The sequence below is a fragment of the Puma concolor genome, chromosome B4 (genome assembly GCF_028749965.1).
Source record: "Puma concolor isolate L17-30 chromosome B4, mPumCon1.1.hap2, whole genome shotgun sequence".
NCBI classification, from domain to species: domain Eukaryota; kingdom Metazoa; phylum Chordata; class Mammalia; order Carnivora; family Felidae; genus Puma; species Puma concolor.
This window is the reverse complement of record NC_141673.1, coordinates 27,925,598-28,069,776: the sequence shown is the minus strand read 5'-3', so window position 1 is coordinate 28,069,776 and position 144,179 is coordinate 27,925,598. Positions and strand designations below refer to the sequence as shown.

Here is a 144,179-nt window from a genome sequence, read left to right as displayed (position 1 = left end):
CGCAATGCACTGCTTTTGGCTTCTAGACATAACCATGTTGTCTTAGAGACATAACCATCGTAACCATCGCCTCTCCTAGAGACTTTGAACTTGTTTTCCCTCACCTGAGAATACCTTTTCCCTGACCTTTTATTTAAATGACACTTCCTCAGGCTCTCCTTCCCTGGCCACTTAGGTAAAACTTCCTCTCTATTCCCTATGACCATTTGGTCTCCAATTTGACACCAGTTTTTTCCATCTGCAAGTCCATATTTATATGTGCTGGGCTGCTAATTGTTTGTCTTCATGAATAGACTGGAGGCTCCATGAAGGTAAAGCCCTTATTGGTTTCTCTGGTTTCACTGCCCAGAGAATCACTGCTTTAGGCATGGCATATCCCTCAAGTGTGTTATGGCAGATGGAAGCTTAGAGAACACACGGCCAGCCACAGTGACCCTCCAAGATGTTAATTATTTCTTCAAGTCTTCCAAGGATCATTTGCAAAATCTGAATAAGAACTAGATTCTTGCACCCAGGTTGCCCAATCTACAAGTGCCCAATCTCTCACTTTATAATTGCAACAAGTCTCAGCCAGTTGAAGGTTAGGCAACCTATAAAGGAGAAACAGAATTACTTCATGTGAGTAAACAATTCATTATCCTCACTTGGGATTTTCTCACCCTGAATCACTGCAATGTTGTCACGTGCATTTATGTCATTGTCATTCTCCTTAGAGACCCCATCTTACAACAGCTAAAATTTATTAAACAGCCAAAAATTTAGATGCCAAACACTGAAGCCTCCTCAGGGAACAAGACCACTCGGACTCACCTTCATGGAGCTCATGGTTCAGTGAGAAAAACCCACTGTAAACAAATAATGAACTTGAAAAGAGCGGTGGGTGGGGAGAACAGGGTGCTGCAGGAGGTGCACACTGAGGGACACTAACAGTTTTTAGGGGTTAGAGAGGATGGCACCCAAGGATGGATAGAAGGCAAGGAAGGGGGGCAGAGGAGTGATTCAGGCAGCAGTGGGGCTGGAAAAGGCCAGGGAAAAAGAGCAGGCTTGGTAAGTTCAAGTCCAGTGGGGCTGGACTGCAAAGTAACGGGAAGGAGAAGACAAGGAATGAGGCTGGTGGGCAACCTGGGGCCAGATCTTCTATGGTGCAGCAGGGAACTTGGACTTTATCCTTTTCTGCCAGGACATGACAAGCAACACTTCCTGTCTCCAAACCTCCTATCTAGAAATTACTTACAGCGATGTTGGGCATGAAGCACCTGCTGAATACATGTTAGTGACTATTAGAGGTTCATTAAAGGATAGGAAACGATGAGCAAAAATAACTGAGACAATGTTAGCATCGGAGGAAGACAAATTGTAATAGAGAGGACATGTAATCCATATACTATGTGACTCAACTATGAAGAATATTTGTGTGTGTGTGTGTGTGTGTGTGTGTAGTGCTAAAAAGTATTTTACCAAATATGTGATAAGACTGTATTTGAAACGTTTGTAGGCAGTCAGTAGCCGATACCTGAAACTGGAAAATCAAGAAATATCTGTAGAAATAGACATTAATTATTAGTCATTATTTAGAAATAGGAAAGTCAATACCAGAATGAAGAGTTGAAAGATTTGTAAGCAGTCACTTCTGAGGTAAAGAACTAGAAAAGGGAGATAAGTTGGGCTAAGGTAGGGCCGGGCACTGTTCTTATTTTATTACAATCCTTGTGTATGCTTTACTTTGTTATTTTTGCGATTATAAGCTCTGTATATGTGTGGCTTTTTGACAGAGGTATAAAAAAACAGACACACACACACACACACACACACACACACACACACACACACACATCCCTAGAGAATACTAATCTAAAGAGCAAAAAGAGAAAAGAATAGAGGGCAGTCAAGATGCCCCCTACTGACCTTTTGCAGACGGTTCTATTGATGAGTCATTCCCCTATCTGACTTGCCTGGGTTCCTAAACCAATCATGTCAGCAGCAGGAACACAGCAGCCCCTTTTGCCGGACGTGTCATGGTTGGAATGCCAGACAACTTTTGGATTTGTAGTGCTGGGGACAAGCATGGTTACCTGCTGAGATTCCCAGTTGGCTCCATTGAAGGAGGCCCTGAGTACAGATCAGGGCCCCAGGGAGGCAAATCTTTCAGGAGTTCCAGAGTTCTCGGGGTCTTCAGAGGAAGCCAGGACATGAGGGAAGTGTGAGCCCCATGTGCAGGGAAACAAGATCCAGAGATGGAACTCGTTTTGATTTGGCCAACTCGTTCACTTATGGGAAGTCAGTGGGCCCACCAGATGCTGAAGTGTTACATCTCACTACTTCATACCCCACTTGCTGGAGATGTGTGATACTTAACAAGGACAAAAACTCAAACAATCTTCTACTACCGATGAAGGAAAAAAATAGTGAGGGGAAGATCATACTTGAAACAATCTCTTGAAACAGGGAAGCTGTTTTTAAGTATTTTCAAGGACTTTAGAAGGACTCCTTTTACTGACAGTGTTAATTAAAAACTGTTCTTATTTATTAAAGCAATTCCCCTAATTTTCTCTACCAGACAAAATTTTATTAGTCTACTTTCAGTGACTGGATATACTTGAAAGAAAAAATAAAAGTGCTAACATGTTTTGTAGATGAAGATTTTTACTTCTTCAGAATAAGTTTTACATGTAGTGTTATAAGTTAAGTGTTACGTTTCCTAATGCAATTTCTCCACACTTAACGTCAATGAGGATATTTATCTCTTCTGAGTACAGGGTGGTTTTTTTTTTTTTTTACTAAAAACAGGATATTTTCCCAAAACAAATGCCAACTATTTCCTCATTATATCTTAAAAGGATAACTTCCATGTAAGTGAATGTTCATGTCAAATGTTATTAAGCACAAACAGCACAATAACTAAAAATAGCTCAAATATTGTCAAAAAATAGCCACATCTTGTCAACGAGCTTGTTCTAGCCAAGTTCCCCATTACTTGCACAATCTATATTTTGGGAAAGACAGAACCTGATTGTTTCCAAACAAAATTTCAAGCCTGTATAGGGTTTTCTTCCTCTGATTGGTTTCAGTTTAATGAATTAATCTTTTAAAAGGGAGAATGAAGAAAGAGGGGCTCCTCCAAAAACTCACTTAACATGTGAATTTTATCAAGGGCTTTAATTATAAAGTTTAATGGATAATTTTCGTTACAATCATCTTTGGAGAGATTTCAATTTTTTTAGGGCATTACTTTCATCTTTTGCCTTACATTTTTTATGGACAGATAGAAAACAGCAAATGCCAACTTGGAGAAAAGACATTTAATGCTATTTGGGCCTGAAAGCAGAGTGAAAAAATTTTTTTCTAATGCAATTCAAGCAATACTGTATTAAAAAAAAGTTATCAGCTCATTCAATCACCTCTTTTAAAGTAAAAAAGACAAGTTACTCATTTAGGACACACAGTAAACTTTTCCTGAGGTCATGAATGTTACTCAATAGATTTGTTTAGTACCCTTTTAAAAAGCACCAAAATTTTAAAATTCAAAGCATAGTTTGTGGGCACATGGGGAATATGAAGAAGTCGAAGACACAGTTCTTATTCCCAGTCTGATTAAATTGGGAGAAATCATCTTACTGTGGGCATTTTGTCTCAACTGAATTAGACTTCTCTATTAATAAGTCACTTACAATTCAGACAAATTTCAACACTGGTCATGCAAGCGAACAATTAAAATCCTCGAGGTGGCAGAGAGAGAAGAGTAGCAATGGAAACAGATCCACACTAAATCTTGGCATTTTACTGGTGGAACGCCCTCAAAATGGGATCCTTAAAAGCATCCTACACAGTGACTTCTACAATTAAGGGTGCTATACTTTATATAAAATCTTATTTAATCCTCACAACACTTTGAGGAAGATCCTATAGATATTCTCCTTTTACAGGTAAGAAGACCAACACATAATGGAGTTCGATAGTTTGCCCAAGATCACATGGTTTATTGAGTGGCAAAGTCGGGAATTAAATCAAGGCAATTTGGTTCCAGTACATGTGCCTTTAACAAACATTTACAGAGTGTTTATACCACTTTGGTTTAAACGTGATTATGCATTGCAGAGACATATATCTTCATGCGGCACACATGTGTAAGTATTGATGTCATTACAGATGTCTTCTGGATGGCAAGACTGAGTGATTCTTTCCTTCTTACTTATGCGAACTTAAAATTTGTTATTACCATGGGTGTGTGATGCTCATGTAATAAAATAAATACAAAATGCCACTTCAAAAGCAAAATTAAACAGAAACAACTCAAGTTGATTTAATGACTAAGTGAAGACAGTGGATTCTATTCTCTCACTATTATTATTATTAATAATAATAGCTGTTTAAAAATAAACATTTTAAAAGATGCACAGAGCTGTTTGCAGGCGTTTTTCAGGAAGAACCTTGTACCAAGCCCTGTACCCATATTATCTCCTTTAACCCACACAATTTTTCTTACAACATAGATGTTATTTATCATCCTCCCTTTACAGATGGTGATGGTGAGATACAGAGAGTTTGTTCTCGGTCCCGTAACTACAAGTGGCAAATCTCTAATCTGAAGCCAATCTCCAGAGCGTAAACTCCTAACCATCATGGCGGCGGCCTCTCCCATGAGCGGGGGTGCTGGCTGGGAAGAGAAGACACTTCCAAGCCTGGAAGCTCTCAATTCAGAGACTGAGAGATGTGGAAGGACTGGTGCCGATCTAAAGTCAAAGCTAGACAGCTGGAGTCTTTCTCTCAATTCATGTCTTAAGTAGAAAACATGTAAAGCCATTTTAAAGGTCTCTTGACGCAGGAAGAGGATTCTTCTTAATCTTTAGTATTTTGTAAACATAAAACACTTAGACAGCCAAAATACTTGTCAGTATGTTATGGTCAATTTTGTTTAGTTTTCGTAAAATCAAATACAGAGCCCAAGGTTTTAAAAAATACTTCCATAATTTAAATTTGTTTTAAATCCCAAATTATAAACGTTTGCATTTCATCCCGAAACAGAATTTAATATATGTTTAGGCTAAAAATTCTATTCGAAGCATTATATAATCACCTACGCATCCACTAAGAGGACATAAGATTCTAAATAACCAAAGGGATGAGTTTGAGGGGCAAATTTTTATTATTATCCTGGAAGAGATAATTATGGAAATTTAGATGTGTAATGGCATATAGATTTTTAAATAAATTATTGTGAGACACTAATTAATCTTGAAATTTAAGAAATTACTCATGAGACCTGTTCACATATTTTGACAATACGTAGAAAGTTTGGCTGTTTTCAATCCACCTGATGCTAACAGATTCTCAGATTCTACAGATAATATTCTTCCAGGATGTTGTTGGAAGTGTTCCTTCAACTGCAGGAGCAATGGTATACATGGTTATGGAGTGATTATTCACCTATTTTGTTATTTCGTTTTTTCGCTCACAGTGATGTTTAAATAAATATCTCCTGAGGCTAACTGTTAAGAGGTCGCAAAAATCTCTGCCATGCTTACCATCTAGTTCTTAAGACAGGATGCAAATGTAGCTTAAGACAATTCTTTCCAAGGGAGTGTTTTGTGAATAACTGAATACATTTCCTCCTAAGAGCAACTTAAAATATTTCAAAGCTGGCTTATTAAGAAAGAGTCTCACTTTCTCTTGCAGAGCCTTAATTTTCATTAAACTCTTCATGTTTTTATCCCCAGTGGGTTACTTAGACTGGTTTCCTTCCCCGTACACAGGGAGAATTGTCTATCTATGCTTCTTTAGTACTGGACAGCACTGTGATACATTTCAAGCCCTAACCATACATGCATGTTAAAAATAATTATATACTGCCTATCACCCCCTAATGGCACTGTCTAGTGGACCCATTAAATTGTTACTAGGTCTTCCTGTGGCACAGAATCTATCAAGCTCTTTGCTTCCTGCTGGAAGGGTCTGAAAAGCCAAGAGACATTTTCCTCTCCTTTTCCTCTCCCCACTCTCAATCATCGCTTCTACATTTAACTGAGTTCCTAATTCCTTTTGCTTCTTCAGGAGAAAAAGCACAATGGCTGTCACAGGCAAAAATGTTCTTTCTCGCCCTTTCATCTCCAGGCAGATGAATCAATAAAATATGAAGACAAAAGTGCTCCATGTTCTGGCCAAGGATGAATGTTCCCCAACAGATATTCCTGATTGTAAAGGGAAGCATTTCATCTCAGGGCCCAGATCCCAGAGACAATTATTGATGAATCCTGCAATACCATCAAGAATAAAACACTCTTCTCCCAGTCTCAGACTTGAAAGAATTTTCTTCCACTCTTCTTTTTTTCCTTCATTCACACCTACCAATCCAAGTCGGCCAACAGTGCAGACTTTGGCTTTGCATCAGACAAAGCTGTCCCCTCTCTGCCTCCTCATGTCCCAGGACAGGTCACTTAACCTTTTGAATCTTCAGTCCCCACATCTGCGACATAACTATCAGTGGTTTCTACCTTCTAAGTGATCATGAGTACTAAATAAAATAAGATTTCTAAAATACTGGGCCCCGTATCGCACACAGGGAAGGCACTCAATAGATGTGAGTTGCTCTGATTATAATTATTGCTGCGATGTTTTTGCTCTTTTCCATTTCCATTCAATTCAATACAAATTTTTCAATCCTTCCTATGGTCAAGATGCTAAGCACAGCAGTACAATTTTTTTAATGTTAATTTTTGAGAGAGAGAGAGAGAGAGAGCAAGAATGAGTGGGGAAGGGGCAGAGAGAGGGAGACACAACCTGAGGCAGGCTCCTGCTTCTGAGCTGTCAGCACAGAGCCCGATGCAGGGCTCATACCCAGGAACTGAGAGATCATGAACTGAGCTGAAGTCAGACACTTAACCCACTGAGCCACCCAGGCGTCCCACCGGTACAATTTTTAAACATAACCTCTGCTTCAACAAAGTAATAGTCTACTGGTAGTGACAAAGAAGAACTTAAAGAACTTGAATATAAGGCAAGATATGGTAGATGACAAAAAGAGGCACCGAATGCTCCAAGACAGTGCTTCTCAAACTGTAATGTGTGTATCAACCGTGGGAGGATCTTGTTAAAATGCAGATTTTGATTCAGTAAGTCTTGGGTAGGGCCTGAGATTCTGCATTTCTGATAAGCACACAGGTGCCGCTGATGCTGCTGGTCTGAGGTCTATCTTAATTTAAGCAGCAAAGTTCTGGGATGTTTGCGTATGATACAAACAGGGTTTGTACTTAGCTAGTATACATCAGTATATCTGTACTGGTTTCTTAAATGCTAAATACACTCTGATTGGCCATGATCCATAACCTATTGTTAAACCTATGGTTGAGTATCACTCTGGCTACAACCACTACACTACTCTGGTAGACCGCATAGAGGTCACGTTTGGTTTTAAAACAGGAGGCGTGGCGTTCAGGGAAGGCCTTGAAAGATTAGCAAAACGTTACTCATTTCTACTTGCTTGTCTAGTATACCCACTCTACCCTTCTCAAACACTGTTCATTTGGAATAAAAAGTGCCTTCCGATGATTCCCTCGACAACAGTGCTCCTCTGAACCTTCAAGAATAGATGACTTCTTATAAGAATTATGTCGCACTGGGTCTTCCCATGTTCTTATGGTTTCGTGGCTGCTGTTTCTGATTTTGAAATGAAATTAAACAATAAAAACATGCAATGGCATCCTCTACATTACAGACAAAAATCGCAGCCCCGCTCAAGTTGAGGCCAACTGGTCTTGTGTTCTGGTGGCCAGATACCCACTGTTGACTGGGATACCAGTTTTTCACTGGGGACTTTCACATAAAAATCCAGATACCCAGCTTGGAAAATTGGGAAATCCACCTGCCAGGAGCCTCAATTCACACCCGGAAGCCATCAGCTGGGACAGCAAAGTGGACTGCCTTGGGGGTTAGGGGTTGGGTGGGGGTGGGGTGGGGGTTGCGGGGAGGGGGAGCTATGCTTCAAAGTCTCCATACTCCAGGCAAATCTCATTATCTCTCACATCTGATCGGCTTTACTCTCTCCTACAACTATGTAGGTATTTGAGTTTGTGATTTCATCTTCAAAAGCCCAGGAATCGTCTTGATTTAGACAAAAGTATATGGTATGTCATTAATGACACAGAACCACTGACACATGGTGATTTTCAGAATACAAGGACAGCTAGCTTTTTTCTAGGACAATAAATCTTAATATAATAATCAGACCAACTTTAAAGCTTTAGCTTTCTTGATTTGCAGACTTTGTTTTTATCCATCATTTCAGTATTTAGTTCCAGTAGTTTGTTTCTTTCCTTCCCTCTTGTGGACATGAAAGGGAATCTGAGTAAGGAGAAAAAAGGTAAACCAAGGAACCAATACCCCATTTCATGAGCAAAACATTTCTAAAGGTTATGCCAGCAACTTTGTGAACCACTAGGGAATTCACATAAAGTAAAGAAATCAGAAAAAAGAATGTGTGACTTTTCCCAGCCTGGGTTCTCTACTCTCAGGATTTTATTAGCAACTCGGTAAAACCTGGGTAAATCACTTTGGCTTCTTATGCCTCATTTATGCCTTGCGAGAGTTGAGAAAATCTAGAGAAGTAATAACAAGAAAATAAGTTTTGACTCATTTTAAAAGCTTTTCAGATTGATGATGTATTTACTCACTTAAAATATTTTGAGATTTTTTTCCCTTCCATATTTAAAGGTAGTCAAAACTACAAAACGACACCCATGCCAAGAAAAAAGAGGCACTAATTGACTTCTTTCAGATACAAAACATTTTATATGTTTTTCAATTTTCAAAATAGATGAACATCCTCTAGCAAAAGTGTTGCACAATTGGAAAAACAGAGGGGCTTCTAAGGAAGATAGGATCACTGCAGGTTTAAGGATTTCTTTTCACATAGCTTAAACTATATCACTGTTTCTCCATTTGGCTGGATGGCGAATGTGCTGGAAGAACCTGGCTTGTTACAAAGTGACATGAGGGGAGGGAGGTGGGAGACTCCCGCACACAAAGTGACATGATACCGGGGCTGATATCTGACCCCATTTAAAATCCATAGATTCATGAATATGGTATATGTGGCATCAGCACAGGAGCTCGGAGTCCACAGTGCCCTGGATGCATGGGACTCTGCTCGGCTCACGGGCAAGGACCGCACCCCTCACCTGAACTCAAGGCCAGAGCTAGTGAATGCTACCTCCCAAGGTTGTTGGCAATGATCGAGTCAAGAGATTGGAAAGAGCTATACTGCTGAGAAGCACGACTCAAAAGCAAGACATGATTCAATGAGTAAAACGCTTAGAATACTGCCTGGTACCTACGTCTTCTTGGTTTAAAAAAAAAAAAAAAGTTCCTAAGATCTGTGGTACTACACGCTATTATGAATCTCTTGGTAGGTAGTTACACAGAATATTTCCGTTGTTGGCCTTCTCTTCATTCACTATTTATCCCACCCTAACACCTCCGTAAATAACTGTAATACAGAACAGATTTGGTCTTGCTAACACTCTTACCAAAAGGTCATCGAAAACAGACGCTTAATTCATGGGAAATAGCATTTAATATTAAAAGGTACGTAGGATAACCAACGCACTAAATTAAAAGGATACCATATAGAAGCCGAAATCCATGGTGCTATTCAAAATCCCAGCCATTAGGAATGGCTCACAAAGCAGCGGGGAAAGGAAGAACCCTTTCCTAGGTGAGCATCACCAACGATTCCTGGGGTGGAACCTCTGAGGCAGCAACCCGTCTTCCCACTTCCTCCACTTTTATCCTTCTCATCACAGCTTCTGCTGTACGCCTGTCTCCTTGGATTTCTCCGACCTCCACCACTGACACACCTCCAGCCTCAGAAGATGGATTCCTGCCTCCCTCATCACTTCTTGCTCTCCAGTCAATTGGCAAGATGCTATTTCTCCATTTCTTGACATAACTCAGAGCATACGACACCTGCATGTATTGGTGGTGTTATGGATAAACTGTCACTTCTTGTGTATTACCAGTCTCAGGAGCACTGCACATCGATCAGCTGCCTATTGTGTATAAGGCACTGGTGAGTAGAAAGCTAAATAATTTCCTGTCTATAAGCAGTTTATAACATCTAAGTCATCTATGTCGTTTTCTCGTATATAAAAAGGTATATAATTTTTTAAAGTATGATTGTATTCTGTAGGAGTACAAAGGAAGGCAATCGTCTCCTTGCTGGTCTTTCCATCACCTTCTAGCCGTTTACCCTCCTTTATCTTACTTTATTACTTACCTCCTGTATCTCCCTTACATGATACATATCTACTTTTTTGGTTTTTTATCAGTAGCTATTCCCAACTGCCAGAATGTAAATTCCATGTGAGCAGAGACTTTGTCCTTGCTCACTGCTATGCCCCAGCCCTTAGAGCACTACTTAGCAAAGGGAAGGCCTTCAATAAATATTTGTTGAAAAGCAGGTCTTCCAAAAGAAGTGGCATTTGAGTTGGGCTTTGGCCAATAAGAAAGGCCTCAATAAGTGAGACATGGAGAAAAGAGTGTGCTGGAAGGAGGCTTCAGCAAGAGCACGGAGGTTTCGAAGTACAATTTAAATGAGGTAACAAAGTGGTTTTAATACAGAGAAATGAAAGGCTATGGTGGAATTTAACTATTTAATTTTAAGAAAGAAAACAATGTTTGCACCAGCAGTGTTCTATTTTAGACATTTCAGTGACATTTACGGGCCAACCTTTAAGTAGTCTTAAAGTAATCCAGGTCCCAAGTGGATAAACTGCAAAGTAAATATACACTTATTAACAATATGGAGGACAGATTGAATCCAGAAAGTAGGGGAGCTACGGAAGAGAAGGAGAAAAGAAAGAACGAGGAAGGTGGGGGAAAAAAAAGAAAGCCAGAGCTCTCACCACAGCTTGCAGAGTATCCTTTTATTTTATTTTATATGTCATCTCTAAGAAACCTGTGTTTCCATTCCTGCCTACCCTGCTTTAGCGGCCCCATCTGTGGGTGACCGCCATCCTGGATTTTGACTCTTGGTGATGGTACCGCCATTAGGGAAAACAGATGGGAGTTTGGGGGGGAGGCGTTTTAGTTTCTGCTAACTTCTCTTAACAAAGACAGCAAGTTTCCATCATCTATAGAAATCTCTTGCAATTCAAGAAAAATCCAATACCATTGCCAACGTGAGTCATTAATGGGTGTGAGGAAGAACAAACATTGAACTCTGTCTCTCTATTTCCACACGCCTCTTCCACAATGTGGCAAACTGATGGTGATTTTTTTTTTTAAGAACAATGTTTATAGCTTTTAAAATAGTATTTGTTTAATGGATTTATGTCCAAATCATTCCTGTGGAAATTCATGGGCTTGCAGGGGATGTTTGTCTGCCACACTGTTCCTACCTGCCCTGAATAGGCTGTGACCTCACGCCTGTGTCTTGCTTCAAGTCAGAGGTAAGTCTCTCCTCAGCATTACAGATGCCTTACTGAATCAGCTCCTGGGCTGTAGCCCAGGTAAGGTAGGCTATAGATGTAAGATTCCCCAACCTTTGTTTTGGTCCAGCTTTCGACCATGTCATCCCAGCCCATTTTCTGGTAGGAAATTTAAAACTCGCCATGTTTCTCAGTTCCCTTTAGGTGGAGGCTTCCATTGTCCTCACCGGGGAGAGGGAGCGGATGATGAGTTACATCACATCTGCCTCAGGAAGGGAACTATACTGAGGAACAATTTATTCAAACTCATCAGGTCTTAATTATTGAGAGCATACAGCAAAGAATTTGAAATTCAGAGCCAACTAGAAATGCTCATTTGGCCTCTAAAACTCTAAAACAATAAAAGTCCTTAGGGAAGACTGCATTGCTCCTTAGTTGCCTTAGAAAACAGACAAACCCGACAATTCCAGGAATTTGGATATTGAGCTTACCAACCAGCCACCCCTAGGGGATGCCAACCCACAACACTGCCTGCAACCAACTGGGTGATGTGGGTTAGACCAACTCTGGGAACATTTTCGATGCTTAAAAAGAGCCCAAGGGGGACCAAACAGAGAACGTGGTAAAAGTGTCAATTGACTTTTTTTTCTCCTGTTCATCATCCTCTTGAAATAAAAACAGATTTTTTTTTTTTTAATGCAAGCTAGAGAATAAGCACTTCCATTCTTGCAATCCAGCCAGGTCTGGGATGAAAGCAACTCCTTCAGAAAAACAGGATGAAACAGCAGCACACAAACCATGTAGGGGAGAAAGGATTGGAAGATGAAAACTCTCTTAGTGTCCTCAAAACAAAAACTTGATCAAAGCATGCACCTCCCAGTCTTGAAACACGGTGTAAAGACTTTAGTGTGGGGAACAAAAGACTCAGGGAGGAAGAATGAAAACAAAGGAATGGCCAAAAGAGAGAGATGGGGTGAGGCATCGCCACTCTTCCAAGACCAGGAATGAAATTCGTCCCAGAAATAAAGGGCATAAAAGAAAGACAACTGCAACACAGCAATAGAAAGTGCGTGTGACACGTTGGGCCAGGAAGCCGGTATGACAATATTTTCTCATAGAACGATATTCTATTTCATCACCATATGCTTTAGGAAAATCCAATATGTTCCTGCCAGACTTCTAACATTTTTTCCCAAGATGGTAAAAGCTTTAGGGAACGTGTCAAAGATACTTAGCACCCACTGCATTTTTGACTATTACACATCAGTAATTCTCTGGCTCATGAATTTTAATAATTCCATCACAACCTAGTTTGCCAATCACTGTCCCCAGCACTAGCTGATGAGAACACATGCAGCAGCAGATCCTGTTTGGGTTTTGTTCCCGGGCGCTGTTGAATCTGCAAATGGAAATTAGATAGGTCTACAACTCGTTTAAAGAAAATGTATGCCAAGATGGGATGCAAGCGTGATTTGAAGAATTATTTCAAAACACGGGTCGATGCTACTTCAAAGTACAGCTCACGAGGTACCCGGGGAAGGAGTGAACGTTAAACGTTTAATTACTCAATCACAGACTACTGCAGACTAAGTAACTCAAATGGGAATTCCACAGGACACGAACCATGAGTCGCATGTGCCATTGGCTCCTCACACTTGGGGAGCACTTTCTCAGCTGCGCGCATCCACAGCCTTCTCCCCGCACCCGTCTGCATTTGCGTATTTCCAACCAAATTTCTGGTGACTGTTCCAGCTTCGTCACCCATGACGTACCACACTTGGAAGGGCGGCCAGTAAACCATAAGGTGGTATATAAAAACCGAATTCGGTGCTACACCATGCATCGGGTGTGAGTGTCAAATTGAAGTCATCTGTTTTTATCTGTCTCCCTTTTCTTCGATTTTCTTTCTGTCAAAGGCTAACTTTATCCCTCCGGTCACCTGAGCTGCAAATGTGAGCGTCTTTCACGCTCCTCCTTCATTGTGCTCTCCAGTTACCAAACTCTGTTAGTTCTCTAGTAACTCCTAACGCAGCCTTTGAACCGTTGTCCCCTTTCTAGTCCAATTTCCCCAAGCCAGACCCTCTGCGTCTCAGACCTACACTCTGCTAAAAATCACTCCAGAGCTTCCTGTTCCCAGCTTGAGTCCTGTCCAATTCAGCCCTTTTGTTCACACCTGGGAGATCTTACTAAAAATGCTACTTTAATCTTGTGGCTCCTCTGCTCAAAAGCACTATTTACCAGATAAAGAACAAAGCCCCTGTTTCATAGCCCACGGCCAAGGTAGGTACCCGACTCTTTGAAGCTGCACCTTCCACGGCTTCTCAAAACAAGCCCTTTGAGGCAGGTGCATTGTTCCAGCCCCAGAAACTGAGCAATTGCCAGTGGCTGCTTGCCCTGCCCGAGGCACCTTCCTCCTCTTCCCACCTATGAATCCTAGTTCCCGTGAGGCCCCAACAGCTTCCCGGGCCACCTCTGCCCACTGGCTCTGTCTGCCTGGACACTCACTCGGGTGCTTGTTCAAGGTCTGCACCTCCTCACAGGGCTGCTGGCCTGCCATGCTGCTGTTGAATCTGCAGAGGGGGCTTTTGTTTTCCCCAAATAGATGCAAGCTTTGGGAGGACCACCACCTTCAAGTAACATTCATTAAGCACCTGCTGTGTGCAGAGTCCTTCTTGAGGTGCCACAAAGATAGAGCAATATCTCAGGGCTGCTATGACAAACTCCCACAGACTGAGTGGTTTATAAACAACACAAATGTATTTGTCACAGCGTTAGAGTCTGGACGTCAGAGATCGGGATGCGAGCATGATCAGGTTCTGATGAAGAGACCTCCTTTCCAAGTTGCAGAGGACAGACTCCTCACTGTGTGGAAGGAGGCAAGGGATGTCTCTCGGAGCCTCTTTTATAAGGAGAGTAGTCCCATTCGCCTTATGACTTAACTGCTTCCCAAAGCTCCCACCTCCAGGTACCGTCACCATTGGGGTTGGGATTTTAGCCTATGAATTTGGGGGGGTCACAAACATTCAGACCATCACAGGAGCGTTATACTTCTTTGGCTTTCCATGACAACAAACAGGGCACTGTGCATATCACAGCTGTCCCATGTGTATTCTGAGTGAACTGATTTCCATAAGTTTTATATTATAAAATTATGATTTCACAATCAAACTGTCAAAATTAAATCCCATAAACGCCTTCCTCATTTCATAGTAGAGAAACTATGGTAAAGAAAGATGGAAGATCTTATTAACCCGATGTACTGGTAACAAAATTAATATCTGAACACACATATTTGTCTTCTATTTTCATGCTCTAACTGGCAAACCTTTCTATGTCACTTCAAGAAAGATGTGCCCTAGATTCAACTTTTCTTTCCACTGGTAATTAATGAATTGTTCATCTGCCCGAGGCACTTTCTGGCTTCCGTCCCCTGCCCAACAAAGCACGGAGTCTTGCGTTCTGATCTCTCATTTTTTCATACGGTTCTCCTAATTTAGACTCAATCATGAGAAGCTCGAATCTTGTGGAACTGTAGCCAAAGTCAAACAAATGAAAATAGATGTCTCTTACACTCACATTCCCATTGCCCCAATTTACAGCTACACAGATAATTCCTGAGTTTCCTTGATAATTGTGGGAATTTTCCAAAAAAAAATGTGTTTGGTCACATGCCTAGTTAGTTTCCATTAGATAAAAACACATGTGAATCCAGGAGTATCTTATATTTATCATAAAGAGACTTTGGTGCAAGAAGGATTAATAAAGCACATGCGTTGTCTTCACATTGTGTTAATTGGGAGGATGAGAACATTACAGGTGGTAAGTCTTCACATTCGTTTAGTACAAACAGGTGATTCAACACTGAAAATCAAACAGCCCAAACAAAACATAATTTATAAACACATACATTATCAAAAGTACATAAAATGAAACAGACGCACAGAAAAAAAAAAAGCCCTAACACTAAGATATTAACAAAGGTTTTTTTCCCCCACCTGAGTAGATTCATTCATTCATTTATTCATTCATTCACTAAGCATATACTCTTGGAGAATTTATAGTGTCAGACACTATGTTAGGCATTGAGTTGTAAGACTTTTTTCAGTTCTCCAAAGTTCCATAACAACATATTAATTTTATGGTGAAAAATGAGCTTTTTAAATTATAATTCGTTGTGATGGTTAATTTTATGTGTTAACTTGGCCACAAAGTGCCCAAATATTTGGGAGAACATTCTTCTGCGTGTGTCATAAGGATGTTGTAAGTATGAATATACATATGTATATAATATGTAATGTATGTAGCTGGGTAGACCTATCTACTTACCTGGCTGTTTACCTGTTTTTCCATCATTAAACATAAAGCTTAAAGAAATTGATAATTAGGGCTTCATTAAAATTAAGAAAATGTGTTTCTTTGAAGACTCTACTGACAGAGTGAAATGCACCAAGCCTGGAAGAAGATACTTGTAATGTATGTACCTGACAAAGTACTTGTATCCAGAGTATACAGAGTATGCCTAGAAATCCGTATGAAAAACACAGACGACCCGTTAAAAATTGGCAAAGGATTTGAATACGCACTGTACAAGTGAAATATTCAAATATAATTAAACATATGAAAAGGTACTAAACGTCATTAGTCATCAGGAAAATGCAAATTAAAATTACAATAACTTACCCCAGTGCACACCAGAATGGCTTGAAATTTATATAACCTAGGGGCCTGTTGGGTGGCTCAGTCGGTTGAGCGTCCAACTCTTGATTTCGGCTCAGGTCATGACCCCAGGGTCGTGGGATAGAGCCCCATGTCAGGCTCCGTGCTAAGCATGGAGCCTGCTTGGAATTCTCTCTGCCTCTCCCTCTGCCCCTTTGCCCCTCTCCCCCACTTGCACTCTCTCTCTCTCTCTCTAAAAATTAAATAAATAAATAAATAATCTAACCCAACAATTCCAAGTGTTGACAAGAATGTGAAGGAACTGGCATTCTCATGCACCCTAGTGATAGTTCAATGCTGGTTGGTAAACGCCATTTTGGAAAACTGCGAGTACCTACAAAAGCAGAGCATTTATATCACCTATGACCTAGCAATTCCATTCTTTAGCAAATGTCCCATAGAAATGCATGTGTGTACCAAAAGACACACACAGGAATGCTTGTAGCAGTAGAAATATGACAGCCAAGGGGCGCCTGGGTGGCGCAGTTGGTTAAGCGTCCGACTTCAGCCAGGTCACGATCTCGCGGTCCGGGAGTTCGAGCCCCGCGTCAGGCTCTGGGCTGATGGCTCAGAGCCTGGAGCCTGTTTCCGATTCTGTGTCTCCCTCTCTCTCTGCCCCTCCCCCATTCATGCTCTGTCTCTCTCTGTCCCAAAAATAAATAAAAAACGTTGAAAAAAAATAAATAAATAAATAAATAAAAAATAAAAATGAAGAGGGGCGCCTGGGTGGCGCAGTCGGTTAAGCGTCCGACTTCAGCCAGGTCACGATCTCGCGGTCCGGGAGTTCGAGCCCCGCGTCGGGCTCTGGGCTGATGGCTCAGAGCCTGGAGCCTGTTTCCGATTCTGTGTCTCCCTCTCTCTCTGCCCCTCCCCCGTTCATGCTCTGTCTCTCTCTGTCCCAAAAATAAATTAAAAACGTTGAAAAAAAATAAATAAATAAATAAAAAATAAAAATGAAGAGGGGCGCCTGGGTGGCACAGTCGGTTAAGCGTCCGACTTCAGCCAGGTCACGATCTCGCGGTCCGGGAGTTCGAGCCCCGCGTCGGGCTCTGGGCTGATGGCTCGGAGCCTGGAGCCTGTTTCCGATTCTGTGTCTCCCTCTCTCTCTGCCCCTCCCCCGTTCATGCTCTGTCTCTCTCTGTCCCCCAAAAATAAATAAACGTTGAAAAAAAATTTAATAAGAAATATGACAGCCAAAACTTGAAAACGACTCAAATGCTCGTCAATAGTAGATTGGAGCAAGAAATTATAGTATTTCCAGAAAGGCAAAGTAACAGACCACTGCTACTGGCAACAGTGTATGTGAACTTCAAAACAATGACTGCAAAAAGCTAGCTACATAGGAGTGTATATTGTCTGGTTCTATTTACATGAAGTTCAAGTCAAGCATAACTAATCTCTGCTGGTAGAAGTCACGGTAGCGGCTTCTTCTGTGTTTAGGGGATGGAGTAACGAGGTTTCTGGGGGTGCTGGTTGGTTACACAGGTATTTTCAGGGGATAAAATTTCATTTAACTATACACTTACAATCGGTGTGTTTTTCAGTGTGTATGAAAAATAGTTGAAGATAGTTTAAGATAAAGTTTAGCATATGGCACCACATGGCCTGCTGAACAGTTCTCATGAAGCACTGAAGCTCCTTTAGAGATGAGGGTCTGATAAAAATGTTGTTCCTTCTCATTCATCTCCAAAAGTAGTCAGTGATTTCTTCTCTTAGTGTTTTCAGTAATGAGAGCCTTTTGACCTGGATTGTGTTCTTCATCCATCTCTTCCTGTCAAAAATCCTTTCTTCCCCTTTAAGACTGAGTGAGCAGTTCCATCTTCTTGGTGAAGCCTTCCTTGACTTCCTTAGGAAGCATTTTGATCAAGCTTTACTGCTTCATCGTCCACCGGTCACGTTCACTGCATCTGCCTAAATCCCAGTGTCCCTGGGGGCACTTTTTATTTTCCTTTAACTGTTTATGGCATTCTTCCCTCCTATTTTAGTTATTTCTATTTTTGTGTTTTCACTGCTTAAAGGGAAAGGTTACTTCTTCACCATTGTTTAAAAATATTATCCTATTCTATAGACAGCGCCTTGGACCTGTGTCTACTACTTGGACCTGTGTACTACTGGAACAAGTCCTGTGTATCCACCTGCCAACTCCTTATCGCCACTGGGATTCTAACAGGCACCTTAAACTTCACATGGCCAAACCCTGACTCAACCCCCTCAAACCTGCATCTTCCATTCTCTGAATAAATGGCAACTCTGTCAGTTGCTCAGGTCAAAAACCTTGGAGTCACCCTGCACTCGTCTCTCTCTTTCTCTCAACACCCTATATCTGTTGCATTGGTAAAGCCTCTCAACGGTACCCTCAAGATATAACCTGAGGCTGACTGACCCCTTCTAGACACCTCTGCCATGAGCACCTTCAAGTCACCATAGCCTCTCCCCTGAAATATCCCAACAGCCACCTGTCTTTGAACTTCGCTCTTTGGTCTGTTCGCACACTGGCTAGCATATCCTTTTAAAAATCTATGACAGATCATCAGCCCTCCGCTGACAGCACCGAAATGGCAAAAGCCCTTCTCTACCCAATCTCCTCCACTTCCTCCTCCTCCTCCTTTTCCCCCCTGCCCCGCACCCACCCCCTGCTGAAACCCTGCTGGCCTCCGTGCGATTGCTCCACTGCCCAGGCATTGTCCCTACTCTGAGGTCCCTTCCACCAGGAACGCTCTTCCTTCTAGGAACCAAGGTGCTCACTCCCTCACCTCCTTCAAGACCCTGCTCACACATTACCTCCGCAGTGGCCAACCTACATTAGATTGTATTCACACTCTCCTCACTCCCCTCCAGCTCCGTCCTTCCCTATCTTTCCCCCACAGCACTTAACACTGTCCATATTCTTTTTTTTTTTTTTTAACGCTTATTTATTTTTGAGACAGAGAGAGACAGAGCATGAACGGGGGAGGGTCAGAGAGAGAGGGAGACAGAATCTGAAACAGGCTCCAGGCTTTGAGCAGTCAGCACAGAGCCCGACGCGGGGCTCCAACTCACGGACCGCGAGATCTGACCTGAGCCGAAGTCGGATGCTTAACCGACTGAGCCACCCAGGTGCCCCAACACTGTCCATATTCTTTACAGACCCTCTATATATTATTTAGCTTTGTGCTGTCTGTCTCCTCCAACTAAAATGTAAATAGCACAAGGATAGATATTGGTATCTATTGTATTCATCAGATTCATGAATTCAAAAATTCATCAAATTTTTGCTGGATTCATGAATAAACAGTAGGTCCCTAATATATCACCTAGGAATGAATGGATAAATGAACAAACAAAATAACCCATAGAATTTAGTTTTCCAGAGACACCATGTGCCAATTTCTATCCTCCTAATTTATTTTACCACATTGGATAGAAATTTTTCCACATTTCACGTTAATCTGCCTTCTTAAATAGATGGTATAGACACCATTTAACTCTGTCTTTGTGACTCTGGGTCATTGACAGGAACCTATGTTGCTGTACTGAGATACCGTCAAAGGTTATCGAAACTTGTACAGTTGGCTTTGCCTCCAGTAAGTTCCCTGTCTGCTGTTATCGTTTCTCTCTACCTTCCCACGTTGCTTTCTGCGAATCTATTTTGGTCAAGGCTTCCTCTAATTTGCATTTTCAAAGTTAGGCTTACTAAGCTAGTTAGAAATGTGTCTGTTGGCCCTGAGTGACAACTAAGGGCTTCTCCAAGGAGCCAAATTCTAATACTTCAGTCCTCATGCGGAACTGAACATCCCTTTTACTCCTCAGAAGTCAGTCTGCTTCTTTCCCAGTTTTACTGTGCTAGCAATCGAAATGACAAGGGAAATGACTTCTGAACACTTGAGAAAATGAGCTACTAATGAAATGTTGGGTAATATTTATATGAATATACATTCCTTGGTATGTATATGTGCAAACATATGCATTGTGAGATATTTCACAAGTCTTCTTCAACACTAGCCTTCTTCAACACAAAAGGCAAGGTAAAAAGCTGGATTATACTATTGCTAACTTACTTTTTTAAGGAAAATTACGTACTAAAAGGTCTCCAAATTTGTTTCAATTACATAACACATTCATGCTTATCACACTCACTATTTGCCTTTTCTCAGGTTCGAATTTAACAAAAAAAATTTGTGAATTACTTTCCAAAGGTCGGAATTATTTTAATTGCTGTTTAGAATATGATGATCCTAGTTCAGTCACGTAGTATTAGTTCCACCTCTCTGTGCAACCCATTTAATAGTCCTTTTCGCCTGTGGACGCAGGAAGTAGTTCAGAAGTATTGAAGATGTGTGACCAGAGCCCCTTTAAGCCCCAGGATGACCTGATTAGGTTAATAGAAGCTCCCTGAACAACTTAGCCATTCTGCAGGGAAGCATCCATTGTATGAGGACCCAAAGCAGTAATCTGTCCTGGTCTGTTCTATAAACTTTGTCCTGGGGTCAGTTGCTTAAAGCCACAAGATTCCTTTTGTTTTGGTTAGTGTTTTGTTTTGTTTTGTTTTTCCTCTGTCAACAATGGAAAAGCAAAACATTGCTTCAGAGAAAGACACTTTTAACTTCCCAAGGCTGATTTCTGTTTCCGGTGCTCTGTGCCACGCCTTCCCACACTGATCTCCCAATTAGGCGTGTCTTCTATGCTGTCTTCATTCTGCCTTACTTCCTCAATAGATGTTCTTCCCTTCCCCCCACTACCCTCCAAAAATGAGTTGAAAGTCACTAACTTCAGTTTATGTCATAGTGTTGTGGGCTGAATTGTGTCCTCCCAAAATTCATATGGCGTAGTCCTAACCCCTCAGCACCTCTGACTGTGACTGTAAGGTCATGTGGGCATGACCAATATGACTGGCATCCCCCTAGGAAGGGGAGGGCTTGACACGGATGTGTGAGCACACATGGAAGATGACAAGATGACCCGAGAAGAAGGTGGCATCTGTAAGCCAAAGAGAGAGAGGGCTCAGAAAAAAACAACCTGCCAACATCTCAGCCGTGGACATTCAGCATCCACAACTCTGAGGAGGCAGAAAAAATCTGTTGTTTAGCCCACCCCGTCTGTGGTCTTCCGTTATCGCTTACTTATTGTAGCGAGGACTCTTCCTAGTTTTAAGAGTTGTTTGAAGAAATAAGCAAAACATATGATGTTCCTAATTTTATTATATATGACATTACAGAAAGTTTTCAGATTTGAAAAACTGAACAGCATTATTACATATCTTATCATTGGGCCTCCGTGTTCAGTGTGCTATAAAAAATATAAAGTTCTTAATTACATCCCATTTGAAACATAATCTTTGACCATGGATTTGCACATGTCCTATAATTTTGTTCTGTCCTTTGACAATTGAACTAGAGTTGACTGGCTTAAGACCAATAAATGTCTAATTAAGGATAAATTGTCTCAGTTTTTGGCATCCATATAATTTCCATCTTTTCCTAAATTGAATTAAGTTTATGAGATCAAATTGCTCATCATTAAAACCAGCACTCTCACACTTTCCTTTTTCCATTCCATGCATTTTTATAAAATATGTGCAAAAGTGCAATAAAATTCACATTACTGCATAAAGCACTGCTATAAAGAGTAAAATGGAAGATGCCCCCAGAACTGAACTATGAGCTGAGAGGCAGCTCTCCCAGGCTAAAATCATCAATTTGTCTTTCCACATCCAAATGTCCAGATTTGGCCTGGAGAAAGCAATCAAAGGATCAAATGTACAATGCTCCAAATGTGGTTTATATGCAGGTAATCACTCTCTGCTGGCTGGGTGCCTTGTTCTCAATAAGCAATAGCTATTATTACTGTTGTTGTTGTCATTTTGATTATAATTTTTGGTGTCATTGCATAAATATACTGTGTTTCGTGTTGCCTAGCGGGATTGCAAGGGCCCACAGTCTTCTAGCAAACATTTGTGGAGCCCTGACGGTGCCAGGGGTGGGACTGGGTGGTGTGGTGAGAAGGACTGTGCCCTTTGGTGGCTTCCACTCCAGCAACAAGTTATATAAATGAGCAGATCAGCCCCAGGGCAGCATGGCAAATGAGGCACCCACGTGTGTGGGGGACGCTCAACTATCCCCCAGCTATCTGTCTCTTGTACAGAAGGGTCACGAGAGAACAATCCGGGGAGGTCTGAGAAGGCTCTGAAAACCTGAACAGGGGACCAGAAATTATTTAAAACTTATCTTCTGTCACAGCGTTGGCTGCATAATTTGTGTTTCAGTGTTTCTGTAACTATTTGCCAGGCTTGCTTTCTTCAGAGGCCTCTCTCCTTGGCTGACAGAGGACCAGCTTCTTGCTGTGACCTCACATGGTCTTCCTCTGTATGCGCTCATACGTCTGTGTCACACTCTCCCCTTCTTCTAAGGACAACAGACATTGGATTAGGGCAGGCCTATGTAACTTATCTTACCTTACGACCTTTTTAAAGGCCCCATCTCTAAATACAATCCTACTTTTCTGAAGCACTAAGGGTTAGGACTTCACCAGGTGAATTTTGGGAACACATGATTCAGCCCATAACACTGTGATGTGATCTAAAGTTAATGAGTCTAAATTCAAGTTTTACTCTTCTTTTGGTCACTGCTTAGCAATATTCTTTTAATAATTCTACTAATCATCATGCCCTTGTATGTACAAAGGTTTCATATACACTTTTTTTTAGTCCCAAGACATTGAGTATGGAATAGACACTGTTATGTTTCAGGTGAGAAAACTAAAACTCAGAATTGCAACGTTGTCTGATAAAGCTTAAGTAGTTAGTAAGTGCTACAACAAGTTGTCTTGGTCAGTTCAGCTGCTGTAACAAAATACCATAAACTGTGTGGCTTATAGACAACAGAATTTTATTTCTTACAGTTCTGGAGGCTGGGAAGTCCAAGATCAAAGTGACAGCAGGTTCAGCATCTGGTGAGAGACTGCTTCCTGGTTCATAGATGGTTGTCTTTTTACTGTAATTTCACATGGCCAAACAGAGGGAGCTCTCTGAAGCCTTTTCATAAGGGTACTAATTCCATTCACAAAGATTCCACCTTCATGACCTAATCGTCTTCCAAAGGCCCCGTCTCCTAATACCATCCCTTTGGGGGTTAGGTTTCAACATGTGACTTTTGGAGCACACCAACATTGAGTCTATAGCATAGGTGACTGCTTAGACCTTCTGACCTCCTTCCAGAAGACCATCAGATGTCTAGTCCAGGGTACTTTCTACTATACCATCATGCCCTGTGTTATTGGGAAGCAACTCTCTTTTATAAAATGTAGAGCTATGATGTGGAACGTAACAGCCGATGCTTTCCCCAATTATCCAGACTGTCCAAACAATTCACATTAATCACAGACTCATAAATAAGAAGATAAGGGGAATTCTAAAAACCAGCTAGTTCAACTCTCCACATTTCACTGATAAGGAAACCAAGGCCAAAGAATGAATAACACGTCCAAGGTCACATAAGAAATAAGCTGGAGACTAGGACTAGAAACCAGTCTTCATCCTTCTACCCTGCTGATAATTCAGTAACTTATTAACCAGACATTCATGGAGCAACACATGTAGCAATTTAGACAAACAAATCCACAGCCAAAGTCTCCTGGACTGGAACGTGTTTTCCATGATCTACACCAGCTGTCACTTAAACTCCTAGAACCTGTTTCTCTTCTGAAAAATAGGAATAATAATACCAAGTCAGAGTTAAATGAGATAATACAGGTAAAGGACCTTGAGTTGCAACAAATGTAGTAAGTACTCGATGAGGGGAACGTGCCATGTTCATCTTTATTAGTGTTACATGGGTACTATGTAGCTACTGTAATAAATAACATGTTAGTTTCTCAGAGCTGGAAATGTTTGGCCAGTCCCAATGCAGGATTGTGGAATAGAGTTTCACAGACCACAAAGGACTGCCTTCAGTGGCTGCCTTTGGGGTTACTATTCCAAGTTTAGAAAATTTAAAGATAGAAAATTGCTGAACCCAGTGAAATGCCAGATGTTTCAAACAGAGGAGTAGGTCTCCCAGTCAAGTCAGTATCACATCTGGATACATACTGGTCATTAACATCTCTCTCAGTAATATCCATACAGTACTAAATCTAAATATTCTTTTTTAATTTTTTTTTAACGTTTATTTATTTTTGAGACAGAGAGAGACAGAGCAGGAACAGGGGAGGGTCAGAGAGAGAGGGAGACACAGAATCTGAAACAGGCTCCAGGCTCTGAGCCATCAGCACAGAGCCCAATGCGGGGCTGGAACTCACGGACCGTGAGATCATGACCTGAGCCAAAGTCAGACGCTCAACCAACTGAGCCACCCAGGCGCCCCTAAATCTAAATATTCTTAACAGAGAAGAATATCCTGGATTTCTGTGTATAACTTCGCTCAGCCTTTACCAATTATAATGCTCAATGCCAGATACATTTTTGCTAGTGGGTTACAACCACACAATTAGCACCCTTTTTCTCCCCGTGAAAGAGTCTACATTTCTGACACTGCCAGAGGAAACAAAGCAATTTTATTTTTAAACTACCATTGTTTTTAGTTCCTTTGTCCACAAAACCATAATGAGACACACACAGGGTATCCAATTTTAGATTTGGTGTGCTACCAGGATATTTTCTTTCAGGAGAAAAAAATTAGAGGAAATTACTGTACAAATAATCATGTCCCTCTGGTGACTATGCTGGTAACCACTGGGCAAAATAGTTTGTCACTCCTGAGACTTTGTCATGGAAACCATCATATCTGAAGTGGCCCCTAAAGAAACTACACGTTCCTCATGACCTTCCCAAATGGAAAAAATCTGGTTTGAATAAGTTAGAAAGGCAAGAAGAATTTGCCCAGGAGTCATAGACTTTATAATCTAGGTTGAGTTATTACTTTTCTTAATGCAGAAATTTGGCAAAAAAAAAAAAAAAAATCAAATAAACATTCTGAGAATTTTATAGAAAGAGAAATCTCTGGCAATGATTAAGTTCAGCTAAGCTGGAGCCTGATGTTTCAGCTAAAAGGCAGCAAAGGTGGGGAACCCCAATTCAAACTCAACTGTTAAGTCATCCCTGACACTTGACTGTGATACAGCTGGTCCCACAACTTCCTGTTTTGTTTTGACTTGCATATATCACTGAGTAATTTGCAGAAATAGGGATTTTTTTAAAAATTACATACACATATAAATTGCATTTGTATATAAATTACAGCAAAAAGATTAGAGGCTACAAGTCTATTTCTTGTTTTTTTGCTTTGGGTAAAAAATAAATGAAAATATACAAAAAATATTCAGGGGAGGAGATCATTATGAAACAGAAATACATGCAATTCTTTCCTCCCCTTCTGTTTGTTAAGCTGGGAGAATGAGCCTCTCCTCTCTGCTCTTTGGGCCTCTAGAATATACCCATGCTCAACACATATCAAGAATTGTATTTCCATTGGTCCTTATGCCAGTTCTGAGAGGGAGGAAGAAATGCATGAGAAACATGGGCTCTGCTGGGCACAGCTCCAGGCGTTCTGTCATTCATGGTGCCAGCTGCCCTTCAAGGAGACTTCAGCAGCCCCAAGTAGACACAAAAAGTAAGCCTCAGGGAAATTAAGTGACTCCATCCAGGTGAGGGCAGAGTGAGAGGTGGCACAGCATCTGTCTGTCGGAGCTGTTACAGACATCACTCGATTAGGACCTGCCAGATACAGATGCCCTCCCACCCCCCTGCCACCCCAGCTATGGGAAAGGCCACGCTTGATGTTTGTTTTTTAATTGCAACGAGATAGAAATTTCAGAAGAGAAAAGAGGGGAAATTGGGAGGGGAGGGAGGAGAAGAGGACATTGAGGAGAGGAGAATCTGGGAACAGCACCCTTGACCTTCTAATGCTGTGGGTTTAGAAGGCTAGGCTGCCAAGCTGCTCAAGGACCCATGAAGAAAATAAGTTCTCTCCCTTCAAAGAAATGTCTTCAGGAAAAAAATTGCCATGAACAGCTTTCTTTTCCCAGAAACTAGAGTGTTTTCCCCTTAGGTCAATGACCATTAGATAACTGACCCTATTTTCATTTTTGTTTTGGCCCCAAAAACTTAGAATGACATTTACAGCTCAATTTTATTAACTCTGTAGTTAACTCTCTAGTCCGTCTAAACATTTATTCCATCTTTCTACCTGGCCTTGTCTGTTTATAGTTATGTATTCTCAGGTACCATTTTCAACTATTGTATGTTAGCTAGTAAATTATATATGCTTGTAGACAAACGCCATTCTTATGTGACCAATAAATAAAATAAATAATGATTTCATGCATCTGATCAATTACCTGATATAGTTATTAGCATGTATTAATTTTCATTGACTATTTAATACGCTTACTTTGCATTATGGATTCTAGTGCTTGTATTCAAGTTACTTTTCCCTTAGTTCAGTCAACAAATATTTATCAAGTGTTCACTGTATGCCAGACACTGAACCGTGTGTTGGGTTCCCAATGAAAGCAACACACACACAGCCTCTGTTTTCAGGAAGATGTTGCAATTGTCACATGAAAAGTACAAGGAAGAAGAAGTACAGGGTGGTAAGTGAAAAGTACAAGGAAGGAGAAGAAGGGGGTGCACTAGAACCACCCTCGGACCTAGAACAGGTGAACTTGAGCTAATCCCAGGGTTTCAGGACTGCCCCAGGCAGGTCACATTTGACTTGATATCTATAGGGCCTTAATGAAGATAAAAGGCTGGTGGGGCAAGGGTGGAGTTGGGGAGCATTTCAAGCAGAGAAAACAACACGTGCAAGGCTCTAGGGTACAAAGAGCTTTGACGGCAAGGGAAGGAGGTGATCTTGAGGTAGGAAGATTGTGTCAACATGTAGAGAGACATGTTAACCTAGAGAGAGAGTCATACTGAAGATTCTTTGTCCCAAAAATGTTGATGAGGCTATAAAATGACATGCTCAAAGTCATCCAGCCAGTGAATAAGGATGTGTATAAGAAATATCAACATAGCAAAACTGAATCAGCTTGTAGCTAATAATACATGCTAAGGGGAAAACTGAAATGATATTGAAAATCATTTCTTTAGGGGCGCCTGGGTGGCGCAGTTGGTTAAGCGTCCGACTTCAGCCAGGTCACGATCTCGCCGTCCGTGAGTTCGAGCCCCGCGTCGGGCTCTGGGCTGATGGCTCAGAGCCTGGAGCCTGTTTCTGATTCTGTGTCTCCCTCTCTCTCTGCCCCTCCCCCGTTCATGCTCTGTCTCTCTCTGTCCCAAAAAAAAAATAGATAGACGTTAAAAAAAAAAATTTAAAAAAAAAAAAAAAAAAAAAGAAAATCATTTCTTTAGTGCTTTCACATATAGGGCATTATCAGAATTGCTGTTAAATCAAAAAAATTCAACACAGATGTTGTTAAATAGTTATTATTAAATTTACTCTTACATACCCCAGTTTACATAGGACAAAACTGATGTTCAGAGGAGTTAAGTGCTTTGTTTGAGATTACTCCAAAACAGTAGCAAAACTGGGAATAGGACTCAGGACTACTGAATCCACATCTTGTGTTCTGTCCATGAAGCATGTCCCACATGGTGCTTATCTGATTTTTTAAACTCATGTTCAAGACTGGGTCCCAGGGAACAAGCCAGAGGATGAAAACTTTTCTGTAAAACTGCCCTTGAGCTGTTATTGAGGCATATAAATGACAGCGAAGGAGAAGATGTGAGGTAGATTTTATAAATTATTCTAATAAATGGGAAGTCATTAGATTATTCATGCAAATGCATGATCAATCTTGAATTTTTACAAAGGAAAGAAAACAAAACATCTTTCACCACTGAAAGGTAATTTGAAATTTGTTACACTTAAGATGTTAAAAAATCGAGGCAAACCTTAGCTGTGCATGCTTTGATTTTAAAAAGCTTTCACTCTTGGGTGGAAAATTAAACGTTCTTATTCCTATCCCTCATGAGAGGAAAAGAAAAACTTGAAGGAATATAGAGGAATTGTTTTCTTTTTTCACATAAACAATGTTCTGCTGTTGAGTTGTTCTTGTAAAATAAAAAAAAAAGTAGCTTTAAGCAACGTCAAGAAATGCAAATGGGGTTTCATCAGAATGGTACTCTTGACAATAAAGGAGAAGGAAATCTCATGAGAAAAAAGGAGCCATAGAAGAGAGACGAGAGTCCCCTCAAAGTCATTTGGCTCCAGAGGCTGAAGGATCACATCAGTTGTGCCACAGCAAGAGTTATTGGATGGCCTCAGCTCTGCTTCCATTAGCAGGACCCACCTTCCCTCTCGAGTGCTGTCTTCCTTCTCTACACAACCCACAGCGCCTGTTGAGATCTCCTGGGCCTCAGGGAATGCGGTTGTGACCCTGGACATAGTCTCTGCCTCCCTGGCCATTAGAGCTCCTTGAAACTCCCTGCCACATCATAATCACTATCAATTTTGTCCTCTGCTCTGCATCTTTTCCCTACCTTATACCTCTGCTTCCTCATACTTTTAGATGACCATTGCTTTGGTTTGTTTACAGCCCCACTAGACCTCTGTGGCCCTAAGGCCTCAGTCTACCTGAGTTCTGTCCATGGGAGTTTTTGGTGTCAGCCCCTGCCTTCTATATTTCCATTCTATATTCCTCAATTCGCACCATGAGCGAAAACCTGATTGGCCTGGTGAATGGGCCCCATTCTGATTTTGACACAGCTGTATCTAACAGGTCCTGCCATTGACTGCTGTTGGGCTATGGATTCACCACCCTTGGTTCAGGCAGTCACCACTCCCCCAGCAAGCTATAGCCAAGGGTAACATCATGGAGGGTAACATGGCATACGACATGAAGACAAGCTCTGATCTGAAGTCCGTGTTAAAATGTCAGCTCTGTCAGCCATGGGACTTTGGGCAAATCCCTAAAGGCTTCTTCTATAAAAGGAGGGGGATTGTAACGTCTGTCTCACTGGGTTGTCGTGAGCACTAAATGAAGTAACACATGGAAAACCTTACCACTGTGCTTAGTACCCAGTAAGGGCTCCATTGGTATCAGCTGCTATTACTGTGGGTTTCTACTGACAGTCCTCAGCAAGTGGCCATGAGCAGGCCAACTGCCCTTGGCTGGGGACTGTGGATCCAGAGAAAGTCATCAAGGACCCTGCTCAATCACAAGCATACAATGTCTTCAACCTCGGCTCTACCTGTCGAAGCTCACTCACAGATCTTTTTAAGTGGGGAAGATGCTGAGAGGGCTTTGGATTTTTTTTCTGCACGAACACTTTTCACATGACCAATTTAATCCACAAAATCAATATACACATATGTGGGTAACTGCGGGAATAGGCTGTCAAAAGTGCCCTTTTTCAGTTGAGCCTTCTGTGACATACTCCTGGTTGTTTAGCCAGGTTTTTATGGTTGTTTAGGTATTTGTGTGTGTGTGTGTGTATGTACAGGTGTGTTTTAACAAGAACCCCCTCATTATTATGTGACCTGTTGAGATCTACAGGAATTATCTGGTAACCTGGGAAATTAGTTTATTTAAATCTGGTTCAATCAGGCCTGTTAAGTCACCTAAGTAGAACTAACTAAATATTTTCATTTGAATTAACAATTGTAACTGTTATATAACAATACAGAAATGGGTTTGGTCCAAGGCAGGGTGGTTAGTCTCTGACCCCATCTGAACTGGGTTAGAGATGAAATGGCCTGTGACACCAGCTGACTCTTGAGATGACATGAAATCACTGCATTCCATTGTCCGACTCCAGGGAAGCACCTTTCACACTATGTTCTAGTATATACCATGACAAAAAACCGTGACTTCTGAAGTCTAGATGATACAGAAAAATCTCACTAGGGAAGGGAGGGGGGCAATGTTTGTCAGAGGTTGAAGTATAGCTCTCCCACACAAAAACCTGAAAATTATAAATTGGATTATGATAATTCCCATTTTCAATGCTTCCAATAGCACAGACATGAGTTCTTTACCGTGTGAGAGTGCTGCTGCCTCTCTTTCTCTAACTCGTGGTTCAGTACACGTAAGCTGCTCTGCTTCCAACCTGTGCCCAGCACATACCAAGGTCTTTCCCAGCTCAGGGGCCCAGTCCCCTGTGAGTCCTCTCCCTCACCACCCACCTGAGATTCCTCCCGCACAGCCAACTCATTATTTCCTATCTCGATAAGCACCCTAATGTGTTTCTTATATAGCACCTGTCATGATTTATAATTATTTTATTTATAAGCTCACTTGAATTCTGAGATCTTTGTTCCTAGACTCAAGGCTTTCTGAAAGCAGAGACCATCTCTGTTTTATTTACTGTTAGACCTCCAACATTTCGCCCAATGCCTAGCCCACAGGAGGTACTCAATAAATATTTGTTGAATAAATTAAAGACAGGAGGGAAATCGAAGGGCAATTCACATGCTATAGGGAAATAAATAGATGTCTTGTTCTTTAAATGGGTGAATCGTATGGTGTAAATTGTCTGTTATGTGAACTATGTATCAAAGGAACTGTTCTCAGAAGAACAAAAACTTACAAATGGAATCTATGCTCAGAACTTTGAGGCTCCTTATAGGATTGTGGCATGCAACTTCATTTCGTGCACAAGTAACGTGGAGAATCGTGTTAATAACAAAGAAACAGTGAACTGCTGCACCATTCGTTGGTTATTAAAGGGCACACCAGTCCTTAACAGAAACTAGAGATCAACAAACCGCAATTAGAGGGTGGCTGATAATACGTGTGCCTAGACAGGGAGTCCCGTGATGCCTACTCAGCCTTTGGAAGACCAGAGACTGGACGAGGTAAAGAGGGAAGTGAACTTTGTTTCTGCTGCAGTGGGATCCAAGAGGTTGGTTGGGAGTGGAGGGCAGGGGAGGATTAATATCTTCTCCCCATCAGCTGTGTTCACTGCTTGATCTCCTAAAGCATTCAAATGTTAAAATCTGATTACAGAAAAGCTTTTATTTCGTTTTTGCCATTCGTGTATCTATACCACTTGAATATGGGCAAAGCAATTTGTAATTATTATTTTTTGCCCTTATTCAAAGTACTTTTATGCTGAACAGGTAGGTTGATGTTTCAAACTCAGCTATATCTGGGCCCTTTGTATGATGAGAATAACAGAATGTCCCAATCAACTTAAAATAACTCACTTGGAGGCTATCTTCTTAGGAGATGCCTGTCCTATCTGTAGATAAAGCTACTTATGGGATTTTGTAAGCTGTTTTATGGACCCTTAGAGCTCTCTAAAATTTTTTCTGGATCAAGGTGAGCATTTACAAAATAAACCATCAGTAACCATTGGTAAGATAAATAGGGTGTAAGTAGCTCCTTGTTCCATTCTATAATAGCAGAGAGTCCCTTGGCTTAAAGGAATCAGGTCTTTGGTGGAATGTCCTTGGCTCTTTCTTTACAGAAAATGGTAGAAAGTAAAATTCCCCTTACAGAATTAACCATCTCTTAAAGGTTAAGATACTGCTTGGATTCAACACCTCCACAGATCCTAGAAACTAATAACAGGTGCTAAATTAAAACTAACTTGGGTCTGATCCTAACTCAATCACTCCGTGAGATTATATATGACATAGACAAGTTATTTAGCCTCTTTAAGACTATCTTCCCGTCCGTATGATGGAAATAGGAATACTTACTACCTTCTCTCGGAATAGGAATACTACTACTTCATGGATGAAGTAAAACAGAACACAGCAATCACAGTGCCTGGCTCACAGAAGGCACCGCAATAGTAGGCCTTAGTTGTTATTGTTATTCCAGGAGGAAGTTCTGTCAAAATCATATGGTGTTTCCCCACACACCAAAATACCGTAGGATGAAAGCGAAACCCCTCCAAACCTCAGTTTCCCCATTTTTAAATAAAAATAAAACAAATAGCAAAACTAAGAATTAAAGAAGAAAATACATATGACAGCCAGCTGTAAATTATACAGCTGCATTAGCCTTATTTAATATACTGGTTTTATCATTGGTGCTATCGGTACTATAATACTGGAAGCAATCATAACTCCTGTCATATACCACAAAAATCCACAACCAGTTCAGCCTCAGGATTAAAGATAATGAAGAGACACTATTTTGTTTCCTGAAGGGAGGAAAAAAAAACACAAAAGAAAAGAATCATTATGGAATGCAACAGCACATATCAGTGTTAATTTTTTAAAAGGGCAAAATCTGTTAACGTTTTCAGCCTTACAGTTTGCACCAATGAGGAGGGAAATAAGTTAAATATTTGTATGCACATGCAGGGAGAGTAAGACAGGATTTGGTCGTAAGAAGGATTCCAAATCCTATTGGTTTCCCTGGGGCAAAAATGCAGGGATAATATGACAAAATATAGATGGCCGTCAAAAACGATATCATGAATCTGATCTCAAAATTTGGTCCTTGGCAACAAGTGCAAAAGCATCTCCATGGCACAGAGGTGACCTATTTTTGAGGCTAGAGGAAGGAATTCTCAACTTTGAGCAAGCATCAGAATCATGCAGAAGGCTTGTTAAAACACAAATCGTGGGGCCCTACCATGTCATCTGAATGGGCAGGTTGTGGTGCAGGCCAAGAATTTGTGACGCCGACACTGGTTTCTACTTTGAAGACACCGGATCGATAATGTAGGTATTTCTGTAGTAATGCTCAACTCCATGAGGATGGTTGGAAGGAAAACATGATAGTGTTTTGTTTTGTTTTTTAATTTTATTAAGGAATAATTAGCATAATTATTATATGCTATTATATACACAAATATAATTGTGTGTATTTAAGGTGTATGACATGATGATTTGACATATATATCTGTTGTAAGATTATTACCAAGATCAACATAATTAAATACATCCATCACCTAACATGCTTATGCTGTACTCCTTTTTTCATTGTGTGTGCGTGTGTGTGTGTGTGTGTGTGTGTGTGTTTGGTTAAGAATGCTTGTGATCTACTCTCAGCCAACTTTCAAGTACATAATACCATATTATTAACTACAGTCAAGATGCTGTACTTTAGATCCTCAGAATCCGTTCTTCTTATAACTGAAAATGTGTACCCTTTGACCTGTATCACCCCATTCCCCTTCCCCCAGCTCCTGTCAACCACCACTCTGCTGCCTGTTTTTATGAATGCATCTTATTTTATATTCCACATATAAGTGATATCATACAGTATTTGTGTTTCTCTGTTTGGCTTATTTCACTTAGCATAATGTCCTCTGGTTTCATCCATGTTATTGCAAATGGCAGGATTTCCTGCTTTTTTATGTCTGGATCCTATTCCATTGTGTGTGTGTGTGTGTGTGTGCGTGTGTGTGTGTGTGTGTGTGTGTGTGTGTGAGACTATGTGTATACCACATTTCCCTTATCCACTCATCCATCAAAGGACATTGCAGTTGTTTGCATATCTTGGCTATTGTGAGTAATGCTTCAATGAAAGGGGAGTGCAGATATCTCTTCAAGATACCAATTTCAATTCCTTCATATATATATATACCCAGGGATGGGATTGCTGAACCATATGGTAGTTCGCTTTAAAATTTCTGAGGAACTACCATATTGTTTTCTATAATGACTGTACCAATTTACCTTTCCACCAACAGTGTATAAGGGCTCCCTTTTCTCCACACCCTTGCTAACATTTATTATCTCTTGTCTTTTTGGTAACAGCGATCCTAAGTGGTGAGAGATGATACCTCATTGTGGTTTTGATTTGCATTTCCTTGATTATCAGTGCTATTAAGCACTTTTCATATACCTATCGGTATGCCATTTGTATGTCTTTGGAAGAATGTCTATTCAGGTCATTTGCCCATGTTTTATTGTATTATTTGCTTTTTTGCTATTGAGTTATATGAGGTGTTTTTTTTTTTTTTAAAATATATTTTGGACATGGACCCCTTATCAGATATATGGCTTGCAAGCACTTTCTCCTCATCTATACCTTATATTTTCAATTTACTGATTGTTTTCTTTCCTATGCAGAAGCTTGTAAGTTTGATGTGGCCTCACTTGTTTATTTTCATTTTTGTTGCCTTTGCTTTTGGTGTCTAAGAATCATTGTGAAGGCCAATGTCAAAGATCCTTTTACCTATGTTTTCTTGTAGGAGTTTTATGGTTTCACGTCTTACATTTAAGTCTCTGATCTATTTGTGAGTCGTGTAAGACAGGGGTCCAGTTTCATGCTTTCACATGTAGATATCCAGGGGTGCCTGGGATGTTCAGTCAGTAAAGCCTCTGACTTCGGCTCAGGTCGTGATCTCGAGGTTCTTGGGTTCGAGCCCGCATCAGGCTCTGCGCTAACAGCTCAGAGCCACAGCTTGTTTTGAGTTCTGTGTCTCCCTCTCTCTCTCTCTGCCCCTCTCCTGCTCTCAAAAATAAATAAACATTAAAAAAAAGTTTTTAAAAAAAGACGACATGTAGATATCCAGTTTTCCCAGCAGCATTTATTGAAGAGACTACCCTTGATATCCTTTCCACATTTTTCATTCTTGGAGCCATTGTCAAAAACTGGGTGACCCTATACATGGAGTTTATGCATGGGCTCTCTATTCTGTTCCTCTTTTATACCCCTACCACACTGTTTTGATTGCTATTGCTTTGTAATATAGCTTGAAATCAGGAAGTATGATGCTTTCAGCTTTGTTCTTCTTTGTCAGGATTGCTTTGGCTATTCAGAGTCCTTTGTGGTTCCATAAAAATTTTTTTTTTTTTTTTTTTTTTTAATTTTTTTTTTCTTCAACGTTTTTATTTATTTTTGGGACAGAGAGAGACAGAGCATGAACGGGGGAGGGGCAGAGAGAGAGGGAGACACAGAATCGGAAACAGGCTCCAGGCTCCGAGCCATCAGCCCAGAGCCCGACGCGGGGCTCGAACTCACGGACCGCGAGATCGTGACCTGGCTGAAGTCGGACGCTTAACCGACTGCGCCACCCAGGCGCCCCTCCATAAAAAATTTTAGGATAGTCTTTTCCTATTTCTGTGAAAAATGCCATTGATATTTTGATAAGGATTGCATTGAATCTATAGATCATTTGGGGCAGTATTGACATTTTCACAATATTAATACTTCCCATCCAAGAAAATGAGAGATCTTCCTATTTATTTGTCTTCTTCAGTTTTTTCTTCAATGTCTTATAGTCTTCAGTGTACAGGTTTTTCACTTCCTTGGTTAAATTTATTCCAAAGTATCTTATTGTTTTGATGTTATTGTAAATGAAATTGTTTTCTTAATTTCTCTGTCATATAGCATGCTTTTAGTGTCTAGAAATGTAACTGATTTTTCTATGCTGATTTTGTATCCTATAACTGAAGTGAATTCATTTATTCTAATAGTTCTTTAGAATGTTCTATATATAAGATCATATCATCTGCAGAGATAATTTTATTTTTTCTTTTCTAATTTGGATGATTTTTAGTTCTTTTTCTTGCCTAATGGCTATGGCTAGGACTTCCAGTACTATGTTGAACAGAAATGGTGGGTGTAGGCATGCTCGTCTTTTTCCTAATCTTATTGGAAAGGTTTTTATCTTGTCACCATTACGATGTTAGCTGTGGGCCTGTCAAATATGGCCTTTATTATGTTGAGAAGTATTTCTTCTACACTTAATTTGTTAAAAGTTTTTATCATGAAAAGATGTTAAATTGTGTCAAGTCCTTTTTCTGCACTTCTTGAAATGATATGATATTTATCCTTCATTCTATTAATGTGGTATGTCAGATTCATTGATTTGCATATGTTGAATCACCCTTGTATCCCAGCTTGAATCCCACTTGATTATGGCAAACGACCCCTTTAATGTGCTCTTGAATTCAGTTTGCTAGTATTTTATCGAGAATTTTTGCATCTATGTTTATCAGGGATATTGGCCCATAATTTTCTTAGAGTGTCCTTGCCTTGATATCAGCGTAATACTGGCCTCATAAAATGAATTTGGAAGTGTTCCTTCATCTTCAATTTTTTTGAAAGAGTTTGAGAAGGATTGGAATTAATTCTTCTTTAAGTGTTTGGTATAATTCACCCATGAAGCCATATGGTCGTGGGCTTTTATCTGTTAGGAAATTTTTCATTACAGAACATAAGGGTGTTTGATTTTAAATGGAAGTATCGCCATAAAAGATGGGGAATGGGAGGTAAAAAAATTGAAATTATGATCAAGATGCTGTTATTTGTGGAATATCTGTTCTGTGAATCAGTGGAAACCAGGGATTCCTCTGACCCTACTGGCTTGGTGAAGTCTCAAAGTATTGGCAGGCTCCCAAATGATCCCCCAAAATGCAACTTAAGTGCAAACGAGAGTCAGTTTGGCCTGATGAAGACACCACAATCCTGGGCACTGTTGAAAGGATGTGAAAGGATGGGAGAAAGTCATTCAGCAGAGACCTGAATGTTGTTCTGTCTCTTTATTATTCAAGTTGAGCAATTTCCTCTGGTATTACCAGATTCCCAGCTGTGACTGAATTCCAGGCCCAAAAAGCACTTTTGCTATTGCAACTGGGTAAAATTAGGGATCATAATGGCCAGTACCTGTCTGGGGCTCACTGTGCACTGGGCACTCTACATGCATTATCCTATATAATCCTTATATCAGTCTGTAAAGTACGAACTACTGTAATTCCGCATGCCTCCCCCCTCCCCCCATTTTTTAAGGGAGAAAACCGAGTCTAAGCAAGTGGCTCTGAGTCACAAAACCAGTAAATAACAGAGCTGTATTTGAAAACAGAGCTCACTCACTCCTGAGCCTGGTCTACATCCAGACAGAACTTGGCACACATGAAGGATGATCTGTGAGGTACGTTATCAGGAAGACTTCACCGGCGCCTAAGAGCCTTTAGAAATCAAACGCATTTCTCTAAGTGTATCTTCCCACTCCTCCTGAAACACATGATTATTTCTTGTTGCCATTATACAGCAAACTACACAGAGAGAAACAAACAGAATTCCCTTTGTTCCATCAGCCTCATAAATATTTTTTATGCTATTACAACAGCAGGAATCCTCTTTGTCCATAGACTGTACGTTGATTTCTACCGAGGCTGGGCTGTCCTCTTCCCTTCTTTTATAGGAATCTTGGTCTTTCTCTTAGTCGCCATATGTCTCTAAGCTAAGGAAACAAACATCTGAAGAAAGCACATGGTTTCCATAATTCAGCACCTAAAAATACTTCATGGGTTTGCCTTATTTAATATTCCCAACAATCTGCAAAGCAGACACTGTCCCCCCCGTGCCATGCATGAAGAAGTGAGTGCAGGAGTATTGGGTATCGTGGTTAATATCATGGAGCCAGCTGAGATGCTCTCTGTGTCCAGGTCCTTTGACAATAAAGCCTTCTCTTTTTCTTTCTGCCTATTCTCCTTGCTCTTTCCACTGCTTCTGCACTTTTCAAGCATCAATTCCATAAAGCCTACATAGGAAGGGGGAGTGCAACGTCAAGAGGAAAAAGAAATTTTGTAAATAAAAATAAAGTCCTGGTTTTTCAAGGTCTTGGTAGAGCACTTACCCCTGAAACCCCACAGCATTGGGACCACTATTGTTATTCACCTGAGGTCTCTGATGATTCTTTTCCCTTGGATTACCTAGAGAGGAATGAATTCCATGTGTCTGCTTGCATGACAGGATAAACTGCCAAGGCCAGTCTTACTAGCAAGGGTTTCTCTGTCTGACATTTCCGCCTGACCTGGTGAAAAGCAGTCGGGAAGGTACAGACCTTGTCCCCCATGTTTGAACTGTGTAATGTTATACTGCCACCTTGTGGTCCCTTCGTTGCGAGCTCAAAAACAAAGCCAGAGCTTGACAAAACCAGCAGTGGTGGAAACCAGTTTTGCAACTAGGGCTGAAGAAGTAGACGTTTGGGAGAGAATATAGGAGAGATGTCCTAATTTGTCAGGAAAAACGTTAAGTCATATATGTCATAAAATAATTTCCTGGTCAAGGGTACAGGACCTGGAGTCAGACAACCACAGTTTAAACTTACCCACTAAATAACTCCTTCTTTGGGCATTTTTCTTGTCTATATCATGGGAATAGTAATAATGTCTCAGGACTGCTATAAGAATTAAATGAGATCGTACATGCAAAGCGTGTGGCCTTAAGCCTGGCACATAAGTTTTGCTGTTACTGTGGAGCCCAGACAAGAAAGCACGCTGTCCTCTCCAAAACTCGAAAAGGTCCTCTCTTCCCTGTCAGTTCCTGGGACCTAACCCTAACCCTCTCCCTTCCCACTCTGCTGTTCTTTGGTTTGAGGCTTAAACATTTCATCTTTCCCTACCCCTGAAGCGTGACTTTGGGGGAGTCAAGCAGAACACATTTCAAATTTCATCTTAATCCTCTAGCAGGTTTATGACTTTTGCCAAGTCATGTAAACTTCCTGAGCCCAAATTTCCTCCTCTGTAAAATAGGGTGAATAATACCCATGTCTCCAGATTATAGAAAGAACTGGCTCAGTGTATTTCTCATAGTTGTGGATTTTTTGTTTGTTTGTTTTTTGTTAGTTTTTTTAAGTTTGTTTGTTTGTTTGTTTTACTTATGTATTTTGAGGGAGAGAGAGTGAAGGAGGGACAGAGAAAGGGAGAGAGAGAGAATCCCAAGCAGGCTCCACACCGTCAGCACAGAGCCCTATGCAAGGCCTGAGCTCATGAACCATGAGATCATGACCTGAGCCAAAATCAAGAGTCAGATGCTCAACTTACAGAACCACCCAGGCGTCCCATCACATAGTTGTTTTATTCTTCATGGTGATCATTATTATTGTCATTATTACCTGTATGTATCCTTCCCCAATCCTTCCCTTGTCCTTCAAGAAGCAATAAAACCTTTAAGCTCATCTTACCCATCAAAGGTCCACCAAGTAATTGGAAAAGAAAGAACCAGTCCTTCCGGTGTCTCATTATGCAGCTCCAATAAAACATTATTTTCCCATGATTTCATAACATATTTATTTTCTCAAGGCTAAAATTGTTCAAGGCAATTTGCTCACATTTTGATATTTCTAATATGGAAGTATATTTTAGAATCAATAGGTACTTCTATATTTGTTTCTTCTCTCCAACCCCTAACTCCCTCAAAAAAAAAAAAAAGATATAAAGGTACTACTAAATCAAGGTTAATCTTATATTTAATGACAACTTAGGACTCAAGAATGTAAGTGGATTCTGCTTTCATCCACCCTAACATCCCAAAGTCTGGATCTATGGTGACATCTTAAATGTTCTTAGCCATATGAATAGGAATTTCAAAGGTACAATGCTCTTGTATGTGAAGCAGTAATGCTAAGGAGACTGGGGTGAGGGGGTGGGGGGACCCAACAGCCCCACCCACTCAGCAATATGACGATCCCCTTCCCTTGCAGCACAGAATGAGATTGGAACTCTTGTTTTTCCCACTTCTCCGTGTCCCAGAAACAAATGACAAGCCCTGAGCCCTCTAAACTCAGGTGGGAAAGATTTGCACTTTCTTCTGCATATGCAGACAGTTAATCACTCCCAGGACACCCGAGCTGGCAGGGCAGATGCCGAACACTGAAACTGCACGACCTTGAGCCAAGTAGGAACCGGTACATTCGGTCACTAAGGTACAGCCGGGATCGCTGCCTGGGTTTCTAATGAATGAGGACTTGTTGCCTAATTGAAAACAAGCCTAACATGCTTCATTCATTAGTGTTAGAAGAAAGAAAAAAGAGAGAGAGAGAGAGAGAGAGAACACATCCTGATGCCAACTTTTCAAAATTCCCCCTGGTCAGTTTTCCTGTATAAAAACCAGCCCATCATCCCCAGTCAGTCCGAGACTTGGCAGCAACTTTTTGGGTCCACCCCTTCGCACTGAAGATAAAATGACCTTTGTAGTTGCTTCTTTGGAAAGGTAACTTCAGTGCAGTGGAATAACTAATAGGGAAGAAGGAATAAGTAAACATTTCACTCTGGCCTCGACAGGCTGTTTCAGCCACAGAGTGCGGCCGGTAGGTCAGCCAACCAATACCTTTTGCTAATTCTTCCAAAGAAAAACAAAGTGAACTTGGACACCCCCGGGGCCCTAGAGAATGTGCTGGCAGCCAAGCTCAGCTACCGCCAGTAACTGCGATATCTTAAGCGCTAATGGCTTAGTCTTTCTTTTCTCTTCTCCATGCACCTCTCCTGAGGTTCCTTCTCACTGTCAGTTGTCCAGGGCACCTGAGAGGGAGAGACACCCACTAAGACACAGGTGGAAGTCGTCAAACAGATCGCCTTTAGCTGCCATCTTCACCTGAGCTAAGTGGACACTGTGACCCCCAATGCACAGATTTTGTGCACAAGTTCCTTCTCAAGATAAGCCATTAAAGGCAATTAAAATGAGTGATCACAGCTGAGTTATTATGTCAGGGTGGCGCCCCCGCTGCCGGGAGCAAAGCAAAAGCTAAAGAGGGCTTGGTTTCAACTGAATAAAGATTTTTCTGAGAGAAGTCGCTGCTGGGTTGCCTTCAACCCAACTGTGGGTCTGTGGGAAGGCTCCAGCTCCTGTGTCTCCATAGCCAAAGTCAATCTCCATAGAAATAAAGAAAGCTTATCAAAGAGCTGGTCTAGAAAATGGCCTGCATTCTGGGCTACTCAATGACAGAACGAGCAGAAAGATCTTAATCCCGAACAAGTGAAAACTCTCCAGCTGAGGAGTACCAGACGGGAAAGGGATAACGGGAGAATCATGGGAGGCTTGCAACGATAAAAATAGTAAATCATTTATCTTCAAGGAACTAAACCTCTCTTGCTGGAGAGAGACTCTTACAAGACGAATTAACCGCACTCCTCACATCTTTTAACTCCGTGTCACTTCCTAAAAGCATCAAGCATTAAGCCAATTTATGACACAGTTTATTTCATTTATTCCACAAATATTACTTGAGGTCCTACCACACGCCAAGCATTCTACAACGGCAAAGACACTAAACCAATCTCAGTCTGCACAGAATATACAGTCCCTTGGAGCTGACTGCCCCTGCAGTGAGGTCATGCACTCTGGTCAGAGTCCAGGCAAGTGAGGTCAAGTTTAGGCTCTGCCATTGACCTTATGTATGACCATGAGCAAATCGTATAGGTCTCCCCAACCCTTAGTAAAATGAGGGCTATTTTTGAGCTGCCACATTGTTTAAGCTCAGGGCATCTTGAAGGCAAGATGAAACTTGTGGGAGCAGGCTGGCCACAGATCTTCTGCCCTCAACTTTGACCTCAGCTCTTCTGCTTGCTTCTGGTTTAATACATTGGAGGTCAGGGGCACCAGGGTGGCTCAGTCGGGTAAGCATCCTACTTTGGCTCAGGTCACGGTCTCACAGTTGTGAGTTCGAGCCCAGCATTGGGCTCTGTGCTGATGGCTCAGAGCCTGGAGCCTGCTTCACATTCTGTCTCCCTCCCCCCACCCACTCATGCTCTGTCTGTCTGTCTCTCTCTCTCTCTCAAAAACAAACATTAAAAAAATAATACATTGGAGTTCATAGTATTGTTTTTAATATTTTTTAAGTTTGTTTATTCATTTTGAGAGCGAGAGGGAGCACAGGAGGGTCAGAGATAGAGGCAGAAAGAGAATCCCAGGCACTATCAGTGCAGAGCCCAGCATGGGGCTTGAACTCACGAACCGCGAAATCATGACCTGAGTAGAAATCAAGAGTCAGATGCGTAACCAACTGAGCCACCCAGGCATCCCTTGGAGTTCAGAGTATTTGAAGGAAAAAAATTCAACAGCTAAAATGAATTTTGAAAACTATTGCCCTATGATTTTAATATATTTTTTAATGTCTATTTATTTATTTTGAGAGAGAGAGCGCAAGCAGGGGAGAGGCAGAGAGAGAGGGAGAGAGAGAATCCCAAGCAGGCTCCGTGGTGTCAACACAGAGCCCGATACAGGGCTCAAACTCACTAACTTCGAGATCATGACCTCAGCCAGAATAAAGAGTCGTATGCTTAACTGACTGAGTCACCCAGACACCCCTGCCTTAAATGATATTAAAGTCCATTCCCATTCTGTGGTTTGTTCTCCCAGATTTCATGGAGTTTTTCATCTCTGGCAGATAAATCACCCAAGGAAATCTCTCTGAAAATAGTTCCTCTCCTTGGAACACAGACTTCTCTCATGAATATTATCCTACCACAACCTTGCATGGCTTGTCCATCTCTCCTCTGAACCCAGATTTCCTCTTTTCCTCCATCAAATATAAGTTCACCAATATATGGTCATCGCTGGTATGATCAGCTCATTTCCTCTCTAAATTACCATACTTGACATCTTTTTCCTAACATAAACCACGATGTTTCCTATTTTTGCCAACATTATAGGCAGCTCGTCCTTCCTGGGGAAGATTTTGGGTTTTCTTTCTTCACTGTCTTATATTCCAACTTATTCTCAGAAAGGATCTGCAGGAATGCATAAAATACAAGTGCACGGCATGTTTGATCGATATCAAAGTAGTTTATATATACACATTTAAAAAAATAGTCTGAAGAGAATTTTAAAAATTGTCCCACTTCCCAAAGCCAACTACTTTTAATCATGTAGCTGTTTTTTCACAAATCCTGCCCATTGCTTTCCTATCTCTTAATAATATGCTGATATTGCTATTTGTTGATTTTTACACTTTTTTTTTTGCCAGATCCATTGATTTCTGCTATTATGAATGAGGAGTTAACACTCACCTTCCCCATTTTCCCTAGATAAGTGTGCCACTATTTTACGTAAATCAATATACATTTTTCTACTGTGATGATTATGTATATGTCGTTTCTGGAAAGGCCAAGCAGTTTGCTAAGCATGCAGCTTAAATGGGAATCTAAAAGTGGAGAAATAAAGGCGAGGAAATAAAAGAGAGCTGGCAATAACTTAAGATTTAAATGCATACTCGACAATATATGAGCATTTCTCTGCTTCCATGAATAAACCACCACTGAGATCAGTCTCGGGCTTAGAACGTGCATAAAAATCACATGGGATCTTGTTAAAATGCAGATTCTGATGCAGTAGGTCTGGGTGGGACTTGAGATTCTTGCATGTCTGACAAGCTCCCAGGTGATGTCGATGCTGCCCGCCTATGAACTACGTTTGCAGTAGCAAGACTGCCTCTGATGATTTCCAACTCTTCTCCACAGAGAGCCCTGGCTCTTCTCAATAATCTCAGTCTGTTCCGTTTTCTATTCCAGAGTGAGCGGCAACATAGCATTCACCATAAGTAATTGCACGTGGGGAGGAACAGGTGTCCCATCTCTGTCTTGCAGATGGGAAACGCTTTGGCAGGTAAGGGACTCATGCGGAGCTAAATGACAAAATTCTCTAATATAGAAAGAGTGCTTCAATTTCTACCTTCCTTGCTAACAGTCTCAGATGATGTTTCAACACTTGGAAACAAGCTACAGAGCATGTCTACCTTGCATCTGATGGAGGTGCAAGTCCCTAGGGTAAGCAGAGGACCAGCCATACTTCCTGTTTCTTTTTAATTATCTCCGTTTCTTTGCATTTCTCCAGGGTGCCCTCCCTTTGCTCATATCCACCTGGGCTGCCAGCAATCTAGAGACACAGGTTGATGGAAAAGATACCAAAGGAAGCCCTGCTCTCCTCTATTATGGCTGTCCTCCATCACGAAAGAAACTTCCTCCGAATAGTCTTAGAAAGTGGTACCTGTCATTTGTTACAGATATAAAGGCCAGTGGGTGCTATAAATGTTTAACCACTGACTGGCAAAAAAATGAGGCCCTGATTTGTAGCATTGCCAAATGCCATGGTGTAAATATTCCCACTCTGGCCAATTTCAAGCAACCAATGTGACTTTTCCGAACACGGAATTAGAAGGGGACGAGTACAGTCGGTTCTCACGAGCTGGTCCAAGCTGGCTCCAGCACATTGCAAGAAAAGCCTATCAGTTTAAAGCCAGACAATTAAAGCTGTATATTCAGTAAAGATTTACAGCTGTTTTATCAACCTTTTCATCACCTCCCTTTACTACCAGATGAAGCTGACCTGGCAAGGTCTTTAACAGTTGATAATTTTTCTTTATTACAAAGTATTTGGCAGAAATGTTCCCACCACATAAATTAGGCCCTTGGTCTGTAGATAAATAGCTTTCTTTGTCTCCTATTGAATATTGCTTTGGACCAGAGAAATAGAATTCCCTTCCTGATGGTTCCCATGCATTTGGTAACCCTCTGGAAAGAGGAGGGGGAGAAAAATTTGCTACTCATATGCTAAAATTAAAATTAAAAACATTCTATTATGTGCTTGTTGTATATCTCAAGGAGTTTATTTCTGATATTATAAAGGTGTGTTTTAAATAAACACATTCATGGGGCGCTTGGGTGGCTCAGTCGGTTGAGCATCCAACTCTCAATTTTGGCGTGGGTCAAGATCTCGTGGTTCATGTGTTTGAGCCCCACATCAGGCTCTGCGCTGACAGTGTGTAGCCTGCTTGGGATTCTCTCTCTCCCCCTTCTCTGTGCCCCTCCCCGACTCATGCACTTGCATGTTCTTGCTCTCTCTCTCTTAAAATAAATAAACTTTTAAAAAACACATTCATAAACTGAATTTGCTATCTGAAGGAAACGAGAAAAAATTTGTATACAGAAACAGAAAGATCTTATGCCTTTTGATCCACTGGATCTTAAAACTTTATAAGTGATCAATCTCTAGTAGTTTAAGAATTGTTAGTTTAAGCTGAAAATAGAAACTTTAGGAAATATATATACTTTGACAGCTAGTCGGGGTTACGGAAGTTCAAACATATTTGCCTGAGAATAAATGGAAGGTGAAGCTAAGTGGATTGCTAAACGACCACAAATTATTTCCCTCCTTGTATAGCCGCGTCCTTTGCTATATGACTTCGCAACTCCTCCCATTAATAGGTGAGGTTTACTTCTAGCTCTTGAATGTGAGCTGGCCTTGTGACTTCTTTGGCCAATTAGAACATGACAAAGGGCACGTGTGGTGCACGACTAGGCTTCAGGAGGACTTGCAGGAGTTCCCACTTGCTCCTTTGGGGAACCTGGCATCATGTGAACCAACCCTCCCGGGAGACAAGAGACTTTTCTGACCCAGCACCTAATCACACCCGCACCCAGCCCTACTTGCCAAGCTATGGAATCTTATGCTAAATGAAAGAGTGTTTAAGTGTTTATGTACTTAGTTTTACAGGGATTGTACAGCAAAAACTGCTACAATCACTTCTAGATTAGAGAAATCTCAAAAAGGCACACACCACAAAATGTGATATGTGGATCTTTTATTTTCTGGACACTGACTGAAATCAACTGTAAAAGAACATTACTAAGATAAATGGGGGAAATTAAAATGAAATGAGTATTGAGGAATTATTGCCAATGTTGTGAGATGTAGTAATGGCACTGTGCTTAGGTTCATAAAAAGTCCTGGTCTCTTAGGGATATAGATAGATAGATAGATAGATAGATAGATAGATATAATATTAATTATTATCTATTAAATTGTATAAATATATAATTATAACTATAATTATATATTATATAATTATATTAATTAATATATTCATATATTATTAATTAATAATAATAACTAATATAAATTAATTTATATATAATAAATATAAATATATACATATTAAACATGTACCCACACACACACATATACACATACATACACATAGAAATATTTAAGAGCCAGAGCACCTGGATGGCTCAATCAGTTGCGCATCTGACTTTGGCTCAGGTCATGATCTCCAGGTTCGGTTTGTGAGTTCAAGACCCACATCGGGTTCCCTGCTGTCAGCGCAGAGCCTGCTTCAGATCCTCTGTTCCTCTCTCTTCTGCCCCTCCCCCGCTTGCACTCTCTCAAAAATAAATTTAAAAAACATTAAAAAAAAAAAAGAAAAGAAATATGTAGGGGTAAAACGGCATTATGCTTGGAATTTGCTTTAACATTCTCCAGTAAAGCAAAGAAGGGGGGTGGGCAATGAATAAAAGAGACAAAACAGGCAAATGTTACAGTGATAATGTTTGAAGGTTGATAATGGCCACATGGCAGTTTGTTATACTATTCTCTCTTTTGCATATGTTTGAAAACTTCCAAAGTGGTTTCTGAAAATATTTCACCTGGGAAGAGGTTCTTAAGGTTATTTCTGGGATTTTTCCAAGTACCTGGAAAGAAAGCAATCACTGAATAGAAAGTCTATGTAATACAATCACTGGCCTGATTGTCTGCTCAAATAAATAGCAATAAATTTCACAATGCCACTGTGGAAGCAGAAGAAATCAAGTAATGGAGGTGGCGATTAGATTAGCTGGAAAGCCATGGTAAAAGTCAAACCCCAGAAAGTAAATCAGTTTACAACTGTAAACCCAACATGCACTGAATGGAAATTACAAAGTGGATAGGGCAAGGACAGCGAACGTGGCTATTCTGATTTTAAGGCCAGTATTTTTCCACTGCAACATGGCCGCGGCTTCACTTCATGACATTGGAGCGGCCAAGAGTTGCAAGCAGGGCTCTTGTGGTGGTGAGTGAAAAATGCAGCCTAAGCTAGCCTAAGCGGTGAAAGGTTAACTACCAGATTTGTTAGTTAAGGTGTTCATCACTAGCTGCTTAAAAAGTTAAATCCCCAGATGACAGTGTCTTCACCCAACGAACGTTTATTGTATGCTGACGCAACTGTTCAAGGGCGGTATCCTAGACAGATGGCTGCAGGAGCCGCCCTTCCCCAGATCCCTGGCCTCTCACCCAACGGATAGGGACATGAAATGAAAGATCCCTCATGGGATGTGTCTGCGGGCTAAGCCTGGAAAGAGGCTATATGTGCTTTGGCCACATTTGGTGAAAACTCCAGGCCATATCCAACTGCAAAGAGGACTGGGAACTGTAGGCTAGCTGTGTGAACTAGAGGAAGAAGTGGGTTTTGGTGAATATATTGCGCTTTCTGCACAACTGGACTTCACTCCTGGCAAGACAGAAGTGATACATTCCGCACAACTGGGTCCAGGCTCCCACCGTGATGAGAGGTCTCTCTCACACTCTCTTTTCCTATCATGTTTGTTTCTATCATGTTCCATCTCACCTCTGCCTTATTCTGTCTGCTGTTTTTTCGTTGCTTGATTTGTCATCTGCAGGATGCTCAGGCATCATATTGCTTATAAATGTAGCCAGCAGGCAGGACGTAGACACTGACTTTCCTTCTACATCACAAAATTCAGTTTCAGCCATTCATCAAAACATCCTTGTTTCCAGTGGAGTCCCATCTAACAGAAATCGCAAAGGTGGTATGCGAAGTGTGAACATTTAGGAAAAGCTGAAATAACATGATCCCTCCCTCTTCATGTTTTGTGGGCAGGAGGACATACAAGTAAACAGAGAAAACAGACAAGATGGTGTGTGTTATGCAAGAATTATAAACAAAGTGCTCTAAGAATCCAGAGAAGAGTGCACGCATGGCCCAGAGTTGGAAGAACTTCCCAGAAGGGTATGTTCACATTCCTCTACAGAAGGAGGGCCATTCAGAAAGAGGAATCAGTGTCCAGAAAAGTATAGAACTGAGACCGTACGTGCATTTGAAGGAGAAAATTAATGCATTTGGACCACAAAGGCCACAGGGTAAGTAAACAATAACAAAGATATAAAGAAGTCTAAATACACAAGGTCTTTTCTACCAAGCTCAAGAGTTTGATTTTGTTTTCACTTAGACTCTCTCCTTGACCAGACTCTAGCCAGGCTCCACTGAGGACTCTTCTGAGCTAGGCCTCAATGTGGCTGAGGAAAATCTGAACAAATACTAACATGATCTCTAACAGCTCAAGGCTGTGCCCCTAGGATGACCCTCGTCCCTCCTAAGGTGCCTGCCCAAGGAAATTCAAGGCTGCCAAGAGAATTTATTATTTGTTCCAGCCAACACCTGAAGGTAGAGCCACTTCCTGTCCCTTCACCTCCAGGGACGTGGAGGAGCCTAACTTGAATAAGTGCCAACTAGCAAAACCAGATGGGTTTCACACAGACCCAACCCCCTTTCCACTTTTATAATTTGTCACTGCCCTGACCCTAGTGAGCCCACCAATCCTTCCCTGTTCCTCATTCTCCCCTTAAAACACCCAGTCACCCCTGTATAAACCAAAATTGTGTTCAGTTCACGCTGGACTCTTTTCCCCAGGGTGGCAATAGATTAGTGACTAGAATCTGCTCTCACCACTTCCCCTAGTATCCAGCTTCATTCATCTTCCACCGTTGTTACCATATATATAGATAATGGAGGCTTTTGATTCAGAAAATAACCCAATGTGGGGCTCATGTGGGGCTCTTTGTTTCAGTTTTGTTGCTGTTCTTCTTGTTGTTTTAGATCTAAGAAGATGTAATCTGATGGAGCGTAGCAGGTGAATTGGAGCAAGATGACACCAGACACCTGAGGTCCAGAGAGGAAGATGATAGAAATAATGCAGGCAAAGGAAGGTGAAGCCTGAGCTAACTCTCTGTCTGTCTGAAAAAGAAAAGAGAGAGAGAGAGAGCAATTTCTCAATTAGAATTTGCAAGATTTGGCTACTGAGTGGATGAGGTCAATGAGACACAGAGGAGCTGGAAAAGTACCTGAAGTTTCCAGATGGAGACACGGATGGAGGACCCCACTGAGTTGTTGTTTCAAAAAGAAACATAATTCATGTGAGCCATATTTCCACATGTTTAAGCTGTAAGAAGAACATCACCAAAGAAAATTCACTGCGAAGAGATTTGTGTATCAGAGGCTTCCAAAGCGATTATAGAGCACAAGACAAATTAAAATAGCAGGGATTACATCATGTGAAGTTTGATTGCTAAATAGTACGTATGGTGTTTACAAATGAAAACCAAGGTCAGAAATCGAAGTCCACAACTCTTATCTCACTAAATATTCTAAGTTTGAAGAGCTGAACCCACACACATGCACACACATACACACGCACACACACACACACAGAATGTTATACTTTAAAAAAAAATTCATTCCTTTTTTGCATGAAATCCAGATTAAAAATTAAGGGAATCCAGAAATTTATGCTGGCTGCTACCTGCAGTAATTTTAGTTTAGAAATGTTTAACAGGAAACAAATCACAAGACTAAACATTTCAGTGGAGAATTTCTACATGGCATCACCTGGAATACTGCACAAGAATGGACTAGTGATGTTTTATAAGAAACTCACAGCAAAGGTTTTAGAAAAATAAGAGCCGTATTTTTTTTAATATTTACCACAAATATTGGAAACTAAAATTGAGAAAAGTGTCTAAAGGACTTTAATCCTTAAAGTTCTTTTGAAAAAGGATATAAAATGCCTCATGTTTCCCCTGAGCCAACTAAATGTGGCAGAATTGAGCCCAGGGAAGAGACTTGGAAACCAGAATACTTCTTTAAGATTATTCAGAAAAAGTAATTATGCCCTCATTTGTTCTAAAAACATTTTATATGGTTTTAATAAAAACAAGATACTTGCACCATTCATTGATTTTGCCTAATTATCTATTGCAAATGTTAGAAATGTAACAAAATCCCCACCGTGGGGAGCGCCCCATTCCCACAGTGCCTCCTTTGCAGAAGATGAAGGGAAAAAGCAAACACTCTTCCTCCTGGCTTTGAAAAAGCATCCTACACCATAGGCAAAGCCCAAGCACAGTTGCTCTGGGGAGCTGCAAAGCAGTGGTGGAAGGCAGGGAGGCCCCAAGAAAGCACTGAATCTGCCCTCCCAAGACACGAGTGGACAGTCTTGCCTCTATACCAACTATCCATGGGACTCGGAGCAAGTCACTGAAACCCTCTGCAGCCCTAAATGGTGAACGATTAAAACTTGTCTTTATTAGATCTTTGCTTCTGAGTGCATGTGTGAGGACAAAGTCAGATAATTCATGCTAGTTTGGGCCATCATGTCAGTTTCCTCTTCGAATGTGGTAGATTCATAATGGTTTTCTTGTCGTGTTGACCAATGTGTATCTTTTGTATACAGTTTAAGTATATGACACAAGAGAATGGAGTGAGAATAAGCAAAATATCTCTCAGGAAGCCCTAAAAAATAGCACACTGGATAAATCTTAGTCATCCAGCTCTGTTAAGAGGGAAAAATCAACAAAAGAACCTGCACAACTTTCTTAAGAATGATCTAGGAGATCAATAGATTTGATGACTCCCAAAACATAAGTAATCACTATCATTTTATTAATAGGAGTGTAGTATCTATGAAGTGTAACATTCAATTCCCTCCCCTTCCATCTAAATTTGCATTCGTTATATCCCCACATAAATTAAAGGATTTTAATAATTTTCTAACAGTTATCACCTTTATAGTTGCAAAAAACAAATGCTTGTTCATTTGCTGTTCATTAAAGAACATGAAAAGGGCATATGGGAAATGGAGTCAACATCGATTTGTTACACCAAACAATACGCTTTGTCTCAGTTCTAGCTAGGAGACATCACTGTTGGGACAATATAGGCCTTTGCAAAACCTCTTCCGCGTCTATGGAGTCAGGCACTTGCAAACGTGCTCACAGACCGCAGCAAGTAGAGGCAGAGCAACTAGATTTGTGGGTCTTGAATAATGCTGTTTACTTGGGATTTCAGTGCTCAAACATGTGATTCTGAAGACTTTTATTGCTCTTTAACAACCCATCAAATATGGCCAAAATAACAACCGAGGGATAATAATAATTTTAGAAACATGATTTTCCTTCCCACCTTGCCTATGAGCCTCTCAGATCACTGCCTCCCCCTCTCCTCCTGTCCAGTTCCCCCTCACAGAGGACGACTTCATGTGCATGCCCAGGCTCTTTTTTTTTTCTCCTATTAAAGCTGTATCTTCAATCCTCTACCCCTTCCCCCAACTTCCATCCCTAGTTCTCTATCTTCTCTCCCCACAAAAAAAAAAAAAAAAAAAAATGTCAACCATGAAACCGTCTGCTTGCCAGAACCCCCCAGCCTGGTCAATTTTGCTATCTGTGGTTATGCATCATTTTGTGTCATGGCCCTCCTAGTTGGGTGAGGATCACTGTCTTTTCATGGCCATCCATTGCCAAGCTGACCCTCTGTTTACATGTGACCCAGAGGCAGGGACGTGACTGTGGTGACAAGACTGGAAGGAAGGGTTGCTGTAGAGCAAAAGATTGCTCAATTTGATCACTTTCTCCAAACTGATGCCTTTTCAAAAATTTTAAGCTAATATGTTGACATAATGATTAAGATGCACTAAACATCATCACAAAAAGGAATGTAAGGTGAGAGTTGTAGTTAGATGGTAGTTAACCTTCCTTCCAAAAGCGGACCCCTTTTGGTGCTTGGTTTTCTGTCAATCAATGGCCATCGGCACAGGCCCCTCCCACTCTCCCATCCTCCCCCTCCTAGGCCCACCCACAAGGCTGAGAGACCTGTGTTATCTGTGCACTTCCTCCCCTGCTATGAGAACAAGGTTCTGCTGGTATTTGATATTGGAATGAACTTTTAAATTTTAAAAAACTTGTCAAGGTAAGACAAGAAAGGACAACAATAATCCAATGTGCTTATATGTGGTTTGTTAATACTTGCCAAATTCCTTTTTATCCTTTAATATCTTGTGTAGTGGGTATATGTCTCCTTGTATTGATGAGAAAACTGAGGTTCATGGTAGTGAAATCAGTGACCTAAAATCACACCATCATTAGGATCCAATCCCTGGACTTCAACTCCACGTCACTGGCAAATATAATAAGTTGGTTCCCAACCTATGTTGGGATTAACATAAATTAATAGATCTTAAATTATGAAAGATATTAAAAGAGTCTAAAAGAAACCAGACTAAAGGCAAGTGAATATTTTAGTACTTTTCTATTATTATTTTCATTATTATTAATGACCCCCTGGTGGGATATTTTAGGATATTGATGAGCCTTGACCTTGGATGCCACACCATCATGCAATTATTAAGTGTCAGAAGAATTGATAGCTTTTAGAAAGTAACAGCAAGGCTGAAATTAACTCCCAGCCAGTGTGCAGTTGACAGCCGCTGATGGATGAGGGTGAGTTCAAGAAAGATGTGGTTGCAAAGGAAATCACATGTTCCTGCCCCCTGAATCAACCAAATCAACTCAACTTGGCTCAGATTAGCATCTGTGTTTTCCCCACTCTCACTTGAACTCTGGTAATGGAAGGAAGTGAAGGACTTCCCTGTTTCTTCCATTGACCACTGAGCTGAAGGACATTCATCTGTGGGTTCCCTTGTTCAATGTAAAGAACTGTTGACCATGGAAGAGATTTTACAGCCAGTTGGAGCTCAGAAGGCTCTGTTGTCTTCTGGTTTTGTCAACATGAGCTGAATGTAAGTTAGAAACAAGCAGTCCAAATAAAAACTTGGAAAGGGAAAATAGAGGTCAGGAAAAAGATGCCCTTTAACACATAGGGACTTTTTTTTTTTTTTTTTAACTCCAGAAGACAAACAATTCCTGGAAGAGTGGGGTTTTTTATATCAAAGTTAGCTTTGACCTTTGGCTTGACTGGCATATTCCTTCTGATGGCTCTTAAATAGAACCTCTCCCACTGTGGGGTGATTCTGAGCCCCATTCCTTGGATAAAAATCAGAGACTCTAGTCTCCAGCTCTTGGTGTTTGGGCTGGCACTCCATTCCCATCCCTCTTGCCAGTTCTCTGCCGGATCTAACCTCTTTTGCAAAAGAGGAGGAAAAAACCCCAGGGAGACTTTGGGAAAGCTTGCAACATCAGTCTTGCAAAGGGCACCATGACACTGTAAGCACTGGCCAGGACACAAGCGGAACCTGAAGACATTTAGCCAGAAAACCTCAACCACATAATCACGAAGATGATTATGACCTTCTCAGAAGACCACACTTTTCTTCTTCTTTGGGCAGATGTTGGAAAACCGTGGAGGAGGAGAAGTGTACAGATACATGAGGTCTAACTCAGGACTGTGAGGAGGGAGGGAGAGACTGGGAGAGGAACAGCAGGACCAGTTTGCATACTGGCGACTCTGTAAGAAAACCATCTTGCTGTTCGGTGATGTGGCTTCTTGCTGAAGTATTGGATGTGACTGCCAGTCCTTAAAGGAGAAAGCCGTGCCCCGAGCAAGACACAAAATAAGAAACCAAAGATTGAAAACAATGCCCTTCCAGTGCTGCGGCTCCAAGCGCATGGACCCCTGTTTCCCCGGGGGTATGCCGCCCCAACTCTCAATGTCTCCTCTTGGTGACTGCCATCTGAATCATGGAGCGAGATGAGCCTCGGAGTCCTAAGTAGGAAAGTGAGCTTCTGGCAAGTGAGCGTTCCGGAGCCCGGGTTGGGGGACTGTGACAGAGAAACCAGGAGCAGTTCCAAAGCTAGGGAGAAAAACTGATCGTGGGAGGGGTGGTAACAGGAACTTTCGAACTTCCTCCACCCTCCACCCCTCACAGGTCCCTGCTTGAAGAGCTTCCCCACATCCTATTCTCAGCTGTCTTGCTTTCTACCACACTTTCAGCAACCTCAGAAGACCCTCTTCTTCCCCCTCCCGTTTCTTACTCATCTCTTCCCTCCCATTTGAGTGGTTGGGGGGTTGCCGCTCATTGTTTTAAGCCACCCCAAGCCCACTTTTCTAAGTAGTAGGAGTAAATAACTAAACACTCACATGAGTAAGTAAACAAGATCAGCCTTAATCTCAACCATCCTCCAGGATTTAACTCTCCTAGTGAACAGGACCCCCGAACCTAAGTGTTCAGGCCCAAAGCTTTGTCCCACAGCCAGGTCTGCTGGCTCGGCTCTCTGCTCAACATCTCTACCCGGTGCCCAATGAGCAAATGGCATGCAGAGCCCAGAGCCCCAGAGAGCCCTCCTCCCCGCATCCATCCCAAACTTGCACTGTCCCTGCACTCCTGACTTAGAGCATGATGATCACTGTCCACCCTTCAGCCACACCAACACTCCAAGCCACCTGTGATTCCTCTCAAATGGGACATCTCGATGGACTAATGACTAATCAGCCATGATCACACATGGGCTAAATATCTGCGTAGTTGTGAAATACCCTCATCCTTGAATCCACCTCCTCTCTCTCTCTCTCTCTCTGCAAGCCCTTTCACAGTCCCAGAACTCTGTACCCTTCCCTAGGGTATTGCAACAACTTCTTTCCCAGCCTGCCTCTTTCCTACCACTGACCCTGCCTGCGTAGGATGCACATTCAGTTCATCATCCAAACCAGGACTCTTCTGAGTGGAAGGGGCTCTATACGTGATCACCCCAGGACAACAGGCGTAACCCAGGTCTATTCTGGATGTACGGGTACGTTAATCCTATAGCCTTCTGGACAGCCTGATCTTCCTAAGGCTGAACTCTGATCTTGCACAGCCTGAATGAAAACCTGCGCTAATTCATTGGCACACATCAAATAGATGTCTTAACACAGCGTTCAAGAACATAGCATTCAAAGCTCTGCCCCAGCCCTCCATCCCATGGTTTCTCGCTACCTTTCTTCCTTCTCTGCCACTTCCACCAAGCTCAGGAGTCTCTGCCCTCCTATCCCCAGTGTTTGACATTTGCCTTTATCTTTAATATCCTCCCCTCCCCCAACCACCACCCATCTCCCAATATCCAAATCTTATCTAGTTTCCAAGGTCCATGGTAAAGGCCACCTCCTCCAGGAAGCCATGCCTATGGTCAACATGGCAGACTCTGGAATCAAGCTCAAGCTGCCTCAGTTAAGACGGCAGCCCATCCATTTACAAGTAGGCCATTTGACAGCTTATTTCTGTGTTGTTCTCCTCCTCTGTGAAAGCTCACAGAGATGCTCTGGGGATTAACTAAGTATAGGCTGAAAGGTGTTTAGAGCAGTGTCTGACCCACAGAGAGTACCTGACAAACGTGGGCTATCATGATTACCTCCAGATGTATCTTTCCTACATATGTGCAGAGCCCTGCTTTCTATATAGCTCCCATAGGACCCTCACCACATTCTACTCTGTACTTCAGTGTTTCCCAAGATGAAATATTAAGACTCTTAATCACAGTAAACAACACAAAAACAACAGAGATGCTACTTCATGGATCCACCCCACCTGATATGCAGACCCTCCAGGTAGTCCGTATTATTCCCAAAGGTAGTCAGAATTTTGGAGGAAGGGCTCCCTCATGGATCTTATGGTATTGGGGGATGGGGCCACATGCAAATAACCCATCAGTGAACACAGCCGCCATAAGTGCTGTGCAGAACCAGCACTGTGGTGACTGGAAGCCTGAGAAAGTGACAACAGAGCAGAAGGAAGGTGAAGAGGGGTAACAGGCGAATATGGGAGGGGACGAAGGAATTCTCCACAGGGAGGGAAGCTTGTCTAAAGGTCCTGTGGCAGAAAAGACCACGTCACGTTCAGGCGGCCAGGGAGTGACAGCACAGAGAGCAAAGGACAGTGTGAAGTGAGGTGGCAGCCAGAACACCCCATGGGCTGTGTTGAAGAGATTTCACCTCATCCTGAGAGCAATGGGGAGTCACTGAAGGGCGCTGAGTCGAGACCGGGCAGGTTATTTGTCTTTTGAAGCAGTCCCTCTAGTGTGGAGAATGCAGGGTCTACGCTAATCCAGAAAGCAAAGGGAAGTTGAGCAAAGGGAATCCACCTTCCTTTCTTATGAGACTTCTCCAAGTCTATAAGATCGAACATGCACGGGGATCTCTAGGGAGATGGGGCAGTTAAGATGCAGATTTTCACACATTTGACCGTGGAACTCTAATTGTTACTCTTCAAGCCATCTATGATCATCTCTTAAAACATTGTTCCTTGGAACACCAGTTTGGGAAACACTGGCTAGGCTTAAACTAGAGTCCAGGCTACTCAGGTGTTTATGTGTGTGAACCACACATAAAGTCTCCAGGGCAGACCTATTCACTGAATTTTCCCACAGTTCCTAGCAGGCAGCTTTCCTTGCAATGTGTGTAAATGATGGTCCTATTGACAGTATTATTATTGCCATTATTGCTATTATGGCCATTAGTTACTATTTATTGAGAACTTGCTGTATAGGTGGTTGACACTAAGTGCTTCACATATCTTATCTCATTTTTTCCTCATAAAGTCCCTCTTAACTTAGTGGATCGTTAGCAGATGAAAATAAATTTCCATGCGGTTTTAGCAAAGACATCATGAAGCCATCCAACGATAATCTCAAATTCTTAGCAATTAATTTCACTGATTTTATTTTCCTTTCCTGTTTTACTTTTTTTTCTTTTCGAAGAGGGGAGGGGTGGTGGCATTTTAAAGCCATCAGCGAAAGCTCTCTGTAGCATTCTCTGCCCCTGTCAGGTGTGGCTTTTTGGTAATGCTGCAATTATAATTATGACAAACTTGAACAGCTAATTTTAGAAAATGTTTTTCCACAAAGCAGGAGTGAAATGACAGCTTGCTCGCAGATGAGGAGATGATTCAATATGCAAAGGACTTTTATTTGAGAACCGGGAGCTAGAAGATTTAATGATCAGGTACTAAAATCCTTTTTGGCCACCCGCCCAGCAGTCTCCTCCCGGAGCTCAGCTCAGCCACAATCAGGCAGCCACCCTCCCGCACTGGCTGCTCTCTCTCCCTCTGGCCTGGGAGGAGGGGAGCGCTGCGTGGGAAGTCCCCCGGTCCCCAGGGCTTGCAGTAACACCATCAGCCTTCAGGAGTCACACCAGCTCTATTCACTCGAAAGCGAACCGGAGAAAAGCACCACGGATCATTTAATCCCCAAATGCGGCCTGAATCGCCCCCACAAAGGTGCAAGATGTCTCCTGAGAAACAGAAGGTTGAGTTGGTTCCAGAGAAATGCATGTTTTCGTGTTCGTTTTGACCTTCACAAATACCTGAGCCAGTTTGCGCCCCTGACTGACCAATAACAACGATGATGGTGGGGGGTGGTGAGGGGAACGCAGAAGGGACGCTTTTTCTCTCTGTGCGGAATTATTCGGAACGTGCAGATAAAGATCAGAGTAGCAGTTTTATTACTGACAGCTGGACCGGAGAATGTGACATTAGGGCTTCCTGAGAATCCCCCTCTCTGAAGAATTTACCCCCCCCCCCAAAAAACAGTAAGGATCCCCATTGACAGGACAGAATGTACCTAGATAAACTTTCAGTACAGTAAGGAGCAAGTGAAAAGGTGCTCCCAATGCACAGGGAGCTGAGCAGGCTCGGTTTTTCTCCGCAATCTCTAGTCAGAGAAGCCATTCCTCCGCTTGTAGGAAGGAGGGAGAAGAGGCACAGAGAGGAGGTGGAGGTCTTCTTCCTGATCTTTTTTAATTCTGGGGATTGGGGTAAAAATCCCAGTCCTTCTACTAAACCAAGAGGTACGGAACTTTCCCACAGACGTAATCAGCATTGGAACCACAGCAATACAGGCTAACCTTTACCTATCACCAAGGACGCCAGAGCTCACATCAACCCCAGGAGGGCAGTGCTAATGCCAGGCCCCATTTTACAGGTGAGAAAAGCCGGACTTTGTGAGGTTAATTGACTTATTATCGACAGAGTTAGTAGGTCAGCACTCACATTCAACTCTGACCCTGAAGACCATTTTCAACCACTTTTCTTTGCCGCCTTAAAATGGTGCCACTAAGTAAACCCAAAGGTCTGATCTCCATAAGAATTAGTGCGAAAAGAAAGACTTTGGGTCTGTGATTATAAACTAGAAGATAAAGTTATCTACAAGTTAGTGCTTCTGACTCCCAGGGGCCAAGAAAGTCTTTCAGCGGCCTATGTGGGGAGACTTTTCAAAGCTGTGTGGCTGGTTTCCCAGCTGCTACCAGTGACAGTGCAAGGCACCAGTGCCTGACAACCTGCTGTGCCCGCTGCCCCCAACCACCAAGGGCGTGGCCTTCAGAGTTTGACGAAGAGCCAAGGGCTGGAGACATTACTCACAGTAGCTGGATCTAAATCCCATGTTTGCTTCATGTGGAATGTCTCAGAGGCCAATATAAGGAGGAGCCCACAAAGCAGGAGCTCATCTGGACTCTGTTCCCTCTGAGCTCCCCTGAGATGTGATTTGGGGGGGAACAGATTGCCCACTTCATAAGCAAGTGGTCCATCCCTAGGTGTAAGTAGGCACCCTCTGAGATGGCCCTGATGTGGGAAACAAAGGCAGAAGGAAATGGCAGATAAAATTAAATTTCCTTATAACCTGAAGCCCACTGACAAATACTTGAAGCAGGCAAACTGAAAGTTTCTCTAGGCACTCCCTACTGCCTTAAGGCTGATGCTTTGCTAGAGGGAAAAAGCTTAGCTTGACAATTGCTAGGCTTCAGTATCCTGTGAGTCTTCTGTAGCATATGAAAATCTCATTGGAAACTTCCCCTGGACTTTACCTCCCTCAACCCCATAGTATATAACCAGTCTCTCCATCCATCCTGGACAGCTCTTTCTGCCCACAGGTCCTGTCCCCATGCTTTAATAAAATGACCTTTCGGCAACAAAGATGTCTTCAAAAATTCCCTCTTGGTCGTCGGCTCTGGACCACCCCACCATCTCCCCAAATACCTCATCAGCCCCCAGTGAACCTAACCCCCTAGCACTCGTCTTGAGTGTGTGTGGCCTGGACCTAGCAACTCACTTCTTGCCACCTCCAAGATTAGGTTACAAAAAGACCATGACCTCTGTCCTGAACACTCACCCGGTCCTGGGACACCCGCTCTGAGGGAAGCCAGCTGCTATGTTGTGAGCAGCCCTAGGGAGAGGCCCACTTAGCAAGAAGTGATGTCTGCAGCCAACAGTCAGGAAGGAGTTGAGACTGCCAAGTGACCCTCTTCCACTGGAGCCTCAAGGTGATCACCAGCCCTGGCCAACCCTTTGCTTGCAGCCTCTTGAGAGGCCTGAGTCAGAGGCTCCCCGCTAGGCTGCCCCTGTGGGGTTTTGACCCATAGAAACTGTGAGATAGTAAACATTTCTTGGTTTGTTTTTGTTTTTTTTTTTAAATTTTTTAATGTTTATTTATTTTTGAGAGAGACAGAGACAGAATGCAAGTGGGTTAGGGGCAGAGAGAGAGAGGGGGAGACACAGAAGCAGAAGCAGGCTCCAGGCTCTGAGCTGTCAGCACAGAGCCCGACACAGGGCTCGAACTCACGAGCCATGAGATCATGACCTGAGCTGAAGTCAGATGCTCAACTGACTGAGCCACCCAGGCACCCCAATATTTCTTGTTTCAAAGTCACAAAGTTGTGGGATAATTTGATCTATAATGAGGAGACAAATCCATGGTTGAACGCGAAATGGTGACCCCTAATGCTTCTAACAGATTCACCTGTTAATACTCTTCTCCCTATAATTATCTGTGGGGGAGCAGAATTTCTTTGGGTCCCTGACATGGTAGCAAATAGGGCTTGGTGAGTTTGCACTTGAAATTTCAAATATAAAAAGCTCTGCTTTCCTGTCCTTATCTGCCCCTGTCTAGCCCAGCACCTGCCTCTTCTAGAAGAGCAAATCATGTCTGTGTCATCAGCTTCCTTTCTGAGGACCTCTCCTAAATTATTAAGTGTCTTTTTTTGTATGTTTCTGTTCTTCTTTAAATCCCTCTATACATAAGCATGTATATGACATATTTTCCTTATATATTGATACAAACTGTCAGCTCAATTATATGAATGAATGAATAGGATTGTATTAAATGTGCTGTACATTTAATAAAGATGTGCCTTTATCCACAGGGAAACTGCAGAGTCATTGTGCTAACTGGTAAGTGCTGTAGCAAAAAAGGAATGGAAACTGCCCTTGCTTTACTAAGGAGCAATGGAGCAGATTTGCACCACATAGAACAATTTACCTCCTAACCGAATATGAAAACAGAAATCGTTAAGTGTCATTTCATCACCAAATAGTTCGTCAGTAAGAGTTCTTTTTCAGCATCTCTCACTTTCCCATTATAACTGCCTCTCCATGAGTTCTATTTTCCTCATATAAAGAAATATTTTTTGCAGACAAACACTCTCTCCCATTTGTTCAAACTCAACTCTCAAACTCTGAAAAGCTCATGACCCCATTTGGCTCTGGAAAAGAGAGAATGAGGATCCTCTACAAATGAACCCTACTATAGAAAGACAACTAATTGGTCTTCCGTGGTGGGTCAGAAGGATGAACACCACTGTGAATACAGAATAAGATGTCCTTGCTCTTGTGAGGCATATGCACACACTCTCAATCTCTTCCCCCAAAGTAGCTATACTTTTCCCAATTAAAATCTGAACAGTGATAAGGATTTAAACCTCAGTGCGTAATTGGTTACTATGTGATGCTTAAGATCTCCCGAAATACAAGAGAGTTTCCAAAGCCGGATAGGCTCTGTAATGCCACACATTAACTTTCCCAGAGGAGAAAGCAGGTAAAATATCCTGCCTCATAAGCAAACGAGGCACTGACTTTCATGCTTTAGGGATCACATTTGCACATCCTGGAAGCAAACATTGTGTACCAGAAGTGTCACCAGATTGACCCTTTCCTCACAATGCTTCCGCCTGATGCAATTTCCGTCTCATTAGAGCCATCTATGCAAATAAGATGGAAAAACAGGCAGCCAGGTTACCATTAACAATGAGGCGATGCAGTGTGGATGTGTGTTGTGCTTGCACGCACACACAGCTGTTAAAGGTGGGGCTGGGACCAGGCGATGTACAGTTTTGTCAGCCCGGCAATTCTCTGCACATAGAAGGCACTCAGTAAATACTCGTTGAGTGAACCACTAAATTTGATTCTCACAACAAGTTATGAATTAGAGCTGGTGTTCTTCCATTTTACAGATGGGAAATCAGAGATTTACAGGAAAAAAATGTCTAAACTTACATAACAAAGAATTAGAAACTCTGGAAATCAAATCTGATCTTTTCACTTTTGAGTTCGTGCCTCTCTCTATCATTAAGTAAAAGCACTCGGTAGACGGAATCTACTGTGTTTACAAAGTGTCTATAACGGTGCAATGCTATGATTGTTTTCATTACTTTGTTATTATTGCTAATATTGCATCTTAAGATCTTTTAGATGAACAAAATGTACATGAGCTTTGCCTTGCAGGAGTATATCATTTGGGAAATAGAATAAGACAAGTACATAAATAAATATTTGTGGGGCAGGCACCTGGGTGGCTCAGTCAGTTAAGCCTCCGACTTTGGTTGAGGTCATGATCTGCAGTTCATGGGTTTAAGCCTCGCATTGAGCTCACTGCTGTCAGCCCGTTTGAGATCCTCTGTTCCCCTCTCTCTCTGCCCCTTCCTTGCTCTCTAAATAAATAAATAAATAAATAAATAAATAAATAAATAAATAACTATTTGCTGCAACCTGGACAAGCTTGGCTTGAACCACTTTCCAAGATTCAACAGGGGCCCCAAGCTTTCCGCCGGGTCCAGTGGGAGTGGGCACATCCAAGTTCTTGCTTTGCTGCCTGCGCTGCCTCACTTTGGGACCACGCTGCAACAGACAGACATGTGCACACGGCCACACACCGAAAAGATTTCCGGTTATGGTAGAATTTACTGAAGGTTTACAATAGCAAGGTTAACATCTAGTGGTGCATTCCACTTCAAATTCAACCGCCGGTTCAGGTTAGACAGTAGGTCTCTCCGTTCTTAAGATGCCTTTTAGCCAACCAAGCATCCAGGAAGTTTGGCCACTTCACCCCCGAGGAAACCCAGCCACAGTGCTTGTCTGGATGTCTTCTTACTACCTGCACACACACACACCCCTCTTGCTCCTCTGTCCTTTATCTCCTTCCATTTATCTTTCCTAAAGCACAAGACCTTCATCTGATTGTCCCCTTTATAGGAGTATAACCATCACCTTTGTTCTCTTGGCTCCTGCTGAACGCCAGGACCATCTTGGCTTGCAAGAACCTTATCAGCGTATCAGTGTTTTTTCCTCTTGAAGAGTTAGTCCAGCTGTTAAAATAATCCAGCTGTTAAAATAATCCACTAAATACCTTGTTACAACTGTATTATTCCAAGGTTGATTGAGAAGCTTAAGAAGATAAAACAAAATTTGTAGATAGAAAGAAAAGGAAGACTTCCAGTTATAGATATTGAAATCCAAAGTGAGGAGGTTAGAAGGCAGAAGGGAATCCCAGGCAACGGGGACCCCATAAGCAGAAAAGGCGCACAGTTCTACCCGGGAAAGATGTTTGTTCCAGGACCCAGGATTACAGAGATAGAAATGGGGGAAAGGATGGGGAAAGCACTCTGAAGTCAGAGTGTGGAGGGGTTTGAAGAGAACTTCATTTCAGTCTATAGGAAGTGGGAAGCTATTTTTGAGCAGGAAATCATTTTACAGTCTCAGGGTAGGGATGAGAAATAGAGAAGATCATTTATCAGCACAGAAATAACTTTCCACAATAGCAAAGAAATGTGCACGAAGGATGAAGGAAGACCAGAGTTCAGGTTCAAGAGTTCTCCAGACCATTTCCTTGGCTCCTTAGGAAGCTCCTTAACTGTGCTGACCACAAGGTAAGCAATCGCTCGTGTCTGCCACTGTTGTCCGTCCACAGTTGTGATCATCCACTGATTACGATTTTACCGCTGGTAGTTTTCCTCCAACTTGGAATAGAACAAGGATCTCACCCTGCCTGTGATACTCCTCCTAACTATGAACAGACTTTGGCCAGGAGGTGCCAGTTGTGAAGGTGTCTGAAGGCGTAATACATAGGAGAGGGTGTAATCTGACTATTGATACACGAACAATTTGTACATAGACTTTAGAGTGGGATGGATTTGAGATTAAACCTAGTTCTGTATTTACCAGCCATGTGACCACAAGCAGGTCAATTAACTTCTTTGTGAGGACCAGATACAATTGTAGCCTAGATCAAATGAGTGAACCTCTGTCAAACAAAGAGACAACGTATGCAAATATGAAATGCTCACTAAATAAAAGCTATCTTCATCATTATCGTCACCTTACTCTTCCTACACCAAGATGCTAGGGAATTGAGCAGAAATGCCATGGGTAGGTCTCTCCTACTGTACTTTCCTGGGCATCAGGATCCCTACATAAATCACGTTAGGGTGCTGCCTCATCCTGGCCTTGCCAGTGATAAAAGATGGCTGACCCCAGGTCTGTTCAACTTTCCCGTCAGCACACCCTTCTGCCCTGTCACCACCTCGTGCCCACCTCCTTCCCCAGCACATCCTGTTCATACTCAACTCCGGGTTTTATTGGAAAGCCCTTCTGCTTCTCTGTGCTTAGCCAAATCCCAATGCTACTGCAGACAGGAACTGGGCCAGGTGCTGGGAGAAACACCAAGATAAACGAGGCCTAGCCATGCCCTCAAGGAGCCTGCAAATTAGCAGCAACTGTGTCTTATTCATCATTCTGCCTCTGAATCTTGGCACAAAGAACTCTTCTTTGCTGTTGCCACTATTGTTGTTATTGCTTTTGTTAATATTTAAATGCTTGCTATCCTGAAGTAGTAAATTAGTCTTTACTTCCAATGTGGAACTCTTTTCTTGCACTGGAACACTGGAGAATAATGAAAAGGGTAAGGCAGATAGGCAAAGAATAAACTAAGCATGCTTTTAAATAGGCTTTTACTGGTGTATATGTGATCAGGAAGTACCGTGGCTAATGAACCAAATGTTAGAATCAGAACAATCTATAGTAAGCTTCTTGGAGCCAACTCTCAGAGATAACGACAGAAGCAGGGGAGCCAGAAAGGATCAGAGAAATCTATAAAATAAATAATAATAAATACTACTAATAAAAATCCAATACCTAGATCCATAAAATAGAGATACTCTATGACCACATAGTCATTTTGCTTCTCCCAAACCAAAAGCCATTGTTTCTCACTATTTCTTTGGCGCAACAGGTGCTGTGAACTCACACAAGACTACGCCCTGAGATGGTTCTTCAGTTCTGATAAGAATGACTCCTCCTTTGTTGCTCAGACCTCCACAGGATAGAAAATTCTTAAAACATGGCCAAAGACAAAGCTGCCATAATAAGTGTTGCCGTTAAGTTCTTTGGTGTCACAGAGAGTGGTTATAAGGCCTGTGGATGTCTTGGCTTTGAAAGGAACAATCCAAATGACAGCCCTGCCTTAGTTTGAAGCTAGGTTCTCTTTTCTGCTTATTATGGATCTTTGATAAGAAATACAATTGCTGAGAAGTCTGTTTTGCTTGCTGTTTGCTACGAGCATTGTGAGGCCTTTCCTGAATGTAACCCGCTGTGTAGTAGAATGGGTTGTAAACCTTCCTAAATGTAGTCTGATAGGTAATGGAATGAGTGATTGTACATAAACTAACCGGCATTTCTCGCTTCTGTAAACCTGCTTGCTTAGCACATTCCCCACCTACCCTACCCCCTTCCCCCTTCCCCCTTTTTCCTCCCGCCACAAGTAACGGACAAGGCCTTCCCGCCAAAGGACAGACAAAGGACGCCCAATCAGAGAACAACAAATGTCCTTACTTTAAAATCAACTAATCAGGCCCCTCATAATTTGAAACCTCCCCTGTGCTATTTGTCTCTGTCTATAAAAACGCTGTACCAACCCTGATCGAGGCCTCTTGCGTCACCGGCGACGAGTGCGCAGAGGACCAGGTTTGAACCTGCAATAAACGACCCTTGCCGCTTGGCTTTGACTTACAACTCTGGTGGACTTTTGTGGGAGGTTTCGGAACTTCGGGCATTACAGCTTACCTGAAAAAGGTAAAAATGAGGATTCCTGAGATGCTCATTGATGAAGGAAAAGTCATAAAATATACATGGTGGTACCATCGTCCTCAACATTTACTATGAGTGGCTTTATAACAAAGGCTTGGCCAGTGACGGGCTTTGGAGACAGCACTGAACACGGAACCAGAAGTCAGGATTCCCAGGTTTCGATGCCAGCAGCACACGGGAAGCTGAGTCATCCATTTAATATCACTGGGCTTTCTTTCCATGATTGAAAAATGAAGGTGTTTTGACTGGTGACTCTGTACCTTCCTCCGAGGAAGTTCTCTTGAGAAGGCTGTGCCAGGAGGAGAAGCCATTGTCACCATCCATATTTTCGGTGGCTTTCTTTTTGTTTTCAGCCAAATGGAAATTTTTGAGACTGATTTTGCTGCCGGCAGAAACCACGGGAAAGGAAGGAAGCACGTAGGAGTTTTGACCAAAGGTATCTAGAAGCTAAGAAATAAAAACATGAGAAAAAAATAGATATAGAGCCAGGATAACTCAGTCATGGACCTTCTAATGAGACAACTGTGTCTGCAAAACAGTGAAGTAAAACCACATTCAGAACCAAGGAAAACATGTTGGAACAATGAGTGAAGGATGCTTCCATTTCCCTAATCTCTGGACAATGCTAATATCAGGAGAGAATAATTAGAGCCAAAACTTAGCAAAGTTAGCCTTAGTTTATGGATCCACTGAATTAGAATTGCTTAAATAGGGGTACCTGGGTGGCTCAGTCGGTTAAACGTCCGACTTGTCATGATCTCACGGTTTGTGGGTTAGAGCCCCACATCAGGCTCTGTGCTGACAGCTTGCTCAGAGTCTGGAGCCTGCTCCGGATTCTGTCTCCCTTTCTCTCTGCCCCTCCCCCCACTCACACTCTGTCTCTGTCTCTCTCAAAAATAAAGAAACATTTAAAAAAATTAGAATTGCTTGTATATCCTTTAACAACAACAACAAAAAAAACAGGGTTCTGCTACAGGGTTCTGCTGATGAGAAAATGTCACGAACATCAAAGTGATGCCTTAAACATTTTGAAATCCAGTCATTTGGGAGTAGAACAAGAATTCACTTGAAATAATCCCAGATGGGGCGCCTGGGTGGCGCAGTCGGTTAAGCGTCCGACTTCAGCCAGGTCACGATCTCGCGGTCCGTGAGTTCGAGCCCCGCGTCAGGCTCTGGGCTGATGGCTCAGAGCCTGGAGCCTGTTTCCGATTCTGTGTCTCCCTCTCTCTCTGCCCCTCCCCCGTTCATGCTCTGTCTCTCTGTCCCAAAAATAAATAAAAAACGTTGAAAAAAAATTAAAAAAAAAAAGAAATAATCCCAGAAATAAATAATATGAAGGATCTGTCCTGATAAATGTCAAGACTCTATTCCTGTGGTCTTCCCAGGACAGTTTTAAGTGAGAAATATATATGGCAGTGAACGGCCATTGGAGTACATCTGCTTCGTAGTGTGAATAGGTTCGTTCCATATGACAAAGGTGCCATTATTATGCCTTGTGACTTATAAGTTCCAACATCCTTCTCCTGACAAATGTTACTAGTCCAAAGACTGAGAGAAGCAGAAGTCAGATAGATCTGGTTTGAGTTACAGCTCTGCAGTTCATTAGCTGAGAGATGAGTGACAATTTGGACAATGTACTTTACTTCTCGGAACTTCAACTTCTACATCTATAAAACAAGGATATGATAGTGCCTTCCTCCTGTGGATTTTGAGCATGGGTTTAGAAGACTACCTAAAATATAATACAGGGACAATAGATTGCTTTTATCTTGTGTTGTTGTTGTTGTTGTTGTTGTTGTTGTTGTTGTTGTTATAACCTGCATGGGCATGGTCCTGGAAGACTTTTTTTTTAAATACCAAAAAGCTATGTGTATATCCATTTGTGAGTTCCCAGTGACTTAGAAGAGTTGAAATATATGGGCCTTATATGAATTCAAGATGGAGGTGGTTGGGGGAAGCTGCTATGAATTACTGGGTCCAAGATATTTCTTTCATCTAGTAGTGGTAGTAGCAGCAGAAGTAGCTAACAGTACTAGTAACGAGGCATCATTTCAGCTGAAATACTAGAAAAAACTAAAAGACCTTTCTATGTAAACTGAGACTGTTAGCTATGTTCCTCCCTGGAGACATACGCTAAATCTTGCATGAGTTGAAGACTGGCTTGACAGAGGCAGAGGGACACAGCTAGAAGCTGAGAAAAAAAACAACCCAGTTTTTGATAGTTACATGAGCTGGCATTACAGATGAAATCCAGAAAGCCCTAAATGCATGGCCATTTTTCCCTAAGGCATTTATGAAGTTTCCCACAGTCTCACGATGCTTAGGCGATGAAATTTCACAGAAAGGAGTGCTCTGTGACAAGCATGCCATAGACCTCATCCTTGAGACATCTAACATAGGTGGACTAAAGTTAACTAAATTCAGTGTTTACATATGTGATACCGAGTCAAAAAACTACAAGACATGTCAACAGTCATGAAAAACAGGCTAGTAATCAAGAGCAAGAAAAAAGCAATACAATTAGGTCCACATATGACCCATACATTGGAGTCAGCAGACAAAAACTTTAAAATAGCTATAATAAATATAATAAATGTGCCCCCCAAATGGTAGAAAGCTGAGAAAAATAAAAAGGAAGGTAACACAGAATCATATCTATTAAATAAAATAAGAATGGAAGTTCTAGAACTGAATGAATAAAATATCTGAAATTAAGAATTCATGGGTGGGTTTGACAGTAGACTAAAAGTGGAAGACAGAATTAGTAAAATCAAAAATAGGTCAATAAAAAATTTGCAGACTGAAGCCCTGAAGTTTAAAAAAGGGGGGGTGGGAAGAGAATGTTAAAACAATGTTCCAATGTTAAAACAATTTTGTATTCTTAGAATAAGAATATTCTTTGAATTCTTAGAATAAGCCACCCCCACTGCAGTCGAGCAGCGCCTCTCCAACTTACGTCAGTCCAGCTCTTTCCCCTCTTAGAAGGTCAAAACACTACAGCTGACATCCCTTGGCTTGCCCCAAGCTAGAGCCTGAGCTTCCCTCATCCCATTACCACCACCCTTAAAGACCTGAGGACCAGGAGCTGGGCCACAGCCACAGGTATCCTTGGTTAGCATAGAAGTTTCTTGCTACCATATTACTGCTCTAGGATGTAGCCTTCTGAACACTTACGAAGCAGATCTTCATTCTGACACAGCCCTAAGTGTTACAATTTTTTATTTATTTAGAGCCAAAATCTGCCTCTCTCTAAATTACAACCTAATTCTGGTATGAAGCTATCCAGAATAAGACTATTACCACATAAAAGTTGTTTAAATGCAGGAGGGTCGCATATACTCCCAGCTGTCTCATATAAGCTAAACATCTCCACTTCTGTTGACTAAACCTTACCTCTCTGTTAATTGCGACTCTTTTAGATATCTGTGATAGAAACCTAGCTAACCTCGGCTTTAAAAGGGAGAATTTATGTCACAGCTGGGAAATGTAAGGGATTAGAACTGGCTTCATGCATCCATATGCTTTATTTTCCTTGAGTTGACCTCACTTTGGAGAAGGTGTTCCCAAATGGTAGCAGGTATGGCCACGAGCAAAGCCCAGTTGACGCCATCTTCACAGCATGTGATTGAAGATCAAGCAGTAGCTGCTTCTTGGAACCCTAGCAAAAGTCTTGATTGACCTGGATGGTAATTCTTGTCAACTACTAACCAATCACATTGGTGATAAACTGTTCTGACTGACCAGCCCTGGTTCTGTGTTGAGTGGAAGAGGGAAGGAAAATCAGCCCCATTCCAACCAAAAGAAAAAGGATACAATTACCAGAAGGGGCTGAAGAAAACCACTCTCATCTAGCAATGTCCTGCTACAGATTACAGTGATATCAACAGTCTTGATTACATTTTTTAAAGTCTGCACAATGGTGTTGGAACTTGTGAAATAATAAGAAATATATATTTTGGTTTCTGCCCCTGGGTCCTGACACAGAGCTCCTAAAACCCTTGTCATCCCCTAAGCAGTAGGGGTTCTTAGAGCATCTTTTTGTTCTAACATTTGGTCTTTGACCTGAGTTTCTGACACAAAACTCCTAAATCCCTTGGAATTTCCTGGGTGATAGCAATGTCTTTTGTTCTAATGAGATGACTCTGGGTGGGCTCCAGAATAGCTCTCAGATGGGGCTGGTTATGAGAAAGACCAGTCATAATCAGCAGCCTGGAATGTTCAACCCCGTCCTCTATCCTCTGAGGAGGGGGGAAAGACCAGATAGGGAGTAATAATCTAGGCAGTAGTAATGAAGCTTCAATAAAAATCTCTAAAGTAGAAGTTTGGAGAGCTGCCAGGTTGGTGAATACATGTATGTGGCAGGAAAGTGGCATACCCCAAATCCATGGGGACAGAGCCATTCTTGTATTCCTTATCATAGCCTTTATTACATAATAAACCAGTACATGTAAGTATCTCCCTGGGTTCTGTGAGCTGTTCTAGCAAATTATTGAACCCAAGGAGAGGGTTGTGCGACCTCAATTTATAGCCAATTGATCAGCAACACAGGGTACAACCTAGGATTTGTAATTGGTGTCTGAAGCGGGCACAGTCTTGTGGGCTGAGCCCCTGACTCGTGGAATCTGCCGAATTCCAGGCGGATCGTGTCAGACCTGCACTGAGTTGTAGCACACCAACTTGGTGTCAGAGAATTGGTCAGCATGCAAAAAACCCACATATCTGGGTACAGAGTGTTGGTGTGAGTAGGACTAGTGGAAGCAGAGGGAGAAAACAGTACCAGTCCCATCCATAAAGGTCATGACCTAATCGCTTCCCTGAGTCCTCACCTAATACCATCATATTTGAGGGTTAGGTTCCAACATATGGATTTGGGGAGGACATGTGCAGACTATAACGGGACCTAACTTTACCTATATATTTTTCACAGAGCAATGTGGGGAATAAGTTTAGGAGTTCCCTGAGCTTGCACCAATGGGTTAACAAGGCTTCGGACAAAAGCGTATAGAACGGGCAAACAGGTAAACAGGGTGATAGACCACCACAGCAGCGTGAAATTGCCTGGAGATAATTAACAAAAGAAAGGTACCTTGTTGAGCCTGAGGTAGCATGCGCTGTCCATCTTATCCCCTAGAAAAGTTAAGATCAACAGACACGCCACCCGGTGCCTGCCATAAACAGCCATCTGCTCGGCACCAGGATTTTGTTTTGTATTGACCCAAACCCCTAACACCACATATCTTCAAACCCCCCTTTCTCTCATACACATGAGTTAATAATCACTGTTTCTCTGTCTCTTTCTGCATGTCCATCACGTTTGTAAGCCTTCTGATCCTAATAGATATGGAGCAAGGACCCTTGCTCGGGGTGGGGGGGGTCTTGTCTCCTCCTAGACATTAGCCTCTCTCGTATTCAATTCTGCATCTGCTGTCTGGCTGACAAGAGAGAACTCCAGACTCAAAGTCTGTCACAGGGCAACACGTTTCTGTATTGCTTATATACATCCACAATATATAAATATAAATACATGTATGAGCATGTACACACACATACATGCTCATATTCTTTTTAAAAATCTATAAAGCATGCTGAAATGCTACAGTTAGGAAGTGAGTACATGAGAAACTTATTTTCTTTTCTGTATGATTTTAAAAAAATTTTTTAATATTTATCTTGAAGGAGAGAGAGAGCGTGAGCAGGGGAGGGGCAGACAGAGAGGGAGGCGGAGACAGAGAATCTGAAGCAGGCTCCAGGCTCTGAGCTGTCAGCACAGAGCCTGACACGGGGCTCGAACTCATGAGTGGTGAGATCATGACTGAGCTGAAGTTGGACGTTCAGCCAACTGAGCCACCCAGGAGCCCCTGTATGATTTTTAAACACTTCTTTAAAAACTTATTTTTGAGAGAGAGAGAGCAAGGGAGGGGCAGAGAAAGAGGGGAACAGAGGATCTGAAACGGGCTCTGTGCTGTCAGCAATCAGCCTGATGCAGGGCTCAAACCCATGAACTGTGAGATCATGACCTGAGCCGAAGTCAGACCTTTAACTCACTGAGCCACCCAGGCACCCCAATTTTGATACATTTTTAATATATAAAAATAAAATGTAATAAAGAAAAATTTTAATCTCTTTCATTGTGTATCCTAGTCATACACCATTTTCTTGGATTTCTGTCCTACTTCAATCAGTGAGGGGGGTTGTCTTGTGTAATTTTGATCATCTGTCCATTTCATCAGCCACACCATCTATCAGGGGCATCCACAAATCTGATAAACAGAACTTCTAATCCATCATACAAACATTTATAAAAATGTTGACTGACACAGAAACTTGTGACCCCTCTGTATAGCCTGCTGTCCAACTTACCTTCATGTGTTTTTTCAGGGTACAATTGGTCCCCATTATCCTACCTGAACCCCAATTTAGCCCACATTTGCCCTGAAAGATAGCTGGAAAATCTTTGTTAATTTCCACGTTAAAATTAAAGTATACCTCATACACATACAAAATTCTCCTTACATATGAAAAGCAGAAAATAAGAATATAAAGCATTGGTTTTTCAGACAGTGACATATAGATCCCTGGAATCTTTCCTGAGTTGATTGACCCTGTGAGCTGAGTTTCTAACCATGTACAAAGAGCACTCCTAGGCTAAAACAAATTGGATAGCCACCAAATACAGCTATCTCTGTCTGCTAAAAGAAACAAGAAATGAAACTAAGTAATTCCAAGTGATTATTTAACTTTCTAATGTATTATCAGCCTTGTACACTGATAATTCCCCAACAAATGCACTTGCCATGCTAATCAGTTTCTGATTATAATAATCTCCGGAACAACAACCTGAGAAATATTCCTGCATGCAAAGAAATAAAAAATATTATCAGGTAAGGTGCTTTTAGTCATAAAAGTTTAAAGATGACTTTATTTTTATATAATAACTGTAGGTTGTACAACAAATAGTATATACCTATTACATTTTGAAAAAATAGTTCCATCTATATACAACAAGACAGAAATATGACCTATCTCACAAAGTCCCTTTGCTTGAGAAGGACTCATAATTGTCATTTGAGAAAATGGATCCACCTTCTTTCCATTTAGAAATGATTCTAGTTTGGGACACCTGAGTGGCTCAGCCATTAAGCATCTGGCTTCAGCTCAGGTCATGACCTCACCATTCGTGAGTTTGGGTCCCACTTTGGGTGAGCTAGAGCCCCACTTTAGTAAACACAAGCCCTTCATGAGCCCCACTTCTCTCTCTCTCTCTCTCTCTCTCTGCCCCTCGCTCACTTGCACTCTCTCTGTCAAAACAAACAAACAAACAAACAAACAAACAAAAGAAATGATTCTAGTTTATGTAACAAACCATGTTTTCTCTCTCCACCCCCCACTTCCTTTGCTGTCCTCAGGAACATTTTCAGAAGAGCAGAAGGTTTATGCCTCTCCGATTCTAGAGCTCCTGCTGCTTCTGCTTATTCACCTCCTGAAGTCTTAATTCTCTGTTTATAACACCACAGTTGGCTACTGTGGAGATAATTTTGACATAATCACACTAGAATTATGACTTGGGGACAGAGAACATAGTGAGGTGGGGGAAGTCTTACAATGGTTCCTAAACCACAACGAAAAACCAAAACCAGGATAATTTTCAGCCAAATTATCTGTTCTAGCTTTACTACATTTACAAATAAAATTCACAGACTCATTTTCCCCCCTATTGGGCTTTTAAGACTCATTTCTAGGGTTATTATTGCAGTCATTAACTTCTTCACAGCCAGAATTCTGACAAGGGAGGTAAACTCAGTCACTTTTAAAATGTCATTACGAAAAATTGGTTGAGTCAAGCTGGATGAAATGTGCTGGGTAAGCCAGCAGCAGCTCAGGACTTCAGCACCAGTCAGAAATGAATTTCACACGTAAATCTCATCTCCACTCTTTCCAAAGTAGGCGATTTGCTGCTGGTTTAAGCAACATCAGTAGAAATTCATTCACGGAAGTCTAAGTGTTACTGTAAGCCCCTGTTGAACGTCAAAGCAAAATTCAAAGCAGCCCACACTACAATTAAACGAAAGAAATAGACCCCACGGTGCCTCCGTTGGGTGTAGGCAAACACAGATGGGCTGGTACAGAGCCAGGGCCAGCCTAAGGAATTGTGAAATCGTAGCTGTGCCTACTTCGTGGGTTTCTGTGATGTGTGGTTGCTTGGTTTATTTCCACTTCTCCAACTGGCTTCTACCCCTCAGAAACACTAAAATCATACTTCAGGCCAATCTGATGTCAAAGAGTAAAAGAAAGATATGGCTCAAGAGGTAGGGGATGTCTCTGGCATAGCTACATACCAATTCAAAAACATTTTTTTTTAAATACTTTAAAATTTAAATTTTAAATTTTAAAATAATTTTCAAAAGTTAAATTACTATCAAAAAGACTGTAGTTGGCACCGCCTATTGGGCCCCCCTCCCCAAGTCACACTCTTGAGTAATCCCTTCCCTAAGAAAGTGGGTAGGACCTATGATTTGCTTCTAATCTATAGAATATGACAAAGGTGATGGAATGTCACCCCTGTGCTTATGTTACAATAAATCTACAAGACTCTATCTTACCAGACTGGAGGGAAAAACTGCCCCCTGGCCTTGAAGAAGCAGGCTGTAGTATGATCTGCCTATGGAGAGGAGAGTATGGCAGGGAATTATGGGTGGCTTCTAGGACTGGAGATCCTCAGATCTACCATTACAAGGAACTGAATTCTTCTGACAACCACATGAGAATTCCATATCCAGGATTCCTAGATGATGGCAAAATAAAGACAATTTCAGATATGAAACCGTTTGGAATATGTACTGCCTAGAAACCTTTTGTTTTTTTTAAATGTGTTTTATTTATTTTTTGAGAGAGAGAGAGAGAAAGAGTGCTAGCAGGGGAGGGGCAGAGAGAAAGAGGGACAGAGGATCTGAAGCAGGCTTTGTGCTGACAGCAGAGAGCCCAACATGGGGCTCAAACTCATGAACCATGAGATCATGACCTGAGCCAAAGTCAGATGCTTAAACAACTGAGCCACCCAGGTGCCCCAGCCTAGAAAACTTTCTTAAATAAGTACCTCAAAGAGGTTGAGATATATTTAGAGGCATGGAGACTAATAATTTTAAACATGGTTTCATTGAGTTGTATAACCCTAAAACCTACAAGAAAACTCAAATAAAAATCCTACCTCTTTCAAACACTAGGGAAAATTTTTTTTTTAGAAATTGGCCAATTAAAAGATATGTATTAGCCAGCAAGTCATATAAACAAGTAAGCAAACCAGGATATAATCTGTCAGCCCAGACATACTTTTTTAAGGACACTATTTACTCAAGCAGAGCATACATAAACAAAAAAGTGCTCCTAGCATGAGCATACCAGAGAATGAATTTCTACAAAGACAATATGCCCAGGTACCAGCACACAGATCAGAAAATTGAACATATAAGCATCCCAGAAGCCACGCTCCTGCCTCCCCCCAAAGATAAAAACCATCATCCTAACTTGTAAGACTATTGATGAACTCTGCCCATTCTTGTTCATGTGAATGGAATCACAGAGTCTGGCTTCTTTCATTGAACATCATGTTTGAGGCTAGAGCAATTGTTCCTTTATTTTCATAGGTGAGTATATCAGTGTATCTGTCAGTTGACGATGGACATGATATTGAAATTAGCACTGGGGTTTTTCCAGTTTGGGGCTATTATTTGTAGTGTTGTCAGAAGAAATAAGACCACATACACAATGACAAATAGGACGCAACACTAGCCTCAGGAATATTGTAGGAACTGGCAAAGAACGTGATGAAATGGATGCTGTTTGTCCCATCTGAAACATAAAGCCTGTCCTCAGGTCTACTCCTTTCATATAGATATGGAAGTATTGGAATATGGACATCGCGTTGTCAGATTAGTTAATAAAATTCACATTTTCTTTTTTTAATTAATTAATTTTTAAATTTACATCCAAGTTAGCATATAATGCAAAAATGATTTCAGGAGTAGATTCCTTAATGCCCCTTACCCATTTAGCCCATCCCCCCTCCCACAACCCCTCCAGAAACCCTCTCTTTGTTCTCTGTATTTGAGTCTCTTACGTTTTGTCCCCCGCCCTGTTTTTATATTATTTTTGTTTCCCTTCCCTTATGTTCATCTGTTTTGTCTCTTAAAGACCTCATATGAGTGAAGTCATAGGATTTTTGTCTTTCTCTGACTAATTTCACTTAGCATAATACCCTCCAGTTCTATCCACATAGTTGCAAATGGCAAGACTGCATTCTTTTTGATTGCCAAGTAGTACTCCATTGTATATGTATACCACACCTTCTTTATCCATTCATCCATCGATGGACATTTGGGCTCTTTCCATACTTTGGCTATTATTGATAGTGCTACTATAAACATGGGGGTGCATGTGCCCCTTCAAAACAGCACACCTGTATTCCTTGGATAAATACCTAGTAGTGCAGTTGCTGGGTCATAGTGTAGTTCTATTTTTAATTTTTTGAGGAAACTCCGTACTGTTTTCCAGAGTGGCTGCACCAGTTTGCATCCCCACCAGCAGTGCAAAAGAGATCCTCTTTCTCTGCATCCTCACCAACATCTGTTGTTTCCTGAGTGATTAATTTTAGTCATTCTGACAGGTGTGAGGTATCTCGTTGTGGTTTTGATTTGTATTTCCCTGATGATGAGTGATGTTGAGCATTTTTTCATGTGTTGTTTGGCCACCTGGATGTCTTCTTTGGAGAAGTGTCTATTCATGTCTTTTTTCCATTTCTTCACTGGATTATTTGTTTGTTGGGGTGTTGAGTTTGATAAGTTCTTTATAGATTTTGGATACTAACCCTTTTTCTGATACGTCATTTGCAAATATCTTCTCCCATTCTGTCGGTTGCCTTTCAGTTTTGCTGATTGTTTCCTTCACTGTGTGGAAGCTTTTTATTTTGATGAGCTCCCAACAGTTCATTTTTGCTTTTGTTTCCCTTGCCTCTGGAGATGTGTTGAGTAAGAAGTTGCTGTGGCCAAGGTCAAAGAGGTTTTTGCCTGCTTTCTCCTCAAGGATTTTGATGACTTCCTGTCTTACATTTAGGTTTCTCATCCATTTTGAGTTTATTTTTGTGTATGGTGTAAGAAAGTGGTCCAGGTTCATTTTTCTGCAGGTCGCTGTCCAGTTCTCCCAGCACCATTTGCTAAAGAGACTGTCTCTATTCCACTGGATATTCTTTCCTGCTTTGTCAAAGATTAGTTGGCCATACATTTGTATGTCCATTTCTGGGTTCGTTCTCTATTCTGTTCCATTGATCTGAGTGTCTGTTTTTGTACCAGTACCATACTGTCTTGATGATTACAGCTTTGTAATACAGCTTGAAGTCCGGGATTGTGATGCTTCCTGCTTTGGTTTTCTTTTTCAAGATTGCTTTGGCGATTCAGGGTCTTTTCTGGTTCCATACAAGTTTTAGGATTGTTTGTTCTAGCTCTGTGAAGAATGCTGGTGTTATTTTGAAAAGGAATGCAAAAATAAACATTTTCTTTAAAAAGCTTGCAATCCAAATTTTTCTGTAAAATCTCTTAATTTTTAACGTTGGGTTAATTTTTTTTAAGCTAAAGGACCAATCAGAACTCCAGAGCTTTCTGTCTCAGATGCAGATATTGATGAAAGAAAAGTAGCTTGTGGACTTTAGACTGCATGGGACACATCCCAGGTGGCTTTCTCCACAACCAAGATTTATCCTGATCCAATAACCTAGACCAGAGACAAAAGCATGCAGAGAGCTCCCCCTCTACAGTATAGGAGAGAATCTTCACGTGTCACACTGAGACCTAAAGGGCCACCTTCACTTTCAAGGCAGTTGCCCCAGGGTCTTGAAGGAAAAGCTGACCTAGGGATTGCCTGGTCAGCCAGGGCTCCCCCTCCCCATCCAAAATTCCTCCCAACTGCCCTTCTCCTTAGAAGTTGCGCTATTTTCTTTCTTGGTAATAACTTTGTGACCTTTCTGTAGACTCTTAATTTTCCTATTTAAGTTACAACCAGAGGTTGGAAGTTTCTGGATGGGGATCAAATATTCCATTATCATGTCCCCCGGGAAAGACAGTTTTATAATCATGCATGCGTGAGGAGACTAGGAGATAAAGGACGACCTTCCTTCTACAAACCAAAAGCTGAAACATTCTATTCATTTTTCTTTCTTCCTAAAGTGAAACAATTCATTTCTAGCCTTGGCAGGAACTCAGACTCTTTTTTGTACTGGCTTCATGCTGGTAAAATAGAGAAATGCCCTTGATGCCTCATTTTTGGTACGGTGGCGGTGAGAGTGGTAATGGTTGAAAAGGGAGGAGTTCAAGTCATTTTCCACAGTTCTAAGTGAGTGATGTTCTAATAAGGCCAAAAGGGGAACATTAAAGACTAATGCAAAGTTTATCGCAAAGCCAAGATGGATAAAATTAGACCCGGTTTTCCCTATGGCAACAGTTCTCAAATTTCTAACAAATGTGAAAATCCCCCCAGGAGGACTTGTTAAAACACAGACAGGCAGCCCCACCCCAGCATTTCCAGTGCAGGAGGTGGGGGAAGGTGAAAGTTTGCCTTCCAAAGGAGTTACCAAGAGATGCTCATGCTGCTGATCCAGGCACCCCACTCTGAGAACCACTGACAGCAGAAACCTTCACAAGAAGTACATGTAATGATTCTAAGCAATGAACACATCAGTAAGTTAGGCTTAATTCAAGTTTGTTTGACTTTGTTTTTATAAAGATTCCACAGATATTCTGTAGCATTGCATACATTCTTGGGTCCTGCTTAAATGGGAATGCTGTACCTGCACATATTTTTCCATTCCCATTTTAATTATTTGAAGATTAACACTCACAGATTTGTTCCCAAGTACGATGATCATTTCCTCTATTATTCGGTGCTTATCAAAACAGCCCACGAATTAAATAGAGCCACACAAAATGTTTTCAGATGCAAGCAAAGTCAAGTTGAAAGGAATGATTCTCACAACTTTAGAGAAAATAAAAAGAAGAGAACCACCTCGTCGAACAATCAGTGATTATTACTGAACACCTGGAGGTAAGGAAAAAGCCACATTTGCATCATTTCTGAATCGGATCATCCATTGTTCAACAAAAACAAATCACCAGACTTTGTCTTAGCCGGTCTTAGTCTTAGATTCTGAACTTTCTTTCCTTTGGGCTTTTTCATAAACAAATAACTAGAAAAGTCTCTAAGGAGGAGAAAGGCCAGTTCCTCATTCAAACTCGCCTCAAGTTCACCTGCACTCGGCCTGGAGAGTCCATAGTTACAGGTGTGGAACCTGTTCTTCCGAGCCTTCGCCTGGCCATTCACTCTGGATCTGCTAACTCCCCTGTCGGGCCACACTGGGACAACGTCACCTTCTGAGGTAGACCATCCCACTGGTGGTAAATCCAACATTCTGGGGCTGTTTCCCTCTCAGACTGTCCATTTGTTTAGATCCTGTTGCTACCAGTTTCTCTTGGTTCTGGCTGGCTGGTCTCTTCAGGTCTGAGTAGAATGGGTGAATCATTAATCTGTGTGGTTTAAATTTGAGGACACGAAGATTCCTTCCCCGACTGTGTGGGTGGTGTTTCCTAGGTTCTTACAAGGCTTGGGAGGTCAAAGCCTGGTAAATCTTTTTAATGATCATGTGTTGTGTTTGTCTTTCAGAGAATATAAAGAAGAAGAGTTAGCCTTACTTTTCTGTTACCTTTTGACTCCTTACCAGATCCATGGGGGTAATCATTTGGGGAGGGCCTCCCAGGAGCCCATGCATTATATCCACTAATCCCTGCAGCCACCCAGGGAGGGAGGTACTCTGACGCCCTTTCATAAATGTGGCCTGGAGGCTGACAGAGGGGGTCACAGGCTAGCTGGCAGTGAGATGGGGATAGCCAGCAGGTGGTAGACTCCAGAGGCTGGGCTCTCTGCTCTCTGCAAACTGCCATCCAAAGACCTGCTATATTTAAAGTTTCTCCGGTTCTGCGGTGAATCATGTCAGCCATCACTACTGCTTTAGTTCCAATATTTCAGACACCGACCAATAAATAGTATTTAATGATCCCTACATTATATGGGACATAATGACTTCCTACTGGCCACAACAACTGGAAACAAAATCCAAAGCAGGGTCCTAAACCCTCAGAGGAGGAGAAAGAAGTCACAAAGACCAAGGGGAAACCCAAGGACTAAGAATTCTGATAAAGCTCTTCTGCAAGTGCCTATGGAAACGTATTGAATCCTTTAGTGGTGTTGCTGCCTAGAACTTGGACGTGGCTATAAAGGAGAAAATAATACAATTTCCTGGGTGTGTATGTATGTAAAAGTACCTGTACCTCAACTTGGCCATTTGTTCCTTGAGAGAATGAGGAACAGGCCGCTCCAATTCAGGAGCTGAAAAGAAACCTAGTATCATCAATGGTGACAATAGGCCTCTCATTCTTCTCCATCAAAGTTGGTAGCAGCCTTTCAAGCAGCAGCCAGAAATTGTTAATCTTAGAACAAAATCAGTTCAACCCCATTGTAGCTAAAATGTAAGTTTCTTCGCTGGTATCACCCTCTTCCATCGTCCCCAAAATAAGGTACGTCGCAAGGTACGTCACACATTTTTGTCCTACATGTGAAGTTTTGTAACTCCACTGAAAATATTAAAGCAAATATTTTTTAAATGTTTATTTATTTTTGAGAGAGAGAGAGAGAGAGAGAAAGTGAAAGACAGACAGAGAGAGAGAGAGAGGGCGCAAGTGGAGAAGGGGCAGAGAGAGAGAGGAAGACACAGAATCTGAAACAGGCTCCAGGCTCTGAGCTGTCAGCACAGAGCCCGAGGCAGGGCTTGAACCCACGAACTGTGAGATCATGACCTGAGCCGAAGTCGGATGCTGAATCAACTGAGCTACCCAGGCGCCCCTCAGCAACTCAGTATTAAGAATTGCAGATTTCTTTTGTAGGTAAGAATCGAATTGACTTTAATTTGTATCTAAGAAGTTCCTTGAACAACTCTCCAGTCTAAAATCTAGTATCTGTTAATTTCATTTGGCCTTAAACCAGATGAGAACCAGACAGTCAACATAAGAGAACATGGAGTCCCCCAAGTCAATGTCACAGTATTGTCATGACAACATAATAACATTGGACTCCTATTCTTTATTGATGTAAGAACCTATGAATCCTCTCTACATAGGGTCATTGGACCTCTATGCCTGAAACAGACTGGAAGAAACAAAGGGGAGAGAGGCTGCTTTAGGCAAGTACCCCAACTGTAATGAGAAATAATGAATAAAAACTTGAGAATATATCGGTGTGAAGCCATTTAGTCATATGCTATAAAAATCTGTAACAATTATTGTATTCTTCATAAAGCTATGGTAAACATAGTAACAACCATTGCATGTCAACTAGTACTATGAGTGATAATCAACATAAAGAGGCTAGGTCATCAAGAAAAGATATATAGCTGTTCAGTGTTCTCTATTATCAAGTTGAGGAGGTAAATAATACACTGTAGAAAAAGATCTACTAAAAAGTGTTGTCAGTGCAATTAAAATCATGGAGTACTAAAGAAAATTATTAGTTATCCTTAAAATTTGGCCATTCAAATGTGTTCATTCCCAATGCATTCCAGATGGCTGAGTTTTGCTTTAGAATTATAGACTTGCTAAAATTGTTACTGGAGATCTCATAATATGTGATCAATTACTGATACATCATCTATAAACAAGCCATGCACAGTCTGAAACCGCTTCCCACATTGTCCATTGCAAAGGAAGATAGTATCTTATCCACAGCCCCACACCAGCCCTGTAAGTAATTGAGAGGTGACTCTTACACAATCTTTAGCAGGATGAGTAAGGATCAATGCTTTCCCACACAAAGCTACTTTCTTTATACGGTAAACTACAAAATAACAGAGCTGTAGTAAGTCGTTTCCATGTTGTCATGGATCAAGTTGTCAAATGGTAGAATCAGTTTACCTTGAGCATGAGAAAAGTATAATTGAGAGATCATTCTGCATTAGTGAGTCCTAGAAAGCACCTCTAATCACAAGAAGTAGGGCATTTGGGTGACATATGGGTTTTTCTTTTCAGATTTGTAAGTTATTTTTCCAAAATACAAGGATAGACAAAAACCTAGAACGCCTTTTGCAAAATTCTTTACAGCGATGACTGAAACCATGCTTCATCCTGTAATTTAAACCTTGAGGGAAAGGGTTTTGTTGTCGTTGTTGTTTTTTTCTTAATACATATATATTTTTAAACTTTTATTTATTTATTTTTAAAAGACAGAGACAGAGAGCATGAGCCGGGGAGGGGCAGAGAGAGAGGGGGAATAGAAGATCCAAAGATGGCTCTCCACGGACAGCAGAGAGCCCGATGCAGGGTTCGAACTCAAGAACTGCGAGATCATGACCTGAGCCAACTGAGGCTTAACCAACTGAGCCACCCAGGCTCCCTGTTCTCCTTGTTCTTATAGCCTTATATCCCTGAAATACACCAAAGCATAAGATAGATAGATGATAGATTAGAGTAGATAGATAGATAGAGAATGTAAGAAATGTTAATGTATATTTAATTGTCTTAAAATGGAATAATCAAAAGGCGTTGAGCTTTGTGGCTTCAGAAAGTCTCGTAGGTCACTAACATTTTTGGTTTCAACCTGGAAGGCATAAGTAAACAGTATACAAATTTCAACATACAAACTATTCAGATGGGAAGGTTGGAATCGTTTATGTTATTTATCCTCAAAACTTACAGGATGCTAATAACTGGTCTCTACCGATGTCCCGTGACAAATTAGAGGTTTTCACCTGAAATTTCAGATACCTTTTTTTCTCACGTTGCTCTCCCTCATTTGCAAAAGACTGCACACTCTGCTCTTCCTCACTAAGAATGCAACAACCTGCATGTAAATTTTTCCTCTGGAAAAGGGCAAAGACATACCAGAGGAAGAGTGGCACTTGAATTCAGAAACTGAACAACCCCAGTGTGGTCCCAGGAACAGCAAGTCCAACAATGTCCCCTGGAAGCTTCCGGCAATAGGGGCTCTTAGCTGCATAGGAAAGATGGAGCCACCCTGCCCAGAGGTGCAGATAAGAGGCTGTGGGGCATCTCCTCGGTTCTCTGTGAGGAGTCTGTCAAAGAAACACTGGGAGAACCAGGAGAATCTTCTCCACTTTGACCAGCAAGCCCCAGACCGCATCTCTACGTCTCCCACTTACAGGAGATTAAGGGGCAATGTCTGTGGAGCATCGTCACACTGCTGCCTCAGCAAGAGACCTAGGAAGTGCTCACCTGGAAAGAGCCTGGAAGCCAGCAGGAGCCTGCAGGCTCTCCATGTTACCTCTCCAAGAGTCTGCCTGGAAGCCCAAAGAATTCTTCACATTCTCTATCGCCCTTGAGACTCCAACCAAGATTCCCTCCAGATCCCCAAAGGTCCTCAACACAACTGGCTCATTTGAACCCCTTCTCCTATCTACGGCCATACCACCCTGAACACATCCAATCTTATCTGAACCCCTTCCCCTGCTTCAGCCCATCAGTGGGGGGTCTTTTTCCCAGGCCTCTCTTCTAGAGAGAGGAAGCCACTCACCACCCAGCCCTGCCACAAGGCCTCCTGGTTCTCGGGTAATACTGTGTCGGACCTCCCATACTCGATTAGAGCACTACAAGGCAAGATGGGTCTCTGGGTTGCCATATTACCCCAAATGAGGTCCTATGATGGGAGACAGCACAGGAAGTCACACACTTTTCAGGACATGTTGGCTCCAAGTAGTTTGGAGAAGAGGGAGAACAGAGGTCTAGTTCACTTTCTTCTTCTAGAGTAGAAGGTCAGGTTAGCGATGGTCTGCCGGCCATTGGATATAGTAAAGGCAGCCCTCTTGCGAATCCAGGCCGTTGAAGACAACCTGGTAGGGCTAGTTTAAAAGCAGAGAAAGAACGAATTGTTCAAATATCTAATCTTCTCCCCCTCCTCACCAAAAAGAAAATATCCAGAACATTTTAGCTAGGAAAGTTCATTGCCTCTCTTTTCCAGATGTCTGCTTTGGAATTTGGGGTGGATTTAAGCAAAACTGAAACATACATTTGAAAAACTTATTTCAGAGAGAATTGCACCCAGCCAGCTGGGCACGTCTTTATTTTCTCTAATGCTGTGAAAACTGTCCACTGCTGACTTTTCCCTCTCTGTGGCTGTTCTGACATAGCAAACCTGATGGCACATTAATCAGGGCACTTTGCTTTACAGCCCCCGAGTCGCTTAACATTTATGGGTGACAGAGTCTTAATTTCAAGAGTCTCCTTGAAGGCAGAGCATTTTGCTGTGGCTTTTTGGGGCAAGGTATGACGGCCACATGCGGTCATGGTTTTCATTTTGAATTGCCAATGACTTGGCCCTGTGGCTTAATTAACATCCACTTAGTAATTGGTTTTGTCAGGCTGAGAAAATATAAAGGCCAGAAACATTCAACAGCTCTTCAAAGAGAAACTCAGAGGACAAGGATAAAAACAGCAAGATGCGCTGTTTGAAGCTAGGACGACCTTTCAAAGGTCTCTTCTGACAGATCGTGTCTGTATTTGAGAAGCAGGTAGGCTGTGTCAGAAACCAGCTCTGGATTTTCAGCATGGTCCCCAGGGATGCGCCGGTGGGCTTGCCATTCTTCCTGGGGATGAAGAGCCTCTGTGACGGCAAGGGAAAGATCCATGCTCCGTTTCACCCACCCCGTTTGCAAGCTGGGCAGGAAAGCCCTTATTTCACTTGGAAAGTCACGGAGAAATTGTCAGGAAGTGGCCATTTTTTTTGTTACAGGACCTCGATCCTCAAGCAAAATATTGCTGTTTTCAGTAGGAGGAATGAGATCCGCGTATGCCATCTTTGTTGATTTTAACCCTCTTAACCCCAGTTGACCTAAACATATCAACTAAGGCTGAGGACATTTACAAAGCCACACGGGAAAATGCAGATTATCGCGTTAGTGTTTCCATTAGCTATTCCTATATGACCAACCACCCCAAACCTCAGGGGCTTAAAACAACAACCAGCTATTTTTTCTTATGTATCTGTGCATCTATCAGGTGTGAGTTGCAGTAGGCTGGTCTCAGCTGGGTAGTTCCGCTCTGCATGTTCCTCGTCCTTTTCACGGAACCAAAGGGTATATTCTTCTTATGGTGAAAGGAGAGGTTCGGGAAGACACTTGCAGCATGGGCTCGGTGTCTGTCCTAATTCTACTGGCCAAAGCAAGTCACATGACTGAACTCAGTGGGGGTGGGATAGGAAATTATGTGTCACCTACATGGGAGAGCACGGAAGTGTTACTTGGTAAAGGGTGTGGATACAAAAGTTGGTGAAGAATGGAATTATTGATACAAATCTTCTACAGACACAAATGAGAATAAAGCTCTAAAATAATACCTGATTCAGGTGTGTCAGAGGAAGGGAAAGAGAGAGCAGTCTCAGAGAAAGATGATGATGTTAGAGTCGATCATGCAGAGTCTAATAGGGTGTTTGGGATTTTGTTCCTTACCCTAAGAGCAGTCTGAAACCACTGACTGGACGGACACGGCCAGATGGATATAGGGTGGACATGACATTAAGGTGAGAGAGGACTCCAGCAGAACAATTAGAATGTTCAAATATGAGAAGTTAGTAGGCTAGGCTCTGATGAACGCACTGGAGTTAAAAAGAAGTATTTCAGTTGAGGAGGTATTAGGAGGTAGAATCATCTAGACTTTGTGAATAGTAGACCATCAGGGTGAGAGGAAGGAAGTTGTCAAGAATGACCTCCAGGCTTCTGGCTTGCATCTCTGGCTGGCAGATAGTTCCATCAACCAATCTAGGTAACCATGTGCAGACAGGTGAGGGAGGAGAAGAATTGGGGAGGGCAGGTTATAGGTCTTGATGTCAAGTTTGGGCATCTGACCTCGGCTCAGGTCATGATGCGGTTCACGAGTTTGAGCCCTATGTTGGGCTCTGTGCTGACAGCTCAGAGCCTGGAGCCTACTTCGGATTTTCTCTGCCCCTCCCCCTCTCGTTCTCTCCCTCTCTCTCTCTCTCCTCTTTCTCAAAAATAAAACATTAAAATAAATTAAAATTTAAAAAAGAATGCTTCCTAGAGCAGGTAAAATCTGTGTGCAGCTCTGGTTATAAGATGGAGTTACCAGACATACAGTTTAAGTGATAGGACACAACCAGCCAGTTGCAAAAGATAGCATGCAGGTAATTTTTACTGACATGCAGAATCTTTGTAAGATGATAACAGAACTAGTTTTGGTAAATTCAAAGGAACAACTTGGCAGGGAACCTGGGTGACTTAGTCAGTTACGTGTCCGATTCTTGATTTTGGCTCAAGTCATGATCTCAGGGTGGTGACATTGAGCCCCGTGTCGGGCTCCACACTGAGCATGAGCCTACTTAAAGTTCTCTTTCCCTCTGCCCCTCTCCCCTGCTCTGTTTTTTTCTCTCTCAAAAAAGTGTTTTTAATAAAATAAATGAATGAATGAATAAATAACATGTCTATTAAATGATATAAACCATGAGCTAGCAAACTACAGCCTCTGGGCCAAATTCAGTCCTCCATCTATTTTCATAAATAATTTCGCTGGAACACAGCCACACCCTCTGATTTGAAAACTGGTCTTGGCCGCTCTTACAAGCCAATGGCAGAGTTGCACTACAGTCATTACACAGACCATAGTGCCCATCAAAGCCTAAAATGTTAACAACCTGGCAGTTTATTAAAAAAGATTGCTGACCCCTAGGATATTCAATGAAGAAGTGCTTGCCTATATGTGTATCAGTCAGTCACAACATTTTTTGCCTTATAGAATAGACATGAACCCTTTTGTAAAAATACTGATTCTTCTTTTATTATGGGGTTTTAACATGTGGCCTGACAATTGAGCAGGCTCATCTCAGTTCTGAAATCAGCTCAGGGTTATGACCTTGATTCCAGGTTTTCGTGAACTTTTTTTTCTTGCTGCCATTCCCTCTCTCCCTCTGTACTATTCCTTTGAACTCACACTCACACTCACTCCAAACCTCCTATCACCAAAATTTTTTTTCCTTCTGGAAAAAAAAATCTTTATAGTTCATTCTTACTAAAGTGTGAAGGACTTTAGGCTTAAGGGATATCTGTGCTCATCTTTCCAAGTAGAGCAGTGTATCCTTTCCTTTTGGGGGAGGAATTCCTCCCTAAACCTATGTCTAAGACACTGCTGCATTTCTTTTCCATTTGTCCGCTTCCAGAGTCAAGACCTTCCTGAGGGCAGAGACCTCTTATTTACCTTTAATCTTTGTAAGACGATGCCTCGGTCACTTAGTCGGTTGGCAGGCAGGCTGGCAGGTGGCTTGACTTACAGTGTCACTTATCAATCCCTGATTTGTTTGTGTTTTGACAGAGGACATGACTTGAGGCCAAGCGATGAAGGTGCGTTGGTGGGATTTTAAACATCAGGAAGCAAACAGGGAGATTTTATGGGCAGGGAGATCTTTCTAGCCCCCTTAAAATTTATAACAGAAAGCCATCTGCCTCACTTAATTTTTCAGTCTTCCCTGAAGCTGAAAAAGGAAATGGACAAACCACCTCTAGGAACCATGCTGGTCGTGTCTGACCACAGCAAACCCCTCAGGCATAGGCTCCTCTTAAGAATGTAACAGACCCCACCTACTCCCTGTCAGGTTTCCCTTAGGAATTTGACAAAAGACCTAAGTATGGCCCCAGACCACCCCTCATACAATGGAAATGAGCCAATCAGGAATGGACAACCCAGCACCTAGAGCTCTCGGGGTAGAACCTGAGAAGGAACAAGGGGGAAGGGAGGGGGTGGTGACCAGAACCTTATAAACAAGGACCCTCCCCTATACTCCTGGGGCATCACTTTGGAATGTCCCCTCTCTGTATAAAGAGCTTTCCTACTATTCTTCTTTTCTAATCTTATATTCTAATAAATTTTTGCCTGCTGCTCATTTCATGTCCACCTCTTCTTTCTTTGAAGCGGCGACACAATGAATCCTGAGTATCGTGGTAAAAAGCCCTACAACAGTAACATCGGCACAAAACCCAAATAGCAAGGTATTCGAAAATCTCTCGAGGAAGAAACCAGACAAAAACATTGAATGCCAGTAAGACATCCCCCACCCCCACGCCCTCAAGTCAGATCTGAAGTAGCACAACATAGTGTTAGGGAGCTTTTAGAATCAAACTCCCTGAGTTTGAACCCTGTTTCTCTCTGGCAGTGTGGTCTCAGGCATGGTTCTTAACTCAAAACCTCAAAATCTTCACCTGTGAAATGGGGATGCAAATAGTACTCATCTAATAGGCTTTGGATGTGGTAAATAGAGCAACACAAATATTAGTGTTTTGGTTTTTTTTAAACCATGTACTCATTCATTCATTAAGCACTTCCTGTATGCAAGTTATGGACCTATTCTTTCTAAGATATTCTGATCTGAGAGTAAAATGGTCTATCACCCGAAGTTCACCTGAGGTGTCTGAACATTAGATTCAACACAATGTTATATCCTCCACAGACTTTTATTTAAAACCTGACATACACGTAGCACTGTCTCTAAAGCTTGGGTGGCACCCGAGAGGGAGAACACCCTGTCCGGGCTCTTGCAGAGCCTAGAAGCTTGTTAGAAATGTATTAACTAGAGACTAATAGATTGTATATTGATTGTTGGGTTGTTTGGGGTTTTTTTTAGCTTTTTTGAAAGATTTCACACTCCACAGCATCATATTTTACTGGATTGCACTTTCTCTTTTTCTCTCCATGTTATTGCGATATAATTGACATACAACACCGTATAAGTTTAAGGTGTATATTACAACGATTTGATAGATGTATATATTGCAAAATGATCACCACCATAAGTTTAGTTAACATCCATCACCTCATATAGTTGCAAATTTTTGCCCTTTGTGGTAAGATAGACGGCATGTTGTTAATTAGTCAGAAGGGGAGACTGGGGTCTCAGGGAGGCTGAGCTGGGCATGGCTGGAGGGCATGGCTGGAGGGCAAGGCTGTCGGCCAGCTTCCTTTCACAGCAGGAACCATGTGTTATTCTTCCACTGGCATCGGCTCCTCTAGAACGGACGCTCCATGTACGCAGGGATCATGTCTGTTTTGTTCATTCCTATATCCTTAGTGCCTAGAACACAGCCTGGCGCATAGTGCATGTTTATTTAAGAAAAAAGGAAGTTAGTCGGTGAGTTAGTTAAGTTAGGACAAGCCTGGTAGGGGAAATTGTATGATGATCCCTTTTGTGTTTTGTATATTTTCTCCACCGGTACTTTTCTCCCTCCAGCATCTTGTAACCTTCCCCATCTTCCCAGTCTGAATTGTGTTTCTCTCTTAAGTGTACCTGGAGTTGCTGGGCATTTGCACAAGTATTGCCTCTTCCCCCTGGGCTGTATTGCGACTTCCATTCCACAAGGACAGTAGCCTGAAAAGCTGGTGAGAGCGGGCAGCTACCAGTACCAGCAGCTGCCCTGGGGGTGGCCCACACGTGTGTTTGGTAACTACTGCGGGGTGAGCCCTGGAGGTCACAGCTTTGGGAGTTCTCCACACTGATGAGACTCTACAGGCTGGCTCTGTTCTGTGTTGAAACTGGCTTGTCAGGGATGAGTCTTCTGTATGTTCACTCCACATTCATGAAGGGGCCACTATGTATCAGGCCCTGGACAAGAGCCACAGGCTCCCTGTCCTTTCTGAAGTCTCAGTGGGATTCTAGAAAATGGAATCTTTTGGTAGAAAGTTGAGCTGGAAATTATAGTCAAACAGGAAAAGGAACATTCCCAATTATCTTCTGAGACTCGTAATGGAAAAATACATCCCAGATTTCACCGACTGGCAATCTATTTGTCATTTCTCTGTTGATTATTTTAAAAGGGGATATTTGGGGCGCCTGGGTGGCTCAGTCAGTTGAGAGTCCAACTCTTGGTTTTGTCTCAAGTCATGATCCCAGGGTCGTGGGATCAAGCCCATGTGAGGCTCCGTGCTGAGTGTGGCACTTGCTTAAGATTCTCTCTCTCCCTATGTCCCTCTCCACAGCTCATGTGCTCGCTCTCTCTCTCTCTCTCTCTCTCTCTCCCTTTGGCCCTCTCTCCCCTGCCTATTCTCTCTCTTTAAAAATAAAATTAGGGGCACCTGGGAGGCTCAGTCCATTAAGTGTCCAGCTTCGGCTCAGGTCATGATCTCACGGTTTGTGGATTCAAGCCCCACGTCAGGCTTTGTGTTGACAGCTCAGAGCTTGGAGCCTGCTTCGGATTCTGTCTCTCTTTCATTCTGCCCCTCCCCCGCTCATTCTCTCTCTCTCTCTCTCTCTCTCTCTCTCAAAAATAAACATTAAAAATAATAATAAAAAATTAAAATTAAAAAATAAGAAAAAATAAAAATAAAAGGAGATAGATATTTTTTAAGATTGTTGCTGTTTCTTAATTTGCTCCTCTTGTATAATCAACCCATAGTTCTAAGCAAGCATTCCAAATTGCACTCTCTCTCTTGCATAGAGTAAAACACTATGGTTCTTAACATAGAATACCTACCTTGTCTAGTCACACAATTACTGGAAAACCACCTGCTGGAAAAGGTATATTTACCATGAATTTTACTATCAGGCAAGGATATCACATCTGAGGAATGCAGCCTGATGAGCTTGCCTGGTAAGAAAGAAACCACTGGGCAACATTCATAGCAGGAGGAAGAGTTAGATTATGCCTTATCCAAAATATAGTACCTTCAATAAGATTTTTACGTCATTAAGACACACATATCACCATAGGGCAGCAGGTAACCCCCGTAATCTCTAGTATTTTTCATTATTTTCCTTTAAAATTTGCACCCAGGAATTAGAAGCCAACAGTTCTTGGTTTAAGCCCATTGCAAAAAAATGCAAGTGATGCACTAGTCATATTTCTAAAGGAGGAGCTTTAATTATTCATCTTCAAACATTTCTGCCAAGATAAAGGTCACCGTATAATTACTGTTCCCACCCACTGGCCACTGGCATGGAAACTGAGAGCAGTGCTCCTAAATCCTTGATTCACCAGAGACAGAAAGGGTCTCACTACAGGTGTTTTCCACATAAGGAAGCTGAGGCCCAGAAAGACCCCATGCCAAGGTCAAACGTAATGAAGGTCAGAGTTGGGAATCAAGTTGGCCAGTGCCCTTGCCACTCACTCGCACTACCCCCTTTATTAGTCTTCTGTGGCCTCTATAATAAATTACCACCAACCAGGAGACTTAAACAAAGAGAAATTTACGCTTTCACAGCTCTGGAAGCCAGAAATCCAAAATCAAGGAACTGGCAGAGCTGGGCTCCTTCCAAAGGTTCTAAGGAAGGACCTTTCCTTGTTTCTTCATCCGGGTGTTCCGTGGCTGGGGCTGTACCACTTTAATCTCTGCCTCTATCTTCAGGTAACCTTCTTTCCTCTCTATGTCTATTCTCACCCTGTCTCTTATTAGTACACGTGTAGATGGATTTAGGGCCCACCCAGATAATCCAGAACAATCTCATCTCGAGTTCTTTCATTTAATTACACTGCAAAGACTTAAGCCAAATAAGATCCCAGGTACGGGTTCCAGAGTTTAAGACATGGACCTATCTTTCGAGGAGCTTCCATTCAACCCACTCTGTTTCCTCTTCTACCCAATGTAACCATCATTATATCAATTAATAAATAAATAAATAAATAAATGTAGTGCTCTAACATGGTTTGTAGTATCTTTCTCTTCCCCCTATTTACAAGTCCAACTTGCATATTTAAACTTTGAATTCTGGCTCTGTGTTCACTAGCAAGGCAACCTTAAGTAAGTTGTTTACCTTTCCCTATAAGCTTCAGCTTTCTTGGCTCTAGAATGAGAACAGTAAATTCTACTTTGCAGGGTGCTTGGGAAAATCTACATGATAATGATGTTAAAATACTTAAGTGGCCAATAAGTGCCAGCTGATTTTAAATTAGAATAAAATATTTACCAAGACCAATCTGTTCTTTACCATGTGTATGCATTCGAGGTCCACGGTATGGGGGTTGGGGACACATCTCCACCAGCCAGAAACTTTTCTGGCACTAACGTGTAAGAGTAGGCTCATTGTTGACTGTTGATGCATGGGTGTGTGGCCTGCTCAGCAGTGGGAGGAGAATTCTCTGGATTCTCTAAATTGTTGCTGTCCCAGCCCACACCACGGACCTTTGAATCTTCAGTGGAAGATAGAATAAGGAGACGTTCTGGTACCAGAAAGGAGACAAGATTATTCCAGCAACTATGGGACTAGTCCCTTGGGATATGACTCCCCTGGGGCAACGCAACTCAGGATTAGAGTGGTTGTGTTTGGGTTTCTGGATGCTGTGTGGGGTGGAGAGGGAGGGGAGGGGGGTTAGGCCGACCAGCCCAAGAGGGCTGCAAAGTCTGGGTCAGGTACCTGGTTACACAACCTCCTGGGTCCAGAATTTCATCCTGAAGCAAATAACCAGAATAGCCAAGCATTGAACGAGCAAACAAAAAAGAAAAATGCGTTTCTCAAGGATGTTTGTTTAGTTGTGCACTTCCAAACAAATAAAGGCAGCATAAGTTATACTGTATTTACACAGAGACAGCAGACTGCCAGCCACACCCCAAACCCCAAACATCTTTGTATTTATTGTTAGTCCATCTCCTAGTCTGACCTCTCTGTGAGGAAATTAGGTTGCAAAACCTTCCTTCCACCCCCTTCCACACAGTATGCCACTACCCTATGCACACACCATTTTGTTTGGGGGAGGGAAATAAAAAATTCTGAATTTGTTCCAGTAATTGTTTCTAGTGAATAATCAGTCCAGAACTAGACACAAGGATCCTGCACGCATGCCATTTTTCCATAGAAAGCAATTCTATTTGTAAGAACAAAACGAAGATAACCAGTTTGGAATCACCAACACCCCTCTTACCATGAGACCTAAATTCAAAGTCATTCTGAATTCTCTGCAACCATTTGCATTAACGTCATTAATTCAATGATCCTAACAGGCCTGGCTGCCACAGACATGGGGTTCTTGAGAGAGTACCCAGAAATCTAATCCATTGCCAGGCATGGGTGATGCAGGGGCAGGTTTTCTATACCAATTCGTGTCTCTTCATGTTACTTTATGCAGATGTTCTTTCTTATTGTTTTCCTAGGTCTTCATATAATTACCCTGTGGTTCTTGATATTTATTAACCCATGGCTGCTTCTTATGAACGTAAAAGGGCCATGTCCACACAGATTCTGTTTTCCCCTTCCAGGGCATGCCCACCTTTCCAGAATGAGCATCATTGGGTTTTGAACACCAAGGCAACAAAGCCGAGGTCAGGGCTCAAGGCCTGTGCCAGTCAGTTGTCTTCCCTCTGCTCCATATGTGCAAACTGATCTCCCAAACCTGGCCTGTGTGCTCCTAAATGGATGCTTTATGTCAGAAGGTATCCTGGATAAGGTAGAAATGGATAGAGTAATTTAACTACCTCTAATGAGAGCGGGGGGGAGGGGGGAGGAGGATTCATACTGCACTTTGTTGTTGTGAATGCATATGATTATTTATTTATGACTGAGAATGGGAAAGCACATTCATTAGAGGACTGTCTGTGTATCTTTCTATAGATCAATGTGTCTATTCCTTTAAGAAGCTTATTTGAATACCTGCTCTATGTCAAGTGCTATGCGAGGTACTTGGGTTCTGTAATATATAAGACACAGCATGAGCCTTCCTGAAATCATTATAGAGTAAAAAGACAAGGTGAGGGTAGAAGAGGGAGGGAGAGAGAGGGATGGCTCTTCCTGAGAGGATCAGAACAGACTTTTGGAGGAAGAGAGTCAAAGCTGGAATTTAGACATGTATATGGGTTTGTTTGCCAGGCAAAATGGAGATCGGAAGGCAGATGGGAGCTACCTGAGCCAAGGTGTGGAGACGTGAAGGGCAGGGTACATTTAAAGAACAGCGAGCAGCTTGCTATCACTGGATTACACATTCTGCAAGAGTTCATATCAGGAAACGACAAATGACGATTCTGGGCGTGTGAGAACCCTCACATGAAATGCTTACGTTTCATTTATTCAAGAAATGTTTGTTGAGATCATACTAAACAGAAGGATTTAGAACAGGACCTAGGAGCTTAGGGTAAGGGAGGAGATAAGACATAAATCTGCAAACCACCTTATAAAGTAAGACACTTTCCACGAGGGAGGCAACATCAGAGAGGTATTTCATTCGTGTGCCTCAATAACGATGGATTGAATACTAAATGAATACTCACTACATTAAGAAATAAGACATGTTTGGCAAGGAGCTGGCAATCTAGTAGAATAAATAGAACGTCATATCACAGTTTATTCAGTAAGCAATGTAATAGCATTTATTGACAGCTTACTAAGTAAGTTCCAGACACCGATCTAAGTGCTTTATGTTGATTAACTTCAATCGTCCTCACCCAATAGGTAAATATCATTATTGTCTACATTTCACAAATGGCAACATCAGGCCCAGAGAGGTTATTAACTCCCTCAATCACAGCTAAGATTAAAATCCAGACAATTTGTCTCTACATTCTTAACCATCACTCCAGAGAACTATGGAAGCAGGGGAGAGAAACACAAGCCAGCCTAGACATGGCTGGGGAAGACTCATCCTTTTATTCCACGAGTAGTTATAGGATTATAGTTATAGCTTATAGAATCTTAGGAAACTACCAAACTTCTGATACTCACCAGATTATGAAACATCTAGAGTTCAAGTTCAAGGGTAAACCTTTCCCCCAAAATCCAACTACGTTACATTTCTCACTCACATGATTAAAATTTTTCCATGCCCCATCCAATCCAGGTTCATCTATCCCCTCAAACACCAACTCTAATCATATGCTTCTAGGATCTTTATCAAGAGAAGTATAAATTTAATGGGGAAACTGCTAATATTTCTTTTCAGGGATCCCCTTACAGGCTCCCAGCATTTTATGTTATCTAATGGCTTTGGAATGGCACTGTGAAAATTCCTGGCTGGATGTGCAAACTGTTCATTTATTATGTATCAGTCTAATTATCTTACATCCAATGAAATTAGAATATATTTCTCATTCAAATCACTGTAACTTTTCCATCTCCTAATTCAGCCCCCTCTATCCTCATAACCACTATAGGCATTGGGTTGGCAAATAGCAAGAAGGGGAGAATTGTAAGAAGTTAATGATTTTTGAATCATCTCTAATGATCTTATTATGAAACCTCATCATATATAGACGGTAAAAGAGTCACAAGAGGTCCAAATGCCAAAAGATGACCTTGTTCTTAGAGAAGGAAGTCCAGGATGGAGAGATCTGTGTAAGTCAGGATAGCATTTGCCTGCAGGTAACAGAATCCAACTAGAATGACCTAGACAAATAAAGAGTGTTTCTCCTGTAATATGACCAGAGCCCAGGCCAGGTGTCAGCAACCTGCCAGGCTCCTTCTGTTTTTCTGTTCTGCTGTTATCTTTGCAAGACCACTGGTATGCTTTCAGATATCAAGCCATATTCCAGACCACAAGAAGAGCAAAGATCAGGGATGCCTGGGTGGCTTCGTTGGTTGAGTGTCATGACTTGGGTCATGATCTCACAGTTCATGAGTTTGAGCCTCACCTCAAGCCCCATGTCAGGCTCTGTGCTGATAGCTCAGATTCTGTGTCTCCCTCTCTCTGTACCTCCCCTGTTTGCTCTCTGATTCTCTCTTTCAAAAATAAATAAACATACCATATATATAAATATTATATATATATATTTTATATATATTATGGCTATATATATATATTTTTTTCAACATTTATTTATTTTTGGGAAAGAGAGAGACAGAGCATGAACGGGGGAGGAGCAGAGAGAGAGGGAGACACAGAATCAGAAACAGGCTCCAGGCTCTGAGCCATCAGCCCAGACCCTGATGCGGGGCTCGAACTCCCGGACCGCGAGATCGTGACCTGGCTGAAGTCGGACGCTTAACCGACTGCGCCACCCAGGCGCCCCTATGGCTATATATATATATATATAAAAGACAGAAGCTACCAACTCTGTCCCCTTTGAGAAAGTTTTTCCAGAAGCCGCATCCTGCAACTCCTGCTTAAACCTCATTGCCATATTTGAGTCACATGGCCTCAGAGCAAGTCAGCATGTTAATTCTGCACCTGCCGCCAAGCAAAGCAGGGTTTTTGTAGCAAGAAAAATGGAGAGCACACACATTGGGTTAGCGCCTAGCAGTACCTGCACCATTATCTTAAAATTTTCCAATGAAGATAATAAAGAGGGAGAAGACCAGAGAAAGATCAAGTCAAAACAGATCTTAAAACTCAAGGGCACACAGCTAATTAAACACCAGCCTAATGTGAAGTATTTTCCCTTTTAAGTTACTTAACAGATAATCCCTGGCCCTAAATCTCACAAGATGACTAGGAGTCGGGCTTGGGGAGGGCAGGAAGAGGGCAAACACCGCCAGTGTGGGCCGCTCTGTGTGGAAATTACAATCCATTCCCTGTATCCAGAAAACAAATTGCAGAGTAAGGAATATCAAGAAGGTAAATGGGCCAGGTCATGAGAGGCTCATGTGTGTGCTTAAAAACATGTCTTTCTGGTACAAGACAAAGAGCCACTGAAGTGTCTGAAGCCAAGAAGGACTCGGTCACGCATACATTTTAGATAACTTGGATTCCAAGGGGGGTGCTGGTGGCCACATCCATGGATCCTACTCACCTGGGAGGCAGTGTGCATCTTTTGCACATGATTTACACTTCTGCCTTTGAGGGCTTTCTCCTGGTATCCTTCTGAGTCAGAACATTTCAGTCAGGTATGTTTGCATTGACATTTCCAGGTGAGCTCTCCCGTTTGCAGGTCAATCAAAATCGTGAATGGTCAATAAGCCTCCCAAAGGTGTTGAGTACATGCGAGTGAGTGAGTGAGTGTGTGTGTGTGTGTGTGTGTGTGTGTGTGTGTAAGAGAGAGAGAGAGAGAGAGATCACAGCCCTCCTGTGCTTGGAACGTGTAGTGGCCTCCAAGTCCTTCTGAGAAAGCGGCCATTAACCAGGCGGCTAGTAGTCACTTCCAGATGCCCAAAGGAGGCCCAAGGGAGGACCCTCTCTGTGTGCCAGCTCTAAGCTCTCCTTTCATCTCTCAAGCACAGGTTCTGTGAGCATAGGCAGAGTTTTGCAGTGCTCAACTTCCCTGGACTTGAGGTGTTCCCATGGGAACATTCCGGTGTCAGATGTAGCTGCAGATTACCTGTTCCACCCCCTTCTGCTACCGAATTCAGGTCCCATTTGCTCCTTCCCCTTTCACTGCAGACATGTCATGGGGACAGCTATTGTGACGAGTAGGGAAGGGGGTCTTCAAAATATTTCATAACTAATAGAACGTGTGCAGCAACCAGTTAGAATGCATGTGTCACCAAACAGGACAGGCATCGGCCATGAATTACTGGAACCAGCTGAGTACCAGTCTTGGTATTAGGCGTTAACTTACAGAGATGTATAAGGTATGGGTCTTCTCGCAAAATCTCCTCTTGTCAAATAATTTACCCCAGGTCTAGGACCTAGAATAGGTTCACCAGTGACAGTCACCATCAGGGAGCAGAATGCTCTCTCTGTGCTGGGGGGCACCTTCCCATCATTGTTGTATTGGTGACCCCACCTCCCTCCTGGCCTTCAGACTGGCACTGATTTTCCATCCAGGGTGGTGGCATGTGGAGGCAGAGGTCTTGGTGACAACAGATTACTGTTAGAGCAGATTAGAGAGGGGCAGGTTTAGGGCTAAATTGTCTGCATCTTCAACTTGGTTGTGAAAGAAAAGAACAATCGTGCTGTTCTGGGGACATCCTCCATGAGTCTGAAGGTGAACTTTGAAAGCTGAAGGTTATCCTTCCTGGTAGTCTTTAAACGGGTTTTGTTTTTAGCGGCGCCCTCTTTACAAAAGCATTCTTATTTGGAAATCCACTCCAGGTGGAATTGCAATGCTGGAAGCTGGGCAAAGTCCCACAGGCTCACCTTCAAGGCACCCCCAGAAGCCCTGGACCCCTGACAACACCAGGCTCATTCCTCATTCACAAAAGGGGGAAAGCGAGACTCGGAAGTGATCTAGGCCTGGTGTCAGACGGCTTGAGTCAGACAAATGGCACCTAGGCTTTTAACTGCTAACCATACCCTTCCTCCCCCTCTGTCCCCTTTCCCCCCTTCCCCCTCCAGCCAGCTTGCTTCGGCCACTCAGCATGGGCAGTGGCAGGTTCTGTGTGTGGAACCAGGAAGCCACTAGTGAATAAATCATAGCTAACATTTGTTTGCTCCTCACTCTTTAGGGATCCCTTTCACCTCTTCGGTCTTATATGACACAACAATCTGAAGGGGCGGGCCTATGCTGGCCGACCATGCCTCTTCCCCTTGAGTAACCTCCCACTCACCTGTTCAAACTTCCCAATCAAAACACGCCCAGCGACCTGCATAACAGGACTCTGACCCTTCCCCAGCCAATTGGCTGAGGCCACAGCCATTACCTCACCAACTGCCCCTAGACCCCAATAAAACCTTTGTGCTTTTGAAACTCGCTCTCTCTCCCTGGTATCTCACCGCTGCGTCGGTGCAGGTAGGGGATTGAGCTCGCGCTAGCTCGAATAAAGGTTCTTCTGCTTTTGCATCGGACTCGGCTCCCTGGTGGTCTTTGGGGATCACGAATTCTGGGCATAACAAATCCACATGAACATGTACTGTCTCGTAGGACATAATAACCCAAATGAAACAATCAAGTGGGGTTAAGCAATCTACTCAAGGACAGATCCCTAGAAATTAGAACTCGTTCTAAACATAGCAGACGTTTAGCACAAGTTAGTACACTTTCAGAGCAAATGCTCTGCATGGATTAACACCCAGAGCGGTGTTTCCCAAAGGCTGGTGGCCCCAGAGCAGAGCTTCCATATTAACCTGAGAAACTGTCAGAAATGCAGATTCTGGGGCCCATGCCAGACCTTTTAAATTAGAAACTTCAGGGGTGGAGCCCCAAACACAGCAACCTATTTTTTTTTTAACAAGACCTCCAGTTGATTCTGATGCCAGCTAAAAAGTTTGGGAACCTCCACACTAAGGAACACAGTCATATTTCGATCTCCCACGCAGCCCTTAGTGGGGGGCCCTCTGAAGAGCAAGTGGGAGATGTCCCTTCCCCTGGGACCTCAGACCTCAGCGGTAACTGGCCCTGCCTGCATTTATGTCAGGAAGGAGCCCAGGAAAGTCTGCACCATTCATGGTGCTTCTAAATCATACTAATTGTTCTTTCTTGTGTGCCTACCATCACGGGAAATACCACATAGTATAAGATATGCAACATCTTCCACGGTACCCCACCGCATCTCCTTTTCAAGGAGTTTCGAAGAGAGTCTCCAAGTCCCAAAATCATAGTACGTGCAGTGCTTCTCAAGCTTTGATGTGCAAATGTGTCATTTAAAGATATTGTTGAGGGGCGCCTGGGTGGCGCAGTCGGTTAAGCGTCCGACTTCAGCCAGGTCACGATCTCGCGGTCCGTGAGTTCGAGCCCCGCGTCAGGCTCTGGGCTGATGGCTCAGAGCCTGGAGCCTGTTTCCGATTCTGTGTCTCCCTCTCTCTCTGCCCCTCCCCCATTCATGCTCTGTCTCTCTCTGTCCCAAAAATAAATAAACGTTGAAAAAAAAAAATTTTAAAAAAAATAAATAAATAAAGACATTGTTGATAGAGATTCTGTTTCAGCAAAACTCAGTATTTGATACAGATAATAAGATTGTGGATTCAATAAAGACTTTCAAGCTTCTCCTGAACACTTGTGTCTCTTCCCCAAGGCCCTAAAATTATCCCCGAAGTTAGAAAAGCAGAGAGAAATTTGCTAAGACCAGAGACCCCAATTATTGCCGTTCAAATTGGACATAATAATTTACCACTGGGCATTCGAGGGCTAAGAGTTGCAAAGCTGATTCGTCCCTACCGAGATTCCACCATCTCCCCCTTTAAAAAGATCAATAAGGTGGTCAGAATGAGTGAGATAATCAGCTAGACAGTTGCCTTTCAGGGTTCCAGTAGGAAAAGTCCCCCAAGCGCATCCTTTGTAGTAAATGCTGCTTGGGTAATTGCTTCTATTTGATTGAAGTATTCTGCAGAGTCTCTTGATGAATTTAATAGAAAGGAGACAGACCCACAAGACATTCATTTTGTAGACTGAGTCATCAGAGCATTTCGTCTAAACCTAAGAGACAGTTCCCAGCTTTTTCTGAGTAGCATTGCAAGTTGATGCAAATGACATAAAAATCGAGAGGCCAGAATCTAATCCCCACTTCCTGATAATCCCCAAAATGACTTTCTTCTCAATTTAAAGAAACTCCCAAGGATTATTTGGATGGTGGTCAAGGACAATAGGGCTCCTATTTCAGGAGTCCTCCTAACCACACATGGGGATTATCAGGTCCATGCAATCTCCATGTATCAAGTCTGGCCAGGCTACTGAAGTTGCAGGTGCTGGCCTGGTGTATGGTAGAACGCTATAAACAGGACTTTCTGACTTCAAGAAATTACTGGACATCTTTAACGCAGTTCCTAAGTTTCTCCTCAAGTGATGGGGGAAGAACGCTAAACAATACTACAAGAGTAAAGAAGCAGGGCAATGTCACCTTAAGGTAGCCAGAGGACACCGACCTTTAAGTTGTGACATTGCTTTATTTGCTCATCTGCATGAATATAAATATTCATTCTGTGATTCTCAAGAGGAGAATCAAAGCAGGATAAATTCTGTTGAGCTCATTTGAAAGGGCAGGTTTAGTAAACCGCTGTACTGATCTCTCACCAGTTACTTGAATTACTAATATATGTTCTTTCATTTCACCCGGCAGAATCCAAAAAGCCAAGATGGTGTTTCTCCCAGAGAGGCACGGAGAGTGTTGCACATAGTCATTTTTGTTTCCATTAAGCCTCTGGTAGCTAAGAAAGTAAGAGATGGCCAAAGAGCCCCCTCATCCCACCTTTATCTTTGCGTGATAGCAGATGGCACGTGGAGTTTAACTGATATCATCGCATCCGTAACAGTGGCCACAGAAGGTGCCAAATGATGCCATTTTGTGCAGCGAAACATGCTAATTGCCAGTGGCTAATGAGCTCTGCAAAAACAAACAAACAAACAAGGAATCCTAATATTGTGATGCTTTACAACCCCAGATTTACAACTTGATACAGCTTAGGAAACAGCCTGCTCGTTGAAGTAAACTTGCACAAGCGTATGCCCCAGCTTGCAATCAGCGCCATGCACATTGGGAACGCTGAAAAATTAATGAGCTATTACAGAAACACATTCCACACATACACATCTACTTCTGGGAAAGCCAGCTGGATTAATCCTAATAGGTTTTTAAAATTCATTCTTGATTCCATCAATTATTGAAGAGTTATAAGTCGAGATCAATGATCCCTGGTTCTTTACTACCTCAGACAAGGACTGGCCATAATCCAGCCTTTCCTTCAGGCCTTCTTCATTGACATATCGACACGCCTACAGCCAGCAGAGCAGTAGGCCTTATGGGTAGTGGCTGTGCCTCGTTCTAATAAAAAATCTACCCACATGGCGTCCAATCAGTTTGCCATCCGTGGACACACACACACACACACACACACTGATTTTTTTTTATAAGTCCTATGGCGAAATCAAAAGCCCTCTGGGGTTCCAATCTATGCTGTTCTGACCACTGCTCTGTGACCTTGGCCAAATGAATTACCCTTTCTCAGCTTCAGGTCTTTCCCTGTAAGGAAGGGATGGTAATAGTGCCTGTCTCATAAGGTGGTCATGATGAGTAAATAAGTAAATCAGATAATGTTTGTAGGAGCTTACCACAGAGCTGGGCATGTGGTAGACACTCAGTCAGTACTGGCCACATTATTGGCAGTATTATTTTAATTGGAATTTGTGAAACTACTTGTTCTCCTAACTGAATATATGAATGACTTTCACGTAATTTTTTCAAGCATAAGAAATCTGTATGAGTGTCTTCGTCAGCTTGGACTGCTATAACAAAATACCACAGACTGGCTGGCCGAAACAGCAAACACTTACTTCTCACATTCTGAAGGCTAGGAAGTCCAAGATCAAGGTGCCAGCATGGTTGGGTTATGGTGAGGGCTCTCTTCCTGGCTTGTAGGTGGCCACCTTCTCCCCGCAGCCTCACATGGCTGAGAAAGAGCACACTGGTATCTCTTCCTCTTTTTATAAGCGCCCAGGTCCCATCACAGGGGCCCCAACCTCATGACCTCATCCAAACCTAATTACCTCCCAAAGGCCCCGTCTCCAAATGTACCAATGCATTTGGCAGTTAGGGCTTTGACATACAAGTTTGGGAGAGACACGTTCAGTTTGTAGGGACACAGTCTAAACATCACAAGCTTCAAATCATAAACTACTGGCTCAATTCTGACACTGTTTGCACCAGGGCTGTTGCTCGACGTTCATTCTCATTTAACCCTTCTTTAGGGACATGATTGGGCTGTTTTCCTGGCAGATCTGAGACTGCCTGCGGTGCAGCCTTTCCCGGGCTCCTTCCTCATAAAAATGGAGGCAGGGCCCATTACTAGTCAGGTGTGAGAGGCCAGGAGAAGGGGAATCTCCCACCAGCTCTCCTCCAGAGCAGGGAAGTTCTAAGACCTGCCAGGGAGATAGAACGTGCTATCAGACGAGAGAGACTTACCTAAGGAAGGGAGGCTCCTACAAGTCTACTCCTAGAAGATGTCCAATCTATTCTTAAATCGGACAGGTCTAGTCTTCCCCCTAAAGGAGCAACATGTTCCACATGTGCTAGGTGACTGTATGTGCCAAGCACTGGGCTAGATATCTAAGACTCCAAGATGCCCTCTCCTAACCCACAGTTGAGAAGGTTGGACTGACATGAAAATGAGAAAAAAAAAAAAAAAAAGAATGTGCTAAATGGCTTGCACGATGTTGGAGGTTGAGTAGGCAGTGGTGGAGATCCACAAAGAGAATAATTAGGGGAATGACAAAACGTTCAGCAAATGTTCTCAGTAGTGAAGGGAAATTCATTTCTTGAAGCCTCATTTTCAAAAGGATGCAATATTTTCTCCTCTTCAAATGGACTTGTCTTCTTGCTCCTTCATCTTTGGAGCCTTATTTATCAAGTAATTCATATCTCCATAAATGATAATCCACAAGAATATAACAAACGCCCTGCTATGTTGTAATGGATTCCCCCAACCTGTTACAGATTTTTCCTTTCTTGCCATCCTTCCTTCTCTCCTTCATTTCTTCCCAACGATCAACAGCAATATTAGTGGGGTGATTGGGTGGCTCAGTCGGTTAAGCATCTGACTCTTAGTTTCAGCTCAAGTCATGATCTCATAGTTTGTGAGACCCAGCCCCTCATCGGGCTCCACACTGATGGCGAAGAGCCTTCTTGGGATTCTTTCTCTGCCCCTTCTCTCTCTCTCTCTCTCTCTCTCTCTCTCTGTCTCTCTCTCTCTCAAAAATAAATATATAAACTTCAAAAAAACAATATTAGCAATAAAAGCAAACACATATATCATGTTTCCAGCTACCAGGCACTGATTCTGTTATACGTGTTCCTGTTTATATATGTCACAGTTTACACATGTTGATTCATTAATTCTCACAACAATCCAACAAGGTAGGTCACATGACTATCCCCTTTTGCAAATGGGTAAGTCAAGGTTTGGAGAGGCTCAATAGCTTACTTGAGTCACACCGCTCTTAAATGGTAGGGTGGGGTCTTGCCCCCTCCCCAGCAGTCCCAGACAATCTGGCTCTGAATCTGTTTCGGTCCTGACATTGCCCTGCTTCTCTAAACGTGGGGCTTCACGACCAGACCTGAACAGTCTTCATTCGTTTCTCTTATCAGAGCTCTCAAAAATCTTGCCTGTTCCTACCGATTCAATGTCATTTTTGTCAACCACTCCAAAATGTAGATATCCACATATGTCCATTTTACTCTAGCTCCAAGATACCAGTGGCTACTGCAAACTTCCATTCCATCCACCTTTTAATTATTAAGTTTGAGACCCCAAAATTAACCTTGGTTTATTCCTTTTCTTTACCCTCTAAATCCTTTCAAATATGCTTCAAATGCTTCTCATTGCCTCTCCTAGCCAATACCACCAAAGCAGAAGCAACAAGGTTTCCAACAATGGGTCTGTTACCCTAAAGAGCTAATATGACCTCTCAAATGACTGTCCCCTCCCTCCTCACTGGTATGTCCACCAAGCATTTTGGTCAGACCCATGGAAAGTAACAGTGAGTGCCCCTGAAGATGGAGGGCTGGTGCCCACTTTCCCATAGCTCCAACACTGCTTCTATTGTCTCAGTTTCTTTATTTTCCCACTGCCTGCTGATTTTTTAATTTCCACAACATGCAGTCACTATGGTTTCAGACAGCAACAAAAGGCATATGTCCTAAATCCTGTAGGAGGTCTCCAGCTGGCTGCAAGATTCCTTTGCTACTGTGGAAGCTAATGAGCCTCTAATAGATTTCTTTCTCCAGTGCCATAACCCTACCAGAAAAACCAGCCACAGCCCGTGAGCACATTCTAGAACTATTACAGTTCTCCTTTCACATATATACAGGGAGCCGTCTGCCCACAACGGCAGATAACTCATGCCTTCTCTTGCTCCTTAACGTAAAGTTGAGTAACTGCACCAAACTGCTTAGATCCGCCATTATGCACCATACATCATGCACCCTGAGGCAACAGAACAAGTTAAAAAATTATCTGTGATAAACATTCATTTGAAATGCAGCCAAGTAGACTTCAGAAAGCCCTCCACATTGTTATGAGCGTTTCTTCCCGGTTTTGTTGGTAAAATGAACTGTTTAAGTGGATAATTCATGATGTTGCAACAGACTACTGAATGAGTCAAATAAAAATATAAAAAGATCGCAACATATTAAGTTTAAAAACCAAGTTGCAAAAGGATGGGTAAATATGACACCATTAAATATGAATCATAAATACCATCAGAAAAAGGTTTTCAGGAATTATCTAGACATAGGGATTATGGGTTACTTTGATTTTGTGTGTCTCTCAAATTTTCTGTCATAACCATGATTATCTTTGTAATCAGATTTTTTAAACTAATATTATTTTTAAAAAATTGTAACAATAGCAACAATGACAACAAAAAATGTGGGTGGTTCCATTCTAAGGAAACTAGAGTTTCTAGAATATTCTGATATTCTTTAGCACAGAATTATCATGTTGGACAGTCCTTTAACACTGGGCTTTATTTAGTCATCTGCTAAATGATGAGTTGAAATAAGACATCAGAGGCACCTTCTGTTAAAGTTCTATGATCCAGTATTTGGAGAAGTTAGGATTGAGAAGGACGTTCTGTCTCCCACAAGACAAGAGAGAAACTAAAGTTTATCTGTCTGCTGAGTCTGCTATATATGATTGTCCTGAGTCTTGGATTTTTTTCCTTTTTATAAGTAAAACAAGATACTTAGACTAGACATCCTCAGTGGTCAATGTCCTCTGGATCTAAAATTCTGTGGTTCTATGGGTCAGACTATGACTCAGAAATGGCTTTTTTTTTTTAATTTTTTTATGTTTATTGATTTTTTGAGAGAGAGAGAGAGAGGCAGAGAGAGAGGGAAAGAGAAATCCCAAGAAGGCTCCATGCTGTCAGCACAGAGCCCAATGCAGGACTCAAACTCACTAACTGTGAGATCATGACCTGAGCCCCAGAAATGGCTTTTCAAGTGTTAGTGGCTTACAGACAAAATGTGCAATCTTTTCTCATGCATATTAGAGAATGGAAGATGCTGTGGCTACTAAAGTTGTGTCCTTAAAGAATTTGTGTTTGAAAATCCTATTTCTAATGTTCTTTAAGCAGGGCAAAGACAAATACAGGCACATACCTGACCTGGAGAACTGCCTGTCCTCAGTGAAAATTACAGACTTCAGGGACTGTGAGTTCCACTGCCATAACGTAACTCAACTTGTTTGCTGCAAGGCTGGGTTTTTTTTTTTTTCCTTGTAGTCATTATTTTAAGTTGTCAGATTATTCCCTTGTTCATAATACCAGCAGAAAGCAGGAGACAAGCTGAGGCTGAGCAGAACATGGTCTGCTCTCTCTAATGCACACTGAAATCTGGGAGAAGCTATTTTATCTTAACAAAGGTAATGGCTATAACAGCACTTTATAGACCAGAAATCCCTGTACAAATGTGGAAAGTTATTATTATTCACATCTCTGGGCCTTTTTTAAAAATGTTTATTTAGTTTTTGACACAGAGAGAGAGAGAGAGAGAGAGAGAGAGAGAGAGAGAGAGAGAGACAGAGCATGAGTGGGGGAGGGGCAGAGAGAGAGGGAGACACAGAATCTGAAACAGGCTCCAGGCTCTGACTGTCAGCACAGAGCCCAACACGGGGCTTGAACTCACGGACAGCGAGATCATGACCTGAGCCAAAGTCGGACGCTCAACTGACTGAGCCACCCAGGGGCCCCTCTAAGCCTTTTTTGATAAGATAACTTTTTTCTTAAACTCAAGTTGGTTAACATACAATGTAGTCTTGGCTTCAGGAGTAGAATCCAGTGACTCCTCTCTTATGTATGACACGCAGTGCTTATCCTGGAAAGTACCTTCCTTAATGACAGTCACCCATTTAGCTCATTCCCAACCATCCCCCTCCAGCAACCCTGTTTGTTCTCTGTATTTAAGAGTCTTTTGTGGTTTGCCTTCTTCTCTGTTTTTACCTTAGTTTTCCTTCCCTTCCCCTAGTTCATCTGTTGAGTTTCTCAAATTCCACATATGAGTGAAATCATATGATATCTTTCTGTCTCTGACTGACTTATTTCATTTACCATAATACCCTCTAGTTTCATCCATGTTGTTGTAAATGGCAAGATTTCCATTTACATATAAATGGAAATATAAATTTTACATAAATATAAAATATTCCATTTTATGTATCTCTTTACCCATTCATCAGTCAATGGACATTTGGGCTCTTTCCACCTTTTGGCTATTGTCGATAGCACTGCTATAAACATTGGGGTGCATGTACCCCTTCAAATCAGCATTTTTGTCTCCTTTGGATAAATACCTAGTAGTACAATTGCTGGGTCATGGGGTAGTTCATTTTTAATTTTTTGAGGAACCTCCATACTGTTTTCCAGAGAGGCTGCACCAGTTTACATTCCCACCAACAGTGTAAGAGGGTTCCCCTTCCTCCGCATCCTTTCCAACATCTGTTGCTTCTTGAGTTGTTAATGTTAGCCATTCTGACAGGTTTGAAGTGGTGTCTCATTGTGGTTTTGATTTGTATTTCCCTGATGATGGGTGATGTTGAATGTCTTTTCATGTGTCTGTTGGCCATCTGAATGTCTTCTTTGAAAAAGTGTCTAAGGGATGCCTGGGTGGCTCAGTTGGTTGAGCGTCTGACTTCGGCTCAGGTCATGATCTCGCCGTCCATGAGTTCAAGCCCCGCGTTGGGCTCCGTGCAGACAGCTTGGAGACTGGAGCCTGCTTCGGATTCTGTGTCTCCCTCTCTCTCTGCCCCTCCCCTGCTCATGCTCTGTCTCTCTCACTCTCAAAAATGAATAAATGTTAAAAAAAAAAAGAAAAGAAAAAGTGTCTATTCATGTCTTTTGCCCATTTCTTCACTAGACTGCTTGTTTTTTCGGTGTTGATAAGAAATTCTTAAGGTCTCTTTAAACGTTAAAACTCTTATTTCATGATGCTTCAGTAGTTAATTTCAACAAGCATTGCCAGTGGAACCTGGATCAGACTTCCCAATTCTGAGGTTGGGGTTCTTTGAGTGTTTGGGGCAATAAACTGGAGAGGGCTCATTAAATTCTGAAGCATAATTCAAAACAACATCAATTTAGATTTCTTCTCATTATGGATACTATGCTTCCCATGCTTTGCATCAGGAGGAATTGGCACCCCAAAGTCCCTCAGAGAGAGGAAACTTCTTTCTAACTGATATGTAAGTTCTACAGTCTGAGTAGCTTGCAGAACCACTAGCAAGAGGGATGCCCGGGGCCTGCAGTGGGAAACATGGTTTTGGAAATCACCTGTTCCTGCTGCTTTGCAAGTCAACTCACTGAGGTGGAAATGTTTTGTTCTCCCTTTTCTCCCATGTCCTGGATAAAACCTGTAATGAAATCATGGAAACATATCAAAAACTTCCTACCAATTAATTAGACTTGAGAAAGCAGCAAGTGGCTGTGTTGGAAGTCTTCATGGGTGAATGCATTGATTCCTTGGACCATTTTATCAGTTCCTAAGATGGTAATGCGGCTTTCAGTTTCATAGTAGATGGAAAATATTAATTTGATTCTTTGGGGACTCATTTCTCCCTGCCATGCTAAAAAAAGGAAGTTGAGGGGAAGGTTCCTTCTTTCAGGGAATCTGAAGAAAATTGCATTTATGGTGTATTTTTGTTTATCTGCTGCTCGGTGTCTCTCTGTTCCTTTTTTTAAACATGGCCTGTTTGTTTGTGTGAGATCTTCTGAGTAAACTAGTCCAGCTCCCCATCTGATGTCTGAATCTCTTCTGCCTTCTCACCTCATGTTCACACACTTCTAGAGTGGGGGAGCTCACCAGCATCCTCAAAGTACCTGTCCCACCTTCAGTCAGTTCCCTCTTTTGGAGCTCTTGTTCCCTCTGAACAATGCCAAGTAAATCTTCTTATCAGCCACAGGTCACAGATTTCTGGGGCAACCATTCACACGCGATGCAGTGGGGTCAGATTCCACAGTATATTCGTGGTATCTGTGGGAGAAATGGTGCCCCCGATGTTGTGTGCTGCTGCAGCTGTGATCGAGTGCAGTTATGAGCAGAGAATTCCTTGGCAAAGGATTCCTTTCCAGGGCAAAGGATGGGCAGGGAGTAGCTGCCTTCCAAGATGACAGGGGAAGAAGAGCCACATTGCTGCCAAGGTTGCCTCTGCCCATAAGGCTTTGGCACTCAGGCTACTCTGTTACACAGGAAAAAATGCTGTGCTTGGAGACTTGGGTTCAAGTTCTGGATCTGCCTCTGGCTTTGACCTTAAGAAAGTCTAGTCCACCATTTCCTAAATCCGGGGTTGGCAACATTTTCATAAAGGTCCAGACAGTAAATATGTTAGGCTTTGCAGGTCACGTGGTCTTTATTGCAACTACTCAACTTTTTTGTTGCAGTGCCAAAGAAGCTATAGATAATTTGTAGGAAGGAAGGAAGGAAGGAAGGAAGGAAGGAAGGAAGGAAGGAAGGAAAGAAAGACAGACTAAGGGAGGAAGGAAGGAAGGAAGGAAGGAAGGAAGGAAGGAAGGAAGGAAGAAAAAAGAAAAATAATGTGCATAGCTGTATTACAATAAAACATTATTTGAGTAGCAGGCCTGGTTGATCCCACAGGCTGTCATTTACCAATCCCTCCCCTAAGATATAAAAGAGGGATGACGATACCATCTCTGGCTATCTCATAACATCTAATCATTGCCATGATCAGATTAGTTTTCTTTGACATCTATCAGGTGCTATATAAATGTCAGTTAGAATGTAAATAATATTGATTGGGTAGGTCACAATGTTATGTACTTTACTGGCAAAATTTAAACCACAAAGACACTCAGAAAATTAAGACTTAGAGATGATATCTGTTAGGGTACAGAAAACTAGCTTAAGTAATGTAGGATTTTATTGGCCCATGTGGCTGTAAACGTCACAGGTGGGAGAGAGTTCAAAGTTGGTTTGATCAAGGAATTCAAAACCAAGGAAAAATTTCTTTCCATCTCTTATCCCTGCTTTCCATAGCATCAGTCTCATCTTATGACAGGCTTCTGTTATAGTCACAGTTGGCTGCTGTCCTTGAGGCCATAGAGAGAGAGAGAGGGACAGAGGAGATCTCTTCTCAGCATTCATAGCCAAAGTCTTCATTTTCATTCTGATTGGACTGGCTTAAGTCACATGCCCTCTCCTGAACCAACCACTCTGATGAGGAAGGAAAGTGCTAATTGGCTTAAAACAATGAAGACCCATCTCTAAGAGTAAGGTCATTGTGATACATGGCACATCCGAAGCATAGGGACGAGTAGATCCTGAGGTGAAAACCAGAAGATGTTAGGGAAGGGGAGTTTTGGGTGGTAACCAATAGATGTTCACTATGGAGCACTAACCCCCTGAGCTATGCTACCGCCCTTGCCCTAATAAACAGCATAAGAATTATTTAATCCCACTGTAAACTACACAAGCTTTTCAAACTAGCATTTTCTGGGGTTTTTTTAAGGTCAATTTGAGTTTATTTATTTTCAAATGTCCCAGTGTATTTAGAGGATACATATCTTCCTTTACACAATCAATACAAGTTTCCCAAAGTTATTTGTTGTAAGTCAAGTGGTAAAATAAATCTACCAGAGGACTCACTATTTTTTTAAGTGGCAAAATTTTGTATAAGGTTAAGAATCTTAGAGCAGAAATACTATTTCTTCTAAATTTTCTCAAAGATTCTGTAGCAATGACTTCTGTCTCTTACAATTATGGTTTTTAAATACTTGGATGTTTCCAGATTTCCAGACAACAATACTCAAGGCATATAATGGGTTTGGTTCCTGCCCACCATGATAAAGTGAATATGGCAATAAAGCAAGTCAAATGAATCTTTGGGTTTCCCAGTGCATATGAAAGTTATATTTACACTATATTGTAGTCTATCAAGTATGCAATAGCAGTATGTCTAAAAAACAGTGGTTTACCTTAATTTAAAAATACTTTATTGCTAAAAAATGCTAACCACCATCTGTCTGAGCTTTCAGCATGTCATAACCCTCGTGCTGGTAGAGGGTGTCGCTTCAGTGTTGATGGCTGCTGACTGCCTAGGGTGGTGGTTGCTGATGGCTGAGGAGGCTGTGACAATTTCTCAAAGCAACAATGAAGTTTGTCACATCAATTGACTCTTCCTTTCACTTGAACACTTAGAGACCACTGTAAGACTATTAATTGCCTACTTTCAATATTGTTGTGTCTCAAGGAATAGGGAGGCCAGAGGAGAGGGAGAGAGATGGGGGGAATGACTGATTTGGGGGGAACAGTCAGAACACACACAACATTGATCGATTTTAACTTCACCCTTTTATATGGACGTAGTTCGTGGCACCCTAAAACAATCACAATAGTAACATCAAAGATCATGGATCACAGATCACCATACAAAATATAATAATAATGAAAAAGTTTGAAACATGAGATTTATGAAAATGTGACACAGAGATAGAAAGTGAGTAAATGCTATTGGAAAATGGCACCAATAGACTTGATCAACACAGGATTGCCACAGACCATCAATTTGTAAAGAATGATATATCTGTGAAGTGCAAGAAAATGAGGTTTGCCTGTACATGAACTTTGGGAAGCTCTAAGTCAGTGGTTCTCATAGTGGGGGTCCCTACACTGGCAACATCAGAATCACTTGGGAACTTACTAGAAATATATATTCTCAGACCCCATCAGAGACCTACCGAATCAGATACTTGGGGGTTGACACTAATGTCTGATTTAACAAGGCCTCTAGGTGATTCTGATGCAAGTTCTAGAACCATTCACTGCATTACTTAATTTTTTTTAACCTTTATTTATTTTTGAGACAGAGAGAGACAAAGCATGAATGGGGGAGGGTCAGAGAGAGAGGGAGACACAGAATCTGAAACAGGCTCCGGGCTCTGAGATGTCAGCACAGAGCCCGACGCGGGGCTCGAACTCACGGACTGCAAGATCATGACCTGAGCTGAAGCCGGACGCTCCACCGGCTGAGCCACCCAGGCACCTCCACTGCATTAATTAATATGAAAATGGAAACTGGAGAAGACTGGTGGTCTGAAGTCCAGTTTTTTCACACCTAAGCTCTTTGAAATAATTGGCCCCTTTGAATGTTTCATCATATTTTTACAAAGTAGTCCTGTTTCAATAAATTGATCTCTAGTGCATAGAATGAGGGCAAGTTATCTGGAGAACTATAGTTCCTTCTTGATTTGCTGTTGCTTTCCTATTGTATGAAAGCATCTGATCAAGTAATAATAACATAAAGACTCCCTTAATGTCTCATTAATATTTATGCCTTTCTCCAAATCTAAACATCTTCCCTGTTATCAGATATTAACTCATTAATTGTTTATTTTTAGTTTCCTGAATGTACAGGATATTTGGGTCTTTTGCCAAGGAAGGAATAAATGAAAATTTAGTGTGAATGTTGTTTTGGTCTCAAGTTAGTGCCATGGCAGGAAGAGAACCTTTGAGACTTTTCTGGCCCCCAGAAGCAGAGAAGGCCCATTTGAACAGATTATGTTCAGCAGGACTGTTGAGGGGGCTCATGCAAGCAACAGCGACTTCGTACAGAACAGCACCTTTCCCATATGTGTTCTATGGAGCTTAAATGTCATCATTTGTATTTAGTAAAATTCTTAAACCTTGAAAATACTGGTTGCTACCTTGTTTTGTAAAGTTATACTCAGGTTTATGTTCAATGTTCTCCCAAAGGGCAAGTTTCAAAATTGAAAAATATAAAGTAATGTGCATTGCATTTTCTAAAAAGATCTTCATGAATACACTAAAATATCTACAAACTCATGAATATCTTCTGGATGTAGATTTATAGAGACTTTTTGCAAACCTAGAAGAGTTAAGTCAGGTGAGTCAAAGCAGGAAGGTACCAGTAGCCATGTTTTAAAATTAACCAGAAGGGGGCATCTGGGTGGCTCAGTCAGTTAAGCTTCTGACTTCAGCTCAGGTCATGATCTCGAGGTTCATGAGTTTGAACCCCATGTCCGGCTGTGTGCTGACAGCTCAGAGCCTGGAGCCTGCTTCAGATTCTGTATCTCCCTATCTCTCTCTTCCTCCCCTGCTCATGCTCTGTCTCTGTCTCTCAAAAATAAATAAATGTTAAAAAATTAGAAAAATTGTTTATTCCTTACCCTTGGAAGTATGTGTACTCTTGTCTTCTTTCTCTCTGACCCTAGACAAGCTTCAATTTTGTAAACAGTGTTTTTGGCATCATCAAGGACTATGCTGAGCCTTCTGAGACCTCACTACTGATGGATTTCATCTCCATGCTCACAAAGGCAAAATCCTTCTGGGACATCCCAGTTTCATGCAGTAAATTCACCCACCTCCCAGGATAGCTGTTTACATCCCCTTGATGTGTGCGTGTGTGTTATTGTGCTTGAGAAAGTTCCATCAGCACCCTCCCACAAAGGAACCATCATCTGATGCTCTGTCAGTTGACATTTTCAAAAATAACTGGCAGATTTCTGTTTGCCATTGTCACCTCTCCTGTGTGGGTTTTATTAACAGAAAATTCTGCATTCATGGAAAAACCATTTCCAAGTCTGTTTTTTTAAATTGCTTCAACTTACAGCAATATTCATGGCAATAGTTAGTGTAGGCTAATTACATGGTTCAGTTCTTCTTCTAACGAGGTTCCTGGCTCTCGGAAAGGAACAAAATAAACCTTCACATTTATCAACACCCTTAATAAGACTTCTGTATGGAAGGAGAAGAAAAGAGGAAAGTCTGTACCTTTGGTATGATAAATGCTATTTACTTCCTGAGTAGATATTTGGACCTTCTCCCCCACTTTTCCACTTTGACTTTTTAATCCATATCCTCATTCAGCAAAATTTAAATTTTTACAATCCATTTTAAAAAAATGTAGGAAAAAATTTAAAAATAAAGTAAAATAAACATAGATTGAGATTTATTGAGGGCTCACTAAGTGCTTAGGTGTGGAGCTGAGACCCTATACATGATAATGTGCAAAATTAGATACACTCCCTGGTCCCGGGGAGTTTTCAGTCTAGTGGGGGAGAAATTAATCCAATAATGATGCTAATGATACAATCAAATTGAGATAAATGCTGGGGGGGCAGGAAAGGAACATAGATATTATGAAAGAAAGCTTCTAGGTTGGGGAAGATGGTGAAGTAGTTACAGATAGATTCTTTGGAAGGCAGTGATGCTCGAGGTGAGATATGGAGGGAGTACTTACTAAGGTGAAACAAGCATGAAATTAGGTGATAGTAAGGAGATCTTTAGTATATTTTGAAAACAGATTTGAATAAGAAATGCTTTGAAAAACAAGAGGAAGAATGTAGCATTGGGAATTAGATAAAATCTCAATCCTTCGGAGTCGGAACGTATTTACATGTAGTTTTTAGTAAATAGTCTGGAGAAATAGCAACTTCTCATCAAAACACATAAGTTGTATTCATCTGCTCCAGCTGCTATAACAAAATATCACAAGAGTGGGCAGCTTTGAAACAACAGAAATTTATTTCTCATAGTTCCGGAAGGTGGAAGACTGAGATGAGGGTGCCAGCATAGTCAGGTGAGGGTCCCTTCTGGTCCCATTGTATCCTCACAGGGCAGAAGGAGGTAGAGATCTCTCTGGAGCATCTTTTATAAAGGCACTAATCCCCTTCACAAGGTATCTACCCTCATGACCTATTCTCCTAAGGGCCCACTTCCTAATACTGTCACATTAGGGGTTAGTATTTAACATATGAGTTTGAGGGGACACCAATATTCAGACCACAGCATGAGAGCACTTTACAGACTACTAAAGCATGGTGCATCAATAGACTGTTTGCCAAAGTCTATAATATAACCCACACGTGAATGCTTCACATGTTACAAGTGTGCAAAGATGGATTATAAAAGCTTTTCCTGAATTTAAAAAGTCCTCTATCGGTCAGGTTAAATTCATTTTTGTACCACAATAACAGTCCCCAAATCTCAGTGGCTTGGCTCATATCTCACTTATGCTCTGTTTCCATTTTTTTGTCACTGACCTCGCTCTGGGACCCATGCTGAGGCAGCAGCCACCACCTGGAATGTTACCAGTCTTCATGGCAAAGACATAAGATATTAGGGCAAAGCACTCACTGACTCTTCAAGTTTCTGCCTGAAGCAACGCACGGCATGTCTGTTGATACTTCAAAGGTCAAAGACAGGCACGTGGCCAAGCTCACCCTCAGTGGAGGGGGTACGTGCAATCCTCCCCAGGAAGGGGAAGCAGACGAAGGGTAATACCACAGTGCCTCACAAGAAGCTTACCAGGGCAAGACTGGGACATTTGTTATTCACACGGGAGCCATTTAGTACGTCACCATGAAGGAAAATGAGGGTTGCAGAGGTTAGATAATTTGGCCAAGGTCACAGAGCTAATAGGTTGTGGACCTGGATTTCTAAGCCTGAGTCTGCGTGGTCTTAATGATAGCCTCTGGGCAATGGCAGTTCTCAAGCATCTCAGTGCCTCCTGAGAAGACCTGCTCTCTATTTCCTGCCCAGGCATCAAAGCCCCCTACTCAAAAATAAACTCACATCATTGTCTTTCAAATTACTTCTTGTTGAAGCCAAACTGTGACCTTTCTCCCCATAGCATTTTGTCTGCTGAGGTCCTATAACAAAAATATTTTCCGGGTTTTTGTTATCTCTGTCTTTACTGCTGTCACTTCCTTTAGTGGCTTTTTACACTGGGTCCGCTTTCTCTACTCCCGAGAGTGGTAACATTATCAGAAGCACATCTGTCTTCCTTCTCTCGCTCCATCACATTGTCACACTGTTGGAAAACTCTTAATGGGACACATTGCTCATTATTTTAATAAATAGGTCTATCAAGGAGCACGTAGGTTTAGCAACATGGTAGGCACTATGGAATCCTGAAGAAGAGTGTCTGAAGCATTGGCAACAAGAAAAGAGTGACTGTCATCCCAAAGACACACTTTGCTAGGCTGGTGGCACTTTGTATGATGTGTTCTGTTTGACCCTTAGATATATGAACATATACATATGAATTGGCCATCTGCCTTATGCTAAAATAAATTTGAGATGGCTTACAAATGTGAAGTCTTTTTTTTAATGTTTATGTTTGAGAGAGAGCACAAGCAGGGGAGGGGCAGAGAGATACGGGGACAGAGGGTCTGAGGCAAGCTCTGTGCGGAGAGCAGAGAGCCTAATGCAGGGCTCGAACTAACGGACCGTGAGATCACGACCTGAGTCTGACGCTTAGCCAACAGAGCCACCCAGACAGCCCCCAAATGTGAAGTCTTTAGAGCAGGTTTCAGACATTAAACAAGAACAATGAAGACAAGGGAAGAGAAGTGCTAAGCCCAGTACATTTAATGGATGCCCCCCCCCCCAAATTTAATGCTATATTTTTAGAAGCCAGCAGGAAAATTAACTTTATGGATATTTTTGAGGACTATTGGATGAAGTGTAAAATGTTGCTACTTTAATCACTTACTACTAACACCAGCTTAACTAATCAACCAACATGAGCACTGAAATCAAAGGTGATATTTGTATCAGAAACCATGCGGGATATGTAGGCCTCAACAAAGCCAACCAGAGGTGAAGCGTGAATTAAATTAAGATATCCAAAGGAGGGGTACCTTGGTGGCTTAGTCGGTTAAGCTTCGGACTTCAGTTCAGGTCATGATCTCATGGCTCATTAGTTCAAGCCCCACCTCAGGCTCACTGCTGTCAGCACAGAGCCCACTTCAGATCTTCTGTCCCTTCTCTCTCTGCTCCTCCCCTACTCATTCTCTCTCTCTCTCTCAAAAATAAACATTAAAAAAAAAAAAGATGTCTTAAGTAGAATTTTCTTTAAGCATGTGGGAGATGGGGGGAGTTGGTTTCTTGAGCAGTGAACTGTTTATTATGGGAATACCATTTCGGTTTTTAAAAAGGTTATAATGAAGACGACCTGTTTCTATCCACGCAGTCACAGCTCCTGCTTGATAACGGTGACTTTCCAGTTTTCCCTGCTGTGATTAACGGTACAGGTGAAGAGAAAGTCCATGCTTTCCTTGACTATGAGTCTCCTTCTGCTTCTCTTCCTGCGGTGTTTCTGAGGCAGCCTCTGTCAGAGCCACCAGACCTACTGCCTGAATTACTTAGTCACTGTCTTTTATCTTGAGAGCCTGAGGCAAAGAGATGACTTTGGAATTTATTTAAAAGGAAAGTACCATTTTCTTTTATATTTTTCCTAAGACTCTTTGGACATAACAGGTACTGGGAATTATTACACCCCAATTAAATGGGAAAGAAGATGAATGCTCAACAATACATTTTAACTACAAATCTGCTTTCCCCATAAATACATGGTCCACTGCACACTTTGGAATTTTAAATGGTGCACATCTGGAAACATTACATCATCTTTCTTTCCCGAAATTTGGGTAGGGCTTAAAAATGTTTTCTTTGTTCATTGGTTTGTTTGTGGAAGAAATTGGTACAGTGTAAGGAGAAAATAGAACAAAAAACGAGGCTTTGTTTGTGACCAGAAGTTTGGCTATTTTGCGATTTGGTTACAGGAAAATCCTAGTGCGCAAAAGCCTGAAGGACCCTTTACGTTGTAGTCTATGTGAATGGCGGCCCCTCGGACACCTCATGGAGCACAACGGAAATGTTGGCCCTGACCTTGTACAACATGGCAGCAGTGGCTTCCAAAGTGCCAGAACAAGGAATTTCTGCTGGGGAACTTAAGCATTTGTTAATAAGCAAATCTTGAAGGAATTTTCCTTGACTTCTCTAGCTCCTTTGACCAACCCCCTTCCCTTTGATATTTCTTTAGTCTGACCTGTACCTTTTCAGTATCATGCCAGAGCCCTTCTGTGTGATCCAGAGAAAATGGTCCAAGCTTTTCCAGAAAACCAGCTCTTCCCTGCAGCTGCAAGTAGCCCCACCAGAGCATCAGCTCAGAGGCAAGGCAAAGGAGGAAAGGCCACCATTTTCCCCAAAGACTCCGCTGTGGATCAGTGCACCTTTGCCATGGCCCAGATGTGCCAGAAAGCCTGGATGTGGAATGACCCAAGAAAAGAAAAATGATCTTTGGGAAGAGACTTGGCTCCTTTTTTGTAGCTTCAGCCTTTCAGTATTTAATTTGCTACTCAAACTGAAGCTCATTAGATTTCCAAATATATGAATAACCCTACTGCAAAAGTTTTCCCTGAAAGCTGATGGATTAGACTCTTAGCCAGGGACCCAAACTGGGAAGAATCCAGGTCCATTTCTCTCCCTTCCAAGCTAGGACAGAGATTAATTTAACAAAGCTCAGCCACTGCTTCCAAACGACTGTGGAAAAATCTCATATCAACTGGTTTACATTTACACGTGAAATATATATAGCAGCCAAAGATAGTTAGGGAAAAGAAATAGGGGGTGAAATGTTGTAATGGTAACATACAATACCCTTACAATGCATAATACTTTACCAGGCACTTTGTGAAGCATTTCTTTTAATCCTTAGCACAAAACTATAAAGTTGGTTACATGTTCCCCATATGTCCCTGAGGCTAAGAAAGATTATGTGACTTTATAAGGTCACGTGGCCAGTAGGTGACAAAAAAGAACCTGGATAAAAGTCTTCAGGCAAAAAAAAAAAAAAATCCAATGGTCTTTCCACCAGAACTATTTCCAACACCTCAGGTAAATTTCCCATTGCTGGGGAGCTGTTAGCCTCATGAAACAAAACTGAGGAGTCAGGTAGAGGCTATGGAAGAACGGAAGGTGCATCTGCCTTCCTCAGCCCCATGGTACGAAGCAAAAGCATCACCACAGGTAGTTAATCATAATATTACAATACATATAAGATATACAATACATATAAGAATACATATAAGAATTATAATGCTTATAACATGTAATAATTATAAAAGAATAATAATAATAATGTAATAGTAAGTAAAAATAATAAAGGTGACTCATTCTTGAGCCCTTGTTATGGCCAGGCACTGTGCTGCGTACTAGACATCTATGATCTCTTTGTCTATACAGTGCCCCTGTGAGATCTGACATTATCCTCATTTTTCAGGAGCTTAGATAAATTAGGCAACTTGCTGGAAGATACAGTCGTTCAAGGAAGAGGCCGGCAGGATTCCAGTTCAGTCCTGTCTGAAGCTGACATTCGTTCTCCTACTATGCTCTGATGTAAGCGTGGTTGGGGCACCTGGGTGGCTCATCAGTTAAGGGTCTGACTTCAGTTCAGGTCATGATCTGAATCGTGGGTTGTGAGCTCGAGCCCCACATCAGGTAAGGCCGAGCCCCACTTCAGGTAAAACACGAACCCTGCTTCTCTCTATCTCTCTCTCCCTCTCTTTTTCTCCGCCCCTCACTCACTTGCACCCTCTCTCTCAAACAAACAAACAAACAAACAACAAACAGCGTTGTTGGAGAACTGAAATCTGTGTCATGCTATGGGTTGCCTGGAATTGGGCTCTGAATGCACTGGGATGAATTTACCCCCCGTACCACATGGGCCTGGGCTCTATGAGCGTCTGTACGTTGTGTTGGCAAACACGGATGGGAGTAGAATGCTCCCTGCTCTTTTGTAAACAGTCAGGACGAGACAGAGAAAGAGACAAAACTTTATACTAGGTCTCTTCATGCGGTTCGACTAAACAGTGGCTAAGACCTCTCTCTACCTACCATAGACCGAGTGTTTGAGAAATACCAGACACTGTTCTGGGCACTTTGCGTAGATTATCTCATCAAAACCCCTCACCAACCTGATGAAATCATCATTCTCATTATCCATTTCACAGATGAGGTTTAGGGAGCTTAAGCATATTTCCCAAGATCCCACAAACGCTGGCTGCCCAGCACCATGCTGTGTCCCACCAAGACAGATTTATGAGAAGAATGTTTGATTTGGGGCCCTGAATTCCTTTCACTGATCCCCTAAACACATTGGATACTTAGTACAAAACAAAAGCAGATCCTATTGATCTAGACCCATCCATTGAAAGGCCTTTTATGTCCACTCTTTCTTGATAGAGATGTTCTTTTCTTCCCTAATGCACCTGAAAAATAAAGCCAAAAGGGGAGATAAAAGAAAAACTCACAGCTACTTTTAGAATCATCAAATAGCTTTATTCTCTCTTCTGAGGAGTTTCAAAACTCTAAAAGCTTCCAATTACCTGCCTGGATCTTTGTCTAAATTATTTACCACTGATACTTCCTGCCTGATATTGTTATGTGGGGGAGATTGCGTGTTGCTACATTTACCTGCACTAAAAGTGGGTGCTGGCCACCAGAGCTGTCCCCTGAGGCATGGCAATATGGGGCAATGGCCTGGGCCTGTGTGTTTTGAGGAAACCCATTACTGGAGCTCCCAGCCACCCTGGCTGGAATGCAGCTGCCAGTGAGTCAGCATAGAAATCAGCCACTAAGCCCACAGATGAAGGCCCTCTCCCCCCACTCCTCTTCTCACAGTTTCCACCCCCAGCCTCTCCACACCTGCAGTTCCAGCGTCCTTCCTCATCCTTCCCAACCTTGATGAGAATCACAGCCATTTTGACCAGATGAGAACTTGGAGGTGGTCTAGAAACTTCTGCAATTTTCCAAAACAGGAATCTGGGGTGCAGAGAAGGGAAGGGGATCCTCAGAAAACCTTGAAGCCTTGCTCCTAGAGTTCCATTCATCATGCACCCAAGTACTCACTTTCATGACCTGCCATTGGTATATGGGGAAGTGGAAAAGACTGTGTCTGGCAGAATTCCTGTGAGGAATGAGCCCTGAATGTTTTCAGAAGAAATACTTTGATAAAGCTGCTAGCGTGGCCAAATGAGAAGCCTGTCCGTGGTGGACGAGGTCAAACTGTGAAAGACAAGCATAAATTGCTAAGCAAGAGGCTGAGAGAGAAAGGGGGCAAAGTTCAGGGGTAAGGGAGACAAAGAGCTCTCTTTTCAGAGAAGAGAATGGCACCAGAAAAATGGCGGAGGGCTGTGGGCCATGTATTTGACCCCTCCCCACAACCCAAAATCTTCAGTAAAATAAATACGTAATTCATAAAGTGTTTGGCAGGAGGGGGTTAAAAGTGGAAACCAACATAGGAAACCAACCAATGGACCTGGCTTGGCATTTGTCCCATGCTGTTCAAAAAAGAAGTATGTGTGCAAACAGGAGTCCAGGGGCCAGAGAAAGCCATTGGAATGTCCGTGTCTCTCAGTGAGTTTCTAAATATGTACATAAGGGCTTTGGACTTCCCTGGGCCATTGAGTCAGCTGTACCCAGATCTCCAAAATGCAAGGGCTGACATGTGGGCATAAAGATGGATGCAGCTGTCTTTGGGGAAGCAAAGAGAATCTCTATAGTGTGCCTTAGCCCACTTGAGGCTGGTCCTGGAGTGCCTTGGTCACAAGACAAAGGATTTAACCTGGGCCTGGACTGAGCATAAAAGTGGAAAAGGGGCAATAGCCTGCAGCACAAAAAAATGTTTTAAAAAATTTTTAATGTTTATTTATTTATTTGGGAAGAGAGAGCACAAGCATGGGGGGCGAAGAGAGAGAAAAAATATCAAGAATCCCAAGCAGGTTCTGCGCCGTCAGCTCAGAGCCTGATGTGGGGCTCGATCTCACGAACCATAAGATCATGACCTGAGCTGAAATCGAGTCAGATGCTCAACTGTATGAGCCACCCACGTGCCCCAAGGAAAGCATTTAGTTAAGGGTAGGACCCTTTTACAGCTCAACTCAGGTGGGAGAAGAGAAGAGGGAGAGAACACACTAACAGTACTAATAGTACTTTTTGATGCACCTGTGTGCATAGCAGCCAAACACTGGGTTCCACTCGTCATATGTCATCAAAAGCCAGGGCCCCTCCGTTCAAGACCATGTCGCATTCCAAAAAACAGTCCAGCAGATGAAAGAAATGGAAGAGCCGTTAGCACCTTCACTTGTGTCTCTCAAATGCCTTTGATGGAAATTCAGTGTATAACCCATAGCAGTACTTACTCAAATCTTCCCGGTGCTTGCACACCTTGCAACTGCCTTTTGGCCCAACCTCTCCCTATTGAAAATTGTCTGTCTTTATCCCTCCTCATTCCTGTCTCTGCTCTATATCATGTAGATCAACTTAGCCTCTTGACTTCTGTTTTCACTTTCTCTTCATTGCCCTGAATCTCAGCGACAAAGGAGACTTGAAGAACTGCCCCAATGAACAAAATTGCTTCCTTTCCCTTTTACCCCCATGTGCATCCTCAGTTCTCCTAACTGTGCATCACAGTGAGGATGGGAGCAGAGCTGGTGAAACCAGAAATCTCCACCAAGGGCCAGGGAGAAGGGAGAAACCAATGGGTGAAACTAAACTCTTAAGTGAGAAGGGCAGACAAAGCTGGAACATGTATATTAATATATCTTATCACTGCCATGGGTAGACCATGCATTCTCTGGGAGATTTAACAAATTTCACACTTTTCCAGCACATCAAAATCATGACGAATTTCCAAACTATTTAGGAGGATTGGGTGGTGTCACATGGAGGGCTGAGGATGGCTGCCTTTATCACCATTACTGGGGAGACAAGACATCTGAACAAGGAGTCTTTCGTTTCTTTAACTGGAAAGTAACAAGTCAGTAATATTCAATAATACTTCTTTTTTTCAATTTTGTTAATGTTTATTTATGAGAGAGAGAGAGAGAGAGAGAGCAGGGAAGGGGCAGAGAGAGGGAAACAGAGAATCAGAATCAAGGTCCAGGCTCCAAGCTGTCAGCACAGAGCCCAACATAGGGCTCGAACCCACGAACCCTGAGATCATGACCTGAGCTGAAGTCAGACACTTAACCGACTGAGCCACCCAGGCGCCCCTCAATAGTACTTCTTAACCATATTTAACGACCCCATTTCCAACCCTGATTTTGGCACTGGTGGGTAGATACTTGCTAAAGACAGTTTAATATGGAATTTTCAAAACCAAAGTCTAGTCCGCGGCTTATAAACTTTCCTAGCAAGCTCACAGGTATGTCATAGAATTACTGAATAAAGTCTCTAAGAGTTTCCCGTGTCCAGGCTTCTCAGTGCCTTAATAGGAGAAGTGATATTCTGAAAGTCTGCTTTTGGCTTCTGCAGTGGTGTGAGCAAAATGAACAGTGAGGACGGCTCCACCTGCCTGAGCTGCTGGTGGCCCCACTGGACAGGTGGGGTGACTCGGCACCTTGTTGCTGAAGAATGTCTGGAAATGGAGTAGAGACTCTATGGAGAAAATCATGATCTACAGCATCAAGGAAAAGATGGAAAGGTCAATCAGTAAGCCCCTGAGATAGGTGACCCAGAGCTCCAGTCTAAGTTTACTCAAAGCGATGGAGGGCCCCGTGGCTGCTGGGAACCATTTGGACTTCCACACTAGAAGGCAATTCCATTGACTTGAGGTCATGGCTCTCGGAAACATGGATTCGAGTGGGAGTGCATTGTAAATCAAACACGCAAAACAATGGACTCCAGTCACATCCTGGCAGACCCGATGAGAACTCCCACGCCAAGTTTGTGCAGGACTGGCTCTGTCTCCAAGGCGTTCAGAAGTGAGTTCAGGCAGGAAAGACCTACTTCCCAGATGATTGAAAGCACTTTGTGTTTCACATCCATGCTGAACCCACACACAAAGCAAATGGGGGTAAACACCATGGGGAGCCTTTCCGGAGGCTAAATTATCATTCATCTTTTTTTTTTTTTTTTTTTAGGTCACTGAAATCCAGAGCTCATCCAAAATTATGCCAGCTGCAGTCTCGAGAACTGAAATTTGGGAATAGGAACTAAGCAAGTCCTCTGATGCCTTAAGTTTATTTGTGGAGCTTTCTATAACTAAATTCAAATAAAGAAATCTTTGATATATGCCCATAAACCAAGATTTTCTGGGAAGCATCCAAAGGGAGCAACTCAAATTGACAATTATCAGCTGTACAGAAATAATACTTTTTTGCAAGTTTCAAAGTAAAATGGCCGTTCAGTTGGGAGTTTCTTCCCTCTTTCTAAATTTTTTGTTCAAATTCTAAAATGACCCTAGGAACTTGAATTGAGCTTATTAAGTGAACAAGACAAAAACTCAAAGCAAGACTTTTTAAAACTTTGCAGATTATTACTCATTTTGATAGGTTTGTGAGATGGGGAACAGCATCTCTTCTGGAGATTTCTCAATAAAAAAAAAAAAAAATAGATCCTTATCATTGAGGGAAGAGACTCCTGTGGCTTCCTATAAGTCTATGAGCTTAAAGATGAATTCTCAAGAATCCCACCCACCGTGTGATTCTGTGGGTCTATGACTTGCCCTCCATACTTCCAAAAATTATTTCAAAAGCTCATTAGTAATATGTTATTTTAATGTGGGAAAATTAATATAAACCTTCAGAAGAGAAAATGAGTTCTTGTCAAAAAGCAATAATCATCCTTATGAAGTTAATGTAGGTTTTACGGTTAGTACAAAAGATACGTTTGTCCTTGTTTGTCTGATTTTCCCACCTCTAATTAAAGACTATATGGTGTAGGGACGAAGAGAAACCTACAAAGGCTTTATTAATATTATTGAAATAAAAATGCACAATACATTTCCAACTTACTGAATTAAATTAATTAAGCTTCATTTTTCTCTTCAAGAGGCTGATTTCAAATTAGTGCATTTTTCTAAGACATTTAAACAACAAGCAATATGTTAAATGAACCTAAGATACGGTTTGGCTCCAGGGATAGTCAGTGTTTCTAAATGATTTCTGTGGATCTTGGTTAACTTTTATGCTGCAATGTCACATGCATTTAAAAATATATTGATTGTGTCTTGTTTTTCAGGGATCCTTGAAGGAAAAGTGAAGTGGCTTGACAATTGCCAAAAATGTAGACATCTACGGAAGATTTTTGTGTGGCCTCTACTATGGGATAGAAACAAAAAGCTTCATTCCAGAGGTACACAAATGTTCAATTAGGACTTATGTCCCTCCCCAGAAGTTTGGTACGTAGATGGAAATTGTTAAACTAGTCCTACAAAGTCCCCAGCTGTCCACTTGAATAATAAATCTAAGTTTATGAACCAGAAGTAAAGCCTTCATCCACATGGCATTGTATGTGGGAGGCTGACGTCATCAGACATTCTTGGGGTGGCCCTTCCGAGCAGTTTTCCATTCTTTCCCATTCTCAGGTCCACCTTCCAGCATTTCCTAATGTTGCAAATCTTCTGGGTAAAATGTGCTGCCCCGGTTCCTGGAATATGTTCTCTTTTAATCACTCACAATATCTCTGTGATTTTCTCTCCTTGTTTTGCCTGAAACATATTTTTAAAGAACACATGGCAGAAAACATCTTGTCACCAACCACCAGACAACTTTTCTATGAAGGAAAATTAACTCTTGCAGGCAAATGCTGCTTCCTTTAAAAATTCAACATCGGGGTGCCTGGGTGGCGCAGTCGGTTAAGCGTCCGACTTCAGCCAGGTCACGATCTCGCGGTCCGTGAGTTCGAGCCCCGCGTCAGGCTCTGGGCTGATGGCTCGGAGCCTGGAGCCTGTTTCCGATTCTGTGTCTCCCTCTCTCTCTGCCCCTCCCCCCGTTCATGCTCTGTCTCTCTCTGTCCCCAAAATAAATAAACGTTGAAAAAAAAAAAAATTTAAAAAAATAAAAAAATAAAAAAAATAAAAAAATAAAAAAAATAAAAAAAAAATTCAACATCTTTGGGGGCACCTGGGTGGCTCAGTCAGTTAAGCATTCAACTTGGGTCATGATCTCATGGTTTGTGGGTTGGAGCCCCATGTCGGGCTCTGTGCTGACAGCTTGGAGCCTGGAGACTGCTTCAGATTCTGTATCTCTTTCTCTCTCTGCCCCTCTCTCACTTGTGCTCTGTCTCTCTCTCAAAAATAAATAAACATTAAAACAAAATTTTTTTTGATTCAACATCTATGGTATCTTGTAACTTGTCCAATCATTACTAATTGAAGTGTGGGAGGAATCGCATTTGCTCTGTATGGCTGAGGCAATGGAAAATGTGGATCAGAGCATCCTAGGGACTCATGCAGACTCTGGCTTGATCAAAGACTTCACAGCATAACTAGCTCCAGGCCCTCCATTTTCTCCCTATGAAATGGGATGACCATAAGGCCGTTGTTAAAATGAAGTAATATACATGAAGAGCTTAGCTCATGGTCTGAAATACGGTAAACACTCGACATCACCTGTTATCATCATCATTTTACTCCCCCAGTGACTGGGGCGGCCACCCTGTCAATTGGGACCCTATTATGTAATACACGCTGTGCTAGGTAGATACCATTGGAGAATATAAAGTAATTGTTCTGTATAATCCTTTCCCTCTGGCTGAGAAGCTCTGCCATAATGAGCAGACCTGCAGCGTAAGTTCAGAAAAGCTAAGAGTCTGTGAAGCTGGCGTACTGGGGTGGTCCATGGGGCTGGAGGTGGGTTTGGGGGTATAGAAAGGATAGAGGTCCCTGGAAGGACAGGAGGGATTACATCCCAGATGAGAAGCATAGCAGGAAGAAAGGCTTGGAGGCAGAAGCCACCCGGCAGGTGGAGACTCTAGCAACATGGTTTGAGGTCCAGAGGGCGAGCCCCCGAGGCTGACTGCCAGGCTCGCTTCCTGGCTCAGCCTGTTGTGCCGGTGTGACCTCGGGCCCCTACAGCAATCCTGCCACACTTCAGTTTCCTCTCTTTGTTGTGAGGATTCAATGAGCTGATGGATAGGCACTCGAAAGAATGGCTGGCACCCAGCCGGTGCTCAGTAAATACTATCATGATCAGAAAGGGCTGCCAGACTGAAATAAGATTTGCATTCACTCATTTATTCATGTCTGCATAGACTCTTGATTAGTCACCTGCTGTGTGTGAAGCCCTGCCGGAAGTGGGGTTGCCTATTTATGGTCATGTGATCCAGGGGGCGGAGCTGGGTGCTAATTCCTTACTGAATACACCTCGTTGAGAATCTCCTCTAATTTAGGGAGAGCGCTAGATGGCAGTTCAGGACACAATGCCCACCTGGCAACTGCCGTTTAGGAAAGATAGACATGCCCAGCAATTGACCTCAAGGGGCCGTCTCATGCATTTTCTCCTTCCAGTGAGTTATGCAGAGAAGTTACACTTAATTCCATGTTATAGGTAAGGAATCTGAGGCTTAGGGAGGTTCTAGAATCGTCCTCAAGGCCACCTGGCTGATTAAATGGCAGAGATCAGACCTGCACCAGGCCACCTCAGCATAGCAGGCTTCCAGAATCACAGCAACTACCTTGGAAACCAAGCAGAGGGACCCAGCCAGAAAACTGCTGGCAACAAGAAGTCATTGAGCTCTTGGATAGGAGCATGATAGGTTTAAAGGGCTGTTGAAGAAAGAGTTATCAGAAGCAAAGCACAAAACGGCACGGAGCTGCAGGAGGGTACCAGAGCACAGAGACCCGCTGCAAATTCCTCAGTGAAGCAGGGTGGGGTGAAAAGAGCCGGGCCTGGGCTTCTCAACTGTTCTTGACCTGCAGGCCATGCCCCTCCCACTTCCTTTCGAAAAGATGACAATTTTAATTTTCTTTGATGTTATCACCACTTTAAAAATAATTTTGCATTGTGACAAAACCAAATCAAAGTAATGAAGCAAAACACAGCTCTGTGCTCAAACATGACTCTCCCTCCAAAATCGGCCTCCACCTGGAATTATCAGAGATTTTTATGGACCCCTGCCTTCTATCTACCAAATTCCCAACACTGTAAGGGGCACTGACCTATCCTAAAATGTTAGAAATGAACACAAATAGAAAAAGATAAATGGGAGAGATGTTTCAAAGGCAAAAGCAGGAGGACCTTTTGATGGACAAAGTGGGTGAAGAGGGAACAAGTCGAAGCCGTCCCCGGGTGTCCTAACCTATGTGCTGAAAGGCTGGTTGAGCAACAACACTGAGACTGGCGGAGAGAGTGGGTCAGAGAGTCAGTTTTGAGGCTCGGGTTTGGGCATCATGAGAAGTCAGGTAGAACCTGGAGGACATGCCCATGACCATCTCTCGGTGAAGAGCCACGTGAAGATGTGCATTCACACGTCATGTGGGAGCGAGGTGTTTGTCGTGGAAACCTGGATGGGATGCTGGCTCTGCCATCCCTGGGAAATCGCTTTTTCTGTGTGGTCCAAGACGAGTCACTGGCATGTCTCCATTCTAGCCGGGGGGAAGTGGAGAGGGGGACAGGAGATCAGAGCCTTGCTGTTTAAGGACATGGCCCAGAAGCTGCACACTTTTGTTCATATTCATTGGTCAGATTTAGTTGCTTGGTCATATTTAACCACAGGGGAGCTTGGAGATGTAGTATTTATTGGAAATGGACATGTACCCACTAAAACTCAGAAATTCTGTTACTACAAAGGAGGGGTGAAAAGTTTTTGAGGGACAACCAGCAAGCAGTCTTTGCCACAACCTCATTTGCAAAAAGTAAGTTTCGTAGTGATGAAATACAATTTGTAAAAAATATTCAAGGACAGGGTGCCTGGGTGGCTCAGTTTGTTAAGCGTGCAACTTCAGCTTGGGTCATGATCTCATGGTTCATGGGTTCGGGCCCCACATCTGGTTCTGTGCTGACAGCTCGAAGCCTAGAGCCTGCTTCAGATTCCGTATCACCCTCTCTCTCTGCCCCTCCCCCATTCATGCTGTCTCCCAAAAATGAATAAATGTTGAAAAAAATTTTTTTAGTTTCTTTTTACTGTTTATTTATTTTTGAGAGAGAGACAGAGCATGAAGGGGGAGCGGCAGAGAGAGAGGGAGACACAGAATCTGAAGCAGGCTCTGAGCTGTCAGCACAGAGCCCAATGCAGGGCTTGAACCTGCAAACTGCGAGATCATGACCTGAGCTGAAGTCAAACGCTTAACCACTGAGCCACCCAGGCGCCCCAAATTTTTTAAAAAAAAATTCAAGGATAGGGGCACCTGCGTGGCTCAGTTGGTTAAGCATCTGACTCTTGATTTCAGCTTAGGTCATGATCTCATCATTAGTGAGACTGAGCCCCACGTTGGGCTCTGTGCTGAGTGGGGAGCCTGCTTGGGATTCTCTCTCTCCCTCTCTCTCTCCCTGCACTGCCTTCACTCATGCTCTCTGTCTGTCTCAAAATAAATAAACATTTAAAAAATATATTCAAGGACAATTCCAGATTGAATAAAATATCTGATATGCAAATATAGAATCTTTCCTCTAAACTTAAAGGAGAGGAGAAAATAGAATTGAATTCTAAATATTTTATCTACCAACTTAACCTTAAGCCACATAGTTTCCTGGGGTTACAGCACCTGAGAAAGAACTCCTAGACTAATATTAATTAACTTTTTAATTAATTTACTTATTTTTTTTTCAACGTTTATTTATTTTTGGGACAGAGAGAGACAGAGCATGAACGGGGGAGGGGCAGAGAGAGAGGGAGACACAGAATCGGAAACAGGCTCCAGGCTCCGAGCCATCAGCCCAGAGCCTGACGCGGGGCTTGAACTCACGACCGCGAGATCGTGACCTGGCTGAAGTTGGATGCTTAACCGACTGCGCCACCCAGGCGCCCCAAATTTACTTATTTTTTTATATTTATTTTAAACATATGTTACATCTGCCTCTGAATGGACTGCTTTTTCCTCTGAAATCATTTATATTTAACCATTTATTTTTCTAATTTCTTTTTTTTTTTAATTTTTTTTTCAACGTTTATTTATTTTTGGGACAGAGAGAGACAGAGCATGAACGGGGGAGGGGCAGAGAGAGAGGGAGACACAGAATCGGAAACAGGCTCCAGGCTCCGAGCCATCCTCCCAGAGCCCGACGCGGGGCTCGAACTCACGGACCGCGAGATCGTGACCTGGCTGAAGTCGGACGCTTAACCGACTGCGCCACCCAGGCGCCCCTATTTTTCTAATTTCTAAGGGATAGTGTAGAATAGGGAGGGGCAATTCCTCATTTTATTATTTTTTTAAGTTTATTTGTTTAGTTTTAGAGAGACAGAGTGGGGGTGGGGCAGAGGGAGAGAGACAGAATCCCAAGCAGACTGCAAGTTGGCAGCGCAGGGCCCAACGCGAGGCTCGAACTCATGAACCGTGAGATCATGACCTGAGCGGAAACCAAGAGTCAGACGCTTAACTGACTGAGCTACCCAGGCGCCCCTCCCATTCTATTTGATTTCTCTTCTACTACTATCCCTTTCTTAGGGAAAAATATAAAAGGCCATTTGCTTTAAGTAACTATGAAAAGTGACACCAGAAAAGTTTATAAATATAAAGCTACATGAAGAACGTTTAAACATGGATGGACACACTGCAAAACTCGAGGGGCAGGTCGCTTTACTGTCTTAATCAGCTAGCGCTGTCATAACAAAATACCACAGACGGGGACACTGTAAGGACAGCAATTTATTTCTCCCAGTTCTGGAGGCTGGGAGTGCTTGATCAAGTTCCCGGCCAATTGAGTGACTGATGAGGGCTCTCTTCTCAGCTTGCAGATGGCCTCACTCTCAGTGCCCACACGTGGCAGAGAGAATCGGCTGGCTTGTACATCCTCTTGCGACGGCACTAATCCTAATGGACCAGGGCTCCACCCTTACGCCGTCACTTCATCTTACTTACTCCTCGTAAATCCACATTGGAGGTTAGGGCTACAACATATGAGTTGGGGGAGTGGGCGGGGGACACAAGTCAGCTCACAGCAATAATAAAATGCCTTTTTTTCTGGTCAAGTATACCTTGGCCAATGACCACCCGGATGGGTCGAGAGGCGAAAATATTGCAAATTCCATTAGTGGATAGATGTGTCCTAGGCTTAGCTGAAACCATTGCAAATACCAACTGAGTTACCCTGGATCCACATGAAATACATCACAAATACAATGTCTTTAAAAGGCGGAAGCATGGGCTCACATCAAGTCTCTGCTTGAGGGGGAAATCGGTTTAACAGTAATGCAATTTTCTGATCCACATGATTGGAGTTTCCCAAGCTGCGAGCCTCCTGTGCCCTGACACGGCCCTGTCTTGCTTTCTAAGGGATTCTTTGATTCAAAAAACACCACCTTCTGCTTACTATTTCCAGCCCCAATTACACCTTTTTCTCCTCAGAAAGCACAAGATTCCTAGGTGTTTATCTGTTTCTCTTTGATGATTTCCTCTTAGTTGTGAAAACTAATTGCAACAAAAAGGTAAAATGCTGCTACTTCTAAATAAGTCTGCTAAATAAGCTTAGAAATATTTCTAAATAAGTTGTGTTAAAAAATATAGAAGATTGTTATACATAAGATTGGATTTCATCCTCTAAAAAATGGAGGCATGATGAAATGGAGGCATCCTCTAAAAAATGGAGGCTTTTTTTAGTCTTGCAGCTCTGAACTGAAAAACAATACCAAAAGCAAATTACATTTCTTAAAGATGTCAAAGAATGCACACATTTTTAGAACGACTTCGTCCGTGTACTAGTGAGGTAAGTCCCAGAAGCCTGGACTTTTGGCCTCACCTGCCTAAGCAAATGAAACAAACGAAAACAAACTACTTTCATCCATGGTGGCCTTTGTCCACCACCGTGGCCTTGCTGGGATAGCAATGCGCATCAGTGCCTCCCCAGGTTGTCCGCCACAGCAAAAGCAGCTGCTGTCCTGTGCTGAGGTGATCTCCATCCCTCATTCTGATTTGAAAGCTCACGGGGGTTCTGAGAAATGACGATTTGGGAGCCAGGGGTGGGAGAGAGTCCCGAGCTCTCAGTGCCTACTTGTATATAAGAGCTGCATAAGCCAATTCATGGGCAGCTGGCATCACAGACAAAAATGTGTGTGTGGCTAATGCCACAAAATCTCTTCTGAGAACAGGGATTTTTCCCATCACTTAAGTGTTGATGGTTACCACGATGGTTGTTGTTACCGCACGTTAAGCCACGGCCTCGGGGTCTACTAAAGGCTTTCTGATCTCCCGCTTCCCAGTGTGCTCCAAGTGGTAGCGGGAGGGGGGGGCCTCCTCAAAGGCTCTCAGACACCTGCCCTTAGAGTGGGGAGGAGGAGCTACGGTCTGTCTTAAGTCCTCGGAGATGTCCACTGTTGTTTCATTCTGCCTCTTTACCAAATGACTAGCTTTGCACAGATATAAGATCGCGAACTAGATAGTTCACATCTTTTAATAACCTAAGCTTCTAGGCAGCATGGTGGTAAGCTGCGCTAAATAATTTAAGGCTCTTTAAGCAATAAAAAAGATACCCATTAATCAATCTATGAATAGCTGATCGGTGTTTGGGAAGGGAACGGTTCCACAAAATATGAAGAGTCACAGTTTGGAAGGTCGGATGGCCTCCTATTTTAAGCTACCCGGACCATCCTATCTGAATAAGTCAAGCCCTAAAAAATCTCTATCCCCTTCACAAACCTTGACGCGAACACAGCTTGCTTCCACTTCAAATAGTGGCAGAAATGAGAGCAAGTGAACGAATGGCAGCCCATATTAACCACAAGCTAATATGCTGGTTTCATGCTTCACAACCGGATTCCAAAACAAAGAATGGCATGCTTTAAATTCCTCTATTTTTTCCTCTTTGCTATTTGATGCACAATATATGTCGTGCAAATCACAATCTTTGACATTCTTTTTAAAAAACTCAGCATCTTATATTCAACATCTTAAATAATTCAATTATTTACAAATAATAGGCATGGAATCTATTTATCAGTGTTAGATTCCACGGATGGATGGAGTTGGCCAAAATGGGGCTCCCCTTTCTGATTCATCTAACATAGTACTAGAGAGACTGGAACTGAAAATCTTCCCACTCATGTGATGGAAATTTAAATGTTTCCCAGTCATGGACCTCACCCATTATTTATACAGACAATTAAACTTGGGGATCTGAAACAGTATGTACTTTACGGCTTTAAATCACTATGTATTGATGGAAGGTTTTTGTGTGTCTCCCATCCATGAAATACAGCCAGACCAACACTAAACCATCCTACACACCTAGAAAACTGATTGGAGGATTAACACAACAATCTGTACAACCTGAACCACAGAATTCAGCAGGTACGCGGCGCAGAGAAGTTAACTTGGGGAGCGAGAAGGTGGACGGAGGTGCTTTTGCGAGTGGAGAGAGGACGGAGACTGGGTGGGTCGGGGGGGGGTGGAAAATACGGGAAAAGCACCCCTCCCCAAAAGCAGCTGGAGAGAAAGTGGAAAATTGGAAACAGCCGCAGGGACTAAACTAAAAAGGGAGAAAGGAGGAAGGAGAGGGTTTAAATTCCATTAAGACTGTAAACAAGGGGAGCATAAAGGCTGCAACTCCACAGCTCCATACCTGGAGGCGCTCTGGTGGGAAGGGCAAATCCCCAGGAACAGAGTGGGGTCCGGGAAGTTCTCGGGCCACACAGGGAAAAGCAGTTCCACTGCTGGAAGGACATTTGGTAGAGACTGTTGAAGCCACCTGGTCCCAGCAGACCCCAGAAAATGGCCACATTCACTGGTGCTGGAACAAGGTCCTTAAGGGTGAAGCCTGGTGCCCGATGTGTGTTGTGATTTTCTATAATCCCTGATGCACTGCGGCAACACTATCTCGCGAACTTTTTCTGAGGCGGGCTGGCACCTGGCTGTAGTCCTGGGGCACCAGCAGCAGCAGGGTCCAGCAAGCGTTCCTGGGTGCAGCCGACATTCAGCCATTGCTCATTCGGCCATTGCTCAGTGAGACCCTCCTGCAGAGAGGTGGAATGGGTCAAAGCCGTAGTCCTTCAGAAGTAAGGGGCCGGAGAAAACAGCCGCATCTGAGACAAAATTCGGGAGAGAGGTACTGCCTGGGGCCTGGTCACAGAGAGTGAAAAAGCGGGGAGTGGATGAAAGCTGAAGACAGAGGACGGGTCCGCGATTGCTGATCCTGGAGAACAGACTGAGTAACTGAGTGGCGCCATTTTTCACCGCCCCCGCGCAAGCGCATACGCACCTATGAGCGCCGCAACAATCCACCCCAGTAGGCTAGCAGCGCCATCTAGTGGAGACCGACGCCGTTACACTGAGTCCCGCCCAACCGGGCCAACTTCGATCTTCAAGGACACAAGTCTCACTGCCGGCTTAGTTTATCAACTATAAAGCACGGACTTTAAACTATAAAACACTATAAAACACTGACTATGAAACACTGACTTCTAGGGGAAAACGAAGTAATTTTAGTCCTACTTTAGTCTGTTAATAGGTCCATTTATTCAATTTTCTTTTTTTTCTCTTAAACTTATTTTTCTTGAATACAGAAAGAGAAAAAATTCATTTTTATTTTCAATTTTTACTAAAAATATTTTTCTTTAATTTTTATCACTATATTTTTTACTTTTGTGTAAATTTTTTCAAATTCTATTTCATTTCCGTTATTTTATTTTAGTCTACTTCAGTGTATTCACCTTTGCAAATTTTCAAATGATCTCCTTTTTTTTCTTTTCTTTTTTCTTTTTCTTTTTTCTTTTCTCATTTCTTTTTTTTCTTGAATGCAGAAAGAGAAAAACCTCATTTTTACCTTCAATTTCTATTAAAAATATTTTTCTTTACTTTTTTTACTTTTTTTTTTGCTTTTATGTAAATTCTTTCAAATTCTGTTTTACTTCCATCATTTTATTTTAGTCTACTACAGTGTATTCACTTTTTCAAATTTTCAAACGATTTGCTTTTTTCCTTTTTTTCTTTTTTCTCTTTTTTCTCTTTCTCATTTCTTTTCTTTTTCTTGAATATAGAAAAAGAAAAAATTCATTTTTATTTTTAATTTTTAATAAAAATATTTTTAATTTTTTTCTACTACATTCCTTACTTCTGTGTATATTTTTTCAAATTCTATTTTACCTCCATCATCTCAGTTTAGTCTACTTCAGTGTATTCATTTTTTCAAATTCTCAAACGATTTCCTTTTTTATTCTCCCCTCCCCCAATTTTTTTTCTCTAATCTGTCAAAGCACTTTCAACACCCAGACCAAAACACTCCTAGGATCTAGCATCATTTATTCGATTTGTGTGTGTGTGTGTGTGTGTGTGTGTGTTTAATTTTTTTATTTTAATTTTTCTACCTCATTAATTCCTTTACTCCCTTCAAAATGACAAAACGAAGGAATTCACCCCAAAAGAAAGAGCATGAAGAAATGACAGCCAGGGATTTAACCAACACAGATACAAACAAGATGTCTGAACCAGAATTTAGAATCACAATAATAAGAATACTAGATGGAGTCGAAGATAGATTAGAATCCCTTTCTGCAGAGATAAAAGTAAAAAATAGCCATAATGAAATTAAAAATGCTATAACTGAGCTGCAATCATGGATGGATGCAGCAGTGGCAAGGATGGATGAGGCAGAACAGAGAATCAGCGATATAGAGGACAAGTTTATAGAGAACAGTGAAGCAGAAAAAAAGAGGGAGATTAAGGCAAAAGAGAATGATTTAAGAATTAGAGAAATAAGTGACTCATTAAAAAGGAATAACATCAGAATCCTAGGGGCCCCAGAAGAGGAAGAGGAAAACTTCCAAACTCTTTCTATGAAGCCAGCATTACCTTGATTCCAAAACCAGACAGAGACCCCACTAAAAAGGAGAACTATAGACCAATTTCCCTGATGAACATGGATGCAAAAATCCCCAACAAGATATTAGCCAACCGGATCCAACAATACATTAAAAAAATTATTCACCATGACCAAGTGGGATTTATACCTGGGATGCAGGGCTGGTTCAATACCCACAAAACAATTAACGTGATTCATCACATCAATGAAAGAAAGGACAAGAACCATATGATCCTCTCAATAGATGCAGAGAAAGCATTTGACAAAATACAGCATCCTTTCTTGATAAAAACCCTCAAGAAAGTAGGGAGAGAAGGAGCATAACTCGAGATCATAAAAGCCATATATGAATGACCCAATGCTAATATCATCCTCAATGGGGAAAAACTGAGAGCTTTCCCCCTAAGGTCAGGAACAAGACAGAGATGTCCACTCTTGCCACTGCTATTCAACATAGTGTTGGAAGTCTTAGCCTCTGCAATCAGATAACACAAAGAAATAAAAGGCATCCAAATCGGCCAGGAGGAAGTCATACTTTCTTCTGCACAGATGGCATGATACTTTATATGGAAAACCCAAAAGATTCCACCAAAAAACTGCTAGAATTGGTTCATGAATTCAGCAAAGTTGCAGGATATAAAATCAATGCACAGAAATCGGTTTCATTTCTCTGCTTCAACAATGAAGCGACAGAAAGAGAAATCAAGGAATCGATTCCATTTACAGTTGCACCAAAAACCATAAAATACCTAGGAATAAGTCTAACCAAAGAGGTGAAAAATCTATACACTGAAAACTATAGAAAGCTTATGAAAGAAATTGAAGAAGACACACACAAAAAATGGAAAAAAGATTCCATGCTCCTGGATAGGAAGAACAAATATTGTTACAATATTGATACTACCCAAAGCAATCTGCATATTCAATGCAATCCCTATCAAAATAACACCAGCATTCTTCAGAGAGCTAGCACAAATAATCCAAAAATTTTTATGGAACCAGAAAAGACCCCGAATAGCCAAAGCAATCTTGAAAAAGAAAACCAAAGCAGGAGGCATCACAATCCCAGACTTCAAGCTATACTACAAAGCTGTAATCATCAAGACAGTATGGTACTGGCACAAGAACAGACACTCAGATCAGTGGAACAGAATAGAGAACCCAGAAACAGACCCACAAACGTGTGGCCAACTAATCTTTGACAAAGCAGGAAAGAATATCCAATGGAATAAAGACAGTCTCTTCAGCAAGTAGTGCTGGGAAAACTGGACAGTGACATGCAGAAGAATGAACCTGGACCACTTTCTTACACCATACACAAAAAAAACCCTCAAAATGGATGAAAGACCTAAATGTAAGACAGGAAGCCATCAAAATCCTCGCGGAGAAAGCAGGCAAAAACCTCTTTGATCTTGGCCACAGCAACTTCTTACTCAACACGTCTCCGGAGGCAAGGGAAACAAAAACAAAAATGAACTACTGGGACCTCATCAAGATAAAAAATCTTCTGCACAATGAAGGAAACAATCAGCAAAACTAAAAGGCAACCAACAGAATGGGAGAAGATATTTGCAAATGACATATCAGATAAAGGTTAGTATCCAAAATCTATAAATAACTTATCCAACTCAACACCCAACAAACAAATAATCCAGTGAAGAAATGGGCAAAAGACATGAATAGACACTTCTCTAAAGAAGACATCCAGATGGCCAACCGACACGTGAAAAAATGCTCAACATCACTCATCATCAGGGAAACACAAATCAAAACCACAAGGAGATACCACCTTACACCTGTCAGAATGGCTAACATTAACAACTCGGGCAACAACACATGTTGGCGAGGATGCGGAGAAAGAGGATCTCTTTTGTGTTGTTGGTGGGAATGCAAGCTGGTGCAGCCACTCTGGAAAACAGTATGGAGGTTCCTCAAAAAACTAAAAATAGAACTACCCTATGACCCAGCAATTGCACTACTAGGCATTTATCCATGGGATACAGGTGTGCTGTTTCAAAGGGACACATGCACCCCAATGTTTACAGCAGCACTATCCACAATAGCCAAAGTATAGAAAGAGCCCAAATGTCTATCGATGGATGAATGGATAAAGAAGAGGTGGTAAATATATACACAATGGAGTATTACTCGGCAATCAAAAAGAATGCAATCTTGCCATTTGCAACTACGTGGATGGAACTGGAGGGTATTATGCTAAGTGAAATTAGTCAGAGAAAGACAAAAATCCTATGACTTCACTCATATGAGGACTTTAAGAGACAAAACAGATGAACTTAAGGGAAGGGAAACAAAAATAATATAAAAACAGGGAGGGGACAAAACAGAAGAGACTCATAAATATGGAGAACACACTGAGGGTTACTGGAGGGGTTGTGGGAGGGGGGATGGGCTAAATGGGTAAGGGGCACTAAGGAATCTACTCCTGAAATCATTGTTGCACTATATGCTAAGTAATTTGGATGTAAATTTTAAAAAATTAAATTAAATTAAAAAAAAAATACGTGGTATGAAATAAATAAATAAATAAATAAATAATAAATAAATAAAAACACTATGTATTGGAGGGAAGTGCTTTTCAAGATCCAGAAAGAATCGTTAGCTGGGGTTTAAGCAATTGTTTCTAAAAATTGATTTGGTTAAGGGCGCACCTTAGGTATGTGCATCAGTGTCGATTTCCTATTTATTGCATTATTTTCTTCTTTACTTTGGGAAACTTGGAGGTTCAGGCACTGGTTTAATGTGTCCTTCGCTTACTGCTGAGCCGTGAACAGTAATAAAAGAGGGTGGTTCGTGTATGGTACTTGATCAGCCCATTCCACTAGACTGATTGGTGGTCAAAAGTATCGATCCACTCCACATATCTGGCATGTGTCTATTTTCACCAGTCAGCTTAGCTGTTTGACATCATGGAGTTTTATATTGGCCTTGTTTTGGTAATAAGACATGAATCCAATTTAAATCTTCGTAAGATACAACGCCTGGTTCCTATGTGACTAGCACTCACTCTACGAATTAATTCTGAAAAAACCGTTGGACTTGGTTTCCAGTGCTTGGATAACTCAACTTTACCACTCACTAACTGTGGCTTTTTGTTTTTTTAATGTTTATTATTTTTGAGAGAGAGAGAGAGAGAGAGTGTGTGTGAGCAGGAAAGGGGCAGCAAGGGAGACCCAGAATCCGGAAGCAGGCTCCAGGCTCTGAGCTGCACAGAGCCCAACATGGGGTTCGAACCCACAAACTGTGAGATCATGAACTGAGCCGAAGTTGGAGGCTTAGCCAGACTGAGCCACCCAGGCACCCCAACTGTGGGTTTTTTTTAGTCCCATAGCTCTGAACTGAAAAACAATACCAAAAGCAAATTCCATTTCTTAAGGATGTCAAGAAAGGTGAGACATTTGAATCTTCTCAGCTACAGATTTCTCCTGGTGAAATAGGAATATCTACCTCCGTGGTCAGGAGAGTGAGATGGAATAATGCCTGTAAAGCACTCAATACACTATTATCAGTATTTTGATATCATTATTAGTACAATTGGTATTGTTAAAGCACTGGTAAACAATGATGTGCCTGCCTTACAAGTCTAAGATGTTATAATAGCTCTGTGGAAAGAAATATGTCAGAAATGAAGATATATATATAGAGAGAGAGAGAGGGAGAGGGAGAGAGATGCGCGTAAAAATGTAGGTGTATATGTCAAAAATACATATCATCTTATTCATTTGCTCAAGCATTCCCTGAGTGTCTCCTGAGAACCAGGCACTCTGTGGGCACCCTGGAGTTAGACAAATAAGAAACAGCCCTTGTTTTGGGGGGAGTCCTCAGAATAATCAAAGATCAATGGTAAACCCTGATGTGGAAGCCCTGGGACTCAGTTTCCTCAGTGCTGGGGGAATGGCCTGTGTTCAGAAGGAAGCAGAAGGGGATTCTGCCGCATGTACAGGCTCCTAGGAGACCTGCTGAAGCCAGGCTGGCGGGGGTGAGTGGATCACCTTTCTGTCCTAAGGGAGGAGCAGGAAAAAACAGGAGCACTACCCATGGTTCTCAACTCCCAAACCAGCAGCCAAGCCCAGAGCTTTACTGACAAGCGTAGGGTGACCTTAAACACGGTGGAGAAACACTACACAGTGAATGAATGAAAACACACCTGAATAATAATAATGGCAAACATTGACATCGTTGTGTTATGTAGCTAAGTTATATATGTCAATGCTTTGCATGTTAACTCATGAGTGGAAGCAAACTTTCCCCAAGAGCCGATGGGCTCCACGAAGAGGCAACATCTAGAACCCGAGCCTTCTGCCCTCTTGTCTGTTCTTTCCACTTCTGCTGGGATTTGCTGAAACGTGACCTGCGCAGGCTGAAAGGCCTCGTATTTGAATCGACTGCGACCCCTTGGGGTCTGTGTAAGCTGAAGTCTGCCTAAGGCCAGAAGACACTTCTAGAGGAAATGTCCCCTAAAAAGGGGAGCAAAGCCTTTGTCCGTGAGGGTGCTCCCCAGCCCCATCCCTGCCACTGCCCCCGGGGAGCCCCCCTCCCTGGTCAGCGATGGCAGAGGGGGTGTTGATAGGCAGAGACTCAGCACGGGGGCCCAGAAGTACTTTTGTCTGCTTGCTTAGTTTACTTTTTCATGGGGAAAAATGCCATTACCAGAGGCCATCCTAGGGCAGGAAATTTTTGTCACTCTAGCGGCCACAGTCAGAAGGTGGTAAACGGACTTGAGGGCAGGAGGCTGTCAGAAAACCAGGGCAGGAGTGGAAGCGGCTTACTTAGGCTGGGGGCTCAGGTTAGTGTCGGCCCTGCCGGCTCTAGGAACTCGACTTTCTGGGAATTCTCACATCCCTGGATTACCTTGGGAGATGCAGGTTTTTTCTTCTCTATTCCTTTTTTTTTTTTTTTCAATAAAAACTATCTTTTTTTAAAGCTGTGTTTCCACCATTTTTTTGTTATTTTCTAATTTGTTACTACCATCTCGTCCTCTATACATTCATGTACTTTTTTCCTCATTCCTCTCATCTATTATTTTGACTGTCCAGATAGTACATGAACCAAAATAGCTGTAGGATGGGAGAGAATAAAGGGCTAAAAAAGAAGAGATGGGGCTTTGGAGTGACTGACAACCTAGTTTCAAATCCCGGCTGTATCATTTGCAAGCTGTGTGACCTGGGGAAAATGAAATCTGCTTCCTTATTCGTAAGTAGGAACTAGATGACTTACTCAGTTGCTGTGTGGTTTAAATTTTTTTTTTTTTCAACGTTTATTTATTTTTTTGGGACAGAGAGAGACAGAGCATGAACAGGGGAGGGGCAGAGAGAGAGGGAGACACAGAATCGGAAACAGCCTCCAGGCTCTGAGCCATCAGCCCAGTGCCTGACGCGGGGCTCGAACTCACGGACCGCGAGATCGTGACCTGGCTGAAGTCGGACGCTTAACCGACTGCGCCACCCAGGCGCCCCGCTGTGTGGTTTAAATGATACAAAAAGGAGGGGAAAAAATATACAGTGCCCAGGAATAAGGATTTAATAAATGGTGTCAGTTATTGTATTAATTATTGTTAATTGCTATATTAGAATGTCAGGCAAGAAAAAGGGCGATTCTTGACCACATATTTTCTCTCCTCGTTTTATTTTACAAGCCTTGCTGGACCAGTTCCCCTGCTTATAATGTTCCCTGTACCCAAGTTACAAATCAAGCAGATGACGGACACCTTGAATAATTGAGAACTACAGTTACAATTTTTGAGGATAACGGATTCCAAAATCCAGCCAAGAACAACCACCTCATCTGAAAAGCCTCACTCCCTACAGAATATTTATAAGGAGAAAAATCAAGGGGTAAAACAAATTCACTCAGATCTTTTTTCCCCAGAAAGTCTTTTAATAGTCCTCCCATCTCAGAGAAGCTGACAGAATGTCATGCCCTTGACAGACTTTGTTGTGGTAGAATTGAGGAATTAGGAAGTTAGACTTCTATGAGTATTACCTGTGATATTAGAATAATTCTTGCAGTTAAGAAAATGAAAGTCTTGGGGCATCTGGGTGGCTCAGTGGAGCGTCCGACTTTGGCTCAGGTCATGATCTCGCCGTTCACGAGTTCGAACCCCACGCCAGGCTCTGTGCTGACAGCTCAGAGCCTGGAGCCTGTTTCGGATTCTGTGTCTCCCTCTCTCTCACCCTCCCCCATTCATGCTCTGTCTCTCTGTCTCAAAAATAAATAAACGTTAAAAAATAAAAAAAAAAAGAAAAGAAAGAAAGTCTTGCATTTGCTCTGATTTTGAAATGAGGCCCAACCTCTTCCGGTGAGTCTGAGTTAAACCCACACATTTCACTGAATACAAATAATGACAGGGGACACGCATCAGCTTATGATCCGCCAGGAATAAAAAGTCAGTGCTCTCCTCCTTCTCTCTGAAGTACTCCTTGGTATGACCAGAAAGAAGACAAGCCTGGTTTGGTTTTTGTTTGTTCCCACACATAAATTAACTGCATGGACTGCAGAATTTTACTCCCTGTGTTGTATTAGAATTTCAAGGAAGAAGTTTTTATTTTATTTTTAAATTTTTTTTTTCAACGTTTATTTTATTTTTGGGACAGAGAGAGACAGAGCATGAACGGGGGAGGGGCAGAGAGAGAGGGAGACAGAATCGGAAACAGGATCCAGGCTCTGAGCCGTCAGCCCAGAGCCTGACGCGGGGCTCGAACTCCCGGACCGCGAGATCGTGACCTGGCCGAAGTCGGACGCTCAACCGACTGTGCCACCCAGGCGCCCCGAAGTTTTTATTTTAAAAGCACCTGCCAGGGGCGCCTGGGTGGCTCAGTCGGCTAAGTGTCCGACTTCACCTCAGGTCATGATCTCGCGGTCTGTGAGTTCGAGCCCCGCGTCGGGCTCTGTGCTGACAGCTCGGAGCCTGGAGCCTGCTTCGGATTCTGTGTCTCCCTCTCTCTCTGACCCTCCCCCGTTCATGCTCTGTCTCTCTCTGTCTCAAAAATAAATAAATGTTAAAAAAAAAAATGTTTAAAAAAAAATAAAAGCACCTGCTACATTAAAAAAAAAAAAACAATAAAACAAAATAAAAACACGAGAATTACTCTCTCAGTATCTCCTGTCATTTCTCCAAGAGACCAGTTAGGTAATGACAGAACAGACTTTCTTTTACAAGCACAGAAACCACACCAACACTTATTTTTGTTTGTTTCACATCTCACATAATTTGTAGATGCTGAATTTTGAGTCAATTTTTTGGCCTGTTAATGAAGCACTCAGGAGACTTGGTATTTTTGGTACATCTTACTATGTCTATAACCCTTGCTTCGATGGGATTTCACTTTAAATACAACAGCAACATTTTAAACAGGAGTGGTGGATGAAAGAGACAACAGTTAACATTGTTTTCCATCTTTTTATTATCTGTATTTTACATACACACTATCCACCTAGCATGCTAAATTTCTTCTAGAAGGTGACCATTTTCCATCACATAAGCCATAATTGCATTTCATCAAGCTGCAGAAGTTGTTAGCTAAGGAAGAAAGGGTTCTCATATTTAAGTGGGCTCTCTTTGGGCATGGTAGTGAAGTCTTGCTCTCGGAATCAATTCTCTTTTTTTGTTGGTTATCTACATAAACTTTCCATATTCATTGAGAATATTCAAAAACTCTAGGTTCTTGTCCTGAGAAACTGGATTTAATATTAAACGATTTCTTTTGCCTATGTAACCTTTTTCTAGCGTTTGGGCTGAGAAATGCTTTCCTTGTACAACATGAAAACAGATATCGACGGTGTGTACAGCAGTGTTCTTATTCCAAACCCAAAGAGAAAATATCAAAGTATGTATCTCAGTTGTGCAGGTTTTGATTCTTCAGACCTGACATAAGGAAGAATCTCCCCCCAAGCCTCTTAAGTAATGGAAAATGGGAAAGTTTGTGTATTTCCTTCGCCGGCTTTGGGAAGGGCAGAGGTTAAGAGGGGAAGGATGTGGACATCTAGTCCCTATCATGCTCAGAAATCTCAAGAGCTGACCACCTCTTCCACTCACAGAGCCAACACAGCTCCTTCATTTTCGCCTGGAGCAGAACCTCAAGCAGCCTTGGAGTTGCACAGCTTACGTGAAACAATGGGAAAGAACTGCTTTGGATTGCATGATTGACTTTTAAGGTGTTCCAACTGTGAACGTCCTGGTATGCAAATTATGTGACGTCAGCTCAAATGAGGGGCCACCGCAATGATGAACCACCTTTGAAGATACGCCAGTGTTCAGAAAAGAGGCCAGTGTTGACTCAGCTATGGCACTGAGAAGCAGCCGCCTGACTGGTTTCTCCATCTTAGAAGTTTTCTTTCCCCAGGAAGGTTTTCATCAAGGCAACAACGTAGCCAGACAATTAACGCGGTGTTGCTTTAGCCCTAATAACTCAATTTCCAGGGTCACCTCCCTCAGTCGGCTTTGCAAATTATGCCACTTGTTAAGAACTATTTCCATACAAAATGGAAATTCAAGGAATTCAATTTTCAAACTATTTATATTCTCAGTGCTCGTTTTTCTAGTCATCATGGACTATTATGATTCCTTGATTATTCATAACTCTTTTCCCAACTTCCAGACCATACTCATGTAATCCACTTCCATTTTCATAGATGATTAGAGGTATTTGTGACATATTAAAGAAAACGGGAAACATGCAAGTGTTTCATTAGTCTTCAGTTTTAAAGAGCAAGTCAATAAATACAAAGGAAAATATTAGTCCAAATATGTGAATTGTCAACATTCTCTCCCTATATATTATATATATAGTATATATGTATTATATATTATTTTTAACAGAAAACATGGATGACACAAAAAACAGCAGCAATATCTTGCTTCACCAAGAACCAGGAAACCAAGAAGATATCTTTATTTACGTCGCCTGCAGAATCCTCTGAAATGTAGGAACCTAAAACAAGTGGTGCATTTTTTAGACATTAGGATTAAGGTATTCTTTCATTCAAATTTTTCTAACACTTATTGAGTGATGAGCTAGAAAGAAATGTGCATTTTAAAGGAGTTCCAGAATTTGAGGATTTGAGCTAGGAAAATCCTCATTATAGAGGAATAATGACCGCAACAAATTTGAACTCTGAGGAATTTTTTGGCAGGTATGTAACTGATACCTTATCATGTTTCAGTAGGGCTCACAAGAGGTTTGAGTGAAGTATGGTGCTATTAGAATTTGTAAAGGGTGAAAGATCAGATGAATGGAGGGTCAGAAGGAAAGCAATGTCCACTGCTTGTGCTCAGTGTGAATTCTAGCATCTCACTTTGTGTATGTCAATAATGAAACCATATTTCCTACATGGCTCATAAACCAGTCTTAACTGCTTTACAGTCCTACTTCACATTCAATGATAATTTTTTTTTTAACTTTTTACAATGTTTATTTTTGACACACAGAGAGAGAGAGAAATGAGCAGGGGAGGGGCAGAGAGGGAGACACAGAATCTGAAGCAGGCTCCAGGCTCCGAGCTGTCAGCACACAGCCCAACACGGGGCTTGAACTTCCGGACCGTGAGATCATGACCTGAGCTAAAGTTGGATGCTCAACCCACTGAGCCATCCAGGCACCCCTAAAGCGCATTGATAATTCTGATACAACTTTGGTTGCTTTTTTAACAGATTAAGCAATCAATAAGGTCTATATTTAACAGTTTTTAAATTCCTATTTGCCAACAGTTTACTTACCTCAGGTATACTTGGTAATACCCTAAATTGAAAGTAGAAAATCCCAGAGATTAAATGCCCTTATTTTAAGGGGGAAAAAAGCAAGTGTCTGTGCCAGTTTCACCAGTTAACACTTTTATATGGGAGATTTTCATAGAAATAGTTAAGATAGCTTTCTCTGAACCTCATTTTTTTTTTTAATTTTTTTTTTCAACGTTTATTTATTTTTGGGACAGAGAGAGACAGAGCATGAACGGGGGAGGGGCAGAGAGAGAGGGAGACACAGAATCGGAAACAGGCTCCAGGCTCTGAGCCATCAGCCCAGAGCCCGACTCGGGGCTCGAACTCACGGACCGCGAGATCGTGACCTGGCTGAAGTCGGACGCTTAACCGACTGCGCCACCCAGGCGCCCCTGAACCTCATTTTTTGAGGAACGAACGATGAAGTTTGTCATAAAACCACTTTCTGGTTTGAGTGGTG

At 42.1% G+C, this 144,179-nt stretch overlaps 1 protein-coding gene across 1 annotated transcript; it reads left to right on the top strand.

The window, feature by feature from the left end:
- The first annotated feature begins 78,095 nt into the window (after nt 1-78,095).
- Nucleotides 78,096-142,930, top strand: PLEKHG7 (pleckstrin homology and RhoGEF domain containing G7). The gene is given in 23 exon segments (XM_086712671.1): nt 78,096-78,117; nt 81,572-81,962; nt 81,965-82,146; nt 82,179-82,327; nt 84,562-84,587; nt 95,850-95,915; nt 95,917-95,983; nt 99,569-99,615; nt 104,578-104,671; nt 106,835-106,972; nt 111,232-111,353; nt 111,682-111,783; nt 112,125-112,140; nt 115,577-115,678; nt 121,569-121,651; nt 121,654-121,747; nt 123,278-123,378; nt 123,729-123,837; nt 129,543-129,621; nt 136,717-136,871; nt 141,731-141,789; nt 141,792-141,830; nt 142,823-142,930. Coding segments are annotated over 22 exon segments (2,127 nt in total). The 5' UTR covers nt 78,096-78,117; nt 81,572-81,773.
- The last annotated feature ends 1,249 nt before the right edge of the window (nt 142,931-144,179 follow it).